The sequence below is a fragment of the Hyperolius riggenbachi genome, chromosome 6, assembly GCF_040937935.1.
Source record: "Hyperolius riggenbachi isolate aHypRig1 chromosome 6, aHypRig1.pri, whole genome shotgun sequence".
Lineage (NCBI taxonomy): Eukaryota > Metazoa > Chordata > Amphibia > Anura > Hyperoliidae > Hyperolius > Hyperolius riggenbachi.
The window spans coordinates 270,321,201-270,465,379 of record NC_090651.1 but is presented as its reverse complement, the minus strand read 5'-3'; the positions used below and the strand labels follow the sequence as shown (position 1 = coordinate 270,465,379).

Sequence of the window (144,179 nt, the reverse complement as noted above, 5' to 3'; positions counted from 1 at the left end):
TTGTAAATGCATTTATGCAACAGAAATATCAATAGGAAAAGTTTTTCAACTAAACGGTTGACAACCATATTTAAAGAAAACCAGAGCTGTTAGTAAAAAACAATCAATACTTCCTCAGGGCAGAAGACCCTGACTGAACCAGTTACCGGGCTGATTAAGGCTGAATGGCAGACCATGGGAGGACGGCGAGGGACTCATGCATACCTATGGACCTGGCGGAAGCCCCGATTAGGTATCAATTGTTTGTATTATAACATCTCTGGTACACTTTACATTTCTCAGCACCAGTTTGGAGAGAAGGGGTTTGGCTGTAGGGGAGGTGGAGGCCAAAAGTAAAACTTAGGGGTATATTTAAATAATTTTACATATGCCCCTGATTTTTACTCTGCAGGTTGCAACCGTCTGTTTGTAATTGAATGTTAAATTGTATTTGTATAGCTGCATATTTAAAATGCTATGTTACTGTATTATTGTAATATATAGCCAGTTAGTTGAAATATTTTATTGTTAGTGTATCTGGAAGTACTTATATAATGTAAATGCATTTATGCAACAGAAATATCGATAGTAAAAGTTTTTCTACTAAACGGTTGACAACCACATTTAAAGAAAACCAGAGCTGTTATAAAAAAAACAATCGATAGTTATTTGGAGCAGAAGACCCTGACTGAACCAGTTACAGGGGCTGATTAAGGCTGAACGGCAGACCCTGGGAGGATGGCGAGGGACTCAGGCGTGCCTATGGACCTGGCGGTTGCCCCGATTAGGCATCAATTGTTTGTATTCTAACATCTCTGGTACACTTTACATTTCTTAGTACCAGTTTGGAGATAAGGGGTTTGGATATAGGGGAGGTGGAGGCCATAAGTAAAACTTAGGGGTATATTTAAATAATTTTAAAAATGCCCCTGATTTTTACTCCGCAGGTTGCAACCGTCCGTTTGTAATTGAATGTTAAATTGTGTCTGTATAGCTGCATATTTAAAATGCTATGTTACTGTATTATTGTAATATCTTGCCAGTTAGTTGAAATAATTTTAATTGTTAGTGTATTTGGAAGTACTTATATATTGTAAATGCATTTACGCAACAGAAATATCGATAGTAAAAATGTTTCTCCTAAACGGTTGACAACCATATTTAAAGAAAACCAGAGCTGTTAGTAAAAAAACAATCGATAGTTAGTTATTTGGGGCAGAAGACCCTGACTGAACCAGTTACAGGGGCTGATTAAGGCTGAACGGCAGACCCTGGGAGGATGGCGAGGGACTCAGGCGAGCCTATGGACCTGGCCTTTGCCCCGATTAGGCATCAATTGTTTGTATTCTAACATCTCTGGTACACTCTACATTTCTTAGTACCAGCTTGGAGAGAAGGGGTTTGGCTGTAGGGGAGGTGGAGGCCAAAAGTAAAACTTAGGGGTATATTTAAATAATTTTACATATGCCCCTGATTTTTACTCTGCAGGTTGCAACCGTCTGTTTGTAATTGAATGTTAAATTGTATTTGTATAGCTGCATATTTAAAATGCTATGTTACTGTATTATTGTAATATATAGCCAGTTAGTTGAAATATTTAATTGTTAGTGTATCTGGAAGTACTTATATAATGTAAATGCATTTATGCAACAGACATATGGATAGTAAAAGTTTTTCTACTAAACGGTTGACAACCACATTTAAAGAAAACCAGAGCTGTTATAAAAAAAACAATCGATAGTTATTTGGGGCAGAAGACCCTGACTGAACCAGTTACAGGGGCTGATTAAGGCTGAACGGCAGACCGTGGGAGGATGGCGAGGGACTCAGGCGTGCCTATGGACCTGCCGGTTGCCCCGATTAGGCATCAATTGTTTGTATTCTAACATCTCTGGTGCACTTTACATTTCTTAGTACCAGTTTGGAGATAAGGGGTTTGGCTGTAGGGGAGGTGGAGGCCATAAGTAAAACTTAGGGGTATGTTTAAATAATTTTAAATATGCCCCTGATTTTTACTCTGCAGGTTGCAACCGTCCGTTTGTAAATGAATGTTAAATTGTATTTGTATAGCTCCATATTTAAAATGCTATGTTACTGTATTATTGCAATATATAGCCAGTTAGCTGAAATATTTAAAGGTTAGTGTATCTGGAAGTACTTATATATTGTAAATACATTTATGCAACAGAAATATCGATAGTAAAAGTTTTTCTCCTAAACGGTTGACAACCATATTTAAAGAAAACCAGAGCTGTTAGAAAAAAAACAATCGATACTTCATCGGGGCCGAAGACCCTGACTGAACTAGTTACCGGGCTGATTAAGGCTGAACGGCAGACCATGGGAGGACGACGAGGGAGTCAGGCGTGCTTATGGACCTGGCGGAAGCCTTGATTAGGTATCAATTCATTGTATTCTAACACCTCTGGTACATTTTACATTTCTCAGTAACAGTTTGGAGAGAAGAGGTTTGGCTGTAGGGGAGGTGGAGGCCATAAGTAAAACTTAGGGGTATATTTAAATAATTTTAAATATGCCCCTTATTTTTACTCCGCAGGTTGCAACCGTCCATTTGTAATTGAATGTTAAATTGTGTCTGTATAGCTGCATATTTAAAATGCTATTTTACTGTATTATTGTAATATCTTGCCAGTTAGTTGAAATATTTAATTGTTAGTGTATCTGGAAGTACGGTTGCCCAGATTAGGCATCAATTGTTTGTATTCTAACATCTCTGGTACACTTTACATTTCTTAGTACCAGTTTGGAGATAAGGGGTTTGGATATAGGGGAGGTGGAGGCCATAAGTAAAACTTAGGGGTATGTTTAAATAATTTTAAATATGCCCCTGATTTTTACTCCGCAGGTTGCAACCGTCCGTTTGTAATTGAATATTAAATTGCGTCTGTATAGCTACATATTTAAAATGCTATGTTACTGTATTATTGTAATATCTTGCCAGTTAGTTGAAATATTTAATTGTTAGTGTATCTGGAAGTACTTATGTATTGTAAATACATGTATGTAACAGACATATCGATAGTAAAAGTTTTTCTCCTAAACGGTTGACAACAATATTTAAAGAAAACTAGAGCTGTTAGTAAAAAAAACAATTGATACTTATTTGGGGCAGAAGACCCTGACTGAACCAGTTTCCGGGCTTATTAGGGCTGAATGGCAGACCATGGGAGGATGGCGAGGGACTCAGGCGTGCCTATGGACCTGGCGGTTGCCCCGATTGGGCATCAATTGTTTGTATTCTAACATCTCTGGTACACTTTACATTTCTTAGTACCTGTTTGAAGATAAGGGGTTTGGCTATAGGGGAGGTGGAGGCCATAAGTAAAACTTAGGGGTATATTTAAATAATTTTACATATGCCCCTGATTTTTACTCTGCAGGTTGCAACCGTCTGTTTGTAATTGAATGTTAAATTGTATTTGTATAGCTGCATATTTAAAATGCTATGTTACTGTATTATTGTAATATCTTGCCAGTTAGTTGAAATAATTTTAATTGTTAGTGTATTTGGAAGTACTTATATATTGTAAATGCATTTACGCAACAGAAATATCGATAGTAAAATTTTTTCTCCTAAACGGTTGACAACCATATTTAAAGAAAACCAGAGCTGATAGTAAAAAAAACAATCGATAGTTATTTGGGGCAGAAGACCCTGACTGAACCAGTTACAGGGGCTGATTAAGGCTGAACGGCAGACCGTGGGAGGAAGGCGAGGGACTCAGGAGTGCTTATGGACCTGGCGGCAGCCCCGATTAGTCATTAGTTGTTTGTATTCTAACATCTCTGGTACACTTAACTTTTCTCAGTACCAGTTTGGAGAGAAGGGGTTTGGCTGTAGGGGAAGTGGAGGCCATAAGTAAAACTTAGGGGTATATTTAAATAATTTTAAAAATGCCCCTGATTTTTACTCCGCAGGTTGCATTCGTCCGTTTGTAATTGAACATTAAATTGCGTCTGTATAGCTACATATTTAAAATGCTATGTTACTGTATTATTGTAATATCTTGCCAGTTAGTTGAAATATTTAATTGTTAGGGTATCTGGAAGTACTTATGTATTGTAAATACATGTATGTAACAGACATATGGATAGTAAAAGTTTTTTTCTCCTAAACGTTTGACAACCATAATTAAAGGGACACTTAAGCCAAACAAAAAAAAAGAGTTTTACTTACCTAGGGCTTCCAATAGCCCCCTGCAGCTGTCCGGTGCCCTCGCCGTCTCCCTCCGATCCTCCTGGCCCGGCCAGCAGCCACTTCCTGTTTCGGTGACAGGAGCTGACAGGCTGGGGACGCGAGTGATTCTTCGCGTTCCCAGACACATTAGCACCATCTATGCTGCTATATGGTATATGATATATGCTATAGTAGCATAGATGGCGCTATTGTGGCCAGGAACGCGAAGAATCACTCGCGTCCCCAGCCTGTCAGCTCCTGTCACCGAAACAGGAAGTGGCTGCCGGCGGGGCCAGGAGGATCGGAGGGAGACGGCGAGGGCACCGGACAGCTGCAGGGGGCTATTGGAAGCCCCAGGTGAGTAAAACTCATTTTTTTTGTTTGACTTAAGTGTCCCTTTAAAGAAAACCAGAGCTGTTAGAAAAAAAAAAACAATCAATATTTCATCGGGGCCAAAGACCCTGACTGAACCAGTTACCGGGCTGATTAAGGCTGAACGGCACACCGTGGGAGAACGACGAGGGAGTCAGGCGTGCTTATGGACCTGGCGGAAGCCTTGATTAGGTATCAGTTCTTTGTATTCTAACATCTCTGGTACATTTTACATTTCTCAGTAAGAGTTTGGAGAGAAGAGGTTTGGCTGTAGGGGAGGTGGAGGCCATAAGTAAAACTTAGGGGTATATTTAAATAATTTTAAAAATGCCCCTGATTTTTACTCCGCAGGTTGCAACCGTCCGTTTGTAATTGAATATTAAATTGCGTCTGTATAGCTACATATTTAAAATGCTATGTTACTGTATTATTGTAATATCTTGCCAGTTAGTTGAAATATTTAATTGTTAGTGTATCTGGAAGTACTTATATATTGTAAATGCATTTATGCAACAGAAATATCAATAGTAAAAGTTTTTCAACTAAACGGTTGACAACCATATTTAAAGAAAACCAGAGCTGTTAGTAAAAAACAATCAATACTTCCTCAGGGCAGAAGACCCTGACTGAACCAGTTACCGGGCTGATTAAGGCTGAATGGCAGACCATGGGAGGACGGCGAGGGACTCATGCATACCTATGGACCTGGTGGAAGCCCCGATTAGGTATCAATTGTTTGTATTCTAACATCTCTGGTACACTTTACATTTCTCAGCACCAGTTTGGAGAGAAGGGGTTTGGCTGTAGGGGAGGTGGAGGCCAAAAGTAAAACTTAGGGGTATATTTAAATAATTTTACATATGCCCCTGATTTTTACTCTGCAGGTTGCAACCGTCCATTTGCAATTGAATGTTAAATTGTGTCTGTATAGCTACATAATTAAAATGCTATGTTACTGTATTATTGTAATATATAGCCAGTTAGCTGAAATATTTAATTGTTAGTGTATCTGGAAGTACTTATATATTGTAAATGCATTTATGCAACAGAAATATCGATAGTAAAAGTTTTTCTACTAAACGGTTGACAACCATATTTAAAGAAAACCACAGCTGTTAGTAAAAAACAATCAATACTTCTTTGGGGAAGAAGACCCTGACTGAACCAGTTTCCGGGCTGATTAAGGCTGAATGGCAGACCGTGGGAGGATGGCGAGGGACTCAGGCGTGCCTATGGACCTGGCGGTAGCCCCGATTAGGCATCAATTGTTTGTATTCTAACATCTCTGGTACACTTTACATTTCTTAGTACCAGTTTGGAGATAAGGAGTTTGGCTGTAGGGGAGGTGGAGGCCATAAGTAAAACTTAGGGGTATATTTAAATAATTTTAAATATGCCACTGATTTTTACTCTGCAGGTTGCAACCGTTCGTTTGTAATTGAATGTTAAATTGTATTTGTATAGCTGCATATTTAAAATGCTATGTTACTGTATTATTGTAATATATAGCCAGTTAGCTGAAATATTTAATTGTTAGTGTATCTGGAAGTACTTATATATTGTAAATGCATTTATGTAACAGACATATGGATAGTAAAAGTTTTTCTCCTAAACGGTTGACAACAATATTTAAAGAAAACTAGAGCTGTTAGTAAAAAAACAATCGATACTTATTTGGGGCAGAAGACCCTGACTGAACCAGTTACAGGGGCTGATTAAGGCTGAACGGCAGACCGTGGGAGAATGGCGAGGGACTCAAGCGTGCCTATGGACCTGGCGGTAGCCCCGATTAGGCATCAATTGTTTGTATTCTAACATCTCTGGTACACTCTACATTTCTTAGTACCAGCTTGGAGAGAAGGGGTTTGGCTGTAGGGGAGGTGGAGGCCAAAAGTAAAACTTAGGGGTATATTTAAATAATTTTAAATATGCCCCTGATTTTTACTCTGCAGGTTGCAACCGTCCGTTTGTAATTGAATGTTAAATTGTATTTGTATAGCTGCATATTTAAAATGCTATGTTACTGTATTATTGTAATATCTTGCCAGTTAGTTGAAATATTTAATTGTTAGTGTATCTGGAAGTACTTATATATTGTAAATGCATTTATGTAACAGACATATGGATAGTAAAAGTTTTTCTACTAAACGGTTGACAACCATATTTAAAGAAAACCAGAGCTGTTAGGAAAAAAAAATCGATACTTTATCGGGGCAGAAGACCCTGACTAAACCAGTTACCGGGCTGATTAAGGCTGAATGAAAGACCGTGGGAGGACGACGAGGGACTCAGGCGTGCTTATGGACCTGGAGGAAGCCTTGATTAGGTATCAATTCTTTGTATTCTAACATCTCTGGTACATTTTACATTTCTCAGTAACAGTTTGGAGAGAAGAGGTTTGGCTGTAGGGGAGGTGGAGGCCATAAGTAAAACTAAGGGGTATATTTAAATAATTTTAAAAATGCCCCTGATTTTTACTCCGCAGGTTGCAACCGTCCGTTTGTAATTGAATATTAAATTGCATCTGTATAGCTACATATTGAAAATGCTATGTTACTGTATCATTGTAATATGTTGCCAGTTAGTTGAAATATTTAATTGTTAGTGTATCTGGAAGTACTTATGTATTGTAAATACATGTATGTAACAGACATATGGATAGTAAAAGTTTTTCTCCTAAACGGTTGACAACCATATTTAAAGAAAACTAGAGCTGTTAGTAAAAAGAAGAATCGATACTTATTCGGGGCAGAAGACCCTGACTGAACCAGTTACAGGGGCTGATTAAGGCTGAACGACAGACCATGGGAGGAAGACTAGGGACTCAGGACTGCTTATGGACCTGGCAGCAGCCCTGATTAGTCATCAGTTGTTTGTATTCTAACATCTCTGGTACACTTCACTTTTTTTAGTACCAGTTTGGAGGGAAGGGGTTTGGCTGTAGGAGAGGTGGAGGCCATAAGTAAAACTTAGGGGTATATTTAAATAATTTTAAAAATGCCCCTGATTTTTACTCCGCAGGTTGCAACCGTCCGTTTGTAATTGAATATTAAATTGCGTCTGTATAGCTACATATTTAAAATGCTATGTTACTGTATTATTGTAATATCTTGCCAGTTAGTTGAAATATTTAATTGTTAGTGTATCTGGAAGTACTTATATATTGTAAATGCATTTATGCAACAGAAATATCAATAGGAAAAGTTTTTCAACTAAACGGTTGACAACCATATTTAAAGAAAACCAGAGCTGTTAGTAAAAAACAATCAATACTTCCTCAGGGCAGAAGACCCTGACTGAACCAGTTACCGGGCTGATTAAGGCTGAATGGCAGACCATGGGAGGACGGCGAGGGACTCATGCATACCTATGGACCTGGCGGAAGCCCCGATTAGGTATCAATTGTTTGTATTATAACATCTCTGGTACACTTTACATTTCTCAGCACCAGTTTGGAGAGAAGGGGTTTGGCTGTAGGGGAGGTGGAGGCCAAAAGTAAAACTTAGGGGTATATTTAAATAATTTTACATATGCCCCTGATTTTTACTCTGCAGGTTGCAACCGTCTGTTTGTAATTGAATGTTAAATTGTATTTGTATAGCTGCATATTTAAAATGCTATGTTACTGTATTATTGTAATATATAGCCAGTTAGTTGAAATATTTTATTGTTAGTGTATCTGGAAGTACTTATATAATGTAAATGCATTTATGCAACAGAAATATCGATAGTAAAAGTTTTTCTACTAAACGGTTGACAACCACATTTAAAGAAAACCAGAGCTGTTATAAAAAAAACAATCGATAGTTATTTGGAGCAGAAGACCCTGACTGAACCAGTTACAGGGGCTGATTAAGGCTGAACGGCAGACCCTGGGAGGATGGCGAGGGACTCAGGCGTGCCTATGGACCTGGCGGTTGCCCCGATTAGGCATCAATTGTTTGTATTCTAACATCTCTGGTACACTTTACATTTCTTAGTACCAGTTTGGAGATAAGGGGTTTGGATATAGGGGAGGTGGAGGCCATAAGTAAAACTTAGGGGTATATTTAAATAATTTTAAAAATGCCCCTGATTTTTACTCCGCAGGTTGCAACCGTCCGTTTGTAATTGAATGTTAAATTGTGTCTGTATAGCTGCATATTTAAAATGCTATGTTACTGTATTATTGTAATATCTTGCCAGTTAGTTGAAATAATTTTAATTGTTAGTGTATTTGGAAGTACTTATATATTGTAAATGCATTTACGCAACAGAAATATCGATAGTAAAAATGTTTCTCCTAAACGGTTGACAACCATATTTAAAGAAAACCAGAGCTGTTAGTAAAAAAACAATCGATAGTTAGTTATTTGGGGCAGAAGACCCTGACTGAACCAGTTACAGGGGCTGATTAAGGCTGAACGGCAGACCCTGGGAGGATGGCGAGGGACTCAGGCGAGCCTATGGACCTGGCCTTTGCCCCGATTAGGCATCAATTGTTTGTATTCTAACATCTCTGGTACACTCTACATTTCTTAGTACCAGCTTGGAGAGAAGGGGTTTGGCTGTAGGGGAGGTGGAGGCCAAAAGTAAAACTTAGGGGTATATTTAAATAATTTTACATATGCCCCTGATTTTTACTCTGCAGGTTGCAACCGTCTGTTTGTAATTGAATGTTAAATTGTATTTGTATAGCTGCATATTTAAAATGCTATGTTACTGTATTATTGTAATATATAGCCAGTTAGTTGAAATATTTAATTGTTAGTGTATCTGGAAGTACTTATATAATGTAAATGCATTTATGCAACAGACATATGGATAGTAAAAGTTTTTCTACTAAACGGTTGACAACCACATTTAAAGAAAACCAGAGCTGTTATAAAAAAAACAATCGATAGTTATTTGGGGCAGAAGACCCTGACTGAACCAGTTACAGGGGCTGATTAAGGCTGAACGGCAGACCGTGGGAGGATGGCGAGGGACTCAGGCGTGCCTATGGACCTGCCGGTTGCCCCGATTAGGCATCAATTGTTTGTATTCTAACATCTCTGGTGCACTTTACATTTCTTAGTACCAGTTTGGAGATAAGGGGTTTGGCTGTAGGGGAGGTGGAGGCCATAAGTAAAACTTAGGGGTATGTTTAAATAATTTTAAATATGCCCCTGATTTTTACTCTGCAGGTTGCAACCGTCCGTTTGTAAATGAATGTTAAATTGTATTTGTATAGCTCCATATTTAAAATGCTATGTTACTGTATTATTGCAATATATAGCCAGTTAGCTGAAATATTTAAAGGTTAGTGTATCTGGAAGTACTTATATATTGTAAATACATTTATGCAACAGAAATATCGATAGTAAAAGTTTTTCTCCTAAACGGTTGACAACCATATTTAAAGAAAACCAGAGCTGTTAGAAAAAAAACAATCGATACTTCATCGGGGCCGAAGACCCTGACTGAACTAGTTACCGGGCTGATTAAGGCTGAACGGCAGACCATGGGAGGACGACGAGGGAGTCAGGCGTGCTTATGGACCTGGCGGAAGCCTTGATTAGGTATCAATTCATTGTATTCTAACACCTCTGGTACATTTTACATTTCTCAGTAACAGTTTGGAGAGAAGAGGTTTGGCTGTAGGGGAGGTGGAGGCCATAAGTAAAACTTAGGGGTATATTTAAATAATTTTAAATATGCCCCTTATTTTTACTCCGCAGGTTGCAACCGTCCATTTGTAATTGAATGTTAAATTGTGTCTGTATAGCTGCATATTTAAAATGCTATTTTACTGTATTATTGTAATATCTTGCCAGTTAGTTGAAATATTTAATTGTTAGTGTATCTGGAAGTACGGTTGCCCAGATTAGGCATCAATTGTTTGTATTCTAACATCTCTGGTACACTTTACATTTCTTAGTACCAGTTTGGAGATAAGGGGTTTGGATATAGGGGAGGTGGAGGCCATAAGTAAAACTTAGGGGTATGTTTAAATAATTTTAAATATGCCCCTGATTTTTACTCCGCAGGTTGCAACCGTCCGTTTGTAATTGAATATTAAATTGCGTCTGTATAGCTACATATTTAAAATGCTATGTTACTGTATTATTGTAATATCTTGCCAGTTAGTTGAAATATTTAATTGTTAGTGTATCTGGAAGTACTTATGTATTGTAAATACATGTATGTAACAGACATATCGATAGTAAAAGTTTTTCTCCTAAACGGTTGACAACAATATTTAAAGAAAACTAGAGCTGTTAGTAAAAAAAACAATTGATACTTATTTGGGGCAGAAGACCCTGACTGAACCAGTTTCCGGGCTTATTAGGGCTGAATGGCAGACCATGGGAGGATGGCGAGGGACTCAGGCGTGCCTATGGACCTGGCGGTTGCCCCGATTGGGCATCAATTGTTTGTATTCTAACATCTCTGGTACACTTTACATTTCTTAGTACCTGTTTGAAGATAAGGGGTTTGGCTATAGGGGAGGTGGAGGCCATAAGTAAAACTTAGGGGTATATTTAAATAATTTTACATATGCCCCTGATTTTTACTCTGCAGGTTGCAACCGTCTGTTTGTAATTGAATGTTAAATTGTATTTGTATAGCTGCATATTTAAAATGCTATGTTACTGTATTATTGTAATATCTTGCCAGTTAGTTGAAATAATTTTAATTGTTAGTGTATTTGGAAGTACTTATATATTGTAAATGCATTTACGCAACAGAAATATCGATAGTAAAATTTTTTCTCCTAAACGGTTGACAACCATATTTAAAGAAAACCAGAGCTGATAGTAAAAAAAACAATCGATAGTTATTTGGGGCAGAAGACCCTGACTGAACCAGTTACAGGGGCTGATTAAGGCTGAACGGCAGACCGTGGGAGGAAGGCGAGGGACTCAGGAGTGCTTATGGACCTGGCGGCAGCCCCGATTAGTCATTAGTTGTTTGTATTCTAACATCTCTGGTACACTTAACTTTTCTCAGTACCAGTTTGGAGAGAAGGGGTTTGGCTGTAGGGGAAGTGGAGGCCATAAGTAAAACTTAGGGGTATATTTAAATAATTTTAAAAATGCCCCTGATTTTTACTCCGCAGGTTGCATTCGTCCGTTTGTAATTGAACATTAAATTGCGTCTGTATAGCTACATATTTAAAATGCTATGTTACTGTATTATTGTAATATCTTGCCAGTTAGTTGAAATATTTAATTGTTAGGGTATCTGGAAGTACTTATGTATTGTAAATACATGTATGTAACAGACATATGGATAGTAAAAGTTTTTTTCTCCTAAACGTTTGACAACCATAATTAAAGGGACACTTAAGCCAAACAAAAAAAAAGAGTTTTACTTACCTAGGGCTTCCAATAGCCCCCTGCAGCTGTCCGGTGCCCTCGCCGTCTCCCTCCGATCCTCCTGGCCCGGCCAGCAGCCACTTCCTGTTTCGGTGACAGGAGCTGACAGGCTGGGGACGCGAGTGATTCTTCGCGTTCCCAGACACATTAGCACCATCTATGCTGCTATATGGTATATGATATATGCTATAGTAGCATAGATGGCGCTATTGTGGCCAGGAACGCGAAGAATCACTCGCGTCCCCAGCCTGTCAGCTCCTGTCACCGAAACAGGAAGTGGCTGCCGGCGGGGCCAGGAGGATCGGAGGGAGACGGCGAGGGCACCGGACAGCTGCAGGGGGCTATTGGAAGCCCCAGGTGAGTAAAACTCATTTTTTTTGTTTGACTTAAGTGTCCCTTTAAAGAAAACCAGAGCTGTTAGAAAAAAAAAAACAATCAATATTTCATCGGGGCCAAAGACCCTGACTGAACCAGTTACCGGGCTGATTAAGGCTGAACGGCACACCGTGGGAGAACGACGAGGGAGTCAGGCGTGCTTATGGACCTGGCGGAAGCCTTGATTAGGTATCAGTTCTTTGTATTCTAACATCTCTGGTACATTTTACATTTCTCAGTAAGAGTTTGGAGAGAAGAGGTTTGGCTGTAGGGGAGGTGGAGGCCATAAGTAAAACTTAGGGGTATATTTAAATAATTTTAAAAATGCCCCTGATTTTTACTCCGCAGGTTGCAACCGTCCGTTTGTAATTGAATATTAAATTGCGTCTGTATAGCTACATATTTAAAATGCTATGTTACTGTATTATTGTAATATCTTGCCAGTTAGTTGAAATATTTAATTGTTAGTGTATCTGGAAGTACTTATATATTGTAAATGCATTTATGCAACAGAAATATCAATAGTAAAAGTTTTTCAACTAAACGGTTGACAACCATATTTAAAGAAAACCAGAGCTGTTAGTAAAAAACAATCAATACTTCCTCAGGGCAGAAGACCCTGACTGAACCAGTTACCGGGCTGATTAAGGCTGAATGGCAGACCATGGGAGGACGGCGAGGGACTCATGCATACCTATGGACCTGGTGGAAGCCCCGATTAGGTATCAATTGTTTGTATTCTAACATCTCTGGTACACTTTACATTTCTCAGCACCAGTTTGGAGAGAAGGGGTTTGGCTGTAGGGGAGGTGGAGGCCAAAAGTAAAACTTAGGGGTATATTTAAATAATTTTACATATGCCCCTGATTTTTACTCTGCAGGTTGCAACCGTCTGTTTGTAATTGAATGTTAAATTGTATTTGTATAGCTGCATATTTAAAATGCTATGTTACTGTATTATTGTAATATATAGCCAGTTAGTTGAAATATTTAATTGTTAGTGTATCTGGAAGTACTTATATAATGTAAATGCATTTATGCAACAGAAATATCGATAGTAAAAGTTTTTCTACTAAACGGTTGACAACCACATTTAAAGAAAACCAGAGCTGTTATAAAAAAAAAAATCGATAGTTATTTGGAGCAGAAGACCCTGACTGAACCAGTTACAGGGGCTGATTAAGGCTGAACGGCAGACCCTGGGAGGATGGCGAGGGACTCAGGCGTGCCTATGGACCTGGCGGTTGCCCCGATTAGGCATCAATTGTTTGTATTCTAACATCTCTGGTACACTTTACATTTCTTAGTACCAGTTTGGAGATAAGGGGTTTGGATATAGGGGAGGTGGAGGCCATAAGTAAAACTTAGGGGTATGTTTAAATAATTTTAAATATGCCCCTGATTTTTACTCCGCAGGTTGCAACCGTCCGTTTGTAATTGAATATTAAATTGCGTCTGTATAGCTACATATTTAAAATGCTATGTTACTGTATTATTGTAATATCTTGCCAGTTAGTTGAAATATTTAATTGTTAGTGTATCTGGAAGTACTTATGTATTGTAAATACATGTATGTAACAGACATATCGATAGTAAAAGTTTTTCTCCTAAACGGTTGACAACAATATTTAAAGAAAACTAGAGCTGTTAGTAAAAAAAACAATTGATACTTATTTGGGGCAGAAGACCCTGACTGAACCAGTTTCCGGGCTTATTAGGGCTGAATGGCAGACCATGGGAGGATGGCGAGGGACTCAGGCGTGCCTATGGACCTGGCGGTTGCCCCGATTGGGCATCAATTGTTTGTATTCTAACATCTCTGGTACACTTTACATTTCTTAGTACCTGTTTGAAGATAAGGGGTTTGGCTATAGGGGAGGTGGAGGCCATAAGTAAAACTTAGGGGTATATTTAAATAATTTTACATATGCCCCTGATTTTTACTCTGCAGGTTGCAACCGTCTGTTTGTAATTGAATGTTAAATTGTATTTGTATAGCTGCATATTTAAAATGCTATGTTACTGTATTATTGTAATATCTTGCCAGTTAGTTGAAATAATTTTAATTGTTAGTGTATTTGGAAGTACTTATATATTGTAAATGCATTTACGCAACAGAAATATCGATAGTAAAATTTTTTCTCCTAAACGGTTGACAACCATATTTAAAGAAAACCAGAGCTGATAGTAAAAAAAACAATCGATAGTTATTTGGGGCAGAAGACCCTGACTGAACCAGTTACAGGGGCTGATTAAGGCTGAACGGCAGACCGTGGGAGGAAGGCGAGGGACTCAGGAGTGCTTATGGACCTGGCGGCAGCCCCGATTAGTCATTAGTTGTTTGTATTCTAACATCTCTGGTACACTTAACTTTTCTCAGTACCAGTTTGGAGAGAAGGGGTTTGGCTGTAGGGGAAGTGGAGGCCATAAGTAAAACTTAGGGGTATATTTAAATAATTTTAAAAATGCCCCTGATTTTTACTCCGCAGGTTGCATTCGTCCGTTTGTAATTGAACATTAAATTGCGTCTGTATAGCTACATATTTAAAATGCTATGTTACTGTATTATTGTAATATCTTGCCAGTTAGTTGAAATATTTAATTGTTAGGGTATCTGGAAGTACTTATGTATTGTAAATACATGTATGTAACAGACATATGGATAGTAAAAGTTTTTTTCTCCTAAACGTTTGACAACCATAATTAAAGGGACACTTAAGCCAAACAAAAAAAAAGAGTTTTACTTACCTAGGGCTTCCAATAGCCCCCTGCAGCTGTCCGGTGCCCTCGCCGTCTCCCTCCGATCCTCCTGGCCCGGCCAGCAGCCACTTCCTGTTTCGGTGACAGGAGCTGACAGGCTGGGGACGCGAGTGATTCTTCGCGTTCCCAGACACATTAGCACCATCTATGCTGCTATATGGTATATGATATATGCTATAGTAGCATAGATGGCGCTATTGTGGCCAGGAACGCGAAGAATCACTCGCGTCCCCAGCCTGTCAGCTCCTGTCACCGAAACAGGAAGTGGCTGCCGGCGGGGCCAGGAGGATCGGAGGGAGACGGCGAGGGCACCGGACAGCTGCAGGGGGCTATTGGAAGCCCCAGGTGAGTAAAACTCATTTTTTTTGTTTGACTTAAGTGTCCCTTTAAAGAAAACCAGAGCTGTTAGAAAAAAAAAAACAATCAATATTTCATCGGGGCCAAAGACCCTGACTGAACCAGTTACCGGGCTGATTAAGGCTGAACGGCACACCGTGGGAGAACGACGAGGGAGTCAGGCGTGCTTATGGACCTGGCGGAAGCCTTGATTAGGTATCAGTTCTTTGTATTCTAACATCTCTGGTACATTTTACATTTCTCAGTAAGAGTTTGGAGAGAAGAGGTTTGGCTGTAGGGGAGGTGGAGGCCATAAGTAAAACTTAGGGGTATATTTAAATAATTTTAAAAATGCCCCTGATTTTTACTCCGCAGGTTGCAACCGTCCGTTTGTAATTGAATATTAAATTGCGTCTGTATAGCTACATATTTAAAATGCTATGTTACTGTATTATTGTAATATCTTGCCAGTTAGTTGAAATATTTAATTGTTAGTGTATCTGGAAGTACTTATATATTGTAAATGCATTTATGCAACAGAAATATCAATAGTAAAAGTTTTTCAACTAAACGGTTGACAACCATATTTAAAGAAAACCAGAGCTGTTAGTAAAAAACAATCAATACTTCCTCAGGGCAGAAGACCCTGACTGAACCAGTTACCGGGCTGATTAAGGCTGAATGGCAGACCATGGGAGGACGGCGAGGGACTCATGCATACCTATGGACCTGGTGGAAGCCCCGATTAGGTATCAATTGTTTGTATTCTAACATCTCTGGTACACTTTACATTTCTCAGCACCAGTTTGGAGAGAAGGGGTTTGGCTGTAGGGGAGGTGGAGGCCAAAAGTAAAACTTAGGGGTATATTTAAATAATTTTACATATGCCCCTGATTTTTACTCTGCAGGTTGCAACCGTCTGTTTGTAATTGAATGTTAAATTGTATTTGTATAGCTGCATATTTAAAATGCTATGTTACTGTATTATTGTAATATATAGCCAGTTAGTTGAAATATTTAATTGTTAGTGTATCTGGAAGTACTTATATAATGTAAATGCATTTATGCAACAGAAATATCGATAGTAAAAGTTTTTCTACTAAACGGTTGACAACCACATTTAAAGAAAACCAGAGCTGTTATAAAAAAAAAAATCGATAGTTATTTGGAGCAGAAGACCCTGACTGAACCAGTTACAGGGGCTGATTAAGGCTGAACGGCAGACCCTGGGAGGATGGCGAGGGACTCAGGCGTGCCTATGGACCTGGCGGTTGCCCCGATTAGGCATCAATTGTTTGTATTCTAACATCTCTGGTACACTTTACATTTCTTAGTACCAGTTTGGAGATAAGGGGTTTGGATATAGGGGAGGTGGAGGCCATAAGTAAAACTTAGGGGTATATTTAAATAATTTTAAATATGCCCCTGATTTTTACTCCGCAGGTTGCAACCGTCCGTTTGTAATTGAATGTTAAATTGTGTCTGTATAGCTGCATATTTAAAATGCTATGTTACTGTATTATTGTAATATCTTGCCAGTTAGTTGAAATAATTTTAATTGTTAGTGTATGTGGAAGTACTTATATATTGTAAATGCATTTACGCAACAGAAATATCGATAGTAAAATTTTTTCTCCTAAACGGTTGACAACCATATTTAAAGAAAACCAGATCTGATAGTAAAAAAAACAATCGATAGTTATTTGGGGCAGAAGACCCTGACTGAACCAGTTACAGGGGCTGATTAAGGCTGAACGGCAGACCGTGGGAGGAAGGCGAGGGACTCAGGAGTGCTTATAGACCTGGCGGCAGCCCCGATTAGTCATTAGTTGTTTGTATTCTAACATCTCTGGTACACTTAACTTTTCTCAGTACCAGTTTGGAGAGAAGGGGTTTGGCTGTAGGGGAAGTGGAGGCCATAAGTAAAACTTAGGGGTATATTTAAATAATTTTAAAAATGCCCCTGATTTTTACTCCGCAGGTTGCATTCGTCCGTTTGTAATTGAACATTAAATTGCGTCTGTATAGCTACATAATTAAAATGCTATGTTACTGTATTATTGTAATATCTTGCCAGTTAGTTGAAATATTTAATTGTTAGTGTATCTGGAAGTACTTATGTATTGTAAATACATGTATGTAACAGACATATGGATAGTAAAAGTTTTTCTCCTAAACGGTTCACAACCATATTTAAAGAAAACCAGAGCTGTTAGAAAAAAAACAATCGATACTTCATCGGGGCCAAAGACCCTGACTGAACCAGTTACCGGGCTGATTAAGGCTGAACGGCACACCGTGGGAGGACGACGAGGGAGTCAGGCATGCTTATGGACCTGGCGGAAGCCTTGATTAGGTATCCATTCTTTGTATTCTAACATCTCTGGTACATTTTACATTTCTCAGTAAGAGTTTGGAGAGAAGAGGTTTGGCTGTAGGGGAGGTGAAGGCCATAAGTAAAACTTAGGGGTATATTTAAATAATTTTCAATATGCCCCTGATTTTGACTCCGCAGGTTGCAACCGTCCGTTTGTAATTGAATATTAAATTGCGTCTGTATAGCTACATATTTAAAATGCTATGTTACTGTATTATTGTAATATCTTGCCAGTTAGTTGAAATATTTAATTGTTAGTGTATCTGGAAGTACTTATGTATTGTAAATACATGTATGTAACAGACATATGGATAGTAAAAGTTTTTTTTTCCTAAACGGTTGACAACAATATTTAAAGAAAACTAGAGCTGTTAGTAAAAAAAACAATCGATACTTATTTGGGGCAGAAGACCCTGACTGAACCAGTTACAGGGGCTGATTAAGGCTGAACGGCAGACCCTGGGAGGATGGCGAGGGACTCAGGCGTGCCTATGGACCTGGCGGTTGCCCCGATTAGGCATCAATTGTTTGTATTCTAACATCTCTGGTACACTCTACATTTCTTAGTACCAGCTTGGAGAGAAGGGGTTTGGCTGTAGGGGAGGTGGAGGCCAAAAGTAAAACTTAGGGGTATATTTAAATAATTTTACATATGCCCCTGATTTTTACTCTGCAGGTTGCAACCGTCTGTTTGTAATTGAATGTTAAATTGTATTTGTATAGCTGCATATTTAAAATGCTATGTTACTGTATTATTGTAATATATAGCCAGTTAGTTGAAATATTTAATTGTTAGTGTATCTGGAAGTACTTATATAATGTAAATGCATTTATGCAACAGAAATATCGATAGTAAAAGTTTTTCTACTAAACGGTTGACAACCACATTTAAAGAAAACCAGAGCTGTTAGTAAAAAAAACAATCGATAGTTATTTGGGGCAGAAGACCCTGACTGAACCAGTTACAGGGGCTGATTAAGGCTGAACGGCAGACCCTGGGAGGATGGCGAGGGACTCAGGCGTGCCTATGGACCTGGCGGTTGCCCCGATTAGCCATCAATTGTTTGTATTCTAACATCTCTGGTACATTTTACATTTCTCAGCACCAGTTTGGAGAGAAGGGGTTTGGCTGTAGGGGAGGTGGAGGCCATAAGTAAAACTTAGGGGGTATATTTAAATAATTTTAAATATGCCCCTGATTTTTACTCTGCAGGTTGCAACCGTCTGTTTGTAATTGAATGTTAAATTGTGTCTGTATAGCTGCATATTTAAAATGCTATGTTACTGTATTATTGTAATATCTTGCCAGTTAGTTGAAATAATTTTAATTGTTAGTGTATTTGGAAGTACTTATATATTGTAAATGCATTTACGCAACAGAAATATCGATAGTAAAAATGTTTCTCCTAAACGGTTGACAACCATATTTAAAGAAAACCAGAGCTGTTAGTAAAAAAACAATCGATAGTTAGTTATTTGGGGCAGAAGACCCTGACTGAACCAGTTACAGAGGCTGATTAAGGCTGAACGGCAGACCCTGGGAGGATGGCGAGGGACTCAGGCGTGCCTATGGACCTGGCGGTTGCCCCGATTAGGCATCAATTGTTTGTATTCTAACATCTCTGGTACACTCTACATTTCTTAGTACCAGCTTGGAGAGAAGGGGTTTGGCTGTAGGGGAGGTGGAGGCCAAAAGTAAAACTTAGGGGTATATTTAAATAATTTTACATATGCCCCTGATTTTTACTCTGCAGGTTGCAACCGTCTGTTTGTAATTGAATGTTAAATTGTATTTGTATAGCTGCATATTTAAAATGCTATGTTACTGTATTATTGTAATATATAGCCAGTTAGTTGAAATATTTAATTGTTAGTGTATCTGGAAGTACTTATATAATGTAAATGCATTTATGCAACAGACATATGGATAGTAAAAGTTTTTCTACTAAACGGTTGACAACCACATTTAAAGAAAACCAGAGCTGTTATAAAAAAAACAATCGATAGTTATTTGGGGCAGAAGACCCTGACTGAACCAGTTACAGGGGCTGATTAAGGCTGAACGGCAGACCGTGGGAGGATGGCGAGGGACTCAGGCGTGCCTATGGACCTGACGGTTGCCCCGATTAGGCATCAATTGTTTGTATTCTAACATCTCTGGTGCACTTTACATTTCTTAGTACCAGTTTGGAGATAAGGGGTTTGGCTGTAGGGGAGGTGGAGGCCATAAGTAAAACTTAGGGGTATGTTTAAATAATTTTAAATATGCCCCTGATTTTTACTCTGCAGGTTGCAACCGTCCGTTTGTAAATGAATGTTAAATTGTATTTGTATAGCTCCATATTTAAAATGCTATGTTACTGTATTATTGCAATATATAGCCAGTTAGCTGAAATATTTAAAGGTTAGTGTATCTGGAAGTACTTATATATTGTAAATACATTTATGCAACAGAAATATCGATAGTAAAAGTTTTTCTCCTAAACGGTTGACAACCATATTTAAAGAAAACCAGAGCTGTTAGAAAAAAAACAATCGATACTTCATCGGGGCCGAAGACCCTGACTGAACTAGTTACCGGGCTGATTAAGGCTGAACGGCAGACCATGGGAGGACGACGAGGGAGTCAGGCGTGCTTATGGACCTGGCGGAAGCCTTGATTAGGTATCAATTCATTGTATTCTAACACCTCTGGTACATTTTACATTTCTCAGTAACAGTTTGGAGAGAAGAGGTTTGGCTGTAGGGGAGGTGGAGGCCATAAGTAAAACTTAGGGGTATATTTAAATAATTTTAAATATGCCCCTGATTTTTACTCCGCAGGTTGCAACCGTCCATTTGTAATTGAATGTTAAATTGTGTCTGTATAGCTGCATATTTAAAATGCTATTTTACTGTATTATTGTAATATCTTGCCAGTTAGTTGAAATATTTAATTGTTAGTGTATCTGGAAGTACGGTTGCCCAGATTAGGCATCAATTGTTTGTATTCTAACATCTCTGGTACACTTTACATTTCTTAGTACCAGTTTGGAGATAAGGGGTTTGGATATAGGGGAGGTGGAGGCCATAAGTAAAACTTAGGGGTATATTTAAATAATTTTAAATATGCCCCTGATTTTTACTCCGCAGGTTGCAACCGTCCATTTGTAATTGAATATTAAATTGCGTCTGTATAGCTACATATTTAAAATGCTATGTTACTGTATTATTGTAATATCTTGCCAGTTAGTTGAAATATTTAATTGTTAGTGTATCTGGAAGTACTTATGTATTGTAAATACATGTATGTAACAGACATATCGATAGTAAAAGTTTTTCTCCTAAACGGTTGACAACAATATTTAAAGAAAACTAGAGCTGTTAGTAAAAAAAACAATTGATACTTATTTGGGGCAGAAGACCCTGACTGAACCAGTTTCCGGGCTTATTAGGGCTGAATGGCAGACCATGGGAGGATGGCGAGGGACTCAGGCGTGCCTATGGACCTGGCGGTTGCCCCGATTAGGCATCAATTGTTTGTATTCTAACATCTCTGGTACACTTTACATTTCTTAGTACCTGTTTGAAGATAAGGGGTTTGGCTATAGGGGAGGTGGAGGCCATAAGTAAAACTTAGGGGTATATTTAAATAATTTTACATATGCCCCTGATTTTTACTCTGCAGGTTGCAACCGTCTGTTTGTAATTGAATGTTAAATTGTATTTGTATAGCTGCATATTTAAAATGCTATGTTACTGTATTATTGTAATATCTTGCCAGTTAGTTGAAATAATTTTAATTGTTAGTGTATTTGGAAGTACTTATATATTGTAAATGCATTTACGCAACAGAAATATCGATAGTAAAAATTTTTCTCCTAAACGGTTGACAACCATATTTAAAGAAAACCAGAGCTGATAGTAAAAAAAACAATCGATAGTTATTTGGGGCAGAAGACCCTGACTGAACCAGTTACAGGGGCTGATTAAGGCTGAACGGCAGACCGTGGGAGGAAGGCGAGGGACTCAGGAGTGCTTATGGACCTGGCGGCAGCCCCGATTAGTCATTAGTTGTTTGTATTCTAACATCTCTGGTACACTTAACTTTTCTCAGTACCAGTTTGGAGAGAAGGGGTTTGGCTGTAGGGGAAGTGGAGGCCATAAGTAAAACTTAGGGGTATATTTAAATAATTTTAAAAATGCCCCTGATTTTTACTCCGCAGGTTGCATTCGTCCGTTTGTAATTGAACATTAAATTGCGTCTGTATAGCTACATATTTAAAATGCTATGTTACTGTATTATTGTAATATCTTGCCAGTTAGTTGAAATATTTAATTGTTAGTGTATCTGGAAGTACTTATGTATTGTAAATACATGTATGTAACAGACATATGGATAGTAAAAGTTTTTTTCTCCTAAACATTTGACAACCATATTTAAAGAAAACCAGAGCTGTTAGAAAAAAAACAATCGATACTTCATCGGGGCCAAAGACCCTGACTGAACCAGTTACCGGGCTGATTAAGGCTGAACGGCACACCGTGGGAGAACGACGAGGGAGTCAGGCGTGCTTATGGACCTGGCGGAAGCCTTGATTAGGTATCAGTTCTTTGTATTCTAACATCTCTGGTACATTTTACATTTCTCAGTAAGAGTTTGGAGAGAAGAGGTTTGGCTGTAGGGGAGGTGGAGGCCATAAGTAAAACTTAGGGGTATATTTAAATAATTTTAAATATGCCCCTGATTTTTACTCCGCAGGTTGCATTCGTCCGTTTGTAATTGAACATTAAATTGCGTCTGTATAGCTACATATTTAAAATGCTATGCTACTGTATTATTGTAATATCTTGCCAGTTAGTTGAAATATTTAATTGTTAGTGTATCTGGAAGTACTTATGTATTGTAAGTACATGTATGTAACAGACATATGGATAGTAAAAGTTTTTCTCCTAAACGGTTGACAACAATATTTAAAGAAAACTAGAGCTGTTAGTAAAAAAAAAATCGATACTTATTTGGGGCAGAAGACCCTGACTGAACCAGTTACAGGGGCTGAATAAGGCTGAACGGCAGACCGTGGGAGAATGGCGAGGGACTCAAGCGTCCCTATGGACCTGGCGGTAGCCCCGATTAGGCATCAATTGTTTGTATTCTAACATCTCTGGTACACTCTACATTTCTTAGTACCAGCTTGGAGAGAAGGGGTTTGGCTGTAGGGGAGGTGGAGGCCAAAAGGAAAACTTAGGGGTATATTTAAATAATTTTAAATATGCCCCTGATTTTTACTCTGCAGGTTGCAACCGTCCGTTTGTAATTGAATGTTAAATTGTATTTGTATAGCTGCATATTTAAAATGCTATGTTACTGTATTATTGTAATATATAGCCAGTTAGCTAAAATATTTAATTGTTAGTGTATCTGGAAGTACTTATATATTGTAAATGCATTTATGCAACAGAAATATCGATAGTAAAAGTTTTTCTCCTAAACGGTTGACAACCATATTTAAAGAAAACCAGAGCTGTTAGAAAAAAACAATCGATACTTCATCGGGGCCGAAGACCCTGACTGAACCAGTTACCGGGCTGATTAAGGCTGAACGGCAGACCGTTGGAGGACGACGAGGGACTCAGGCGTGCTTATGGACCTGGCGGAAGCCTTGATTAGGTATCAATTCTTTGTATTCTAACATCTCTGGTACATTTTACATTTCTCAGTAACAGTTTGGAGAGAAGAGGTTTGGCTGTAGGGGAGGTGGAGGCCATAAGTAAAACTTAGGGGTATATTTAAATAATTTTAAATATGCCCCTGATTTTTACTCCGCAGGTTGCAACCGTCCGTTTGTAATTGAATGTTAAATTGTGTCTGTATAGCTGCATATTTAAAATGCTATGTTACTGTATTATTGTAATATATAGCCAGTTAGTTGAAATATTTAATTGTTAGTGTATCTTTAACCACTTAATGACTGCAGTCATAAAACCCCTTAAGGACCAGAGCCTTTTTTTCCATTCGGACCACTGCAGCTTTCACGGTTTATTGCTCAGTCATACAACCTACCACCTAAATGAATTTTACCTCCTTTTCTTGTCACTAATACAGCTTTCTTTTGGTGCCATTTGATTGCTGCTGTGAGTTTTACTTTTTATTATATTCATCAAAAAAGACATGAATTTTGTCAAAAAAATGACTTTTTTAACTTTCTGTGCTGACATTTTTCAAATAAAGTAAAATTTCCTATACATTTGAGCGCGAAAGTTATTCTGCTACATGTCTTTGATAAAAAAAAACCATTCAGTGTATATTTATTGGATTGGGTAAAAGTTATAGCGTTTACAAACTATGGTGCAAAAAGTGAATTTTCCCATTTTCAAGCATCTCTGACTTTTCTGCGCACCTGTCAGGTTTCATGAGGGGCTAAAATTCCAGGATAGTACAAATACCCCCCAAATGACCCCATTTTGGAAAGAAGACATCCCAAAGTATTCAGTGAGAGGCATGGTGAGTTCATTGAAGATTTTATTTTTTGTCACAAGTTAGCGGAAAATGACACTTTGTGACAGAAAAAAAAAAAAAGTTTCCATTTCTTCTAACTTGCGACAAAAAAAAAATGAAATCTGCCATGGACTCACTATGCTCCTCTCTGAATACCTTGAAGTGTCTACTTTCCAAAATGGGGTCATTTGTGGGGTGTGTTCACTGTCCTGGCATTTTGGGGGGTGCCTAATTGTAAGCACCCCTGTAAAGCCTAAAGATGCTCATTGGACTTTGGGCCCCTTAGCGCAGTTAGGCTGCAAAAAAGTGCCACACATGTGGTATTGCCGTACTCAGGAGAAGTAGTATAATGTGTTTTGGGGTGTATTTTTAAAAATACCCATGCTGGGTGGGAGAAATATCTCCGTAAATGACAATTGTTTTATTTTTTTTACACACAATTGTCAATTTATAGAGATATTTCTCCCACTCAGCATGGGTATGTGGAAAAATACACCCCAAAACACATTATACTACTTCTCCTGAGTACGGCGATACCACATGTGTGGCACTTTTTTGTACCCTAACTGCGCTAAGGGGCCCAAAGTCCAATGAGGTCCCTTTAGGATTTCACAGGTCATTTTGAGAAATTTCGTTTCAAGACTGCTCCTCACGGTTTAGGGCCCCTAAAATGCCAGGACAATATAGGAATCCCACAAATTACCCCATTTTAGAAAGAAGACACCCCAAGGTATTCTGTTAGGAGTATGGTGAGTTCATAGAAGATTTTTTTTTTGTCACAAGTTAGCGGAAATTGATTTTAATTGTTTTTTTTCACAAAGTGTCATTTTCCGCTAACTTGTGACAAAAATAAAATCTTCTATGAACTCACCATACTCCTAACAGAATACCTTGGGGTGTCTTCTTTCTAAAATGGGGTCATTTGTGGGGTTCCTATACTGCCCTGGCATTTTAGGGGCCCTAAACCGTGAGGAGTAGTCTTGAAACCAAATGTCGCAAAATGACCTGTGAAATCCTAAAGGTACTCATTGGACTTTGGGCCCCTTAGCGCACTTAGGGTGCAAAAAAGTGCCACACATGTGGTACCGCCGTACTCAGGAGAAGTAGTATAATGTGTTTTGGGGTGTATTTTTACACATACAGATGCTAGGTGGGAGAAATATCTCTGTAAATGACAATTATTTGATTTTTTTTACACACAATTGTCCATTTCCAGAGAGATTTCTCCCACCCAGCATGGGTATGTGTAAAAATACACCACAAAACACATTATACTACTTCTCCTGAGTATGGCGATACTACATGTGTGACACTTTTTTGCAGCCTAGGTGCGCTAAGGGGCCCAACGTCCTATTCACAGGTCATTTTGAGGCATTTGTTTTCTAGACTACTCCCCACGGTTTAGGGCCCCTAAAATGCCAGGGCAGTATAGGAACCCCACAAGTGACCCCATTTTAGAAAGAAGACACCCCAAGGTATTCCGTTAGAGGTATGGTGAGTTCATAGAAGATTTTATTTTTTGTCACAAGTTAGTGAAAAATGACACTTTGTGAAAAAAACAATAAAAATCCAATTTCCGCTATCTTTTGACAAAAAATAACATCTTCTATGAACTCATCATACACCTAACAGAATACCTTGGGGTGTCTTCTTTCTAAAATGGGTTCACTTGTGGGGTTCCTATACTGCCCTGGCATTTTACGGGCCCAAAACTGTGAGTAGTCTGGAAACCAAATTTCTCAAAATGAGTGTTCAGGGGTATAAGCATCTGCAAATTTTGATGACAGGTGGTCTATGAGGGGGCAAATTTTGTGGAAACGGTCATAAGCAGGGTGGCCTCTTAGATGACAGGATGTATTGGGCCTGATCTGATGGATAGGAGTGCTAGGGGGGTGACAGGAGGTGATTGATGGTTGTCTCAGGGGGCGGTTAGAGGGGAAAATAGATGCAATCAATGCACTGGGGAGGTGATCGGAAGGGGGTCTGAGGGGGATCTGAGGGTTTGGCTGAGTGATCAGGAGCCCACACGGGGCAAATTAGGGCCTGATCTGATGGGTAGGTGTGCTAGGGGGTGACAGGAGGTGATTTATGGGTGTCTCAAGGTGTGATTAGAGGGGGGAAATAGATGCAAGCAATGCACTAGCGAGGTGTTCAGGGCTGGGGTCTGAGGGCGTTCTGAGGTGTGGGCGGGTGATTGGGTGCCCGCAAGGGGCAGATTAGGGTCTAATCTGATGGGTAACAGTGACAGGTGGTGATAGGGGGTGATTGATGGGTAATTAGTGGGTGTTTAGAGGAGAGAAGAGATGTAAACACTGCACTTGGGAGGTGATCTGATGTCAGATCTGCGGGCGATCTATTGGTGTGGGTGGGTGATCAGATTGCCCGCAAGGGGCAGGTTAGGGGCTGATTGATGGGTGGCAGTGACGGGGATGATTTATGGGTGACAGTGACAGGGGGTGATTGATGGGTGATTGACAGGTGATCAGTGGGTTATTACAGGGAATAACAGATGTAAATATTGCACTGGCGAATTGATAAGGCGGGGGTCTGAGGGCAATCTGAGCATGTGGGCGGGTGATTGGGTGCCCGCAAGGGGCAGATTAGGGTCTAATCTGATGGGTAACAGTGACAGGTGGTGATAGGGGGTGATTGATGGGTAATTAGTGGGTGTTTAGAGGAGAGAAGAGATGTAAACACTGCACTTGGGAGGTGATCTGATGTCGGATCTGCGGGCGATCTATTGGTGTGGGTGGGTGATCAGATTGCCCGCAAGGGGCAGGTTAGGGGCTGATTGATGGGTGGCAGTGACAGGGGGTGATTGATGGGTGGCAATGACAGGGGGTGATTGATGGGTGATTGACAGGTGATCAGTGGGTTATTACAGGGAATAACAGATGTAAATATTGCACTGGCGAATTGATAAGGCGGGGGTCTGAGGGCAATCTGAGCGTGTGGGCGGGTGATTGGGTGCCCGCAAGGGTCTAATCTGATGGGTAACAGTGACAGGTGGTGATAGGGGGTGATTGATGGGTGATTGATGGGTAATTAGTGGGTGTTTAGAGGAGAGAATAGATGTAAACAATGGATTTGGGAGGTGATCTGATGTCGGATCTGCGGGCGATCTATTGGTGTGGGTGGGTGATCAGATTGCCCGCAAGGGGCAGGTTAGGGGCTGATTGATGGGTGGCAGTGACAGGGGGTGATTGACAGGTGATTGACAGGTGATTGACAGGTGATCAGGGGGGATAGATGCATACAGTACACAGGGGGGGGGAGGGTCTGGGGGGGTCTGGGGAGAATCTGAGGGGTGAGGGTGAGCAGAAGGGAGCAGGGGGCAGTTTAGGGACTAAAAAAAAATAGCGTTGACAGATAGTGACAGGGAGTGATTAATGGGTGATTAGGGGGGTGATTGTGTGCAAACAGTGGTCTGGGGGGTGGGCAGGGGGGGTCTGAGGGGTACTGTGGGTGATCAGGGGGCAGATCAGTGTGTTTGGGTGCAGACTAGGGTGGCTGCAGCCTGCCCTGGTGGTCCCTCGGACACTGGGACCACCAGGGCAGGAGGCAGCCTGTATAATACACTTTGTAAACATTACAAAGCGTATTATACACTTCCTATCCGGCGATCGTCGGGTTAACAACCCGCCGGCGCTTCCGATTGGCCGGCGGGTTGACGTCGCGGGTGGGCGGAGCCTATTGCCGGCGGATGCGCGCGCATCCCAGCGCGCGATCCCCGGCCAGAGAGTGCCCCAGGACCTGACGCCAATCTGCGTTACGTGGTCCTGGGGCTGCCACTTTGCCGCCGCCAATATGAAGTAGGTGGTCGGCAAGTGGTTAAGTACTTATATATTGTAAATGCATTTATGCAACAGAAATATCGATAGTAAAAGTTTTTCTCCTAAACGGTTGACAACCATATTTAAAGAAAACCAGAGCTGTTAGTAAAAAACAATCGATACTTCCTCGGGGCAGAAGACCCTGACTGAACCAGTTTCCGGGCTGATTAGGGCTGAATGGCAGACCATGGGAGGATGGCGAGGGACTCAGGCGTGCCTATGGACCTGGCGGTTGCCCCGATTAGGCATCAATTGTTTGTATTCTAACATCTCTGGTACACTCTACATTTCTTAGTACCAGCTTGGAGAGAAGGGGTTTGGCTGTAGGGGAGGTGGAGGCCAAAAGTAAAACTTAGGGGTATATTTAAATAATTTTAAATATGCCCCTGATTTTTACTCTGCAGGTTGCAACCGTCCGTTTGTAAATGAATGTTAAATTGTATTTGTATAGCTGCATATTTAAAATGCTATGTTACTGTATTATTGCAATATATAGCCAGTTAGCTGAAATATTTAAAGGTTAGTGTATCTGGAAGTACTTATATATTGTAAATGCATTTATGCAACAGAAATATCGATAGTAAAAGTTTTTCTACTAAACGGTTGACAACCATATTTAAAGAAAACCAGAGCTATTAGAAAAAAAACAATCGATACTTCATCGGGGCCGAAGACCCTGACTGAACCAGTTACCGGGCTGATTAAGGCTGAACGGCAGACCGTGGGAGGACGACGAGGGACTCAGGCGTGCTTATGGACCTGGCAGAAGCCTTGATTAGGTATCAATTGTTTGTATTCTAACACCTCTGGTACATTTTACATTTCTCAGTAACAGTTTGGAGAGAAGAGGTTTGGCTGTAGCGGAGGTGGAGGCCATAAGTAAACTTAGGGGTATATTTAAATAATTTTAAATATGCCCCTGATTTTTACTCCGCAGGTTGCAACCGTCCATTTGTAATTGAATGTTAAATTGTGTCTGTATAGCTGCATATTTAAAATGCTATATTACTGTATTATTGTAATATCTTGCCAGTTAGTTGAAATATTTAATTGTTAGTGTATCTGGAAGTACTTATGTATTGTAAATACATGTATGTAACAGACATATGGATAGTAAAAGTTTTTCTCCTAAACGGTTGACAACAATATTTAAAGAAAACTAGAGCTGTTAGTAAAAAAAACAATCGATACTTATTTGGGGCAGAAGACCCTGACTGAACCAGTTACAGGGGCTGAATAAGGCTGAACGGCAGACCATGGGAGAATGGCGAGGGACTCAAGCGTCCCTATGGACCTGGCGGTAGCCCCGATTAGGCATCAATTGTTTGTATTCTAACATCTCTGGTACACTCTACATTTCTTAGTACCAGCTTGGAGAGAAGGGGTTTGGCTGTAGGGGAGGTGGAGGCCAAAAGTAAAACTTAGGGGTATATTTAAATAATTTTAAATATGCCCCTGATTTTTACTCTGCAGGTTGCAACCGTCCGTTTGTAATTGAATGTTAAATTGTATTTATATAGCTGCATATTTAAAATGCTATGTTACTGTATTATTGTAATATATAGCCAGTTAGCTGAAATATTTAATTGTTAGTGTATCTGGAAGTACTTATATATTGTAAATGTATTTATGCAACAGAAATATCGATAGTAAAAGTTTTTCTCCTAAACGGTTGACAACCATATTTAAAGAAAACCAGAGCTGTTAGTAAAAAACAATCGATACTTCATCGGGGCCGAAGACCCTGACTGAACCAGTTACCGGGCTGATTAAGGCTGAACGGCAGACCGTTGGAGGACGACGAGGGACTCAGGCGTGCTTATGGACCTGGCGGAAGCCTTGATTAGGTATCAATTCTTTGTATTCTAACATCTCTGGTACATTTTACATTTCTCAGTAACAGTTTGGAGAGAAGAGGTTTGGCTGTAGGGGAGGTGGAGGCCATAAGAAAAACTTAGAGGTATATTTAAATAATTTTAAATATGCCCCTGATTTTTACTCCGCAGGTTGCAACCGTCCGTTTGTAATTGAGTGTTAAATTGTGTCTGTATAGCTGCATATTTAAAATGCTATGTTACTGTATTATTGTAATATATAGCCAGTTAGTTGAAATATTTAATTGTTAGTGTATCTTTAAGTACTTATATATTGTAAATGCATTTATGCAACAGAAATATCGATAGTAAAAGTTTTTCTCCTAAACGGTTGACAACCATATTTAAAGAAAACCAGAGCTGTTAGTAAAAAACAATCGATACTTCCTCGGGGCAGAAGACCCTGACTGAACCAGTTTCCGGGCTGATTAGGGCTGAATGGCAGACCATGGGAGGACGGCGAGGGACTCATGCGTGCCTATGGACCTGGCGGAAGCCCCGATTAGGTATCAATTGTTTGTAATCTAAAATCTCTGGTACATTTTACATTTCTCAGCACCAGTTTGGAGAGAAGGGGTTTGGCTGTAGGGGAGGTGGAGGCCAAAAGTAAAACTTAGGGGTATATTTAAATAATTTTAAATATGCCCCTGATTTTTACTCTGCAGGTTGCAACCGTCCGTTTGTAATTGAATGTTAAATTGTATTTGTATAGCTGCATATTTAAAATGCTATGTTACTGTATTATTGTAATATATAGCCAGTTAGCTGAAATATTTAATTGTTAGTGTATCTGGAAGTACTTATATATTGTAAATGTATTTATGCAACAGAAATATCGATAGTAAAAGTTTTTCTCCTAAACGGTTGACAACCATATTTAACCACTTCCCGACCGCCCACTACACAGGGGCGGCGGGGAAGTGGAGCCCTGCAGGACGGCCTCACCCACAGAGGCGGCGGTCCATTTAAGGGCATGGGCGGAGCGATCGCGTCATCCGTGACGCGATCCTCCGCCGGCGCCTGTCACCGCTCGCTCGCCGCAACATCCCGCCGGCTATACGGAAGCGCCGGCGGGATGTTAACCCCGCGATCGCCGCATACAAAGTGTATAATACACTTTGTAATGTTTACAAAGTGTATTATACATGCTGCCTCCTGCCCTGGTGGTCCCAGTGTCCGAGGGACCACCAGGGCAGGCTGCAGCCACCCTAGTCTGCACCCAAGCACACTGATTTCTCCCCCCCCTGCCCCAGATCGCCCACAGCACCCATCAGACCCCCCCCCTGCCCACCCCCCAGACCCCTGTTTGCACCCAATCACCCCCCTAATCACCCATCAATCACTCCCTGTCACTATCTGTCAACGCTATTTTTTTTTTATCCCCCCCCCTGCTCCCTGCCCCCTCCTGATCACCCCCACCCCTCAGATTCTCCCCAGACCCCCCCCCCCAGACCACCCCCCCCTGTTTACTGTATGCATCTATCCCCCTGATCACCTGTCAATCACCTGTCAATCACCTGTCAATCACCCGTCAATCACCCATCAATCACCCCCTGTCACTGCCACCCATCAATCAGCCCCTAACCTGCCCCTTGCGGGCAATCTGATCACCCCCCCACACCAATAGATCGCCCACAGATCCGACATCAGATCACCTCCCAAATCCATTGTTTACATCTATTCTCTCCTCTAAACACCCACTAATTACCCATCAATCACCCATCAATCACCCCCTATCACCACTTGTCACTTTTACCTATCAGATCAGACCCTAATCTGCCCCTTGCGGGCACCCAATCACCCGCCCACACGCTCAGATTGCCCTCTGACCCCCCCTTATCAATTCACCAGTGCATTAATTACATCTGTTCTTCCCTGTAATAACCCACTGATCACCTGTCAATCACCTGCCAATCACCTATCACCCATCAATCACCCCCTGTCACCCCCTGTCACTGCCACCCATCAATCAGCCCCTAACCTGCCCCTTGCGGGCAATCTGATCACCCACCCACACCATTAGATCGCCCGCAAACCCGCCGTCAGATTACCTCCCAAATGTATCGTTTACATCTGTTATCTTCTCTAAACACCCACTAATTACCCATCAATCACCCCCTATCACCACCTGTCACTGTTACCTATCAGATCAGACCCTAATCTGCCCCTTGCGGGCACCCAATCACCCGCCCACACGCTCAGATTGCCCTCAGACCCCCCCCCCCCTTATCAATTCGCCAGTGCATTAATTACATCTGTCCTTCCCTGTAATAACCCACTGATCACCTGTCAATCACCTGCCAATCACCTATCACCCATCAATCACCCCCTGTCACTGCCACCCAACAATCAGCCCCTAACCTGCCCCTTGCGGGCAATCTGATCACCCACCCACACCAATAGATCGCCCGCAGATCCGACATCAGATCACCACCCAAGCGCAGTGTTTCCATCTATTCTCTCCTCTAAACACCCACTAATTACCCATCAATCACTCCCTATCACCACCTGTCACTGTTACCTATCAGATCAGACCCTAATCTGCCCCTTGCGGGCACCCAATCGCCCGCCTACACGCTCAGATTGCCCTCAGACCCCCCCTTATCAATTCGCCAGTGCAATATTTACATCTGTTCTCCCCTGTAATAACCCACTGATTACCTGTCAATCACCTATCAATCACCCATCAATCACCCCCTGTCACTGCCACCCATCAATCACCCCCTGTCACTGCCACCCATCAATCACCCCCTGTCACTGCCACCCATCAATCAGCCCCTAACCTGCCCCTTGCGGGCAAACTGATCACCCACCCACACCAATAGATCGCCCGCAGATCCGACATCAGATCACCACCCAAGCGCAGTGTTTCCATCTATTCTCTACCCTAAACACCCACTAATTACCCATCAATCACCCCCTGTCACTGCTACCTATCAGATTAGACCCCTATCTGCCCCTAGGGCACTCAATCACCCGCCCACACCCTCAGAATGCCCTCAGACCCCAGCCCTGATCACCTCGCCAGTGCATTGCTTGCATCCATTCCCCCCTCTAATCACACCTTGAGACACCCATCAATCACCTCCTGTCACCCCCTAGCACACCTACCCATCAGATCAGGCCCCAATTTGCCCCGTGTGGGCTCCTGATCACTCGGCCAAACCCTCAGACCCCCTTCCGATCACCTCCCCAGTGCATGGATTGCATCTATTTTCCCCTCTAACCACCCCCTGAGACACCCATCAATCACCTCCTGTCACCCCCCTAGCACTCCTATCCATCAGATCAGGCCTAATACAACCTGTCATCTAAAAGGCCACCCTGCTTATGACCGGTTCCACAAAATTCGCCCCCTCATAGACCACCTGTCATCAAAATTTGCAGATGCTTATACCCCTGAACAGTCATTTTGAGACATTTGGTTTCCAGACTACTCACGGTTTTGGGCCTGTAAAATGCCAGGGCGGTATAGGAACCCCACAAGTGACCCCATTTTAGAAAAAAAAGACACCCCAAGGTATTATGTTAGGTGTATGACGAGTTCATAGAAGATTTAATTTTTTGTCAAAAGTTAGCGGAAATTAATTTTTATTGGTTTTTTTTCACAAAGTGTCATTTTTCACTAACTTGTGACAAAAAATAAAATCTTCTATGAACTCGCCATACACCTAACGGAATACCTTGGGGTGTCTTCTTTCTAAAATGGGGTCACTTGTGGGGTTCCTATACTGCCCTGGCATTTTAGGGGCCCTAAACCGCGAGGAGTAGTCTAGAAAACAAATGCTTCAAAATGACCTGTGAATAGGACGTTGGGCCCCTTAGCGCACCTAGGCTGCAAAAAAGTGTCACACATGTGGTACCGCCGTACTCAGGAAAAGTAGTATAATGTGTTTTGGGGTGTATTTTTACACATACCCATGCTGGGTGGGAGAAATTTCTATGTAAATGGACAATTGTGTGTAAAAAAATCAAACAATTGTCATTTACAGAGATATTTCTCCCACTTAGCATGGGTATGTGTAAAAATACACCCCAAAACGCATTATACTACTTCTCCTGAGTACAGCGGTACCACATGTGTGGCACTTTTTTACACCCTAAGTACGCTAAGGGGCCCAAAGTCCAATGAGTACCTTTAGGATTTCACAGGTCATTTTGCGACATTTGGTTTCAAGACTACTCCTCACGGTTTAGGGCCCCTAAAATGCCAGGGCAGTATAGGAACCCCACAAATGACCCCATTCTAGAAAGAAGACACCCAAAGGTATTCCGTACGGAGTATGGTGAGTTCATAGAAGATTTTATTTTTTGTCACAAGTTAGCGGAAAATGACACTTTGTGAAAAAAAACTATTAAAATCAATTTCCGCTAACTTGTGACAAAAAAATAAAAACTTCTATGAACTCACCATACTCCTAACGGAATACCTTGGGGTGTCTTCTTTCTAAAATGGGGTCATTAGTGGGGTTCCTATACTGCCCTGGCATTTTAGGGGCCCTAAACCGTGAGGAGTAGTCTTGAAACAAAAATGACCTGTGAAATCCTAAAGGTACTCATTGGACTTTGGGCCCCTTAGTGCAGTTAGGGTGCAAAAAAGTGCCACACATGTGGTATCGCCGTACTCGGGAGAAGTAGTACAATGTGTTTTGGGGTGTATTTTTACACATACCCATGCTGGGTGGGAGAAATACCTCTGTAAATGACAATCTTTTGATTTTTTTTACACACAATTGTCCATTTACAGAGGTATTTCTCCCACCCAGCATGGGTATGTGTAAAAATACACCCCAAAACACATTGTACTACTTCTCCCGAGTATGGCGATACCACATGTGTGGCACTTTTTTGCACCCTAACTGCGCTAAAGGGCCCAAAGTCCAATGAGTACCTTTAGGATTTCACAGGTCATTTTGCGACATTTGGTTTCAAGACTACTCCTCACGGTTTAGGGCCCCTAAAATGCCAGGGCAGTATAGGAACCCCACAAATGACCCCATTTTAGAAAGAAGACACCCCAAGGTATTCCGTTAGGAGTATGGTGAGTTCATAGAAGATTTTATTTTTTGTCAAAAGTTAGCGGAAATTGATTTTAATTGTGTTTTTTCACAAAGTGTCATTTTCCGCTAACTTGTGACAAAAAATAAAATCTTCTATGAACTCGCCATACTACTAACGGAATACCTTGGGGTGTCTTCTTTCTAAAATGGGGTCATTTGTGGGGTTCCTATACTGCCCTGGCATTTTAGGGGCCCTAAACCGTGAGGAGTAGTCTTGAAACGAAATTTCTCAAAATGACCTGTGAAATCCTAAAGGTACTCATTGGACTTTGGGCCCTTTAGCGCAGTTAGGGTGCAAAAAAGTGCCACACATGTGGTATCGCCGTACTCAGGAGAAGTAGTATAATGTGTTTTGTGGTGTATTTTTACACATACCCATGCTGAGTGGGAGAAATATCTCTGTAAATGGACAATTGTGTGTAAAAAAAATTAACAAATTGTCATTTACAGAGATATTTCTCCCACCCAGCATGGGTATGTGTAAAAATACACCCCAAAACACATTATACTACTTCTCCTGAGTACGGCAATACCACATGTGTGGCACTTTTTTGCAGCCTAACTGCGCTAAGGGGTCCAAAGTCCAATGAGCACCTTTAGGCTTTACAGGGGTGCTTACAATTTAGCACCCCCCAAAATGTCAGGACAGTAAACACACCCCACAAATGATCCCATTTTGGAAAGTAGACCCTTCAAGGTATTCAGAGAGGGGCATGGTGAGTCCGTGGCAGATTTCATTTTTTTTTGTCGCAAGTTAGAAGAAATGGAAACTTTTTTTTTTTTTTTTTTTCCTCACAAAGTGTCATTTTCCGCTTACTTGTGACAAAAAATAATATCTTCTATGAACTCACTATGCCTCTCAGTGAATACTTTGGGATGTCTTCTTTCCAAAATGGGGTCATTTGGGGGGTATTTATACTATCCTGGAATTCTAGCCCCTCATGAAACATGACAGGGGGTCAGAAAAGTCAGAGATGCTTGAAAATGGGAAAATTCACTTTTGGCACCATAGTTTGTAAACGCTATAACTTTTACCCAAACCAATAAATATACACTGAATGTTTTTTTTTTAATCAAAAACATGTTTGTCCACATTTTTCGCGCTGCATGTATACAGAAATTTTACTTTATTTGAAAACTGTCAGCACAGAAAGTTAAAAAAATCATTTTTTTGCCAAAATTCATGTCTTTTTTGATGAATATAATAAAAAGTAAAAATCGCAGGAGCAATCAAATAGCATCAAAAGAAAGCTTTATTAGTGACAAGAAAAGGAGCCAAAATTCATTTAGGTGGTAGGTTGTATGAGCGAGCAATAAACCGTGAAAGCTGCAGTGGTCTGAATGGAAAAAAAGTGGCCGGTCCTTAAGGGGGGTAAAGCCCTAGGTCCTCAAGTGGTTAAAGAAAACCAGAGCTGTTAGAAAAAAACAATCGATACTTCATCGGGGCCGAAGACCCTGACTGAACCAGTTACCGGGCTGATTAAGGCTGAACGGCAGACCGTTGGAGGACGACGAGGGACTCAGGCGTGCTTATGGACCTGGCGGAAGCCTTGATTAGGTATCAATTCTTTGTATTCTAACATCTCTGGTACATTTTACATTTCTCAGTAACAGTTTGGAGAGAAGAGGTTTGGCTGTAGGGGAGGTGGAGGCCATAAGAAAAACTTAGGGGTATATTTAAATAATTTTAAATATGCCCCTGATTTTTACTCCGCAGGTTGCAACCGTCCGTTTGTAATTGAATGTTAAATTGTGTCTGTATAGCTGCATATTTAAAATGCTATGTTACTGTATTATTGTAATATATAGCCAGTTAGTTGAAATATTTAATTGTTAGTGTATCTGGAAGTACTTATATATTGTAAATGCATTTATGCAACAGAAATATCGATAGTAAAAGTTTTTCTCCTAAACGGTTGACAACCATATTTAAAGAAAACCAGAGCTGTTAGTAAAAAACAATCGATACTTCCTCGGGGCAGAAGACCCTGACTGAACCAGTTACAGGGGCTAATTAAGGCTGAACGGCAGACCCTGGGAGGATGGCGAGGGACTCAGGCGTGCCTATGGACCTGGCGGTTGCCCCGATTAGGCATCAATTGTTTGAATTCTAACATCTCTGGTACACTTTACATGTCTTAGTACCAGTTTGAAGATAAGGGGTTTGGCTATAGGGGAGGTGGAGGCCAAAAGTAAAACTTAGGGGTATATTTAAATAATTTTAAATATGCCCCTGATTTTTACTCTGCAGGTTGCAACCGTCCGTTTGTAATTGAATGTTAAATTGTGTCTGTATAGCTGCATATTTAAAATGCTATGTTACTGTATTATTGTAATATATAGCCAGTTAGTTGAAATATTTAATTGTTAGTGTATCTGGAAGTACTTATATATTGTAAATGCATTTATGCAACAGAAATATCGATAGTAAAAGTTTTTCTACTAAACGGTTGACAACCACATTTGAAGAAGACCAGAGCTGTTATAAAAAAAACAATCGATACTTATTTGGGGCAGAAGACCCTGACTGAACCAGTTACAGGGGCTGAATAAGGCTGAACGGCAGACCATGGGAGAATGGCGAGGGACTCAAGCGTCCCTATGGACCTGGCTGTTGCCCCGATTAGGCATCAATTGTTTGTATTCTAACATCTCTGGTACACTCTACATTTCTTAGTACCAGCTTGGAGAGAAGGGGTTTGGCTGTAGGGGAGGTGGAGGCCAAAAGTAAAACTTAGGGGTATATTTAAATAATTTTAAATATGCCCCTGATTTTTACTCTGCAGGTTGCAACCGTCCGTTTGTAATTGAATGTTAAATTGTATTTGTATAGCTGCATATTTAAAATGCTATGTTACTGTATTATTGTAATATATAGCCAGTTAGCTGAAATATTTAATTGTTAGTGTATCTGGAAGTACTTATATATTGTAAATGTATTTATGCAACAGAAATATCGATAGTAAAAGTTTTTCTCCTAAACGGTTGACAACCATATTTAAAGAAAACCAGAGCTGTTAGAAAAAAACAATCGATACTTCATCGGGGCCGAAGACCCTGACTGAACCAGTTACCGGGCTGATTAAGGCTGAACGGCAGACCGTTGGAGGACGACGAGGGACTCAGGCGTGCTTATGGACCTGGCGGAAGCCTTGATTAGGTATCAATTCTTTGTATTCTAACATCTCTGGTACATTTTACATTTCTCAGTAACAGTTTGGAGAGAAGGGGTTTGGCTGTAGGGGAAGTGGAGGCCATAAGTAAAACTTAGGGGTATATTTAAATAATTTTAAAAATGCCCCTGATTTTTACTCCGCAGGTTGCAACCGTCCGTTTGTAATTGAACATTAAATTGCGTCTGTATAGCTACATATTTAAAATGCTATGTTACTGTATTATTGTAATATCTTGCCAGTTAGTTGAAATATTTAATTGTTAGTGTATCTGGAAGTACTTATGTATTGTAAATACATGTATGTAACAGACATATGGATAGTAAAAGTTTTTCTCCTAAACGGTTGACAACCATATTTTAAGAAAACTAGAGCTGTTAGTAAAAAGAATAATTGATACTTATTTGGGGCAGAAGACCCTGACTGAACCAGTTACAGGGGCTGATTAAGGCTGAACGGCAGACCGTGGGAGGATGGCGAGGGACTCAGGCGTGGTTATGGACCTGGCGGTAGCCCCAATTCTTCATCAATTGTTTGTTTTTCTAACACCTCTAGTACACTTAACATTTCTCAGTACCAGTTTGGAGAGAAGGGGTTTGGCTGTAGGGGAGGTGGAGGCCATAAGTAAAACTTAGGTGTATATTTAAATAATTTTAAAAATGCCCCTGATTTTTACTCCGCAGGTTGCAACCGTCTGTTTGTAATTGAATATTAAATTGCGTCTGTATAGCTACATATTTAAAATGCTATGTTATTGTATTATTGTAATATCTTGCCAGTTAGTTGAAATATTAAATTGTTAGTGTATCTGGAAGTACTTATGTATTTTAAATACATGTATGTAACAGACATATGGATCGTAAAAGTTTTTCTCCAAAATTGTTGACAACAATATTTAAAGAAAACTAGAGCTGTTAGAAAAAAAACAATCGATACTTATTTGGGGCAGAAGACCCTGACTGAACCAGTTACAGGGGCTAATTAAGGCTGAACGGCAGACCCTGGGAGGATGGCGAGGGACTCAAGCGTGCCTATGGACCTGGCGGTTGCCCCGATTAGGCATCAATTGTTTGTATTCTAACATCTCTGGTACACTTTACATCTCTTAGTACCAGTTTGAAGATAAGGGGTTTGGCTATAGGGGAGGTGGAGGCCATAAGTAAAACTTAGGGGTATATTTAAATAATTTTAAATATGCCCCTGATTTTTACTCTGCAGGTTGCAACCGTCCGTTTGTAATTGAATGTTAAATTGTATTTGTATAGCTGCATATTTAAAATGCTATGTTACTGTATTATTGTAATATATAGCCAGTTAGCTGAAATATTTAATTGTTAGTGTATCTGGAAGTACTTATATATTGTAAATGCATTTATGCAACAGAAATATCGATAGTAAAAGTTTTTCTCCTAAACGATTGACAACCATATTTAAAGAAAACCAGAGCTGTTAGAAAAAAAACAATCGATACTTCATCGGGGCCAAAGACCCTGACTGAACCAGTTACCGGGCTGATTAAGGCAGAATGGCACACCGTGGGAGGACGACGAGGGAGTCAGGCGTGCTTATGGACCTGGCGGAAGCCTTGATTAGGTATCAATTCTTTGTATTCTAACATCTCTGGTACATTTTAAATTTCTCAGTAAGAGTTTGGAGAGAAGAGGTTTGGCTGTAGGGGAGGTGGAGGCCATAAGTAAAACTTAGGGGTATATTTAAATAATTTTAAATATGCCCCTGATTTTTACTCCGCAGGTTGCAACCGTCCGTTTGTAATTGAATGTTAAATTGTGTCTGTATAGCTGCATATTTAAAATGCTATGTTACTGTATTATTGTAATATCTTGCCAGTTAGTTGAAATAATTTTAATTGTTAGTGTATTTGGAAGTACTTATATATTGTAAATGCATTTACGCAACAGAAATATCGATAGTAAAAATTTTTCTCCTAAACGGTTGACAACCATATTTAAAGAAAACCAGAGCTGTTAGTAAAAAAACAATCGATAGTTATTTGGGGCAGAAGACCCTGACTGAACCAGTGACAGGGGCTGATTAAGGCTGAACGGCAGACCCTGGGAGGATGGCTAGGGACTCAGGCGTGCCTATGGACCTGGCGGTTGCCCCGATTAGGCATCAATTGTTTGTATTCTAACATCTCTGGTGCACTTTACATTTCTTAGTACTAGCTTGGAGAGAAGGGGTTTGGCTGTAGGGGAGGTGGAGGCCAAAAGTAAAACTTAGGGGTATATTTAAATAATTTTAAAAATGCCCCTGATTTTTACTCCGCAGGTTGCAACCGTCCGTTTGTAATTGAACATTAAATTGCGTCTGTATAGCTACATATTTAAAATGCTATGTTATTGTATTATTGTAATATCTTGCCAGTTAGTTGAAATATTTAATTGTTAGTGTATCTGGAAGTACTTATGTATTGTAAATACATGTATGTAACAGACATATGGATAGTAAAAGTTTTTCTCCTAAACGGTTGACAACCATATTTAAAGAAAACCAGAGCTATTAGAAAAACAACAATCGATACTTCATCGGGGCCGAAGACCCTGACTGAACCAGTTACCGGGCTGATTAAGGCTGAACGGCAGACCGTGGGAGGACGACGAGGGACTCAGGCGTGCCTATGGACCTGGCGGTTGCCCCGATTAGGCATCAATTGTTTGTATTCTAACATCTCTGGTACACTTTACATTTCTTAGTACCAGTTTGGAGATAAGGGGTTTGGCTATAGGGGAGGTGGAGGCCATAAGTAAAGCTTAGGGGTATATTTAAATAATTTTAAATATGCCCCTGATTTTTACTCTGCAGGTTGCAACCGTCCGTTTGTAATTGAATGTTAAATTGTATTTGTATAGCTGCATATTTAAAATGCTATGTTACTGTATTATTGTAATATATAGCCAGTTAGCTGAAATATTTAATTGTTAGTGTATCTGGAAGTACTTATATATTGTAAATGCATTTATGCAACAGAAATATCGATAGTAAAAGTTTTTCTCCTAAACGGTTGACAACCATATTTAAAGAAAACCAGAGCTGTTAGAAAATAAACAATCGATACTTCATCGGGGCCAAAGACCCTGACTGAACCAGTTACCGGGCTGATTAAGGCTGAACGGCACACCGTGGGAGGACGACGAGGGAGTCAGGCATGCTTATGGACCTGGCGGAAGCCTTAATTAGGTATCAATTCTTTGCATTCTAACATCTCTGGTACATTTTACATTTCTCAGTAAGAGTTTGGAGAGAAGAGGTTTGGCTGTAGGGGAGGTGGAGGCCATAAGTAAAGCTTAGGGGTATATTTAAATAATTTTAAATATGCCCCTGATTTTTACTCCGCAGGTTGCAACCGTCCATTTGTAATTGAATGTTAAATTGTGTCTGTATAGCTGCATATTTAAAATGCTATATTACTGTATTATTGTAATATCTTGCCAGTTAGTTATACAATACAATACAATAACATTTCTATAGCGCTTTTCTCCCATAGGACTCAAAGCGCTTAGGCTCTCTCAGATTCAGTAATTAGTAGGATGAAGTATTCACACAACAAAAGTTATATTTCTGCAAATGCCAAACTGAACAGGTGGGTTTTCAGTCTGGATTTAAACACGTCCAGGGATGGAGCTGTCCTGATCTGTTGAGGTAAGGAGTTCCAAAACGTAGGGGCAGCATGACAGAAGGCTCTGGGACCAAAAGTTTCCAAGTGGACTCTGGGTATGACTAGATTATTAGAACCTGTTGATCTAAGAATGCGGGGATTGCTACGCAGCTGCAACATATCTTTCATGTATCCAGGGCCTAAATTATTCAGGGATTTAAATGTCAGTAGGCCGATCTTGAATAGGACCCTCCATTCTATAGGTAGCCAGTGAAGGGAGTGCAGGACTGGCATTATGTGGCAGTGACGGGGTTGGTTGGTTAGCAGTCTGGCAGCAGTATTCTGTATCAGCTGTAGTCGGTACAAGACCTTTTTTGGAAGGCCAGTGTAGAGAGCATTGCAGTAGTCCAGTCGGGATGTGATGAAGGCGTGGACTAAGGTTGGCAGATCTTCTGGGGGTATGAGGTGCTTGATTTTTGCAATGTTCTTCAAGTGAAAATAGGATGATTTCACCACAGCAGAGATTTGAGTTCTGAAGTTTAAATCCCAATCAATTAGAACTCCCAGGCTACGCACATGATCAGAGCTGCGCAGATCCGTGCCTCCTATTCCCAGTGGTGAAGACTGCAAGTTAAGTTGTTTTGTTATCATGCTCTGCCCTCCTATCAGAAGGACTTCAGTTTTGTCTGCATTTAGTTTCAGCCAGTTGTCATTCATCCATTGCTGCAGGTCACGTAAGCAAGCGTTTATAGTTAGAGTTGGGTCTGTCACACCAGGCTTGAAGGAAAGATATAGTTGAGTGTCGTCTGCATAGCAGTGGTATGTCAGGCCATGTTTTTGGATTAGTTTTCCCAGCGGTAACATGTAAATCGTGAAAAGCAGGGGAGAGAGGATTGAGCCCTGGGGCACCCCATACCTAAGTGATACAGGGGTGGACAGGAAGGGCCCCATAGACACTTTGTGGGTTCTGCCACTCAAGAAGGATTGGAACCACTGAAGAACTATGCCATCAATGCCGCAGTATTCCTGTAGCCTGTTTATCAAGATGTCATGGTCAACTGTATCAAAGGCTGCAGAAAGGTCTAGCAGTATGAGGATGGAGCACTCTCCTCTGTCTCTTGCCATGAGCAGGTGGTTGCATATTTGGATGAGGGCCGTTTCAGTGCTGTGGTGTTTCCTGAAGCCAGACTGGAATGGGTCATAACTGTTGTTTTGTAGGATTTTGGCTTCTAGCTGGAGGTAAACAGCTTTTTCAATTAGCTTGCCCAGAAAGGGAAGGTTAGAGACAGGTCTGTAGCTGGTCATTGCATCTGGGTCCAGGGAGGGTTTTTTGAGGAGAGGCCTGATGATTGCTTCCTTCAGTAAAGCAGGAAATATCCCTGATTTTAAGGAACAGTTAATTTTTAGGAATACCGGTACGAACAGGTCGGGGCAGTTCAACATGAACTGTGTTGGGCCAGGATCTAGGTCACAGGTAGTTAGGCGGACGTGAAGGAGGATGCTTGATGTGACTTCTTCATCAATTTCTTTGAAGTTTGACCAAGGTGTTACATTGTCTCTGCTAATGGTCTTCGGCGCTATATTAGGCTCAGATGCTGTAAGTTGGATGGCGGACCTTATAGCGGAGACTTTGTCTGTGAAGAAATGGGCAAATTGGTCACAGAGGTCCTTTGAAGACTCGATGTTAAGTTTTTGACATGCCGGGTTGCAGAGTTTTTCCACTGTGCGGAACAGTTGGGCTGGTTTGTTAACTGCATTTGCAATCTCTTGGGATAGAAAGGATGATTTTTTTCCCGTGATTACCTTTTGGTAGCTCTTCAAGTGGAGGATTAAGGCATGTTTGTCTTCTGGGGACTGAGATTTGCGCCACAGTCTCTCAAGTTTTCGGCCTTGTCTTTTCAGCTCTTTTATAGCGTTATCAAACCACTGTGCATGATGGTGTGGAGTAAGATATTTGGTGCGCAGAGGAGCAATGGTCTCAAAGGTGGAGGACACACATTTGTTGTATTTAAACACCAGAGTATCAGGGTCCAAGCTGGAGTCAGTCAATTCATCAAAGCTAAGGTTATCTCGGATATGTTGAGGTGTTAGCCCTTTTAAGCGGCGATATATAGTTGAAATATTTAATTGTTAGTGTATCTGGAAGTACTTATATATTGTAAATGCATTTATGCAACAGAAATATCGATAGTAAAAGTTTTTCTCCTAAACGGTTGACAACCATATTTAAAGAAAACTAGAGCTGTTAGTAAAAAAAAACAATCGATACTTATTTGGGGCAGAAGACCCTGACTGAACCAGTTACAGGGGCTGAATAAGGCTGAACGGCAGACCGTGGGAGAATGGCGAGGGACTCAAGCGTCCCTATGGACCTGGCGGTAGCCCCGATTAGGCATCAATTGTTTGTATTCTAACATCTCTGGTACACTCTACATTTCTTAGTACCAGCTTGGAGAGAAGGGGTTTGGCTGTAGGGGAGGTGGAGGCCAAAAGTAAAACTTAGGGGTATATTTAAATAATTTTAAATATGCCCCTGATTTTTACTCTGCAGGTTGCAACCGTCCGTTTGTAAATGAATGTTAAATTGTATTTGTATAGCTGCATATTTAAAATGCTATGTTACTGTATTATTGCAATATATAGCCAGTTAGCTGAAATATTTAAAGGTTAGTGTATCTGGAAGTACTTATATATTGTAAATGCATTTATGCAACAGAAATATCGATAGTAAAAGTTTTTCTACTAAACGGTTGACAACCATATTTAAAGAAAACCAGAGCTGTTAGAAAAAAACAATCGATACTTCATCGGGGCCGAAGACCCTGACTGAACCAGTTACCGGGCTGATTAAGGCTGAACGGCAGACCGTGGGAGGAAGGCGTGGGACTCAGGAGTGCTTATGGACCTGGCGGCAGCCCCGATTAGTCATTAGTTGTTTGTATTCTAACATCTCTGGTACACTTAACTTTTCTCAGTACCAGTTTGGAGAGAAGGGGTTTGGCTGTAGGGGAGGTGGAGGCCATAAGTAAAACTTAGGGGTATATTTAAATAATTTTAAAAATGCCCCTGATTTTTACTCCGCAGGTTGCAACCGTCCGTTTGTAATTGAACATTAAATTGCGTCTGTATAGCTACATATTTAAAATGCTATGTTACTGTATTATTGTAATATCTTGCCAGTTAGTTGAAATATTTAATTGTTAGTGTATCTGGAAGTACTTATGTATTGTAAATACATGTATGTAACAGACATATGGATAGTAAAAGTTTTTCTCCTAAACGGTTGACAACCATATTTAAAGAAAACCAGAGCTGTTAGAAAAAAACAATCGATACTTCATCGGGGCAGAAGACCCTGACTAAACCAGTTACCGGGCTGATTAAGGCTGAATGGCAGACCGTGGGAGGACGACGAGGGACTCAGGCATGCTTATGGACCTGGAGGAAGCCTTGATTAGGTATCAATTCTTTGTATTCTAACATCTCTGGTACATTTTACATTTCTCAGTAACAGTTTGGAGAGAAGAGTTTTGGCAGTAGGGGAGGTGGAGGCCATAAGTAAAACTTAGGAGTATATTTAAATAATTTTAAAAATGCCGCTGATTTTTACTCCGCAGGTTACAACTGTCCATTTGTAATTGATTAATAAATTGCATCTGTATAGCTACATATTTAAAATGCTATGTTAGTGTATTACTGTAATATATAGCCAGTTAGATGAAATATTTAATTGTTAGTGTATCTGGAAGTACTTATATATTGTAAATGCATTTATGCAACAGAAATATCGATAGTAAAAGTTTTTCTCCTAAACGGTTGACAACCATATTTAAAGAAAACCAGAGCTGTTAGAAAAAAACAATCGATACTTCATCGGGGCCGAAGACCCTGACTGAACCAGTTTCCGGGCTGATTAGGGCTGAATGGCAGACCATGGGAGGACGGCGAGGGACTCATGCGTGCCTATGGACCTGGCGGAAGCCCCGATTAGGTATCAAATGTTTGTATTCTAACATCTCTGGTACATTTTACATTTCTCAGCACCAGTTTGGAGAGAAGGGGTTTGGCTGTAGGGGAGGTGGAGGCCATAAGTAAAACTTAGGGGTATATTTAAATAATTTTAAATATGCCCCTGATTTTTACTCTGCAGGTTGCAACCGTCCGTTTGTAATTGAATGTTAAATTGTATTTGTATAGCTGCATATTTAAAATGCTATTTTACTGTATTATTGTAATATATAGCCAGTTAGATGAAATATTTAATTGTTAGTGTATCTGGAAGTACTTAAATATTGTAAATGCATTTATGGAACAGAAATATCGATAGTAAAAGTTTTTCTCCTAAACGGTTGACAACCATATTTAAAGAAAACCAGAGCTGTTAGAAAAAAACAATCGATACTTCATCGGGGTCGAAGACCCTGACTGAACCAGTTACCGGGCTGATTAAGGCTGAACGGCAGACCGTGGAAGGACGACGAGGGAATCAGGCGTGCTTATGGACCTGGCGGAAGCCTTGATAAGGTATCAATTCTTTGTATTCTAACATCTCTGGTACATTTTACATTTCTCAGCACCAGTTTGGAGAGAAGGGGTTTGGCTGTAGGGGAGGTGGAGGCCATAAGTAAAACTTAGGGGTATATTTAAATAATTTTAAATATGCCCCTGATTTTTACTCCGCAGGTTGCAACCGTCCGTTTGTAATTGAATGTTAAATTGTGTCTGTATAGCTGCATATTTAAAATGCTATTTTACTGTATTATTGTAATATCTTGCCAGTTAGTTGAAATATTTAATTGTTAGTGTATCTGGAAGTACTTATATATTGTAAATGCATTTATGCAACAGAAATATCGATAGTAAAAGTTTTTCTCCTAAACGGTTGACAACCATATTTAAAGAAAACCAGAGCTGTTAGTAAAAAAACAATCGATAGTTTTTGGGGCAGAAGACCCTGACTGAACCAGTTACAGGGGCTGATTAAGGCTGAACGGTAGACCGTGGGAGGATGGCGAGGGACTCAGGCGTTCCTATGGACCTGGCGGTAACCCTGATTAGGCATCAATTGTTTGTATTCTAACATCTCTGGTACACTTAACTTTTCTCAGTACCAGTTTGGAGAGAAGGGGTTTGGCTGTACGGGAGGTGGAGGCCATAAGTAAAACTTAGGGGTATATTTAAATTTAAATATGCCCCTGATTTTTACTCCGCAGGTTGCAACCATTCGTTTGTAATTAAATATTAAATTGCGTCTGTATAGCTGCATATTTAAAATGCTATGTTACTGTATCATTTTAATATATAGCCAGTTAGCTGAAATATTTAATTGTTAGTGTATCTGGAAGCACTTATATATTGTAAATGTATTTATGCAACAGAAATATCGATAGTAAAAGTTTTTCTCCTAAACGGTTGACAACTATATTGAAAGAAAACCAGAGCTGTTCAATCGATATTTCATCGGTGCAGAAGACCCTGACTGAACCAGTTTACCAGGCTGATTAAAGAGAACCCGAGGCGGGGTTCTTCCATCGCAATCCATATACAGAGGCTGGGTCTGTCTATAGAGCCCAGCCTCTGTTGCTAGTTAGTTCCCTCCAAAGCCCCCCTGCGCGCTGTCAGACCCCATAAAACAGCTGTGTTTACCTCACTACTGTCAGTCTCGGCTGCTCCCCCGCCTGCTGAATCGCTCCAGTCCCCGCCCGCGTCCCTTCCCTCCAATCAGCGGCGAGTGAAGGGACGTGAGCGGGGACCGGAGCGATTCAGGAGGCGGGGGAACAGTGAGACTGACAGTAGTGAGCTAAACACAGCCGGCTGTGACACACTGCGTGTCGCCAGCGTGGCTGTGTTTTATGGGGTCTGACAGCGTGCAGGAAGGGCTTTGAAAGAAATAAACTAGCAACAGAGGCTGGGCTCTATAGACAGACCCAGCCTCTGTATATGGATTGCGGTGGAGGAACCCCACCTCGGGTTCTCTTTAAGGCTGAACGGCAGACCGTGGGAGGACGGTGAGGGACTCATGCGTGTTCATGGTCCTGGCGGAATCCTTGATTAGGTATCAATTCTTTGTATTCTAACATCTCTGGTACACTTTACATTTCTCAGTACCAGTTTGCAGAGAAGAGGTTTGGCTGTAGGGGAGGTGGAGGTCATAAGTAAAGCTTAGGGGTATATTTAAATAATTTTAAATAGGCCCCTGATATTTACTCCGCAGGTTGCAACCGTCCGTTTGTAATTGAATGTTAAATTGTATTTGTATAGCTGCATATTTAAAATGCTATGTTACTGTATTATTGTAATATCCAGCCAGTTAGTTGAAATATTTAATTGTTAGTGTATCTATGTCTTTCTCAACCTTTTTTGAACTCTTCGAAAAATTTTCAAATCTCGGGGAACCCCTGACGCTTGTGTGTGTGTGTGTATGTATATATATATATATATATATATATATATATATATATATATATATATATTATACATACACACGCATTTCCCTATATTAAAATTGGATCCTAGACCTCTCTATAGTATGGCACCTGTGCCTGCCCTCTTTATTAGTGTGGCACGCTATGTCACCTTAACAGGCTTGGCCCCCTTTATCCCACTTGTTAGCTCCCATGTGCCCTTATTAACAAGTGTGGCCCCCATTTCTGTAGCTGCTTGGTCCCCCGTTTGTTTGGCTGCGATGTCTCCCTTGTTTGTGGGACTGCTTTGTCCCCCCTTTCTGTGGCTGCTTTCTCTGTCTGTGTGCTGATTTGTCCCACATTGCTGTGGCTGCCTTGTTTGTTTGTGTGCTGATTTGTCCCCCCTTTCTGTGGCTGCTTTGTCTGTCTGTGTGCTGATTTGTCCCCCATTGCTGTGGCTGCTTTGTCTGTTTGTGTGCTGATTTGTCCCCCATTGCTGTGGTTGCTTTCTCCCCCCTTTCTCTTGAAGCTTTGTCTGTTAGTGTGCTGCTTTTCCCCCCATTGCTGTGGCTGCTTTGTCCCACCTTTCTGTTGCTTTGTCCCCCCTTTCTGTTGCTGCTTTGTCTGTTTGTGTGCTGCTTTCTCCCCCGTTTCTGTGGCTGTTTTGTTCCCCCTCTCTGTGGCTGCTTTGCCGTTTGTGTGCTGCTTAGTGTACAGGGAAAAACCTTCCCCCATACTTACCATCTGACATCCTTTCCTCCTCCTTGAAGCTGGGATTCTTCTTGAACTCCCGTGCGTGCCGGAACTATAGAGCTGGCTTCGGGTGATGCGGCTTCTTTACAGATCCATCCACCGCACCACTCGCACCAGCATGAAGGAATCCTTCTGCTGCTGCTGCTGCACACAGACAGAAGCGGGACTATATTGTCCCGCGGAAGTGTCAAATTGATGCAGAACCCCGGTTGAGAATAGCTGGTGTATCTGGAAGTACTAATATATTGTAAATACATTGATGTAACAGATATATGGATAGTAAAAGTTTTTCTCTTAAACGGTTGACAACCATATTTAAAGAAAACCATAGCTGTTACAAACAAAACGATCGATACTGACTGAACCAGTTACCGGGCTGATTAAGGCTGAACAGCAGACCGTGGGAGGACGGCCAGGGACTCAGGCGTGCCTATGGACCTGGCGGAAGCCCCGATTAGGTATCAATTCTTTGTATTCTAACATCTCTGGTACACCTTACATTTCTCAGTACCAATTTGGAGAGAAGGGGTTTGGCTGTAGGGGAGGTGGAGGCCATAAGTAAAACTTAGGGGTATATTTAAATTTAAATATGCCCCTGATTTTTACTCCGCAGGTTGCAACCGTCCGTTTGTAATTGAATATTAAATTGCATTTGTATAGCTGCATATTTAAAATGCTATGTTACTGTATTATTGTATTATCTAGCCAGTTAGTTGAAATATTTAATTGTTAGTGTATCTGGAAGTACTTATATATTGTAAATACATTTATGTAACAGACATATGGATAGTAAAAGTTTTTCTCTTAAACGGTGGAGTTATACAACAGTCAGCACAGCAGAGAAGTCAGGAAACTGGAGTCATTTTTTAGAGGATGAAATGGCAGACTCCGTAACATCCTCTGTAACATCTTCCATCTGACTGAGGAAAAACTCCCACAGATACTTACTATCATAAAGGTGGCCATACATCGAGCGACTTGGTGGCCTATCGACCATACGATTTGATTATTATAATCGAATCTGATGAAAATTAGTGCCGCCAAGTGCATGCCCAACTGACAATGCTACCAATTTCGGGATGAAAATTGGTTGCATTGTCGATTGCGCATGCTGCAAGATGTTGGGCCAACTTACAAGATCGAGTGTGTGTTGGGAATGACGAGCTATTTCGCAATGATTGGTGGACGTGTCAACCCCCAACGCTGTCCCGCTAATGATAAATGTGCCCCGTGCAAGGTATACATTACCTATCCGCGGCCACCGTTTGTCCCTCCACTGTCTCTGGGAGCACTGTTTGCTTCATACACGTGCCCCCCACGTGGTTTATTAGCAATGGCGCACGTCTGACGTCACACACACGCCCTTACTAGGAAACCATGTGGGGCGTGCTTGTATGCAGAGGAGAAATCCCAGGAAGCCAGCAGGGGACAAGCTGAGGCCACGGACAGGTAATGTATACCTTGCACTGGGCATCAGGGGGACATTTATCATTAGGGGACAGCGTCGGGGGCAGCGAGGCAGACAGATGCAGTGTGACAAGGCCGATTCCGGATTGATTTCATGCTGAAATTGATCGGGAATCGGCCTGTGGTGTATGGGCAGCTGACAGATCTCTCTCATACATTGCTAGATGTATGGCTACCTTTAGTGGGCACCTTTACAACAATCTTTTTTGTACAATCTTACTATTTCTATGTAATATGCAGGTCTAACTAAGATATCCATTAAAACCACATTATTATTTAGTATTTATATAGCGCCTACATCTTATACAGTACAGCCCTCTACAGTGTATATTGTCACCTAACTGTCCCTCAGAAGGGCTCACAATTTAATCCCTACCATACTCATATGTCTATGTATGTATCGAGTAGTGCATGCATCGTAGTCTAGGGCCAATTTAGAGGGAAGCAAATTAACTTATCTGTATGTATTTGGGATATGGGAGTAAACCAAAGCACACAGAGGAAACCCACACAGACACGAGGAGAACATACAAACTCCTTGCAGATGTTGACCTGGCTGATATTCAAACCGGGGACCCAGCGCTGCAAGGCGAGAGCACTAACCACTACGCCACAGTGCTGCTCTTTTTAGTTTATTCTTCTACTATAAAGATTTGGTGAGATTGTACAAACAAGATTGTAGGAAGCATTTTCCTTGAACTTTCACAAACCTCTCGAGGGGCATTCCAAGCATGAATGCTTTGTTGATGTAACGATTGGTGTCAGCACGCAGAGAGAATCTGATTATTGGCGATCTGCAGTACCACCAAGAATGCAGATATACGCCTGATTATCGATGATCTGCAGAATCAGCGATAATACAGATGTATTACTAACCTCTGGACACCAGAATAGTGAGTGTTTGGTGTAACAGTAACAACTCTGAGTGGAGACCACCAGAGGAGCTGGCGGCCTCAGACTCCTGAGGAATTCACCCCTGACTGTGGGTGATATTCCTGTAGCCTGTGGACCCCTGGGCGAGGGACTGAGGCTGGGTTGCAGGAAGCCCTGCAGCTAATATGAAAGGTTTTGCCCTGAACTGGGCTAACGTAATACAGTAATAGCACAATCCTAGTCTGGGGTGTGAGGTCCGTAGTCACAACACCCTGGAACTAGTCTGGAGCATAACATAAATGATAATACAATTCCCTAGTCTTGGGTGTGAGGTCCGTGATCATCAACACCCTGGAACTAGTCTGGAGTATAACATAAATGATAATACAATTCCCTAGTTTTGGGTGTGAGGTCTGTGATCATCAACACCCTGGAACTAGTCTGGAGTATAACATAAATGATAATACAGTTCCCTAGTCTTGGGTGTGAGGGCCTTGATCTCAACACCCTGGAACTATGCTAGAGAATACACAGAAGATACACAGTATTCCTAGTCTGGGGTGTGAGGGCCTTGATCTCAACACCCTGGAACTGGTCTAACAAATAATAACAGTACAAGGTAATCTGGCTCAGTGTGACTTCCCAGGTCCACCTGGTTCAAACACACTTTAAGGATCTGACTATGGTCTGAATGCTTCCACAAAGTGTTTGCAATGGCAGACAACCAGCAACTGACAAGCAAGCAGAATATATAGTAGCTGAACTCTGCTGCCCCGCCCGAGCCACTCAGCCAATCATGAGTCCAGCAGGAATCAGCTGATCGTCCTGATCAGCTGACACTTCCCCTGCTGGTATAAAGGTCCTGACTTCTGGCCCGCGCGCGCGTAGCTCTTCATCCATCTATGTGGACTAACAGACCCAGCCACTCCAAAGGCACGCTGCTGTGTACAAACCGCCACCCTGGACGCAGAAACAGCCGCTTTGCTGTTAGAACATGCGGCGGCTTTTCCGCTTTCTGCCACACTACCAGACGCGTGCCTACGCGTGCAAACTGCCGCGTTGGACGCGGAATTCGCTGCCTTGCTTTCAGCACACGCGGCGGCTTTTCCGCGTTTTCTCACAGTTGACAAGCATCTCGCCCAAATTTTTTATAAAATGAAATGGAATTCTATTACCTGCATAGTTTTTTAAAATGGCCTATTTTACAACCAAAAAAGAATCTCAACAGTAAGGCTGCTTTTTGGATCCCCCTTTTTTCTGTAATAAAGTTTAAAATCATATATCTTGAGGGTTTACTCTGAGAGTCCATAAGACCCTATGAATAGGTTATCCTTCAAAGTAGATTTTATGTTATGGAGTAGGTAGTGAAACATGACTTAACCAGTTCGGCCTATCTGGACGAACTTACTCGTCCACATTTCCTCTGCTGCTTCCGCCGCGTGGTGCACGCGATCGCGCGCTCCCGCCGCTAGCCCCCCGATCAGTGAATGGGAATATAATTCCCAATCACCGATCTAACTTCCCCGCATAAAAACCGACGCTTTCTATTCAGAGAGCGCGGTATTTCTGCCCCCAGGAGACTTCTCCGTCTTCTTTTTAGTTCCTGGATGCAAGATCGTTCGCATCCAGGACTTTTTTTTACTGTGGCCATCTTGTGGCCAAATAGTAAACTGCACCCACATACATTTTTTATTAAACAATTATATTATTTTACATTTAAAATTAGCTGTTTCCCTCCCACACAAAAAACTACCCAAATACATTTTTTATAAAAAAATAAATAAAAAAAAAATACAATAAAAAACAAAACAAAAACCCAAGGGTCTGAACTTTTTAAATATGCATGTCAAGAGAGTATGTTATTATATTATTTTAAATTATAAGCTTAAAAATAGTGAAGGACGCAAATTGAAAAAATGCACCTTTATTTCTGAATAAAATATCGGCGCCGTAAATTGTGATAGGGACATTATTTAAATGGTGTAATAACCGGGACAGTTGGGCAAATAAAATAAATGAGTTTTAATTACGGTAGCGTATATTAATTTCAAACTATAACGGCCAAAAACTGAGAAATAATGAATTTTTTTCATTTCTTTCTTACTCTTCCTGTTAAAATGGATTTAGAAAAAAATAATTCTTAGCAAAATGTACTACCCAAAGAAAGCCTAATTGGTGGCGGAAAAAAACAAGATATAGATCAATTAATTGTGATAAGTAGCAATAAAGTTATTGGCGAATGAATGGGAGGTGAACGTTGCTCGGATGCATGAGGTTTTCGACACTGCGGTGCTGAGCCGGTTAATGCTGGTAGGCCCTCTGTCACTCTCTCTGATTTTCAATTTGTTTTGTCTTCAACGTTATTCATATTTTACATTTGCTGTGAGAAGCATTGTGGGCATTTCTGTGCAAAGCCTGCTGTGGGCTAGCAATAAGTCACCATGGTTTGACATACAGGATCTCATAATGGATATTAATTTATTTGCTGCCAATGTTTCTGTTACCTTGCCTAGCTCCTACTGTCAGGCTTGTGAAAGCTTATTACAGAAAAACTCACCAGTTGGGAATGTTACAGGACATGTGCATACACTGCAAGTAGTCAGAGCTCTACAGATTTATGAACGCTATGCATAGAAAGATAATTTATTTAACATATTGCAGTAAATATCCCAAATTCTGAAATAGGAATGTGGTAGCCATGCACAAATCTAGATTCGGCAAAGAGAAACGTGCGCATGGTGTAAACACAAACAGAACAAACTACATTAAATGATCCCAATGAACCATAAAGCCCAGCATAACAGTTTTGAGACTGGATGAATCTTCACAAAATATTTTATAAAGCACATTTATTTAGAACTAAAAATAGATCTAATTCCATTTGACAGTAACAATTTTAGTAACGTACTGTATGTGTATAGAGATTCTAAGGCACATGCGTATACAAGTCAGATGATCGTTTTCAGCTTGGACTATTTGTTTAAAGTATTTGCAATCATGGTAAGCTGGCTCCTAAAGCTTTCCCTTTTCTGTTTTAACTGAAATTTCACTGATTTTGCTTCTTCGAGAATGTCATTAAACTCCGCCACGTGTAATGCATCAACTGTAGATTGCTCGCTTAAAAAATAAAAACAGAAGAATCTTGTTTCAATGTATGCAATCTAATGAATATACAAAGCAAGTTGTACAAGGAGACTGTGATATACAACAATACTAAAAAGAGAATCTATAGTATCTTCTATAATGGCCACACCAGAATAGAGTTTGCGTTTTATTTTACTCTAGCGGTACAGACTAACCAGCAAGCTCATGGTGATCCAGAACTCATTGGAGTGTGTAAGGGGCTACAATGGTCCTAAAAGCCCCCTTACTTAAATGCTATGGAAAACAAAAGTTTGCTTTCTTAAAACAGAAAGTATTTGCGATAATTCAGGCTGGAGTGAACTCGAGATGTCCCCCAGTGCATCACTGCTGAAATATATAAATCGACCATTGTTGCAATTAGAAGCTAAGCACACCTCCATCTGCTGGAATGCAATGATGTGTCAGCTTGTTAATTGTACAGCTGTAAAGGTCTGAGTGTATTAAGTGTCACATACCTTAGGAGCACTGGCCCTTTAATTGCCGTTGCATGCTGGGGGGTCTTTTATCTATAATATACAGTGATGTGAAAAACTATTTGCTCCCTTCCTGATTTCTTATTCTTTTGCATGTGTGTCACACTTAAATGTTTCTGCTCATCAAAAAACGCTAACTATTAGTCAAAGATAACATAATTGAACACAAAATGCAGTTTTAAAGAGACTCCGTAACAAAAATTGCATCCTGTTTTTTATCATCCTACAAGTTCCAAAAGCTATTCTAATGTGTTCTGGCTTACTGCAGCACTTTGTACTATCACAGTCTCTGTAATAAATCAACTTATCTCTCTCTTGTCAGACTTGTCAGCCTGTGTCTGGAAGGCTGCCAAGTTCTTCAGTGTTGTGGTTCTGCTATGAACTCCCCCTTCCAGGCCCCTCTATGCACACTGCCTGTGTGTTATTTAGATTAGAGCAGCTTCTCTCTTATCTTTTACAAGCTGGATAAATCGTCCTCTGAGCTGGCTGGGCTTTCACATAGTGAGGAATTACAGACAAGGGCAAAGCTGTTTGCAGGAAGAAAAGAGCAGCCTGAAACTTCAGTGCATCAGAGATGCCGGAGGAAAGAAACACACAAATGATCTCTTGAGATTCAAAAGGAAGGCTGTATACAGCCTGCTTGTGTATGGATGTATTTTCTATGTGTGGACATACTGTACATCAACCTACTTCCTGTTTTGGTGGCCATTTTGTTTGTTTATAAACAAACTTTTTAAAACAGTTGTTAACCACTTTTAATGCCGTGGGGAGCAGCGAAATTGTGACAGAGGGTAATAGGAGATGTCCCCTAACGCACTGGTATGTTTACCTTTGTGCGATTTTAACAATACAGATTCTCTTTAAATTATGGTTTTTATTATTTAGTGAGAAAAAAAAACTCAAAACCTACATGGCCCTGTGTGAAATAGAAATTGCCCCCTGAACCTAATAACTGATTGGGCCACCCTTAGCAGCAATAACTGCAATCAAGCGTTTGCGATAACTTGCAACGAGTCTTTTACAGCGCTCTGGAGGAATTTTGGCCCACTCATCTTTGCAGAATTGTTGTTATTCAGCTTTATTTGAGGGTTTTCTAGCATAAACCGCCTTTTTAAGGTCATGCCACAACATCTCAATAGGATTCAGGTCAGGACTTTGACTAGGCCACTCCAAAGTCTTCATTTTGTTTTTCTTCAGCCATTCAGAGGTGGATTTGCTGGTGTGTTTTGGGTCATTGTCCTGCTGCAGCACCCAAGTTCGCTTCAGCTTGAGTTGACGAACAGATGGACGGACATTCTCCTGCTTTATGCTTTATGTCTATACCATAGTCCTTTCTACAAATAAAGTGAGTTGTTTTGAAGTGAGGTGGATCACATCAAAAAGGAAAAAAGGTTTTTCAGTCTTTCTCCTACAAAAAAAGACATCATCCCAATTATAATATTACCGGACATTCTCCTTCAGGATTTTTTGGTAGACAGTAGAATTCATGGTTCCATCTACCACAGCAAGCCTTCCAGGTCCTGAAGCAGCAAAACAACCCCAGACCATCACACTACCACCACCATATTTTACTGTTGGTATGATGTTCTTTTGCTGAAATGCTGTGTTACTTCTACGCCAGAGGTAACGGGACACGCACCTTCCAAAAAGTTCAACTTTTGTCTCGTCGGTCCACAAGGTAATTTCCCCAAAGTCTTGGCAATCATTGAGATGTTTTTTAACAAAATTGAGACGGGCCTTAACCTTCCTGGCGGTAAGCCCGAGCTGAGCTCGGGCTATGCTGCGCAGGAGGATTTCTCAGGCCCTGCTGGGTCGATTTGCATAATTTTTTTTTTTGCAACACGCAGCTAGCACTTTGCTAGCTGCGTGTGCATTCCGATCACCACCGCTCCGCGCCGATTAGCCGCCGATCGCCGCGCCGCCCCCCCTCCCCCAGACCCTGTGCGCTGCCCGGCCAATGGGGGAAGCCCTCCAGGAAATCCCGTTCTTAAAACAGGAATTCCTGATCAAAGATCGACGGAGGCGATCGAAGCGGGTGGGGGGATGCCGCTGCACAGCGGCTATCATGTAGCGAGCCCTAGGCTCGCTACATGATTTAAAAAAAAAAAAAAAAAACTGCTGCACTGCCCCCTGGCGGTTTCTAATAGACCGCCAGGGGGGTTAATGTTCCTTTTGCTTAAAGAGAACCCGAGGTGGGAATTACTAATACTATTGGGGCACAGAGGCTGGTTGCGCACACTAAGACCAGCCTCTGTTGCCCCATCGTGTGCCTCCATGTCCCCCCTGCTCGCCGCTATAGACCCCGCAGTGCTGGCGACACGCAGCGTGTCGCCAGCACAATGTTTACCTTAGCGCTGTCTGTCAGCGCCGCTCCCCCGCCTCCTCCGCATCGGCGCTACCTGCCCGTGTCCCTTCCCTCCCGCTGATAGGAGGGAAGTGACGCGGGCGGGTAGCGGCAATGCGCAACCAGCCTCTGTGCCCCAATAGTATTAGTAATTCCCACCTCGGGTTCTCTTTAAAAGTGGTTGGCGCCTTGGATATCTGCCATGCAGGCCGTTTTGGCCCAGTCTCTTTCTTATGGTGGAGTCGTGAACACTGACCTAAATTGAGGCAAGTGAGGCCTGCAGTTCTTTAGATGTTGCCCTTAGGTCTTTTGTGGCCTCTCGGATGAGTTTTCTCTGCGCTCTTGGGGTAATTTTGGTCGCCTGGCCACTCCTGGGAAGGTTCATCACTGTTCCATGTTTTCGCCATTTGTGGATAATGGCTCTCACTGTGGTTCGCTGGAGTCCCAAAGCTTTAGAAATGGCTTTATAACCTTTACCAGACTGATAGATCTCAATTACTTTTGTTCTAATTTGTTCATGAATTTCTTTGGATCTTGGCATGAGGTCTAGCTTTTGAGGTGCTTTTAGTCTACTTCTCTGTGTCAGATAGCTCCTATTTAAGTTATTTCTTGATTGAAACAGGTGTGGCAGTAATCAGGCCTGGGGGTGACTACAGAAATTGAACTCAGGTGTGATAAACCACAGTTAAGTTATTTTTTAACAAGGGGGGCAATCACTTTTTCACACAGGGCCATGTAGATTTGGAGTTTTTTTTTCCTCACTAAATAATAAAAACCATCATTTAAAACTGCATTTTGTGTTCAATTATGTTATCTTTGACTAATAGTTAACGGTTTTTGATGAGCAGAAACATTTAAGTGTGACAAACATGCAAAAGAATAAGACATGAGGAAGGGGGCAAATAGTTTTTCACATCACTGTATTCCTCTTCCCTTTATTTCCCCCTCCTTCTAATGACATAAAACAGTGCACTTCCTAGTATAGACCTCAGTGGGAGTGTCTGAAGACTGTGGGAGGAGGGTGGGTAACGAATACACAATTAGCAAGAGGAGAAAAAAGAGTGAGGGAGGAATTGATGTCAGGATTAGCTTCATTCAAAGGTAACCAAGAAGGAAATTGTCTAGAATCGGATTCTCTGCTTTTCCTTTATAAAATTCACAGGAATTATAATGTGGACAGTGCAATACATTCGTTATGTAAGTAGAACTAGTATTGATCTACTTATAAATGTGTTTTTTATTTCTAGGTTAGCATGGGTGTCACTTGTTCTTTAACTCTTTCAGGCAGAGAATGGAAAAAAGGAGCACAGCCTAGTTATTTGTGTGCTTGGCACTCTACATACACATCTGTCTTATCATGTCACGTCACCTTGGTTGTAGCCTATGTAGCCTAAAGCAGGTTAAACCTTATGATTTTTTTCCCCTAATAAATAAAAAATCACTTTAACAAGTACCTGAAGAGGAAAAAAAAATAAAAAATAAAATACTTACCTCAGTAGTAGGAAGCCTCTGGATATTCTAAAGGCATCTCCAATCCCCTCGTACCCCATCATTCAAGTGCTGAAAACCTCTAAACATTTTCAACAAAATTGTTGAAAATGCTTCTCATGGATGTGTTACCTTCCATGGATAAGATCCCACATGCCCAGTTGAACGGAACTGCTTGTGCATGCCTGCACAAGCATTTTGTTCTACTGGGCATGCACAGGGCTTACTCATATTCAGAAGGGATCATGGTAACAAGAAGGTGTCCTGGGCTGGGCAGCAGTGATGTGCTACAAGGTCCCTTTCCCACTTAGAGATGAGTGAGAGTGCTGCTTCTTTGGTGAGGGATAGTAGTAATATCATATATAATAGTGAAAGTGTGTGTTCCTGTGGTTCTGTTCTCTGGGCATGCACAATATTTGTGAGCATTAAACACTGGTGGGGATTGCAGGATTATCTAGCTCTGTCAATGGGCTTGGGAAAGAGGGGAGGTTGTGCTTTATTATAAGTTTGTCCCAATACAGTAGTAGTAAGTTTGCCCACCAGGAAATTATATCATGAGGAGGTCTTAGACTTTTGGGTAACCAGGGGTATGCTCTGGGATCTAGGCCACTTATGTGCTGTTCTAGGGTCACCCATTGTTTATGTAACTTATTCTGAAACCAGTATATTATTTGTATGAAAACAGCTGCTGTATGATACCGTTCTAAGTCCAGTAGGCCCATATCTCCATCCTCCTTGCAGGCACATAACAGCGAGTATTTGATTCTTGGGGATTTATTAGCCAAGATGAAGCATAGGATTCTCGATTTTAGTGGTTTTAAAAAGGCAGTGGGTAGGATGAGTGGGATTCAAGTACTTGATATGTGATGTTTTTTTATTACAAATGGGAAGGATTGTTGCAAGGTCTGTTTATGGGATAGATTAACTTGTAGTACAATATTACTTTGTTGGTATACTTACTTAGATGCACTGACTTTAAAATTACTCAACCTACCAAATCTTTTAATTTCTGACATGACATTTGGTAGGGATATCTCAGGTGGGGTAATATATAATAGAACGTCGTCGTTGTCATACAAAGAGTTTTTATATGTCTGTTGGCCTACCTCTACCCCTTTGATCAAATTATTTTTACATCCCTGCCTATTTCCATTTTGTATGCTGAAGGCATCCGACAGGGTCCCGTTTACTCCAATTTTAGATGAAGTGCTTCTATATAGGGACATTATTTTGTGTAGGAGGCCTCCAGTTAAAGGAACTGTAAGGTGGAAATTAACTCACCACCATTGTGAAGCTGATGGCAGGTTTGTCAGGGTAATCCCATTTCTCAGAGGGGAAAAAGTTGTGCAGCCAATGGAAATCCAACTCAAACCTCTCCAACTCTGTAGGCCTAATTAAAATTCGGCCTACTAATGCCTTGTGGCTTATGACATCACATGCAGCTCATTCCTGATTTGCATATGCTGATATTAAAGGCTTGATATCTCAGCACTCATAGCTCCTACACACGCCAAAAGTTGAGGGTAGGGAGGGAACCCCTGAACTACCTCTGTGCCAAATTGTATCCCCACAAACCTGCTGGTTCCTGAGTTACTGTACATCGAAGCAATCTTGTGAACCAGTGGGGCTGCAATTTGTCACAGAGGTGTTGTTGTGTAGGAGCTACTATGAGCACCAAGATATCAAACATTTAATATCAGTAGCATAATATAATACTGTAGATATAGGAGTATCAGACACAGCATCGGCATAGCAGCATGGTGGGGAGCACAGAAATAGCAGCAGCACAGGATAAGACACATCACTGCAGGATAACACACCACTCCACGGAAACGGCCCTTACCAAAGTGGCCAATGAACTTCTTACAGCTAAATCCAAAGGTCAATTTTCCATACTCATCCTTCTTGACCTGTCATCAGCATTTGATACTGTCGACCACACCTTACTCTTACAAATACTTTCAATTGTAGGAATAAAGGGCCTCACTGTCACATGGTTATCTTCCTACCTCTCTGAAAGGTCTTTCACAGTCTCCTACTCAGATCAGATCTCTTCTCCTCATGCTTTGTCTGTCGGGGTTCCTCAACGCTCTGTCCTTGGTCCCCTCCCCTTTTCCATCTACATGCACGGTCTTGGTGACTTAATCATATCATTTGGGTTTCAATGCCACCTGTATGCAGACGATACACAACTGTACCTCTCGGACCCAGACCTTAACTCCCTCCTCAAATGTGTTCCTGACTGCTTGTCTGCTATATCCTCCTTCATGTCCTCTCGCTTCATAAAACTTAATATGTGTAAAACAGAACTAATAATTTTTCCACCATCTCTGTCCACTTCTCTACCTGAAGTAACAATAAATGTTAATAACACTTCCATAACTTCAGTTCCCAAAGCATGGTGCTTGGGGGTAATATTCGACTCTTCTCTCTCTTTTATTCCTCATGTTCACTCCATAACCAGCTCCTGCCATCTCCAACTCAAAAACATATCTCGCATCCGTCCTTTTCTCACTCAAGACACAACGAAAATGTTAATACATGCTGTTATAATTTCTCGTCTGGACTACTGCAATATACTACTTTGTGGACTACCTTCTAATAGACTGGCCCCTCTCCAGTTGGTAATTAACTCAGCTACTCGTCTCATTCATCTTTCTTCTCGATCTTCCTCTGCTGACCCTCTCTGTCAATCTCTTTACTGGCTGCCAATTAACCAGAGGATCCAGTTCAAACTCCTAACCCTAACCTACAAACCTCTCCACAATCTCTCTCCCCGGTACATAGCCTCACTAATTTCCAGATACAAACCCAATTGCAATCTGAGATCTGCAAATGATCTTCTGTTGTCCTCCTCTAGAATCACCTCCTTACATTCACGTTTACAAGATTTTGCACGCACTTCACCCCTCCTCTGGAATACCCTCCCACAAAACATCCGTCACTTACCAACCTTTAAACGCTCTCTAAAAACTAATTTGTTCCGACAAGCATATGCGCTACCTTAGGCCACTTCCCTTGTCCTAAGACCAAATTGCACTCCTACTAGGTATCCTAAAACACACTGCCTCTATATATTTGTTGTATACTACCCCTCCTCTTGTCCCCCCCCCCCATTCCCTTTAGATTGTAAGCTCGCAAATGGCAGGGCTCTCTCCCCCTCTTGTGTCTTGGTAATCATTATACAGTTTATTAATCATGTTACTTTTATCACTGTCATTACCAATTCTGTATTTTGTATAATTTTTTGTATTTTGTCACTAGTTATGTATCTTGTATATTGGTGTACACCATTGTCTGTATTATGTACCCCATGTTTATTTCTTACTTTGTACAGCGTCACGGAATATGTTGGCGCTTTATAAATCAATAATAATAATCACTGATGCCTGGTGGAGAGCAGAGAAATAGCAGACGATAACTTGGTGTGAAAAGCAGTTTGTTTCATGCTGAAGATTGTGGCAAAACTTTTCTTCAATTATGTTTGCAATATTCATTCAGGGAACAAGAATTGAGCAGAATAGCGGTGATTTTGCAGCGATTTTCAGTGTAAAAAAGAGCCCCAAGCAATCTGGATAAACTTGGGTATCTATATAGGGAAAATAGGGGCTTGTCTTCAACTAAGCCCTGTGTGCTTTTAGTAAACATGATTTCTCCCATTCTACATAAGGCACTTTTTCTACACAGCACTGACAGGGTAAAAGGATTTGCATTCTCTCTTTTGCTTATCTCTTTTTTCCCCTGCTTATAACACAATGGGCTCAATTCTGGTAGCTGTGCGAGGCAAAGTAATCAGCAGTCGGGAAAATACCTCACACGTTATTTTTTTTTGCTTTTCTTAATTCTGGTACATTTTCCCACCTGCTGCTTACAGTCGCTAAATTACCGACATGCAGGGGGAAAACAGTGAGGTATCTTCCCGACTGCTGGAAGCCCCGGCCAGCCCGCCTCCTAAGGGTCCCAGAGCTGAGGAGGGGGGCACAGCGCAGGAAGGGGGGAAATTGTGCACAGAGCAGCGCGGAAGCTTCCCCCCCCCTCCCTCACCTAGGGGCACCCCTTCAGCACTCCCCCCTCCCTCCAAAATTGTAGCCAGCCAGCGGCAGTAGCAACTCAGCGACGAATCACTTACCGGCAATGATCAGAGCAATAGCGCTGCGTGCCGCTGGGCTGGGCTTGTCTCCGTCTCCTGCACTGATCAATCACGCTCTCGCAGTACTTCCTGCGAGAGCGTGATTGGTCAGTGCAGGAGACGGAGACCAGCCCAGCGCCACGCAGCGCTATTGCTCTGATCATTGCCGGTAAGTGATTATTCGCCGAGTTGCTGCTGCCGCTGGCTGGCTACACTTTTGGAGGGAGGGGGGAGCGCGGAAGGGGGGGCCCCTAGGTGAGGGAGGGGGGAAGGCTCCCCCCCCTCCCCGCCGCTCTGTGCACAATTTCCCCCCTTCCTGCACTGTGCCCCCCTCCTCAGCTCTGGGACCCCCACTAACTGGGGACCTGCCTTTGTAGGGAAATCTGCTGCCAATCTCGTCGCATTTGTGGGGAAATCTGCTGCCAATAAGATTGTATTTGTGGGGATATCTGCTGCCAATCTCGTTGCATTTGTGGGGAAATCGGCTGGCAATCTCGTCGCATTTGTGGGGAAATCTGCCAATCTCATCGCATTTGTGGGGAAATCTGCTGCCAATCTCGTCGCATTTGTGGGGAAATCTGCTGCCAATCTCATCGCATTTGTGGGGAAATCTGCTGCCAATCTCATCGCATTTGTGGGGATATCTGCTGCCAATCTCGTTGCATTTGTTGGGAAATCTGCCGCCAATCTAATTGCATTTGTGGGGATATCTGCCGCCAATCGAATTGCATTTGTGGGGATATCTGCCGCCAATCAAATTGCATTTTGTGGGGATATCTGCCACCAATCTGATTACATTTTCTGGGGATATCTGCCGCCAATCGAATTGCATTTGTGGGGATATCTGCCGCCAATCGAATTGCATTTGTGGGGATATCTGCCGCCAATCGAGTTGCATTTTGTGGGGATATCTGCCGCCCATCTGACTGCATTTTGTCGGAAAATTTGCTGCCATTTGATTACTTGATGAATTATCATGAGGCATGTAACTACTTGATTATTTTATCTAAAATGTATCTGGGCGGGCCTAATCTCTGTGAATAACACCACTACTTACTTTGTGGGTTTTTTTTGGAGCACTTTTAGAGGCTGGGGTCGGGAGGGGGAGGTCGGAACAAAGAACAAGCTGAAAAGGCTGCATGTTATGTGACCAATATCACAATTCTATCACAACACTGCATTTATCATGTGGTAGAGGTAGGTCTAATTATGTGAGGTAAAAGACATGCAAACACGCACCTTATTTCACTTCAGAATTCAAGTGTGAGTTATTTCACTACTAAATACCACACATTTTTAGTAGAAAATTACCACATGAATTACCTCATGAAATTATATGAGGTAAAACTTTACTTAAACTACCAGAATTCAAAAGTTGATTTCCCTCATGAGGTAAACCCAATTCCATGAGGTAATTATTTACTAAACGCTACCAGAATTGAGCCCAATCTCTTTTCCTTTGTTTTGTAAAAAAAAAAAAATTCTTCTACAGTTCATCTTTTAAAGGGAGCCTGAAGCGAATAAACAGATATTCACCTGATGAGAGGGAAGTCTCAGGGTCCTATAGTGCTTCCCGGTCCTCTCACGGTCCTTGCATTTCAGCACACAGTCTACAACTGATGGGTCAGAGACTGCTCTCTGCAGCTGCAGGAGGCTTCAAGCTTCACAAGCACGCATAGTCTAGCATGCGCAGTGCAGAGCTGCCCATCTTTGGGAGCAGTAGGGTTCCTGAAGCCTCCAACGATGGGGGATTTGAATGGGGGGAGCCAGCGTTGGAATGCTATAAGCCTATCTGTTGCAATGATCCCTTTAAGAAGTCCCAGTTGACCCCGTCTCTAATCTTTTGACTTCATTACATTTAGAAGAAATCATTGGGTCTAAGCAAATGATTCCTTGCTCAGTCAGTCTGTATCACTGTAACGATTGTGGAATTCTCTCCGTGGTCAGCTCACAGGATGTGCGCTGACACTGCGGAAATCTTCCACAAGCGTATAATTTGAGAGAACCCAGCAAAAGGTGCAACGCACCTGTAGAGGGAAATTCCTGTCGGCAGATGGAGCTGTGGAGCGCAGAGGAACAGATCCTCTGCCCTGCCACAGACGCCAGACAGGAATTGTACGAAGGGAAGAAACGCAGGGCAAGATAGCCCTGAAAGAGAGAGAGCAAAGCGACAGAGGGTATGTGTGTCCACCAATCTAGTCGCCACCCTGCGACTATGAACACACAATCATGAAGATCAGGTGAGAAGGCAATTGCAAGAGATGGCGATTGCTAACAGCGACACAAGACAGAATAAGCACAGAGGAGGAATGTATGTGTGTGCACCAATCTAGTCGCCAACCTGCGACGGTGGACACACAACAGAGGAAACCGAGTGAGAACACAATCGCCTGAGAAGCGATTTCGAATGAGAATGAGCAAAGGGACAGATTGTATGTGTGTGCACCAATCTAGTCGCCAACCCGCGACGGTGCATACACAACAGCAGATATGAAGTAGGAACGTAATCGCGAGAGAGGCGATTGCCAGAGGTGACACAAGGCTACAGCAAGGCAGAACAAGAGAGTAGCAAAGGCACAGCAAATCATACAATGAGAAGATAAGGAAAATAACAAACGCTAACTAAACGCGAACACCGCACTCATTCGCAACAGCGAACGCGTTTTCTGCGAGGTCTCCGCGTGTTAAGCACAACAGAGACAAGCACGCCTAACTAACCCCCGCCACCCAAACATGAAACAGAGAACGCGAGCGCTTGCTTAACGGTTACCTCACCGAGGCTACAGCAAGCGTTCGTCTCAGACAAGACAGACAGATGAACGGGAAACAGGATAGGAAAGATCCACTGCTCTTTCCGCCAGAGCGAGTGCGATCCAGGTAAAGTAACAGAGCTAGCAGGATCCACTGCTCTTACCGCCAGAGCGAGTGCGATCCAAGTATCGAAACAGGGTGATGAGATAGCTGGTAGCAACCGCTGCTCCAGCTATACTCCAAGAAGCAGATCAGAAGGATCCACAGCCGCTACCGCTAGAGGCTAGTGCGATCTGAGCAAGACAAGCAGAGGAGATAGCTGGTAGCAACCGCTGCTCCAGCTATACTCCAAGACAGACAGAACGATTTCCTGACGACCACCGTTGGCGACAGGACAATCGCAACAGAAAGGCAATACAGACAAAACAGATAAGCAGGCTAACTGCACTGGAGAAGCTGCCTAGTGCAGTCCCCAGAATTACTCTAACTAACTATAACAATCCAACAGGAAGGCTGACACTCCAGGAGTGATTTAACAAACCGTTATGACCAGCGAAGTACTGTGGAATCACATAGTATATATAGAGCCAGCCTACAAAGGATGTGGCTAGGCATTTTGCATGACAAACATATGTAAATTCCTCAGCAGCAGCAAGCTGCAAAACTGACAAAAGGTCTCTTTTCCAGAGACCTGCAGAATGCAGACCTGAACAGTGGTCAAAAAGCTGCCTGCCTGCGCAGGCAGCTGAGTGGATCATTACAATCACATCACGTTTATTTACATCATGTAAAACAGGCTGACCTACAACAATAAACATAATTGCTCCACTGCCAAATTATTATTAGCTGCTGTAATAAGTGGGAGGAGGTAGAAGATATGTGGCTTTCCTGAGCATAAAGGACTATGCAAAGACTAAACATCCACAATGTCCAGCTGCGGAATAGTTTAAAGGACCATTATAGTGGAAAAAAGTAAGCAGTTAAAATCTGACTGATCTGACAGGTTTTAGATTAGTCCATTTCTCACAGGGGTTCTCAGTATGTTTTATTGTTTTCAAAAGCATTCCTTGAATGGCAGTTGCTAAGTACAACTGCCAAAATAGTCTCCAAGAGGTTGGCTGGTATCTTAAGGTGCGTACACACATCAGATAAAAGTCTTTGGAAAGTGAAAGATCACAGACCAATTTTACCCCCTTCCATGTAGTAAGAGAGCCATGCCTACACACTGCACTAGTCTATTGAGCTTAACTCCCCATCAGATAGAAATCTTTGCAAGATGCTGTACACAAAGATGCTGTACACATGCAACAGATCAGTATCTGCAAAAGATCCGTTCCTGCAAAATGCATTCATAGTCTATGACAGGGCTGCCCAATAGGTCGATCGCAATCTACCAGTAGATCGCGACCGCCTGAGTGGTAGATCGCGACCGCCTGATTGGTAGATCACGGCCTCGTCCCATTGCATTTTGCGGCCAGCAGCTGTAGAACGCGGCCAATTAGATTCTGCTGCTGGTCGCTGATAGCTGCGCTATGCAGCCAATCGGGAGGAGAGAGACGCGGCCAATCGGGAGAAGAGAGGCACGGCCAATCGGGAGAAGAGAGGCGCGGCTCTGCCATAACACAGTGTCATGGCTGGGGGCGGCACCTCAAGCAAGACTTCCGCCTCCACTCACGCTGCCCGCCGGAGCCTCCCTCAGCTGCCGAATTGCATATCTGCCCTCCAGGCAGCCGCGGCTGAGGGAGTGAAGCCAGGACGCCACCGCTGGAGGGAGGTAAGCGTGCCCGCCCTACACTAAAGGCACTGCTTTTCTCTACTGAGGCACCCATGCCCAGCTATCCTATACTGAAGGCACTCATGCCCAGCTATCCTATACTGAGGCACCCATGCCCAGCTATCCTATACTGAAGGCACCCATGCCCAGCTATCTTATACTGAAGGCACCCATGCCCAGCTATCCTATACTGAAGGCACCCATGCTCAGCTATCCTTTACTGAAGGCACCCATGCTCAGCTATCCTATACTGAAGGCACCCATGCCCAGCTATCCTATACTGAAGGAATCCATGCCCAGCTATCCTATACTGAAGTCACCTATGCTCAGCTATCCTATACTGAAGGCACCCATGCCCAGCTATCCTATACTGAAGGCACCCATGCCCAGCTATCCTATACTGAAGGCACCCATGCTCAGCTATCCTATACTGAAGGCACCCATGCCCAGCTATCCTATACTGAAGGCACCCATGCCCAGCTATCCTATACTGAAGGCACCCATGCCCAGCTATCCTATACTGAAGGCACCTATGCCCAGCTATCCTATACTGAAGGCACCCATGCCCAGCTATCCTATACCGAAGGCACCTATGCCCAGCTATCCTATACCAAAGGCACCCATGCCCGGCTATCCTATACCGAAGGCACCCATGCCCAGCTATCATATACTAAAGGCACCCATGCCCAGCTATCCTATACTAAAGGCACCCATGCCCAGCTATCCTATACTGAAGGTACCCATGCCCAGCTATCCTATACTGAAGGCACCTATGCCCAGCTATCATATACTAAAGGCACCCATGCCCAGCTATCCTATACTGAAGGCACCTATGCCCAGCTATTCTATACTGAAGGCACCCATGCCCACCTATCCTATACTGAAGGCACCCATACCCAGCTATCCTATACTGAAGGCACCCATGCTCAGCTATCCTATACTGAAGGCACCCATGCTCAGCTATCATATACTGAAGGCACCCATGCTCAGCTATCCTATACTGAAGGCACCTATGCCCAGCTATCATATACTGAAGGCACCCATGCCCAGCTATCCTATACTGAAGGCACCTATGCCCAGCTTTTCTATACTGAAGGCACCCATGCCCAGCTATCCTATACTGAAGGCACCTATGCCCAGCTATTCTATACTGAAGGCACCCATGCCCAGCTATCCTATACCAAAGGCACCCATGCCCAGCTATCCTATACCGAAGGCACCCATGCCCAGCTATCCTATACTGAAGGCACCTATGCCCAGCTATCATATACTAAAGGCACCCATGCCCAGCTATCCTATACTGAAGGCACCTATGCCCAGCTATTCTATACTGAAGGCACCCATACCCAGCTATCCTATACTGAAGGCACCCATACCCAGCTATCCTATACTGAAGGCACATATGCCCAGCTAACCTATACTGAATGCACCCATACCCAGCTATCCTATACTGAAGGCACATATGCCTATACTGAAGGCACATATGCCCAGCTAACCTATACTGAAGGGCACACATACCTAACTACCTTTCCAGGGGGGGGCTGTTTCACGTGCATTTAAATGGCAGTAGATCTCCTGGCCTCAGCGAATTTTAAAGTAGCTCGCGAGCCGAAAAAATGTGGGCACCCCTGGTCTATGATATCTGAAGATCTCATACACACCTTGTTTAACGGACATTCATCTGCATATCTGGCAATCATCTGCAGATCTGAAAATCCATCCTGGTGGATCTGATCTGCAGATGATCTGCAGATGATTGTCCGTTAAACAAGGTGTGTATGAGATCTGCAGATATCATAGACTATGAATGCATTTTGCAGGAACGGATCTTTTGCAGGAACTGATCTTTTGCAGATACTGATCTGTTGCATGTGTACAGCATCTGTGTGTGCAGCATCTTGCAAAGATTTTTATCTGATGGGGGTACTCAGCTCAATAGAATAGACTGTGTAGGTATAGCTCTCATACTACATTGGAGGGGGTAAAACTGGTCTTTTGGTCTGTGATCTTTCATTTTCCAAAGCCTTTTATCTGATGTGTGTACCCACCTTTAATATTTTTGCAGTTAAACTTAGAAACTACTATTGAGAAAATGCTTTTGAAAACAAAGAAAACCCAGAGAATCCCCTATGAGGAAATAAATTAGTCCAAAACCTGCTATAGCTATAATGGTCTTTTAGGGCCTGTTTCCACTAAGTGCGAATTTGCAATGTGAATATATACATTGTAACTGTAACCAATGCATGGCTGCCAATAAAGTAATTTCCTTTGGCTGTGGATTAGCCATTCCAGAGCTTTGTGGTGCACAAAAAAATATGGACTGTATGCTGCAGACTTCTGCAGCACACATCTGATTACCCCAATGGTCTGTATCCACGGCATCATAACTTACGGGTACTCCTGGAAGATAAGCAAGGGCAGATGAGTCTAGCTGCATAGCGGAGAGCTGGATGCAGAGATGCATCTGGCTAATGAAAATGTGCCCTCAACAGTGAAAATAAAAGTATTGTGATTACTCATTTATGGTGGTTGTTACATTGTGTTCCCTGTGACAGCAGGAAAGCAACACAACAGATCTGGACAATAACACTGTACGTTACACTCCTATTGCATTCGGTAGAGTGAAGGGTACAGCCAAAGCAAAGTATGCTTCACTTTACTGTTAAAAGGTGCATTTAACGGCAAGGCACTGTGTGTAGTGCGCTACAATGCCGCAACCTGTTATACCGAAACGCGGCCAGCATACTGTGAACGTTACATAGGTGGCGTATTGTCGTGTGGTAGGTCGCGTTACAAAGCGTCCGTTAAACCGCACTGCAATGCACCACTGTGAATGTGGCCATACAAATGACCTTCATTACAGCGACATGTAAATTATGCAAAACAACAGTAAGGATAGTTACCTCAATATTTCTGTATAATTTGAAAAAAGGAGGTTTATTTCTTTATTCATACCTGTTAAAAGATCAAATAAGATTATCCATTTTACAGAATTAAATTGGGTTTTATGTTTTGTACTTCACAGCAATATTTTCATAAAGGTACTTCAAGTATAGATACAGTGGCTTGCAAAAGTATTCGCCCCCCTTGAAGTTTCCTGCATTTTGTCACATTACTGCAACAAACATGAATCAATTTTATTGGAATTCCACATGAAAGACCAAAAACAAAGTGGTGTACACGTGAGAAGTGGAACAAAACTCATACATGATTCCAAACATTTTTTACAAATAACTGCAAAGTGGGGTGTGCGTAATTATTCAGCCCCCTGAGTCAATACTTCGTAGAACCAGCAATTACAGCTGCCAGTCTTTTAGGGTATGTCTCTACCAGCTTTGTACAGCTAGAGACTGAAATCCTTGCCCATTCTTCTTTGCAAAACAGCTCCAGCTCAGTCAGATTAGATGGACAGCGTTTCTGAACAGCCGTTTTCAGATCCTGCCACAGATTCTCGATTAGATTTAGATCTGGACTTTGACTGGGCCATTCTAACACATAGATATGTTTTGTTGTAAACCATCCCATTGTTGCCCTGGCTTTACTTTTAGGGTTGTTGTCCTGCTGGAAGGTGAACCTCCGCCCCAGTCTCAAGTCTTTTGCAGACTCCAAGAGGTTTTCTGCCAAGATTGCCCTGTATTTGGCTCCATCCATCTTCCCATCAACTCTTAACAGCTTCCCTGTCCCTGCTGAAGAGAAGCACCCCCAGAGGATGATGCTGCCACCACCATATTTGACAGTGGGGATGGTGTGTTCAGAGTGATGTGCAGTGTTAGTTTTCCACCACACATAGCGTTTTGCATTTTGGCCAAAAAGGTCAATTTTGGTCTCATCTGACCAGAACACCTTCTTCCACATGTTTGCTGTGTCCCCCACATGGCTTGTGGCAAACGGCAAATGGGACTTCTTATGCTTTTCTGTTAACAATGGCTTTCTTCTTGCCACTCTTCCATAAAGGCCAACTTTGTGCAGTGCACGACTAATAGTTGTCCTATGGACAAATTCCCCCACCTGAGCTGTAGATCTCTGCAGCTCATCCAGAGTCACCATGGGCCTCTTGGCTGCATTTCTGATCAGCGCTTTCCTTGTTCGGCCTGTGAGTTTAGGTGGAACGGCCTTGTCTTGGTAGGTTTACAGTTGTGCCATACTCCTTCCATTTCTGAATGATCGCTTGAACAGTGCTTCGTGGGATGTTCAAGGCTTTGGAAATCTTTTTTTAGCCTAAGCCTGCTTTAAATTTCTCAATAACTTTATCCCTGACCTGTCTGGTGTCTTCTTTGGACTTCATGGTGTTGTTGCGCCCAATATTCTCTTGGACAACCTCTGAGGCTGTCACAGAGCAGCTGTATTTGTACTGACATTAGATTACACACAGGTGCACCCTATTTAGTCATTACCACTCATCAGGCAATGTCTATGGGCAACTGACTGCACTCAGACCAAAGGGGGCTGAATAATTATGCACACCCCACTTTGCAGTTATTTATTTGTAAAAAAATGTTTGGAATCATGTATGATTTTCGTTCCACTTCTCACGTGTACACCACTTTGTATTGGTCTTTCATGTGGAATTCCAATAAAATTGATTCATGTTTGTGGCAGTAATATGACAAAATGTGGAAAACTTCAAGGGGGCCGAATACTTTTGCAAGCCACTGTATTTGTACTGACATTAGATTACACACAGATGCACTCTATTTAGTGATTAGCACTCATCAGGCAATGTCTATGGGCAACTGACTGCACTCAGACCAAAGGGGGCTGAATAATTACTGTATATACTCGCATATAAGCCGACCCGTATATAAGCCGAGGTACCCACTTTCCCCTCAGAAACCAGGAAAAAATGATTGACTCGCGTATAAGCCCCCTTCCCAGTATAGCGCATTCCACAGTAGCCAGGTGCACCCCCAGTACAAGTCAGCCTCCCTCCCCATAGCCAGATGTGCCACAAGGTTGATATTTGTGTCTCAAGACACCACTAGATGGTGTCTTGATAGATGGGGTCATAGATGAGACAGCAAATGCCACACAGGAAGAATCCCTGATAATTACACCGCTGGCACGTTGCTTGCACGCTCTGCTCCACAAGCCAGGGGACACAGGTAGTCTTGAGCAGCGCACTCTACACACCATTGTGCAGAGGATGTGGAGCACGAACACAGCAGGGTGCAAGCTGGCAAGAGCAGAACTTCTAGTGCATGATCCTTACACTCCTCTGCCAGTAACAAAACCTGCTCCACCATCCGTTCTGCTCAACTGACTTGCATATAAGCTGAGGGGGGTAACGTTTCAGCACAATTTTTGTGCTGAAAAATTAGGCTTATACGCGAGTATATACAGTACGCACACCCCACTTTGCAGTTATTTATTTGTAAAAAATGTTTGGAATCATGTATGATTTTCTTTCCACTTCTCACGTGTACTCCACTTTATATTGGTCTTTCATGTGGAATTCCAATAAAATTGATTCATGTTTGTGGCAGTAATATGACAAAATGTGGAAAATTTCAAGGGGGTCGAATACTTTTGCAAACCACTGTATATAACACTTCATGAGAAGAAAATATCAGTCATTAATTAAGGGCAAACTGTTTAAGACACAAGGTAGTGGAGGTGCCACCTAGCTGTGCACAATGGAAATTAAAGATGGTACAAAGGTGCTTGGCCAGCTACAAGACTTAACCCTTGTTTGCCTGATGAAGCGGGAATTATACCACGAAACGCACTGCACTGTAGAGTTAGCGATTAAAATTTTTTGAACTATACTCACATAGACCTGTGTCTTTTATGGGGAGTGAAGTCCACCACTACCTTACATTTTTATCAAATTTAAAACAATTGCATTTGTTCTGTTGGCGCCTCTGCTCCAGTTGTTTTTCAATTGCTCTAGCAGATGCAGCATGGGTACTAAGAATGCACTGGCTGACTCCAAGCTCAAGATTCCGAAGATCTTTGAAAAGAAAATGAAAGCCCTGCAGGCACAATATGGTGGCTTGCTCGCACATGATGAGGCCCTGATGCCCAGCAGAATTTAGCCACTGAAAGATGCTGCCACTAAAGGAGACCTGCAGAAGCATTTCCAAATCATGGAGAAACGAATAAAAACAACAAATGGTGAGAGAGGAGGAGCACTCCGTAGTGTAACCACATTTTATTAACTGAAAACATGCAACACAACCGCACTTACTGATGAAGGCGTGGATACACTGAAACTTGCAGTGGGTCCTCTGGGGGAGCCTGTGTCCTACCATCTCTCTGACCACTGCTATTGCTGGACACAGCAGTTGAGAAGGTCACCTCCTAAAGATGTTTTTTGGGCAGATGCCCATGAGATGCAAGATGCAATTGTGTTGTCTGTCTTAAGTTAATAAAATTGGGTTGCACTACGGAGCGCTCTCTCTCTTTTGTTACCTCTTCCAAGGCAGCCTCACAGCTGGGCTTGAGGAGCAGCTGGAGTAGTGCACACAACAATAGTTCATAACCACTGCTGGAGTAGCGCAAGAGTTCACATCTTTTCTGCACTTTGGATAATTATCTTGTCCACTTAATGGCATACAAAAATCTTGTGTGAATAACACACCCTACCTCGAATCTACTCCGCCCCCCCCCCCCCTGTGTAAGTGTACAAGTGATCGGGCAGCCGGCTTACATACTCCATACCCGCGGGGATTGCAGACATCTGACTCCTCCGTTCGTCTGGCTCTAGTCAAAGTCTTGTACTGATGATGCAACCAGTACAAGACATTCAGTAGAGTCAGCGGCATGGAGGAGGAGGAGGTCTGCAATCCTCGCGGGCGTGTGGACTAGGTAAGTCAGCTGCCGATCACTTCTCACACGGTGGTGGTGGGGGGTGGAGGTTGGGTGCTGAGATGCAAGGGGGTTTGCAGATACACAGGGGAGAGAGCAAGACATGTGGGGGAGCAGGCACACACAGGCAGGGAAACTAGGTCGTATCGGCGGCCGTGCCGTATAAGACACACAGACTTTTTCTCCCCATTTTTGGGGGAGAAAAAGTGCGTCTTATATGGAGGAAAATTTTAATCTCGCAGATGATGAAAGATTAAATTTGATCTCTCAGATGAGTTGGCTGGCTGCCTCAGCAGAGCAGCTTATTTGTAAGCACAGGATGTTAACCCTATGTCTGCTTCCATGAAAGCAGGAAGTAGACATACTGCAAATTTATTGCAGAATTTGTATCATCTGTAACAAAAATGTTTTTCTTTAAAGGTTATTATGCTGTTGCTTATCTTTTACAGCAGAGAGGAAGTTCTGAGTTCAGGTCTGCTTTAAATCATAATGCTGATCCTGTGATTTACTTTAAGAACCCACAGTGGTAATTTATGTCAAAGCCAACAGCTGGCCTAGATGGTCACAGTTACTGTTTCACAGTCTTTCTTGTATTGAACTTTTTTTTTCCTTTTAATAAACATTTTATTGAAAAATTATAGTTTGCCATTAGCACTGACCTTTCAGTATTGTATCAAAGTCGCCATCATGAATGTTGTCTGATAAAGTCTGACTCGATGGTGATGTACATTGGAGCATTTCTGAATCCAAGATCTGTTAGAAGTTGTAAGACAGGCACAAATAATGATATATCCTAGTTACATGGTAATTTTATACGTTTTACTAAAAATTAAATATTAGCAAGGGAAGACTGTAATGCTAGTGATATACATAACAAAATCCTGGATTATACTGGATCTATCATGGAATATTATGTAATGTGGACAATCATCAATTAAAAAGCAGCGCACTACACAGTAGTTAAAAAGGTTATGTCAGCTTAGCTAAATCAAGTTATAAATACAGTATAATCTCGTTATAGTAAACACCTTTACTATATCAGAAGTTTACTATATCAGAAATTGTCCTATAAATGGCCCAGCATGCCAGGTACATTCTCTGCTGCGAAGGTGCAACTCTAGAGTAGAAGCCACTGCACATTTGGTGGACTACAAGGTTATGTATACCATTGGATTGGACATATTGCTGGTACAGTATTCAGAGCTCCTTAACCCCCTTGCCGTTACAATTCTGGCAGCAAGGGGGCAGCGCAGCACTTTTTTTTTTTAACTATTTTTTTTTTAAATCATGTAGCGAGCCCTGATAGCCGCTGACAAGCGGCATCCCCCCATCCATTCAGAACGGGATTTCCTGCTGGGCTTCCCCGGTCGCCATGGGATGACGTCACCGAGGGAATCCCGATCCACCCCTCAGCGCTGCCTGGCACTGATTGGCCAGGCTGCGCAAAGGGTCTGGAGGGGGGGGGGGGGGGGGCGGCGCGGCGGGTAGCGGCGAATCGGCGGCGATCGGAAACTGCCCGCAGCTAGCAAAGTGCTAGCTGCATGCAGTAAAAAAAAAATTGTGAAAATCGGCCCAGCGGGGCCTGAGAAATCCTCGGGATAACCGGCAAGGAGGTTAAAAACTGCAGCTGTCACTGACAGCAGACCATGGATTTCACATTGACATATGACACATGCGCCGCCCACTCTTTACTACTGTATATCCAGAGTCAGAGTCACGTAGGGACCAACAAACATGCTCACTATAACAAAAAGTTTTATTATAGCCAGGCTTACTATACCAGGTGTTGCTCCCATAGACTTCTATTGGAGATTGGCCAGGACCTGGAGAGGTAGTTTACAATACCCAAATGTTTACTACACCCGAGTTTATTATAACAAGATTATAATGTATTAATATTTTTATATGGTACTTACAGTGGAGGAAATAATTATTTGACCCCTCACTGATTTTGTAAGTTTGTCCAATGACAAAGAAATGAAAAGTCTCAGAACAGTATCATTTCAATGGTTGGTTTATTTTAACAGTGGCAGGTAGCACATCAAAAGGAAAATCGAAAAAATAACCTTAAATAAAAGATAGCAACTGATTTGCATTTCATTGAGTGAAATAAGTTTTTGAACCCTCTAACAATAAAAGACTTAATACTTAGTGGAAAAACCCTTGTTTGCAAGCACAGAGGTCAAACGTTTCTTGTAATTGATGACCAAGTTTGCACACATTTTAGGAGGAATGTTGGTCCACTCCTCTTTGCAAATCATCTCTAAATCCCTAAGGTTTCGAGTCTGTCTCTGTGCAACTCTGAGCTTGAGCTCCCTCCATAAGTTTTCTATTGGATTAAGGTCCGGAGACTGACTAGGCCACTCCATGACCTTAATGTGCTTCTTCTTGAGCCACTCCTTTGTTGCCTTTGCTGTATGTTTTGGGTCATTGTCGTGCTGGAACACCCATCCACGACCCATTTTCCGTTTCCTGGCAGAGGGAAGGAGGTTGTCGTTCAGGATTTCACGATACATGGCTCCGTCCATTTTCCCGTTAATGCGATTAAGTTGTCCTGTGCCCTTAGCAGAAAAACACCCCCAAAGCAAAATGTTTCCCCCCCCATGCTTGACGGTGGGGACGGTGTTTTGGGGGTCATAGGCAGCATTTTTCTTTGTCCAAACACAGCGAGTTGAGTTAATGCCAAAGAGCTCTATTTTGGTCTCATCAGACCACAGCACCTTCTCCCAGTCACTCACAGAATCATTCAGGTGTTCATTGGCAAACTTCAGACGGGCCTGCACATGTGCCTTCTTGAGCAGGGGGACCTTGCGAGCCCTGCAGGATTTTAATCCATTGCGGTGTGATGTGTTTCCAATGGTTTTCTTGGTGACTGTGGTCCCTGCTAATTTGAGGTCATTCACTAACTCCTCCCGTGTAGTTCTAGGATGCTTTTTCACCTTTCTCAGAACCATTGACACCCCACGAGGTGAGATCTTGCGTGGAGCCCCAGAGCGAGGTCGATTGATGGTCATTTTGTGCTCCTTCCATTTTCGAACAATCGCACCAACAGTTGTCACCTTCTCTCCCAGCTTCTTGCTAATGGTTTTGTAGCCCATTCCAGCCTTGTGCAGGTCTACAATTTTGGCTCTGACATCCTTGGACAGCTCTTTGGTCTTTCCCATGTTGGAGAGTTTGGAGTCTGCTTGATTGATTGATTCTGTGGACAGGTGTCTTTTATATAGGTGACTAGTTAAGACAGGTGTCCTTAATGAGGGTGACTAATTGAGTAGAAGTGTCTAACCACTCTGTGAGAGCCAGAACTCTTAATGGTTGGTAGGGGTTCAAAAACTTATTTCACTCAATGAAATGCAAATCAGTTGCTATCTTTTATTTAAGGTTATTTTTTCGATTTTCCTTTTGATGTGCTATCTGCCACTGTTAAAATAAACCTACCATTGAAATGATACTGTTCTGAGACTATTCATTTCTTTGTCATTGGACAAACTTACAAAATCAGTGAGGGGTCAAATAATTATTTCCTCCACTGTATATCTTTGAGGACTCACTACTATGCTATATTTCACTATCTTTAAACCGCCAGCAAGCAAGATAATACCCAAAATAATTTTGACAGTACTATTTCACCTACTTTTTAGTACTTTTTGTTCAATTGCAGAGTGCTAAAAAGTTTTTAAAAAATGTAAGCAGAAGATGAAAAATTATCTCCTAGGAGAAAACGTGAATTGCATATGGGCCAATGACTCTTTAGTTTTCTGATCGCTAAATTTTCAGACTAACGGCACACTGGAACATTCAGCATTTCTTATGCATATTCAGATTGTTATATATGACACTAGTTTTATTTATCCTACCTAATTAAAAACTCCACTGTCCCTGCGTCCCCTGTCCTTGTGTCCATGCTTTTTACCAGCATGCATGCGCGGCACACGGATGTTACAAACAGGAGGATAAGGGCAAGGGGGCAGTCATTAGTGCGCATGGCCTTTGAGCGCGACCGACAGTGCGGCCGTGCACATGCCCGTACACGCACACGGCGGAAATCGTGGGCAGGCGCCCTCGGGAAAGGGGTCGCGTCCCAGCCCTAGCGCCCAGGAGGGCTACTTAATTAGTACTGTATACTGTATATATTTTGTTTGATCACCAGTTTTGGTGGCAATGGCATAAATGTACCTGTTCCAACAAAAAAAATAACTAAAATCACCCAAATAGTACTGATCAAATGTTAATGTATTGGAACAAAACCTGGCAATTTTTGTGCTCAGCAGCTAGGGCAGTGGTTCCCAACCTTTTGGGAGTCGTGACACATCAAACCAAACGTTCAGATCTCCGTGACACGTAGACTAAATGCATGTAATAAGAGACAGCGTTTCCCCACTAAATGCACATAAGAGACAGCGTTTCACCAGTAAATGCAGGTAATGACAGACAGCCTTTCACCAGTAAATGCACGTAATGAGAGACAGCGTTTCCCCAGTAAATGCACATAAGAGACAGCTTTTCACCAGTAAATGCACATAATAAGAGACAGCTTTTCAACAGTAAATGCACATAATAAGAGACCTCTTTTCACCAGTAATGTACATAAGAGACCTCTTCACCAGCAAATGCACATAATAAGAGACAGCTTTTCACCAGTAAATGCACATAAGAGACAGCTTATCACCGGTAAATGTACTTAAGAGACAGCCTTTCACCAGTGAATGCACATAATAAGAGACCTCTTTTCACCAGTAAATGCACATAACAAGAGACCTCTTTTCACCAGTAAATGCACATAATAAGAGACATCTTTTCCCCAGTAAATGCACATAATAAGAGACAGCTTTCCACCAGTAAATGCACATGATAAGAGACAGCTTTTCACCAGTAAATGCACATAATGACAAACAGCTAGTTGTCCCCAGTATATGTAGCAAGGGATATATGTGCCCAGTATATGTAGCAAGAGGTATATGTCCCCAGTATATGTAGGCAGGTGTATATGTGGCCAGTATATGTAGGCAGGTGTATATGTGCCCAGTATATGTAGTCAGGGGTATATGTGCCCAGTATATGTAGCCAGAGGCATATGTGCCCAGTATATGTAGCCAGGGGTATATGTGCCCAGTATATGTAGCCAGGGGTATATGTGCCCAGTATATGTAGCCAGGTGTATATGTGCCCAGTATATGTAGCCAGGGGTATATGTGCCCAGTATATGTAGCCAGGTGTATATGTGCCCAGTATATGTAGCCAGGGGTGTATGTGCGCACAGTATATGTAGCCAGGGGTGTATGTGCTCACAGTATATGTAGCCATGGGTATATGTGCCCAGTATATGTAGCCAGGGGTATATGTCCCCAGTATATGTAGCCAGGGGTATATGTGCTCAGTATATCTAGTCAGGTGTATATATGCCCAGTATATGTAGCCAGGTGTATATGTCTCCAGTATATGTAGCCAGGGGTATATGTGCCCAGTATATGTAGTCAGGTGTATATATGCCCAGTATATGTAGTCAGGTGTATATATGCCCAGTATATGTAGCCAGGTGTATATGTCCCCAGTATATGTAGCCAGGGGTATATGTGCCCAGTATATGTAGTCAGGTGTATATATGCCCAGTATATGTAGGCAGGTGTATATGTGCCCAGTATATGTACCCAGGGGTATATGTCCCCAGTATATGTAGCCAGGGGTATATGTGCCCAGTATATGTAGTCAGGTGTATATATGCCCAGTATATGTAGTCAGGTGTATATATGCCCAGTATATGTAGCCAGGTGTATATGTGCCCAGTATATGTAGCCAGGGGTATATGTCCCCAGTATATGTAGCCAGGAGTATATGTGCCCAGTATATGTAGTCAGGTGTATATGTGCCCAGTATATGTAGCCAGGGGTATATGTCCCCAGTATATGTAGCCAGAGGTATATGTGCCCAGTATATGTAGTCAGGTGTATATATGCCCAGTATATGTAGCCAGGGATGGGTATATGTCCCCAGTATATGTAGCCAGGGGTATATGTGCCCAGTATATGTAGTCAGGTGTATATATGCCCAGTATATGTAGTCAGGGGAATATATGCCCAGTATATGTAGCCAGGTGTATATGTGCCCAGTATATGCAGCCAGGGGTATATGTCCCCAGTATATGTAGCCAGGGGTATATGTCCCCGGTATATGTGCCCAGTATATGTAGTCAGGTGTATATATGCCCAGTATATGTAGCCAGGGGTATATGTCCCCAGTATATGTAGCCAGGGGTATATGTGCCCAGTATATGTAGTCAGGTGTATATATGCCCAGTATATGTAGCCAGGTGCTCCCCCCCCCCAGGAGGAGAGAGCGAGGGAAGGAGAGCGGCACCTCAGGGTGCTCTCCCTCCGTCGCTCTCTTCTCCGGAACGAAGTGCGGTGGCTGGCAGAGGGGCGGAACTTACCTTCCGTGTTCTCCGACTGGTCTCGTCGCAGGCGCGGGATGATTAGCCACTACTCTGGTTTGATCCAGACCAGAGCAGCGGCTGCGGCATCAGAACTTCCGGCGCTTGGAGCGACACGGAAGGTAAGCCCCGCCCGCTGCAAACACCTGACCGCAGTTAGCTCCGGAGGAGAGAGCGAGGGAGGGAGAGCACTCTAAGGTGAGAGAAGGGGGGAGATGGCCCCCTTCTCCGCCGCTGCCCACAGCTCTCCCTCCACTGCGCTGCTTTCCTCCGAGAGCACTGCGACACATACCCAAAGCTGCCGCGACACATGTATGTGTCGCGGCACATGGGTTGGGAACCACTGAGCGAGGGTATAAATTGGCTGTCTTCATTTGCTGCAGTTCCACAATAGTAGAAATGCAAACCACAATATGGGCTGGTGCACACAGAGCGGCTTTTTCAGTGTTTCTGCAGCCGCTGGCGGCTGCGGATACGCTTGGTCAATGTATCTCAATGGGGTGGTTCACACCAGAGCGGGAGGCGTTTTGCAGAACCGCATACTCCCGGGGTGAGGCATTTTTTGGATTGCGGATGCGTTTCTGCCTCAATGTTAAGTATAGGAAAAACGCAAACCGCTCTGAAAAAAGCCTGTTCAGAGCGGTTTTGCCGGCGTTTTTGTTACAGAAGCTGTTCAGTAGCAGCTTTACTGTAACAATATATGAAATCTACTACACCAAAACCGCAAAATGCTAGCTGAAACGCTACAGAAAAATAAGAAAAAGCGTTTCAAAATCTGCTAGCATTTTGCGGATCTGCTAGCGGGTTTTGGTGTGCACCAGGCCTATATGAATAACAATACTGCCACCTAGTGATGAAATCTGAAAATAGTGTTCAAATTGTTGCATCTCAACAAATCATATTGCACAATATTAGCTCCTATCAGCACTAAAGCCATTAAACAATTCATATGTACACCATTTATAGTGTGGCTTGTAGAAGCGATGTAGCGGATGCACCATAAGGCGGAACATTGCATGGTAGTGTAAAAATATATTGTGTTCACAGCATGCCTGGTGCAACCTAAAGGCTCATACACACGGGGTACGGCCGTCGCCGCAACCACGTGGCACGCGCGTGTTGCGGCGACGGTTCGCCCGTGTGTATGACGCGCGCGCCCCGAACTGTCGCCCGTCGGAGCTGTCGCCAGGCGATTGACATGTTCAATCGCCGGCTACAGCCGTCGCCGCAACCTCGCCGGAACTGTCGCTAGTCCCGCATGTGTATGCGGGCTAGCGACAGCTACCTACACACGGCACACGGAGCTTCCGGCGGGGGGGGAGGAACCTCGGCGACAGCTTCCGCCGCATCGCTAATCCCTCTGCTGCAGTGTGGATGCAGAGGGACTTGGCGACGAGCTGTCGCCGAACTGTTGACGAACTGTCGCGCACACGCTCCCGTGTGCAGCGACAGCTACAATTGTCCCCCCGTGAGTACTTAGCTTAACAGTGTGTGGCATCCCAACGCACTGCGCTCATGCCTCGCAATGCTTGCAATCTCAGCCAGGGCACTGTCTGCATGGAATTTTTATGTTCTTTCTATGTCAACGTGGGTTTGCTCCAGGCAATCCTGTTTCCTCCCACATCCCAAAACCTACAAATAAGATTAGATTGTGAGACCCTTAGAAGGTTAGTTGGTGACAAGACTAGATGCTTTCAAAAGAGCTGCAGAGGATGTTTACTCTGTATACCATAAATACTAAATACATAACAATAATAATAAGTCACCCTCCGCCACCCCGTTGGAATTATCCGATCTCAATTATGTTTATCTTTAGGAATAAAGAAACTGTGAGCAGCATGGTGGCTAGCAGTCTTGCCCATCAGTGGCAGAATAGGAGGTTGGATTGCAGGCCAGGATGCTATCTGCATGGAGTTTGTACAGGTGAAACTCAAAAAATGTGGTTCATTTATTTCAGCAATTCAACTTAAAAGGTGAAACTAATATATCAAACTAGTAGACCTAAGCTCGTTTAACCACTTGAGAACCGCCCCCAGCCGATGGGCGACGGCGGCAAAGTCCGGGCCTAAACGACCGCAATACGCCCATCGGCGGGGGCGGCATCAGAGGTGGCTGTGCAGCGATCGGCCCACCCTACTCGGAAACCCGCCGGCCAATCAGCAGCGCCGGTGGGTTTCAAACTTGCGCGATCCGGCCAATCAGAGTGTATAATACACTTTGTTATTGTAACAAAGTGTATTATACTGGCTGCCTCCTCCTCTGATGGTCACATCGCCGCTGGACCATCAGAGAGGACAGGCAGCCTGCAGATAAGTGCACACAAACACTCTTTGCCCCACACAGACCACCCGATCGCCCACCCCAGCCCTCAGAACCCCCCCTGACCACCCCAGCACACCACAGTTTGCACCCAAGCACCCACAAAAAAACCCATCAATCACTCCCTGTCACTAACTGTCAACGCTATCCCATAGACTAGGTCCCTAACTGCCCCCTAGGGTCCCCTGATCATCCCTCCTACCCTCAGATCCCACCCAGACCCCCCCACCCCCCTGTATACTGTATACATTTGTATACAGCTGCCTTACCCACTGATCACCTGTCTATCACCTGTCTATCACCCCTTGTCACCACCACCCATCAGAGCAGACCCTAATCTGTCCCTTAGGGGCACCTGATCACCCACCCAGACCCTCAGATTGCCCTCAGACCCCCCTCCTGATAACCTCCCCAGTGCATTGTTTACATCTATTCTCCCCTGTAATCCCTCACTGATCTCCTATCGTCACACCCTGTGTCTGCTACCCACCAGATCAGGACCCAGTCTGCCCCATGCGGGCGCCTAGTCAACCCCCCACACCCTCAGATTGCCCTCAGACCCCCCCCCCCCCCCCCCCCAATCACTTTCCCAGTGCATTGTATTTGATTGTGCTGTAACTGTATTTGATTGTGCTGACATTCAATTTGATTGTGCTGACATTCAATTTGATTGTGCTGTAATTGTATTTGATTGTCCCGTGATTGCCCTGTGATTGGCTTTGATTGGCCTGTGATTGTCCCGTGATCGGCTTTGATTGTCCCGATATCGGCTTTGATTGTCCCGTGCTTGGTTTGATTGCCCTGTGATTGCCTTTGATTGTCCTGTGATTGCTTCTGATTGCCTCTGATTCCCCACTCGCCACCACCCCCCTGTCACTATCCTAGTGATCTAAAAACAGTGATCAGTGAAAACTGTCACTTTTTTAGTATCACTAGTGTTAGCAGTTAGGCCAGTTAGCTAGGCCCCTTTGTAAGTGTCAGTTAGTGCTCACCCCACTGCACCACAGTCACTAATTAGCGTCATCACTGTCGCTAATCAACATTGGTGCTATATAGTATCTGTAAGTGATCATTACTGATCGCAGTCAGATCTATTAGGGTCACTAGGATCCACAAAAAAACGCAGTGTTTGCCCGATCAGGCCTGATCGTTCGCCTGCACTTGCGTTCAGCCCGCCCCACCGCAGTGACAGAATTTTTTTTTCTGATCACTGCAAAAAACACCGTACAATAGCTGTGGCACTGTAAACATCAGTTTTGATTTTTTTTATCAAAACTCAGTGACCACAGCTTTCTACCTCTCAAATACTTCCTTTTGCTAGGTAGGTGCCTTTTTTTTCTGGGTAGTCTCAGAGGAATACCCCCTAAATTTAGCAGTCCCCCATGGCAAGAAAGGGGTATTCCGATGATGAGGTTCTCAGGTACATGGCCCAGTCGGATGAGGACGATTGGGACGCCTCATTCGACGAATCTTCCGGGTCAGAGTTTGAACCTGAATTGAGCAGTGGCTCACTGACCGATAGTGATGACGAGGTTGAGGTCCCGGCTAGAGCCAGGCGTACCACACCCCATGTTGTTGGACCGCAGGTGGCGCAGGATCGGCCTCAAGGGCAGCAGAGTGGTGTTCGTGCTGGTTTGAGATTTTATGGTGGGGCAGGCACCAGCAGCACAACATCTCCTGGACCTAGAACCAGTACTTCCGTAGACCCTGGTGAAGTGGCGAGCATCAGCATGAAAGTTGAAACTGGTTCGGTGGCACATGCAGTAAGATCCCAGTCGCAGCCACCAAGAAGACGGGCCCATACTACCCCTAGTTTACCAGAGGTGCTGGCAAACCCAAATTGGCAATCCCCTGATTCCGCCGCACCCGTACTTCCCCCTTTCACCTCCCAGTCTGGAGTCCAGGTGGAGACAGATAATCTAGGATCGGCCCTAGACTTTTTCTATCTGTTCATCACCCAGGATCTCTTAGACTTATTTGTGGCAGAGACCAACCGTAAGGCCACACAATATATAACTGCCAATCCGGAAAAGTTCCTTGCCCAGCCTTTTCGGTGGAAACCAGTCCAAGTTTCCGAAATTAAAATTTTTTTGGGCCTTCTCCTTCACACGGGACTAGTAAAGCAGAATGTGTTGCGGTCTTATTGGCCTACGGACCCAGCATATCATGTTCCCCTGTACTCTGCTGCCATGTCCAGGACACGATTTGAGAACATCCTGCGCTTCCTGCACTTCAGTAACAACGAAACCTGTCATCGAAGTGACCAGCCTGCTTTTGACCGGCTCCCCAAAATTCGACCCCTTATAGACCACCTGTCATCCAGATTTGCAGATGCTTATACCCCTGACCAGGACATCTGCATAGACGAGTCCCTCATACGTTTTACGTATGAAATAGATATTTCTCCCACCCAGCATGGGTATGTGTAAAAATACACCCCAAAACACATTATACTACTTCTCCTGAGTACGGCAATACCATACATGTGTGGCACTTTTTTGCACCCTAACTGCGCTAAGGGGCCCAAAGTCCAATGAGTACCTTTAGGATTTCACAGGTCATTTTGAGAAATTTCGTTTCAAGACTAATTTTCCGCTAACTTGTGACAAAAAATAAAATCTTCTATGAACTCCCCATACTAATAACGGAATACCTTGGGGTGTCTTCTTTCTAAAATGGGGTCATTTGTGGGGTTCCTATAATGTCCTGGCATTTTAGGGGCCCTAAACCGTGAGGAGTAGTCTTGAAACGTAATTTCTCAAAATGACCTGTGAAATCCTAAAGGTACTCATTGGACTTTGGGCCCCTTAGCGCAGTTAGGGTGCAAAAAAAGTGCCACACATGTGGTATTGCCGTACTCAGGAGAAGTAGTATAATGTGTTTTGGGGTGTATTTTTACACATACCCATGCAGGGTGGGAGAAATATCTCTGTAAATGGACAATTGTGTGTAAAAAAAAAAAAAAATTGTCATTTGCAGAGAGATTTCTCCCACCCAGCATGGGTATGTGTAAAAATACACCCCAAAACACATTAAACTACTTCTCCCAAGTGCGGCGATACCACATGTGTGGCACTTTTTTGCACCCTAACTGCGCTAAGGGGCCCAAAGTCCAATGAGTACCTTTAGGATTTCACAGGTCATTTTGAGAAATTTCGTTTCAAGACTACTCCTCACGGTTTAGGGCCCCTAAAATGCCAGGACAGGGAACCCCACAATTGACCCCATTTTAGAAAGAAGACACCCCAAGGTATTCCGTTAGTAGTACGGTGAGTTCATAGAAGATTTTATTTTTTGTCACAAGATAGCGGAAAATGACACTTTGTGAAAAAAACAAATAAAAATAAATTTCCGCTAACTTGTGACAAAAAATAAAATCTTCTATGAACTCACCGTACTACTAACGGAATACCTCGGGGTGTCTTCTTTCTAAAATGGGGTCATTTGTGGGGTTCCCTGTCCTGGCATTTTAGGGGCCCTAAACCGTGAGGAGTAGTCTCGAAACGAAATTTCTCAAAATGACCTGTGAAATCCTAAAGGTACTCATGGACTTTGGGCCCCTTAGCGCAGTTAGGGTGCAAAAAAGTGCCACACATGTGGTATCGCCGTACTCGGGAGAAGTAGTATAATGTGTTTTGGGGTGTATTTTTACACATACCCATGCTGGGTGGGAGAAATATCTCTGTAAATGGACAATTGTGTGTAAAAAAAAACAAAAGATTGTTATTTACAGAGATATTTCTCCCACCCAGCATCGAATGTCCTTGTAAAATGATGTATGTTGGCAAGACAAAGCTAGATTTGAAATATAGAATATTAGAACACTGTAGAGAAATTGAAGATGGTGACCTAGTCACTCCTCTATATACACACTATAGGGAAGTTCATAGCTCTTCTTTAAAGGGACTCCGAGCTCACCCAAAAAAAGAAAGTTGTACTCACCAGGGGCTTTCTCCAGCCCAGTGCTGGTCGGGAGGTCCCATGCCAGCGTCCTGGCTCCTCTCCTTCTCCCCGCTCCGGAATGGCTGACAGGCCGCAGCCCGGGCGACACTCGGCAGAGTGTCGGGCTGCTCCTTCCGCGTATGACGCGGCTGACGTCACACGCCGGCCGCCTCGCGTCATCACAGCGGCCGGCATGAAAGTACTGCGCATGCGCGCTTTAATCGCGCATGCGCAGTACTTTCACGCCGGCCGCCGTGATGACGCGAGGCGGCCGGCGTGTGACGTCAGCCGCGTCATACGCGGAAGGAGCAGCCCGACACTCTACCGAGTGTCGCCCGGGCTGCGGCCTGTCAGCCATTCCGGAGCAGGGAGAAGGAGAGGAGCCAGGACGCCGGCGTGGGACCTCCCGACCAGCACTGGGCTGGAGAAAGCCCCTGGTGAGTGTCACAAGAGCCCCACTGGCCGTGAACACGCAAAACCGTCCGATCCGATTCTAGCACACAGATTGAGAGCTATGGACGCAATCTGCGTAGAATTGGCGGAGTTTGAGCGTCACGACGCAGTAGGGAGCCTGTGAGGTTACGAAAATACACTTTTACTCCAACCCAGGGGTAGATTTGCCACCATCTCTGTTTTCTATCAGCCCAGAGATAACTGCTAACTGGCTATAGACCTGTGAAACAAACAACCGGTTAAAACTGTGCAATTCCTATCTATCTATCAAAACAGTAGCGTCCCTTCGGAAGTTTAGGTCTCGTCTGTGTATACTGAATAGAAGGTTTTACTGAGAGGTAAAGACCTTTTAAAAAGCCTTTATTTGTTACAATATAAATAATTAATATATACAGACAATCGTGAACAATTAAACGATGAGAGACAGTGATAACACAGTACATAAAAGAAAAAAGGATAAAAAGAACGAATACTTATGATTCTGTGGAAAGTCCGTTCGGGAAAAGACAAAGTTCCTTTGTTGCAGTTAGTTCGCAATATGGCCGAACCACATGGCCGTTGCTCCGCCTGCAAGATGGCCACTGCTATTTCCCCAAGCAGTGGCAGTCTTTTCGGTATGATGGAAAGTGGGGGAATTGGCTGGGGGTCCTCATGCAATCAGTTTTGAGCACTGACATTTCTGGGCGGAGTCTCAAGCTCAGCCCAGGGGCGTGTCAGGCAGTGAGTTCTCAGGGGAGGAACTTCCAGCCATCCACAAAATATGTCCAATTTCATACCCCGCCGGGGTTTTGTCGCACATGCAAACCGATTTCATATTCAGATTGGGCTGAGAATACACGTTCATAGGACATCAAACTTGCAATATTTGGGGCGCACGGGGACCCCATTATTCATATCTCAGCCCCTGCTCGGGTTACCTGGCTATGTCTAGTATCACCATATTCTACAGAATTAGGGAAACAAAACTATGTAATTTTCATATTCCTCCCATGGATGGTATTTGCAAAATGTGACAAAGTTATCAACACCATGCATTCCATACTCAGTTTAGTCGGTGCCGTCAAGACTGGGAGGAATGTAGGTGTCAATAGACCTCATGCTGTGCTAGCTTCCCCTGTTGAATAGACTCTGTTGGTATTTCAGCTCTGCCCAATTAGCACATTAGTGTCACCAGAGCTTTTCCGGGAGCCTTAACAGGATTTCTTGCTAAACCAGGTTGCTTTAGCCATATGCTAACGCAGGCCCATTCAGCCCTCATGGCAAAAGGGGGGGGGAAGGCAGGAAGGAAAAACTTCTATTTTAAAAATAAAGAATGTCAGTTTTCCGATCACGGTTGCGATCGGACAATCGGCCGCGAATCCTCGGACGACTGGGCGTCGCCCGGCGTCACACCTCCCCCTTCCCGAGCTCTGCTCAGGGAGGTGTCAACAGGACGCCTTCCGTAGCAGCTATTGGCGCTGTTGGGTCGGGTTCCCCCTGACACCGCGACAGCCCATCAGCGTTTTGGTGTCGGCTGCCTGCTTTGTGTTGGATCGTAAAGTCGTACTGCTGCAATGACAGGCTCCACCGTAGGAGCTTGCCGTTGGTTCCAGCAGTACGGTTTAGCCAACTCAGGGGATTGTGATCAGTGACGATCGTGAAGGAGCGGCCGTACAGATACGACTGCAGTTTCTGTAGGGCCCACACGATCGCCAGGCACTCCTTTTCAGTTGTGGAGTAGGCTACCTCTCGGGGCAGGAGCTTCCGGCTCAGGTAGAGGATAGGGTGTTCATCCCCCTTTCCATCCACCTGGCTGAGGACTGCGCCGAGACCGTAGTCAGAGGCATCGGTTTGCACCACAAACCGACGACTGAAGTCTGGGGCCTGAAGCACAGGGGCGCTTGCGAGGGCCTGCTTCAAGGCCTGGAAGGCATTCTCGCAAGCGGGGGTCCAGCTAACAACCTTGGGGTGCTTCTTGCTAGTGGCATCGGTCAGGGGCTTCGCCAGTGTACTATAGGCGGGAACAAATTTCCTATAGTAGCCGGCGGTCCCCAGGAACGCCTGGACCTGCTTTTTCGTGATAGGTCGAGGCCATGCCAGGATGGCGTCCACCTTTCCCGTGTCAGGTTTCAGGGTGTTACCCCCCACCCGGTGACCTAAGTACTGCACCTCGGTCATGCCAATCTGACACTTACTCGGTTTAACCGTCAGATTGGCCATGGCCAGCCTCTCTAGTACCTGGGACAGGTGTTTGAGGTGTTCTTCCCAGGTGGGGCTGAACACCGCAATGTCATCCAGATACGCTACAGCGAACCCTTGCATTCCCTCTAGCAGGTCGTTCACGGCCCGCTGAAACGTGGCGGGGGCGTTCTTCATCCCAAAGGGCATCATCGTGAACTCGAAGAGGCCGAAAGGGGTGATGAAGGCCGACTTTTGCCTCGCGTCAGGTGCAAGTGGTATCTGCCAATACCCCCGGCTCAGATCCATGATTGATAGGTACCTGGCTGATGCCAGTGTATCTAGCAGCTCATCAATGCGAGGCATGGGGTAGGCGTCTGTAGTGGTGATGGCGTTCAGTTTCCTGTAGTCTACGCAGAACCGAGTTGTCTGGTCCTTCTTGGGGACCAGGACAACAGGGGCTGCCCAGGCACTACTGGACTTTTGAACCACCCCTAACTCCAGCATCTCCCTCACCTCCTTCTGCATGTCCGCCTGTACCTCGGGAGAGACACGGTAAGCGGATTGCCTGATGGGGGGATGGGTACCTGTATCTACCCCATGCACCGCCATACTGGTCCGCCCCGGGATACCGGAGAAGGTGTGCTGGTACTGGCCCAGCACCTTCTGTAACTGCTCTTGCTGGGCTGAGGCGAGCTGTGGATTGACGTTTAGGTCGCCGTCCACATCTCGTACGTCAGCCAGCAGGTCTAACAGGGGGTCTGCCTCTCCCTGCTCTAACCGGCTGCACACTGGCAGCGCATACTGGGTCCTGTCATGGTGGGCCTTCAGCATGTTTACATGAAAGCTCTTCTGCTTCCTGCCCCCCATGTTCACTAGATACGTCAGAGGGTTTAACCGCTGCACTACAGTAAAAGGCCCCTCCCAGGCTGCTTGCAGCTTGTTCTGCCTCACGGGAAGAAGGGCATATACCTTGTCACCCACATCAAATGACCGCTCTCCAGCAGTGCGGTCGTACCATGCTTTTTGTTTGGCCTGAGCCTGGGCCAGGTTGTTGGTCACTACTGCGGACAGGGACTCCATTTTGTCCCTGAACTTGAGGACGTAATCGACCACGGAGACATCAGTGGGGTCGCCCTTGCCCTCCCATGTCTCCCGCATCAATTGTAAGGGTCCTCGGACATTCCTCCCATACAGGAGTTCAAACGGGGAAAACCCGGTTGACTCCTGCGGCACCTCCCTGTACGCAAACAACAGATGAGGCAGGTATCGTTCCCAGTCCCCACCTTGCGACTCAACAAACGTGGTCAGCATTTGCTTCAGCGTCCCGTTGAACCGTTCACACAGTCCATTGGTCTGCGGGTGGTAGGGACTGGAGACAATGTGCGTCATGTGTATCTTTTTGCACAGGGCCTCCATGAGTTCGGACATAAACTGGGATCCCTGATCGGAGAGCATCTCCGCAGGGAACCCGACTCGGGAGAAAATGTTAAGTAGCGCGTCTGCTACCTTGTCCGCCCTCAGGGAGGAAAGCGCCATGGCCTCAGGATAGCGGGTGGCGTAATCCACCACCGTCAGGATGTACCTTTTGCCACTGCTGCTGGGAGTGGGCAATGGTCCAATTATGTCGACTGCCACTCTGTGAAAGGGCTCACCTATGATTGGCAGTGGACACAAGGGAGCCTTGCGGGGGTTCCCAGCCCGTTTTACCTTTTGGCAAACAGTACATGAGCGGCAATAGTTGGTCACATCGATCCGCATCCTGGGCCAGTAGAAATGACCCTGGATACGGTCAAGTGTCTTGTGGATTCCCAAGTGCCCTGCCAGGGGAATGTCATGTGCGGACTTCAGCACATGCCCCTGGAAGGCACTGGGTACCACAAGCAACTTGGTACCCACACTTGTTTCACCTTCGGTGGGCTGTACAGGCTCGCTGTACAGCTTACCACCTTCCCAATATACCTTGAAGGTATCTTCATTCGTGAGGGGCTCCGAAGCCTGTCTTCTAAGTGCCTCGAGGCTAGGGTCAGTCTGGAGTGCTTGCACAAATGCAGCACTCTCGCTCTCAGCCAGCTGGCCCGTGGCATATGCAGTTAGTGGCTGAAGGCTACCATCCCTGTGGTCAGAGGAGGGGGAGGAGGCCGGAACCTCTTCCACCTGCTCTGAGCCCAGGTTCTGAGCAGCGCGGCTGCGTGTTACTGCCAGTACAGGTACACCTTCAGACTGGCACATACTGGCATTACTCACATCCTGGCTGCATGCATGAATTACAGTGACAGGTACAACAACATTTTCATCACAAACAATCGGTATATCAAACACAGGTACCTGTGACACAGGTACTATTGGACTCGGTACCCCTGGACTGGGCACATTCAACCCACCTCCCCCCTGTTCTTGCCCCTTGGTGCAAAGTACCTTAGTGTGGGCGGAGAGTCCGTCTCCCTCCTGGCAGTCTGAGGGGCTTGGGGCAGGTTCATAATAGGACACAAGTTTGCCCAGGTCGGTCCCCAACAAAACTGGGACCGGCAGTTGGTCCAGGACCCCAACAACCTTCTCTTGAACCCCCACCCCCCAATCGATGGACACCCGAGCCTGGGGAATGCGAGAAAGAGTGCCTCCCACTCCAGTGAGGGTAAGGTATTTGTCAGGGAGGATATTTTCCGTCGGGACCAGGTGCGCACGCACCAGGGTGACATCCGCTCCAGTGTCGCGGAAACCGGTAACAAGCTGGTCGTTCACTGTAACCAGCTGGTGGTTGCTCGTAGCGGAGTGGATCCCTCTCCCACCTGCGAACATGACGTTGTTGGGTGCTCCCGGCTGGGGTGCGCTGGCTGGCGGCAGTTGCCGTGGGCGAGGTGTAGGTGGTGCAGGAGCTGGCGCGGTCTGCCTCCGCTCCGGGCAGTTAAACTTCATGTGTCCGGGCTTGCGGCAAAAGTGACAGGTGATGCCCTCTGTTACTGCAGGCCTGGACGCAGCAGCTGCGCTGGAGGGCCTCTGGGGCGCACGGCTCACAGAGGTAGGAGAGTCTGCAAAATTGTGGGACTGACCTCCTCTCCAGCTAGATGGGGCAGTCCTGCGGGTCTCCGGCACCCTGGTCGTTGCAAAGGTCTCAGCGAGGTCTGCAGCGACCGTCGCTGACGCCGGTCGGCGCTCCAGCACAAACTGGCGTACATCAGCCGGGCAAATGTTCAGAAACTGCTCCAGGACGATTAAGTCCTCCAGGACACCGTAAGACCCTTTAGTGAGGCCTAGCGTCCACTGGCGGAGTGTGGTGAGCAGACTGCTGACCACATCTTGATAAGAATCAGTAGATTTTTTCTGCCAGGACCTGAACCTTTTCCGGTAGGCTTCTGGCGTCAGCTGGTACTTAGTGATTATAGCCTCCTTTATAGCGGTATAATCATTGTCCTTTTCCACAGGCAGCTCTGAGAAAGCATCAAGCGCTTTGTAGCGCAGCAAGGGTGTCAGATGTCTGGCCCACTGGTCTTGGGACAGACGATACTGACGGCAGGCCTTTTCGAAAGACCTCAAAAACAAGTCAATGTCAGTGTCTTTTTCGATAATAGCAAATTTAAATTTTGCACTTACTGGAGCGGCAGTCCCTTCAGCAGGGAGGCTGGGCGTTGAACTCCGGCTGGCTTGCTGCACTTTCGCCATGTTCAGCTCATGCTGTCGTCTCTCCCGCGCCTCTGCAGATTGGCGTTCCTCTCGCTTTTGCTCCGCCATGTACTGCAGGTACTTGTCCACATCAGTTTCCATCAGCTTTTGCAATGCCTGCTGCATTACTGGATCAACATAACTGGACAGTCCAGTACTGGCCGGTTCCAGGCGAGTACTTTCAGGGGTTCTGGGGTCGGGGATCACACTGACAGCCTCCTGCGTATCTGTTGCCGCATTGCCCGCGGGTTGCTCAACCTCGGTACGCACAGGATCTTCAGTCTCTGGTTCCCCTCGACTTGCGTTAGATGAGCCGGTGTCCTCCACAGTGGACACCTCCAGCGTCCGCAGATTCTGGCTATCCCATCGGTACAAGTCCGTTATCAGGTCCTGCTGTTTCTTGCCGCGGATGTCCATGCCTCTCGCCTCGCACAGACTCTGCAGGTCGGATAGGACCATGACCTTGTAATTCCCGGACATTTCCATGCCAAATAAAAGAAAACTTAGGGGAGGGGTACTGGTTACACAGTCTCTCTGTATATATGAAAAATATATTGCACTCAGTCACTACCAACGAATTAGTTCGTTTCTCGATAGGGCTAATTCGATAGCCCTACCTGAGATACTATCAGCACACACAGATCCCAAACGCTGCCGACCACTGTCACAAGAGCCCCACTGGCCGTGAACACGCAAAACCGTCCGATCCGATTCTAGCACACAGATTGAGAGCTATGGACGCAATCTGCGTAGAATTGGCGGAGTTTGAGCGTCACGACGCAGTAGGGAGCCTGTGAGGTTACGAAAATACACTTTTACTCCAACCCAGGGGTAGATTTGCCACCATCTCTGTTTTCTATCAGCCCAGAGATAACTGCTAACTGGCTATAGACCTGTGAAACAAACAACCGGTTAAAACTGTGCAATTCCTATCTATCTATCAAAACAGTAGCGTCCCTTCGGAAGTTTAGGTCTCGTCTGTGTATACTGAATAGAAGGTTTTACTGAGAGGTAAAGACCTTTTAAAAAGCCTTTATTTGTTACAATATAAATAATTAATATATACAGACAATCGTGAACAATTAAACGATGAGAGACAGTGATAACACAGTACATAAAAGAAAAAAGGATAAAAAGAACGAATACTTATGATTCTGTGGAAAGTCCGTTCGGGAAAAGACAAAGTTCCTTTGTTGCAGTTAGTTCGCAATATGGCCGAACCACATGGCCGTTGCTCCGCCTGCAAGATGGCCACTGCTATTTCCCCAAGCAGTGGCAGTCTTTTCGGTATGATGGAAAGTGGGGGAATTGGCTGGGGGTCCTCATGCAATCAGTTTTGAGCACTGACATTTCTGGGCGGAGTCTCAAGCTCAGCCCAGGGGCGTGTCAGGCAGTGAGTTCTCAGGGGAGGAACTTCCAGCCATCCACAAAATATGTCCAATTTCATACCCCGCCGGGGTTTTGTCGCACATGCAAACCGATTTCATATTCAGATTGGGCTGAGAATACACGTTCATAGGACATCAAACTTGCAATATTTGGGGCGCACGGGGACCCCATTATTCATATCTCAGCCCCTGCTCGGGTTACCTGGCTATGTCTAGTATCACCATATTCTACAGAATTAGGGAAACAAAATTATGTAATTTTCATATTCCTCCCATGGATGGTATTTGCAAAATGTGACAAAGTTATCAACACCATGCATTCCATACTCAGTTTAGTCGGTGCCGTCAAGACTGGGAGGAATGTAGGTGTCAATAGACCTCATGCTGTGCTAGCTTCCCCTGTTGAATAGACTCTGTTGGTATTTCAGCTCTGCCCAATTAGCACATTAGTGTCACCAGAGCTTTTCCGGGAGCCTTAACAGGATTTCTTGCTAAACCAGGTTGCTTTAGCCATATGCTAACGCAGGCCCATTCAGCCCTCATGGCAAAAGGGGGGGGAAGGCAGGAAGGAAAAACTTCTATTTTAAAAATAAAGAATGTCAGTTTTCCGATCACGGTTGCGATCGGACAATCGGCCGCGAATCCTCGGACGACTGGGCGTCGCCCGGCGTCACAGTGAGTACAACTTTCTTTTTTTGGGTGAGCTCGGAGTCCCTTTAAAGAGACTCTGAAACGAACAAAAATTGCTATTTTTACCTGGTAGTTAGCTTCAGTAGTCTCAGTAGGTGTAAACCGCTGCATCCCCGAGCCAATACACGGGGTTTATACCCCCCCCCCCAAATCCCAGGGAAAACATCCACGACTTTCTTGGTCGTGGATTTTGCTTCCCGGGGTGGCAGTGTTGAGCTGCAGCTCTGCCTCTACTGACGTCAATCGCTGTGCGGATCTCCGCCTCTCCCTGCCCCTCTCTGTGAAGGAAGACTGAGAGAGGCGGGAGAGGCAGAGCTACAGCAGAAATCTCTGCCTCTTTCAGGAAGCACTGCCCGGATTGCCCCCCTGGGGATTTTGGGGGTCTAAAGCCCTCTGTAAGGATTCCTCTTGTGGCGTGTTCTGTCCCTTGCGGTGGAGCCGCAAACAGACAGTTCTGGCTTGTCTGCCTGCATTCGGTTGTGGATTCGCAATGAGTCACATTGTCATTTGCAATTGCTCTGCAATTCTGGGCAGCTCAGGGTGCTGTCATCATTCCACCAATGGCTTACTACAGCTGAGCTGCGGCCAGATAGCCCTGGATTTCCTGCAGGCATGTTGTTACATAATACTGCATGTATTTCCCATGGGAGTCCTTTGAATTCACAACCAGCTAGAAAATGGTAATCAAGCCAGCTCAGGATTGAGTGATTACCATTCAGCTGTGTAGAGATTTGCATGCTTGCACCCATTGGTCGATGCCGGCATAAAAGTCTGTCTGCCCTTTTACACCACGCCCATCATAGCGATCACTATGCTGGTCTGCTGGGCACTGTGCTACTCTGTATAGTTCTGTTATTGTAGTTCAATGCGACCTTATTACTTGTGCTTTAGTTAGTTCTTGATAAATATATATGCAGACTTGCTAATATATATTTATTCATTAGTTGAGTCGGTTGTTATTTTCTTTATTCGAGTTACGGAGATTTTTCAGTTACTGTGTTAGTTAGTCAGTTTAGCACGTTTCGGTAGGTTGCGCTTATCGTGACCACCGTGCTTAGCTAGCATAGTTGTGTTGCTATTAGTTACGTTCTTTCCTGTAGTCTTGCCTGTGTGAATGCTTGCTGGTGACTTTTGTTAGCCTGCTTGCTCTGCTTCTGTGGATGTGACTGTGAGCTGCGATTGCTACTAGTTACGCTCCAATCTATAGTCCTGTCTTGTACCTGTCTGAATGCTTGCAATCGCTAAGGCAGCGCAATATGGCACTGCGCTGCCATTGTGTCTTACTTGTCTAGTTACGCTTCAATCTATAGTCCTGTCTTGTATCTGTCTGAATGCTTGCTAGCGCAAGAGCAGCGCAACATCGCACTGCGCTGCCATTGCGTCTTATTTGTAACGATATCGGAAGCCCAGAGCTGCAGTTGCTCTGGGCAGCCTGTGTAGCTTCTTCCATTAATCAGCTACCAGTCTTGTTGCTCTGGGTGGTCAAAGTATAATCCCCAAGCATTATACTTGTGATTTGTAAACAGACAGTATTGCTTATGCACACAAGCATTACACCCTCGTTTTGGCTCGGAGATACGGCAGTTTACATCTACTTAGAGTACTGAAGCGAACTACTAGGTAAAAACAGCAATTTTTGTTCGCTTCAGTCTCTCTTTAAAAGGTACAAAGGTCAAGGCAATTTACAGGTTAAATCTGTCTGAGAGGAGGGGTGATTTTGAGGATATTCTTCTAGGTAAAGAGACCATGTGGATTTATCGATTAAGCACATTGATACCCACTGGTTTCAACACCGAATTTGAGCTGACCCCTTTTTTAGGCAGATGGCCTATAATGAATAAAATAATGTATATAATAGCCACTGGGTGGTTGTGCACTTGGCATGGGTGTACTATAGTACAGTGTTTTTCAACCCCTCTTCCGCGGAGATGTTGCCTGGTGTGCCGTACGGCGGGGATTCCCAACCACCGGGCAGCGCCAGGTCTGGCCTCTCGCTCCTCCCCTCCCCGCGGCTGCCGCACCTGTTACCTTATCATGAGCGGGCGGCCGCTTGTCCGATTAGATTCCCCCGTAGCCACTCTCCTCAGTGGCATCTCCTATTACAGCAGCGCGCTCGGTGGCTGCTGTGATGAGCAGGAAGCGGTTCCCATGGTAACGGCGATGCATATCCACTACAGGAAGCCGCTGTACCGCTTCCTGCTCAGCACAGCAGCCGCCGAGCGCGCTGCTGTAATAGGAGATGCCACTGAGGAGAGCGGCTACGAGGGAATCTAATCGGACAAGCGGCTACCCGCTCATGATAAGGTAACAGGAGCAGCGGCCGCTGAGGGGGGAGGGGCACTACCTACCCATGCTAGGAAGCTATACTGGGCACTATACTAGCTATACTGGGCACTACCTACCTATACTGGGCACTACCTATCTATACTGGGCACTATGATAGCTATACTGAGCACTATACTAGCTATACTGGGCACTATGCTAGCTATACTGGGCACTATACTAGCTATACTGGGCACTTTACTGGCTATATTGGGGCACTACCTACCCATACTGGGCACTATACAGGGGCACTACCTATCCATACTGGGACTATACTAGCTATACTGGTCATTATACTATACATACTGGGGCACTATACTAGCTATACTGGGGCACTATACTAGCTATACTGGGGTAACTATACTAGCCATACTGGGGCAACTAAACTCCCTATACGGGGGCAACTATGCTAGCTATGCAGCCGCACCCCAGCCCCCCTCCCCCCCATAACCCGCTGCGCACGACACTGTCCACTAGGTCACGCAAACCAACTACCCCAAACCGACCCCCCGCCGTTCCCCGGAGAAAAATTTGGTCAGAAAGTGGTCCCCGGGCCGGAAAAGGTTGGGGACCACTGCTATAGTAGACAAATGTTTGTGAGCTATGGAAAAGCTATTGAGCGTGTCCCATTATAATTATGTCTCCAGTGTTTGAAACTTAAAAGAATTATAATGATTATGTCTTCGATTTTGGAAAGGCATCTCACCAGTATCTCCTATAATGAGTTGAAAATTAACAAATAGGAAATCCCCACATATATGCGTATTGATAAAAAATTGAGTTTGCATTGGAGAAATTCAAGAAAAACATTTGTATATTGGAGAGAGGATTTCGTCAATCTGTAATGCCAAATACTTGTATCCAGGCGATTATTAGGAGGTGGGGAATATCGAGGAAAAGTCCAGCCTATATAATCCAGGAAGCTTTGGGCGCAGGCCACGCCCTGATGTAATGTCAGATGACGTGAAACGCGTAGGTGACCTTACTTCTAGCTCCCACAAGCGCGCGGTATACAATCCTACTGAGTAAGCAGTGCGGGCAGAATCCGGAAGTGCGAGCGGATGCCAGAGCGGTGAGAGAGCCTGGCATCCTGCAGGCATAGGAGCAAGTCCAGCGGCACCTGCCATCTCAGCAGAGCAAGCTTGGTTTGGTCTACAGGGCTCACAGGAGAATACGCATGAGCCCATAGCGATCAGGCTATTGACATGTCAAAAGTCGAAACTGGTATCCCTATGAGTGTTATGGAAATCTGCACAGGCTGCAATTGCTGCTTCTTCTAATCGCAAGTATCCACTCTATACTACCCTGCATTGTGTTATACGAGGAGGAATACATACAATATATACAAAGGAGGAGACAAAAACTGTGACATGGCAAAATGGTTATTATTAAAAGCACTGCTGCTAACAACATCTCTTAGGATCGTTTTGCCACTAATATATTGACTATTGAATATTCTAGAACGCCATGGATAAGTGAGCTCACAAACAACAATAAAAGGAAGCAAAGACAAGTTAATAGTGATGGGAAATTATATATACCATTATGACATTGTATGGTATGCTTATATGACCTCGGTGGAATCCTCAAGGTTTTAATTAAGGTTCTGCGCATGTTTTATTCCATGCTGTGCATGATTTTACTCGTGTGTGCTGGTTAGCACGTGTGTCCTATAAAGGTGCAATAAACTAGTGTTTTGGACATAATTTGAAGTGATGTGTCATACCATTATCTTTACAATCTATTCCCAATACCTTCAGCAGTCGGGGCTTACTGCGCATGCGCGCCTGGCCGTGCGCGCCCACCCTGCTCCAGTTGACAGGAGCTCTCTGTGCCTGCACAGTACAACTACTGCTCAGGCCCAAAACTCTCCTGGCTGCGGGAGCCAGATGGAGGAGCAAGTGCAGCCACACTACGCATGCGCAAACTGGCCGACGATACCGGGACCCCGTATGGAAGATCAAGGAGGAGGAGGATGGCCCGAGGGAGCAATCAGGCCGGATGGGGCTGGAGAAAGCCCCAGTTATGTATGATTTTTTTTTATTATTATTATTACATCTCTGGTATACTTTACTGTTTTAGAGCAAAAATATCATTTTGAGTTTCATCCCTCATTACGAAATGTCTAATTTGGAGAACTGTTGCCATTAGACTGCCCAGAACCTAACCACAGCTTCAAAGAGCAGAGGCCACTCCTACTCATTTTCAACATATGAATGAATCCCTTCATTGGCAGCAAACTCGACACTCCAGTTTGCTGAAGAAAATAATCAAGCTGAAATAATGCTTATCATTTCTTAAAATATATCTCAACAAAAGATACATCATTTAATTTGTTCATACTGTAATACCTTATTACTATAAATCTACGCACCTCCAAAGTTTTTTTGCGCTTGGAACCTTTGCTTTCAGCATCCTGAATGCTACTTGCCATTCTAATATAAAGAGGTTTAAAGAAGAAGACAATAAAACTATGAATATGAATGAAATCAATGCAGATCCATAAATAAATTGAAATTTAGGTGTTTATTTTATAGGGTACCTAATGTGACATGGGAGATAAACATACTGTGTTTCCCCAAAAATAAGACAGTGTCTTATATTTTTTTTTCCAAATGATGTGATAGGGCTTATTTACAGGGAATGTCTTATATTTCTATTAAGTGGTGCTTTAACCCTGCACTGATTTTGTTGTAGATGCCCCAACTGCAGTTTACAGGTATTGGCAGATTGCCTCAAGGTGAAGGAGCAGAGTGGGTGGCCAGCTTTAGCAGTACTGTTCCCTCAGGTGGCTGCGTCTAATGATGTTGATGCATCAGGAAGTGTCTCTGAGCAAAACATTTCCTGTTCCCTTGTACTGATCCAAAAGGTACCATACTGTATGCTACCATACTGTACTTATCAGGCACTTGCCGTTTTCCCTGCACACAGCTGAAAACCTTTCTGTATGCTACTGCTGGGATGACAGGACTGGTGCCTGATCGCCACTGTACAGATGTGCCCCCGCTTGCTGGCCGCCTCTTCTGGATTGCACTGTACGGTACTGTTTATGCACCTGCCCCGCCATCCCTGCACACGGCTGATGATAACCTTGCTGAGTGCTGGGATGACAGGACTGGTGCTTAATCGGTGCTGCACTGCTAAGGCTTATTTTCAGGGTAGGGCTTATATTTCAAGCATGCTCAAAATAGCAGCTAGGGCTTATTTTCGCAGTGGGCCTTATTTTTGGGGAAACACTGTAGGTACATGTAGTACTAGACCTACTAATGAATTTTCTAAAGTCCCTTTCTCACAGGTACACTTTATCCACTTCTGGACCATGCTAATTAAAATCTGCACTCTGTTTGGGACCAGTTATCCCTGCCGCACAGACCCGCTGTTACCGCTGATCTCCTGCCGTCGCTATGACAGCAGAGCTCCGTGAGCCTGTCAGGTGCTGATTTCATTGGCTTCTGACCCTGTGTTCACTGTGATCCAATCACATTGATCACCGGGTAGGGAGCCAATGAACATTTTATCACGCAACACATGCATTTCCCCGACGAGTTATATAGGGCCGTGGCCGACATTTGCACTTTAACGCACCACGTACATGGGCATCCGCACGTATGGCAAATTGGGGCAGCTGCCTCCCCCTGCCCCAGGCCGAATCAGTGGCGGCGCCGGCGCCTCTTGGTAATCCCCCCACCCGACTCAGAGCAGTCAAGGGGGAGCATTTCTGCTCAGCGGCGGAGAAGGGGGGACATCTCCTCCCCTTCTCTCACCTTCGGGCTCCCCCTTACTCGCTTCCCCTCCATAAATGAGCGGCGGACCGGGCGGGAGCGGAACACTTCCTCTACTTCCTGCACGCGAGGAAGATCTGTGCGCAGCTGGTCTAGGCAGTGACGTCAGACTTCAGCCCCCAGCACAGATCAAGTGGCAGGCAGGGCGATCAGACTTCCCCCCTTTTTTCCCACTAGGGGGATGTCCTGCTGGGGATGGGGGATCTGATCGCCGCCGCTGCCTTGTGCCTAGCAGGGGGGGGCTCCTTCAAAGCCCCCCTCCGCAGCGCTATTCCCCCCTCCCTCTCCTTCTCTCACTATAGGCGGTACAGGACAGTGATCCGTCCTGTACCGCCTCAGATAGGCTTCAGAGGCTGGGGATCGCCGATCTCCTTTACGGCGCTGCTTTAGCAGCAGCGCCGTACGATGTAAACACCGGAGATTACTTCCCCGGGTGTTTACATTTAGCCTGCAAGCCGCGATCGGAGGCTCGCAGGCTGTTCACAGAGGCCCCCGCCGTGAACTAACAGGAAATGCTTCCATAGAAACTGGCGTTGACTGGTCGTTAAGGTTTTCTTCTGGGCCCCCTAAAGTAGGCTAGCACCACAAATGCAACAATTATTACAACCCAAATAACAAATGCAAGCACAATTAGGCTGAGTTCACATTTTGTGCTTTTATACGCTTATACATAACAAAAGCATGCAGAAAGGTTACAGCAAACCAGAAATGGTTCACTAGGCTTAATTTATACTTACCAAGGGCTTCCTCCAGCCCCATGAGTAGAGATGAGTCCCTCACCGCCCTCTTCTCCCCCTTCGTTAAGCCGCTATGACTCCCAGCAATCTGTGCAGTCGCGGCCTTCTGCGCAGCTTGGCCAAGCGCGCCCCTCATCGCGATCCTGTCCCCTGGAGCGTTCTGCGCTTGCGCAGTAGTACTGCACAGGCGCAGAACGCTCCAGGGGATGGAAGAACGGCCGAGCCGCACATGCACAGAAGTCCTCGACTGGCGGCGACAAACCAATTTACCTGGAAGTCGTATCGCCAAAACAAGGGGCTGAAGAGGTTGTGAGAGACTCAATGCTGCTCATGGGGCTGGAGGAAGCCCCGGGAAAGTTTAAATTAGCGATAGTGTAACATTTCTGGTATACTTTGATTGGCCCCTGATTCTTGAGAACATAAGATTGTAAGCCTTATTTGTAATATTCTATAGATATGAACTCTATAAAGTGCTGCAGAAATCGTAACAGCTCCATGTAAATTATACATATTAGTTCGCTTTATAACTAAACAAAAGCTGAAAGAAAAAAAAAAAGCTGAAAGAACTTTATAACTAAACAAAAGCTGAAAGAACTAACGAAGTTACGAGCACTGCCACACAACGCTTCTCTGCTCGCAATGCACTGTGCTCCATGTACAGTGCCTCCTGACCATCCACATATGCACATGAGTGCAGCCACCGACCTAATTCCCAGCTGCGAAGCACACAATATGGCAGCCAGAGGGAAGCCAGCGGTCTGCGTGAGTTGGAGTCAGCGTCTGAACGCCTCTATGACGACGCAGAGACCTACGGAAGATCACGTGACCAGAGAGCAGCGCAGGGCAATAGCAACGAGAGAAGAGGACCGCCTGCTGATGGAGGCAGGCTGTCTGTGACCAGAGGCTGAAGTACAACCCTGGCGCGAGGACATCTACTCTACACCCACGGTGTCCATGGACAATATCCCTGTTTACCCCCCACGGAATTGCCCTTTCTGGCTGTTGGGGAAGCTTTATTGTATGTATGGTGGGAATTGGGAAAGTTTGATGAACTAATAAATGTAGCTGGTTCACATCTGTTTAACTGAGCATTTTTTTTTTCTGGTAGCAACCATGGTAACCAGAGAGGGATGTAATAAGGGGCAGTTTGTTGAAGTTGCATTTCTCCCCACTATGAAAAGCAACTCCTTACCTATGCATCCTGTCTGGAAGTTCTTCCACATCGTCTACTTTGATGGGAACATGAAGTGAGAGGGGTATACATACCTCCCAACTTTTGAAGATGTGATAGAGGGGCACTTAAAGGGACACTTAAGTCAAACAAAAAAATGAGTTTTACTCATCTAGGGCTTCCAATAGCCCCCTGCAGCTGTCTGGTGCCCTTGCCGTCTCCCTCCGATCCTCCTGGCCCCGCCGGCAGCCTCTTCCTGTTTCGGTGACAGGAGCTGACAGGCTGGGGACGCGAGTGATTCTTCGCGTTCCTGGCCACAATTGCGCCATCTATGCTACTATAGCATATATCATATACCATATAGCAGCATAGAGGGTGCTAATGTGTCTGGGAACGCGAAGAATCACTCGCGTCCCCAGCCTGTCAGCTCCTGTCACCGAAACAGGAAGTGGCTGCTGGCGGGGCCAGGAGGATCGGAGGGAGACGGCGAGTGCACCAGCCAGCTGCAGGGGGCTATTGGAAGCTCTAGGTGAGTAAAACTCATTTTTTTTGTTTGACTTAAAGAGAATCTGTATTGTTAAAATCGCACAAAAGTAAACATACCAGTGTGTCAGGGGACATCTCCTATTTCCCTCTGTCACAATTTCGCCGCTCCCCGCCGCATTAAAAGTGGTTAAAAACAGTTTTAAAAAGTTTGTTTATAAACAAACAAAATGGCCACCAAAACAGGAAGTAGATTGATGTACAGTATGTCCACACATAGAAAATACATTCATACACAAGCAGGCTGTATACAGCCTTCCTTTTGAATCTCAAGAGATCATTTGTGTGTTTCTTTCCCTCTGCAGCTATCTTCCACTGAAGTGTCAGGCTGTCTCTTCCTGCAGAGTGCAGACAGCTGTGCCTGTATGTAATTCCTTAGTATGTTAAAGCCCAGCCAGCTCAGAGGAGGATTTATCCAGCTTGTAAAAGATAATAGAGCAGAGAGAAGCTGTCCTAATCTAAATAATACACAGGCAGTGTGCAGAGAGAGGCCTGGAGGGGGGAGATGCATCACAGAACCACAACACTGAAGAACTTGGCAGCCTTCCAGACACAGGCCTGACAAGTCTGACAAGAGAGAGATAAGTTGATTTATTACAGAGATGGTGATAGTAGAACGTGCTGCAGTAAGCCAGAACACATTAGAATAGCTTTTGGAACTTGTAGGATGATAAAAAACAGGATGCAATTTTTGCTACGGAGTCTCTTTAAGTGTCCCTTTAAGCCATGCCCCCTGTGCCGCCTTAAGCCACATCCCTGCTTTTGCAGGAGGGTGACAATGGGAGGAAGGAGTTGGTGATGGGAATTCCGGCTCCTCTGAATCGGCTCCCATTAAAGAGCCGGCTCTTACGGCTCTGAATCGGCTCTTCATTAAATATCACTAGACACCAGTCAGAATCGGAGTAAAAGCCCCGCCCCCGTCTCCATGACAACTCCAGACTGCTTCTCTGACCGGTTGCAATCCCTCCTGCTACTGCTCTGCTCCGCCCCATACACTCCTACAAGCTGCAAGAGGTGGACTACATCTCCCAGCATGCCTCAGCGCCCTTTATTACAGAGCAAAGCAGAGCTGTGTGGGGTGGCTGAGGCAACGGCTCTCCTCAAAGTGGGAGCCGGCTCTTGTCAGCCGGCTCGTTCGCGAACGACCCATCACTAGAAGGAGTGTGCGGAGGAGGGTGTCAGTGGGTGGGAAGGAGGGTGTCAGTGGGTGGGAAAGGAGGGTGTCAGTGGGTGGGAAAGGAAGATGCCAGTGGGTAGGAGGAGAGAGCCAGGGGGAAGAAAAAGGGTGCCAGTAGGTAGGAGGAGGGTGCCAGAGGGTAGGAGGAGGGTGTTAGTGGGAAAGAGGAGGGTGTCAGTGGGCAGGGAGGAAGGTGACACTGGGTGGAAAGGAGGGTGCCAGTGGGTGGGGAAGGAGGAGGGTGCCAGTGGTCAGAAAGGAGGGTGCCAGTGTCCAGAGAGGAGGGTGCCAGTGTCCAGAGAGGAGAGTGACACTGGGTGGGGAGGAGGGTGTCTGTGGGTGGAAAGGAGGGTGTCACTGGGTGGAAAGGAGGGTGCCAGTGGGTAGAAGGGGGTTGCCAGTGGGTGGGAAGGAAGGTGCTAGTGGGTAGGGGGGAGGTTGTCAGTGCCAAGGGAGGAGAAGGGTGCCTCTGGGTGGGAAGGAACGTGCCCGTGTGTGGGGAGGAGGTTTCAAGTTCCCTGCGTACGAGATTGCCCTGGGCAGAGAAGAGGTGAAAGAAATGATCGAGGAGCCAGCCGCGCCATTGAGGGATGCAGGAGCTGGCTTCACTCCTCCCTCCCTCTGAATGGGCCCCCCTAGTGTGAATGTGTCCCCTCCTGTATGCAGAGTGTGCGCAGCAGAGCGGGCAGTCATCTTACCTTTGATCCATGCGCACCGGCAGCTGCAGTCTCTCTGCTTCCTGTTTACTATGACGTCACAGGAAGCAGATTGAAGACAGATGCCGGTAAGCATGCATCAGCAGTAAGATGACTGCCCACTCCGCTGCGCACACTGCATACGGGGGGGGGGGGGCGCAGACACACATTAGGGAGCATTCAGAGGGAGGGAGGAAGGAAGTAATGAAGCCAGCTACCGCATCCCTCAGCTGGAGCCTCGATCATTTTTTCCACCTCCATTCTGCCCAACCGGCCAGGATACAAGAGGGGGAACCCCCAAATCGAGACAATCCCGACCAATCCGGGACGGTTTAGGGGGTCTGGGGTTATGGAGGCTGGCTGACATTTATTTCCTTTTTAACTATGCCTCTAAGGGCCCATTTCCACTAGTGTGGATTCTGAAGCATTTCTCCACAAGTGATTTGTGTGGGGAAATGTTGCTTATTTTGCCAATAGTATTGGCGTTCAAATTGCATGACAGCGATTTGGACAGTATGCTGCATACTCAGCTACAGGGATTTGGAGGCGTACTGGCATCAAAACAAGTGCCAGCGTGCGTCCTGAGAGATATATGCTTTCTCAGTGGAAATTGGGTCTTATACTTTTAGCTATAGACCCTGAAGATTAGCTAAATTCTTGTTTTATGCTGGGCATACATTGATACAATTATCTCCACACGTGCGCGCGAATCGGTCCCCGCCGGCGCTCCTTATCAGTCGCTCTATTCCCCGCTATTGTCCGCCAGCGGGGATCGAGCAGGAAATCTATCCGGCAGGTCATTAGGGGAGCCACTGCGAGCTCCGCGGATCTGAGGTCTAGTAGAAGCAGGCCAGGGAAGGAGGACCCAGTATGCATGCTCTGCTGCAGGAGGCGGCCGCCACTATTTTCAACAAGCCAGGAAATATGAATTTACTGAGCGATTTCTTTTGCTACTAACTTGTCTTTTCCTGTTTACTAACTCGTCATGATACAAAGTAACAACAGGACCGAACGTGAGGTGATACTGCTATATGGAGGTTGGAGCTGGAATCCTTGTTGACCTGTCTCATATGCTTGAAAGTTATTTTATCTTGTATTTTATATCTTTTTGCGAAGTGATTAAAAAGTTTAATGCACCAGAGAGCGCTCCTGTACTTTGCTTACTTTTTAGACACACGCTTGTTTTTCCCACAAGATTCTGGAGCTGCATGCACTGGAGGTTTAAACCATTAATTTTTCCTCACGGGCTGAGCGCAGTGGACTGCTTGTTTGTTTGTTTGAATACTCCCATTTCCTTACCTGCCTCACTGCCTCCTTTACCTGCGCTTCCTTTCCTTCCCTCCTATTTATAGTCTTGTATTCCATTTTGGAATAAAAGTATTTTGGTCTCTGCCCAAGATCCACAAGTCCTTATTGGAGAGTGACCTACTATGATATACTGAATCAGACCAGACCCAAGTGGGGACGAGCTAGTTTTCTCATCAGGCTCTTATAAATTTGTGAATTGTACTGACCGCAAGTGAGTACACATTGGTGTACTTGATAAAACATCATAATTTAACATTTGGGTATAGTAAACTGAATGTCCAGGTCCTGGCCAAGCACCATTATAAGTATATGGAAGTAATGCCTGTTAAAGTAAACCATAGTATAATAGAACTACTGTTATACTAATCCTGTTTTTCAGCCCTGCTTTATTCTGTACACAGCAGTACTGGAAAGTGGTTGGCAGTATGCATCATACATCAATCGGAGACTATGGAGGCCCATGGTCGGGCTGGCAGCCACTTATAGCCTGCTTGTTATCTGCGCACTATTTTGGGCCTGCGTGGATTACCTCAAAAGCACCAGCCAATGACACCTATGCTTGCTGTGTAAGCTGCTGCCTGACTACTGAGGGAATTGCCTGTCATCTGTGACTTGCTTGTGCATGGCTACAATGCTACAGTATCATCCAGCCTGCACAGAAATGTGGACAGAGGAGCACACTATCAGTACTCTGTCTGCATTAACTGGTGGGACCTATGCTTCCTGTGCAAGCTGTTACATGATTATTGCATAAATCCTTGCATATTGAGCACTGTGCATTTTGATGTAGCTTAAACATTGTCTGTACTTGTAAAGTATTACTAACACGCGCTAAAAGATCCTAAGGTTTATTCAGTTAGATTTGATTCAGGGTCAAAATCAATCAATTTAATTTAAAATCAGCCATTCAATCCATTCATTCTAGGTCTCATGCACATACATAAAAATGTCCTATCAGAAGGGCCCTTCTAAGTATTCTCACTTCTATGTGCGCACAAGGGTCTATTAAGATTCCCTCTAAAGGATTAAAAGGAATAATTTCATAAAAAATAGATGATTAATAATTGCTTAAAAAATAGTGTCCGTTTGGTAGTACATAGACTACAATAATATACTCCAATAGTTCCTTCCTGTGAATAGTAGTCACCACAAGTACTAAACAACAGTCCGAGGTTTCTCCCAGTGCTGTATATAGTTGACACTTACAGTTCCGTAGTTTAGAAATATATGCGTGGCTCCTGTGTGTTTCCACACTTCAGATGGCCAGTAGTCTCCCCGGTTTCACCGCCGTCAGCCCGGGTTCTCCTCGTAATAGCTGATATGCTCCGCTCGTTGTGCTGGTAACTAAAAGCAGCCTGCGTCACTTCCGGTTGTCAGACTCTGAAGCCCGCTCACTGCTCTTCCGCCCAGTTCACTCCAGCGTGCACTATTCTCTCCCTGGATCCAATCGCAGCCGGTCGCCGGCTGCCGGTCTCCGGCTGCGATTTGATCCAGGGAGAGAATAGTGCACGCTGGAGTGAACTGGGCGGAAGAGCAGTGAGCGGACTTCAGAGTCTGACAACCGGAAGTGACGCAGGCTGCTTTTAGTTACCAGCACAACGAGCGGAGCATATCAGCTATTACGAGGAGAACCCGGGCTGACGGCGGTGAAACCGGGGAGGCTACTGGCCATCTGAAGTGTGGAAACACACAGGAGCCACGCATATATTTCCAAACTACGGAACTGTAAGTGTCAACTATATACAGCACTGGGAGAAACCTCGGACTGTTGTTTAGTACTTGTGGTGACTACTATTCACAGGAAGGAACTATTGGAGTATATTATTGTAGTCTATGTACTACCAAACGGACACTATTTTTTAAGCAATTATTAATCATCTATTTTTTATGAAATTATTCCTTTTAATCCTTTAGACCCTTGTGCGCACATAGAAGTGAGAATACTTAGAAGGGCCCTTCTGATAGGACTTTTTTATGTATGTGCATGAGACCTAGAATGAATGGATTGAATGGCTGATTTTAAATTAAATTGATTGATTTTGACCCTGAATCAAATCTAACTGAATAAACCTTAGGATCTTTTAGCGCGTGTTAGTAATACTTTACATTTTTGGTCTACAATTGAGGGTATAGGGATCCCTCATCTGACACGCTGCTTAAACGAACACAGCCCACCTAGCGCATGGTGATTGTATACATTGTCTGTACTTGCTTGCTGAAACATGAAAAAGAATAAATGACTCCCAATTATTTACTAAATTAAGATACCGTACTATAGTATGAGTTATGTGCTTGAGTATGACTATTTCTGATATTCAAAACTTCTGATATAGTAAACTACTTTTTCTAGTCCCTTGAAGTTTACTCTACAGTAAAGGGATTCTACTGTACTACACGTATTCAAAAAAGTCCTCCGCACTCCTTCCATCGGATAAAAGCATACATCCATTTATTTATATCATCATAAAAAATAGCAAAAATATGGCAGCATGCAAGCTGAGGCATTTCTGACCCACCGGGTCCTTGGTCGTAGCTAAAATGGCACATTAAAAAAGAAAATTAGACTTACCTGGGGCTTCCTCCTGCTTAAGAGCCCTGTGTGGTTCAGTCTTTAGAGAACCGTGCATGAGCAGGGCTCTTATGGCGGCCAGCGATGATGCTATGGCTATGCAGGGGGGCGAGCACGCACAACTTCTCCCAAAGTCGGCGTGTTAGCGGAGCCACCAGCAAGACAGAGGAGGGGGCCAGGAGGATGGCGGGGACCTCACAGCCTATGGTGGGCTGGCGGAAGCCCCAGGTAAGTCCAGTTTTCTTTTTTAAGTGGCACCGCGGGGTCACTTTAATTCATCTCAGTTAACACCACTTCTGCGCCATTGAGCTACAATCAATTGTAGTGCAGTACAATGTTACAAAACATTCCAGTGGTTCTTTACAGACTTTGTAGTGAAGAGACAGCAAAGGCTGGCACTCAAATATGACTGGTAGGGCTCAAAAGATGGATACTGGAACAAAGTTGCGAACATCAAATTTTGGGTTCGTGGACACCGAACTCGAACTTTCGTTAAAGTTCGAGTTCGCACGAACGGCCACAGACTTCAAAGGGCAGGCACATTTTAAAACCTACAGGGACTCTTTCTGGCCACAAAAGTGATGGAAATGTTGTTATAAGGGGTCCAACACTTGGACTTTGGCATGCTAGGGGGATCCATGTCAAAAGTCCCACCAAAAATGACGTAGTTGATGCAGAGTTTGGGTTTTAATTGGTAAAGGGCAGAAATCACAGTACATTCCTACATTTGAGGAATAAAGGGCTGCTTTTAAATGTCCAGAGTGGTAATATAAGCATTATGCCCGCTTCACACTGACAGACCAAACAGTGTTTTCCGAGATTGAGGGCTCCTCTTGCCCAGTGGAAGCCGAGCTTTGTATGGCGGCGAATCACAACAGCATATAGGAGGCACACCATTCCTTCTGCTCTCTCCGGTAAACCCATACTACTTGGCACTCTCTGCACTGGATTATTTCTCTGTTTCAGGTCCTTCTTTTTTCCTATCACGATCACTTCACATTTGTAGTCACATCCTTTATCCATCTTGTTTGGGAGGCCCATTCTGCATCTTTTCACAGTTCCTCACTGTGGTTTGCACTCTGCTAGATTTTTCATCAGCAAGCTGTAACGATTGTGGAATTCTCTCCGTGATCAGCGCACAAGACTTGCGCTGACACTGCGGAAATCCTCCACAAGCGTATAATTTGCGGGGAACCCAGCAAATAGAGGGAAAATTCCTGTCGACAGGGGGAGCTGTGGAGTGCAGAGGAACAGCTCCTCTACCCTACCACACACGCCAGACAGGAATTGCACAAAGGGACGGAACGCAATCGCAAGAGAGGCGATTGAGAACGAGCACAGAGACAGATTGTATGTATGTGCACCAAACTAGTCGCCAACCCGCGACGGTGCACACACCACAGCAGATATGAAGTAGGAACGCGATCGCGAGAGGTGCGATCACCAGACGTGACCCAAGGTTACAGCAAGGCAGAGCACGAGAGTAGCAAAGGCACAGCAAATCATACAATGAGGAGATACGGAAAATAACAAACGCTAGCTAAACGCGAACACCGCACTCATTCGCAACAGTGCACGCATTTATTCGCGGTCTCCACGTGATAAGCACAATAGAGACAAACACGCCTAACTAACCACCGACAGACAAACATGAAACAGAGGACGCGAGCGCTTGCTTAACGGTTACCTCACCGAGCCTCCAGCAAGCGTTCGTAGCAGACAAGACAGACACACGAAAACATGAATAAGCGAACGATAGGATCCACAGCACTAGCGAAAGTGGCTAGCGCGATCCAGGAAGACAGAACAGAAGGATCCACAGCGCTAGTGCAAGATGCTAGTGCGATCCAGGTACATAGTAGCAGAACAGAAGGATCCACAGCACTAGCGCAGGATGCTAGTGCGATCCAGGTACAGAGTAGCAGAACAGAAGGATCCACAGCACTGGCGCAGGATGCCAGTGCGATCCAGGTACAGAGTAGCAGAACAGAAGGATCCACAGCACTAGCGCAGGATGCTAGTGCGATCCAGGTACAGAGTAGCAGAACAGAAGGATCCACAGCACTAGCGCAAGATGCTAGTGCGATCCAGGTACAGAGTAGCAGAACAGAAGGATCCACAGCACTAGCGCAAGATGCTAGTGCGATCCAGGGAAACAGATCAGAAGGGGCTACCAGTAACAACCGCTGTTCCGGTTAGCACCCAGACACACAGAACGATTTCCTGTCGACCACCGCTGGGACAGGACAATCGCAACAGACAAACAAAACAGATAAGCAATCCTAACTGCACTAAGGAAACCTGCCCAGTGCAGTTTCCAGGGATTACTCTAGGCTAATCTTCAACAAAGAGCAAGGCTGACACTCCCGGCGAGTGTCACACAGGATCTAACTCTTATGACCAGCAACTTACTGTGGGAAACATAGCTCTTTATAGAGCAAGCCCACAAGGGATGTGGCTAGGCAATCTGCATGACAAACGTATGCAAATTCCTCAGCAGCAAGCTGCACAACTGACAAAAGGTCTCTCTTCCAGAGACCTGCAGAATGCAGACCTGAACAGTGGTCAAAAGGCTGCCTGCCTGCACAGGCAGCCACGCGGATCCTCACACAAGTCTATACTTCTTCCTATTTTTTGTCATTGGTACACACCAGGCACTTTATGTCACTTTGAACATTACCTATTACAGATACCTATATGTACACATTTACATCTATTTGCTGGTATGAGTAAGCTAATATGTATTTATACATTGACTTCATGGTCGGTCTGACATATGAATATGTTTGGGACATATGATTTATTGATCAATGTATGAAAAGACCATGATTCTGTTATTCATGTTTATCATGTGCTACCCTCCTATTTTATGTGGTTTTATTGTTTTTATACAACATTTGTAGTTTAATAAAGATGTTATTTGTTTCTTGATCCCCTGAGTGGTGCGGTGTTCTTTGGAACAGCTTTTTCTATGGTACTATTGAGCGCTAACAGGTCTGTAAGGCCCTTAGGTGTGTGTTACATAGTTACATAGTTATTTTGGTTGAAAAAAGACATACGTCCATCGAGTTCAAACAGTATAAAGTACAACACCAGCCTACTCCCTCACATATCCCTGTTGATCCAGAGGAAGACGAAAAAACCCTTACAAGGCATGCTCCAATTAGCCCCTAAAGGGAAAAATTCCTTCCCGTCTCCAGATGGCAATCAGATAAAATCCCTGGATCAACATCATTAGGCATTACCTAGTAGTAATTGTAGCCATCGATGTCTTTCAATGCAAGGAAAGCATCTAAGCCCCCTTTAAATGCAGGTATAGAGTTTGCCATAACGACTTCCTGTGGCAATGCATTCCACATCTTAATCACTCTTACTGTAAAGAACCCTTTCCTAAATAAATGGCTATAACGTTTTTCCTCCATGCGCAGATCATGTCCTCTAGTCCTTTGAGAAGGCCTAGGGACAAAGAGCTCATCCACCAAGCTATTATATTGCCCTCTGATGTATTTATACATGTCAATTAGATCCCCTCTAAGGCGTCTTTTCTCTAGACTAAATAAACCCAGTTTATCTAACCTTTCTTGATAAGTGAGACCTTCCATCCCACGTATCAATTTTGTTGCTCGTCTCTGCACCTGCTCTAAAACTGCAATATCTTTTTTGTAATGTGGTGCCTAGAACTGAATTCCATATTCCAGATGTGGCCTTACTAGAGACTTAAACAGGGGCAATATTATGCTAGCATCTCGAGTTTTTATTTCCCTTTTAATGCATCCCAAAATTTTGTTAGCTTTAGCTGCAGCTGCTTGGCATTGAGTACGATTATTTAACTTGTTGTCGATGAGTACTCCTAAGTCCTTCTCCAAGTTTGATGTCCCCAACTGTATCCCATTTATTTTGTATGGTGCTAGACCATTAGTACGTCCAAAATGCATGACTTTACATTTGTCAACATTGAATTTCATCTGCCATGTATGTGCCCATATAGCCATCCTATCCAGATCCTGTGTGACGCTGCATGTGCGCTCATCTGATGGACCAGTATTTATTTATTTTATTTAAGTATTTATATAGCGCCGATATATTACGCAGCACTGTACAGAGTATATTGTCATGTCACTAACTCTCCCTCAGAGGGGCTCACAATCTATTCCCTACCATAGTTATATGTGTATGTATTTATCGTGTAGTGCATGTATCATAGTCTAGGGCCAATTTTTTTTTTAGGGGGAAGCCAATTAACTTATCTGTATGTTTTTGGGATGTGGGAGGAAACCCAGATTAAACCCACGCAGACACAGGGAGAACATGCAAACTCCTTGCAGATGCTGACTTGGCTGGGATTTGAACCGGGGACCCAGCGTTGCAAGGCGACAGCGCTTACCACTACGCCACCGTGCTGCCCAGTATTGCTAGAAGTTTTACCAGACAGGCTCAGTGTACAGCCTCATTTTTTTTTATTAGGCTATTTGTGAATTCCATCATGCTAATTAGTTATGCAACCATGCAGCCACGCAAGATTGAGTGTAACAGGTCTGTAAGGCCCTTAGATGTGTGGGTGCTGCATGCATGCTCAACTGAACTGACCAGCGTTGCTACAAGTTTTACCAAACAGACACAGGCTTAGTGTACTGCCTAATTTTTATTAGCCTGTTTGTGAAATCCACCATGCTAACTAGTTACGCAACCATGCAGCCACGTGAAATGGATGAATGTATCTTAGACGTGTGGGTGCTGCATGCACGCTCAACTCAACTGAACTTTGTGAACTCCACCATGCTAACTAGTTACACGACTATAAAACCAAGTGAGATACAAGAATATAACTTAGACGTGCAGGTGCTGCATGCACGCTCAACCGAGTGGAACTTTGTGAACTCCACCATGCTAACTAGTTACGCGACCATGCAGCCACGTGAGATGGATGAATGTAACTTACATAGTTATTTGGGTTGAAAAAAGTCATACGTCCATCAAATTCAACCAGAGAACAAAGTACAACACCAGCCTGCTCCCTCACATATCCCTGTTGATCCAGAGGAAGGCAAAAATAACCTTACAAGGCATGGTCCAATTAGCCCCAAAAAGGGAAAAAAATTCCTTCCCGACTCCAGATGGCAATCAGATAAAATCCCTGGATCAACATCATTAGGCATTACCTAGTAATTGTAGCCATGGATGTCTTTCAACGCAAGGAAAGCATCTAAGCCCCTTTTAAATGCAGGTATAGAGTTTGCCATAACTACTTCCAGTGGCAATACATTCCACATATTAATCACTCTTACTGTAAAGAACCCTTTCCTAAATAAATGGCTAAAACATTTTTCCTCCATGCGCAGATCATGTCCTCTAGTCCTCTGAGAAGGCCTAGGGACAAAAAGCTCACCCGCCAAGCTTTTATATTGCCCTCTGATGTATTTATACATGTTAATTAGATCCCCTCTAAGGTGTCTTTTCTCTAGACTAAATAAACCCAGTTTATCTAACCTTTCTTGATAAGTGAGACCTTCCATCCCACGTATCAATTTTGTTGCTCGTCTCTGCACCTGCTCTAAAACTGCAATATCTTTCCTGTAATGTGCCCAGAATTGAATTCCATATTCCAGATGTGGCCTTACTAGAGAGTTAAACAGGGGCAATATTATGCTAGCATCTCGAGTTTTTATTTCCCTTTTAATGCATCCCAAATTTTTGCAGCGGCTTGGCATTGAGTGCGATTATTTAACTTGTTGTCGATGAGTACTCCTAAGTCCTTCTCCAAGTTTGATGTCCCCAACTGTATCCCATTTATTTTGTATGGTGCAAGACCATTGGTACGACCAAAATGCATGACTTTACATTTTTCAACATTGAATTTCATCTGCCATGTATGTGCCCATATAGCCATCCTATCCAGGGGCAAATCCAGGATTTCCAAGGGGGGGGTTCCTGAAAGTGGCGTGTGGGCGTGGCCAAAATATGATGTGGGTGGAGCCAAATACTAGCAGTTTCTAGGCTAAATTGCACCCAGGGTGAGGGCGTAAAATACGCCCCCAACGTGGAGACAGGTATAGGTGCCCGCAGTATAGGTAGCCAGCTATAGGTCCCCCCCCCCCCAGTATAGGTAGCCCATATAGTTGCCCCCAGTATAGGTTAGATAGGTATATGCCCCCCAGTATAGATTAGATAGGTATATGCCCCCCAGTATAGATTAGATAGGTATATGCCCCCCAGTATAGGTTAGATAGGTATATGCCCCCCAGTATAGATTAGATAGGTATATGCCCCCCAGTATAGGTTAGATAGGTATATGCCCCCCAGGATAGATTAGATAGGTATATGCCCCCCAGTATAAGATAGGTGAAGGAAGGTGCCCGCCCCCTGTGTGGGGAGAAGATTGCTCGGGGGAGAAATGACAGAATAAAATGATGGAGGCGCCAGCCGCGCTAATAAGGGATGAGGGAACCGGCTTTATTCCTCGCTCCCTCCCTCCCTCCCTCTGAATGCCCCTCGCCTGCGGTGAATGTGTGCCCAGGTCCCCCATGAGTGTGTGCGCAGCGGAGCGGTAGGTCCTCTTACCGCAGATCAGGCGCACCAGCAACTAGTCTCTCTGCTTCCTGTGACGTCATGGTAAACAGGAAGCATGAGACTCCAGTTGCTGGTGCGCCTGATCTGCGGTAAGAGGACCTACCGCTCCGCTGCGCACACACTCATGGGGGAGCCGGGCACACATTCACCGCAGGCGAGGGGCATTCAGAGGGAGGGAGGGAGGGAGCGAGGAATAAAGCCGGCTCCCGCATCCCTTATTAGCGCGGCTGGCGCCTCCATCATTTTCTTCTGTCTTCTCTCCCCAGCCGGCCGGGCCATGCGGCAGCCCCACTTCCGGTCTCAGTGCAGGGGGGTGTTCTAGACACCCAGAACAACCCCCTCCGTGCGCCACTGCTATCCAGATCATGTTGCAATATGACACTATCTTCCTGAGAGTTGATGATTCTGCACAATTTTGTATCATCTGCAAAAATAGCAACATTGCTCACTACTGAATCTACTAGGTCATTAATAAATAAATTGAAGAGCACTGGACCCAGTACAGACCCCTGTGGGACCCCACTGCTAACAGTCTTTCATTTTGTGTATGATCCATTGACCACAACTCTTTGTTTTCTGTCCATTAGCCAGTTCCCTATCCATGCACACAGACTCTTCCCCAGTCCTTGCATCCTCAACTTTTGCACCAGACTTTTGTGGGAAACAGTGTCTAAGGCCTTTGCAAAGTCCAAGTATATCACATCTACAGCATTCCCAATATCCACATTAGCATTCACTACCTCATAAAAGCTGAGCATGTTAGTCAAACAGGACCTGTCTTTAGTAAACCCATGTTGATGCTGAGAAATAAGATTGTTTTCTACTATGAAGTCATGTATAGTATCTCTTAGTAACCCCTCAAATAGTTTGCATACAACTGATGTTGAGGTTACAGGTCTATAATTTCCTGGATCTGATTTTTTTGCCCTTCTTAAATAATGGGAAAACATGGCCTGTTGTACCCCAATCCACTGGGACTCTGCCAGTTGAAAGAGAGTCACTTAGAGGTACGGGTTCTACATGCACGCTCAACTGAATGGACCAGCGTTGCTAGAAGTTTTACCAAACAGACAGGCTGTGTGTACACGTGGTAGTGTAAGGGTTATGTGTGCTTCACACTGACAGACCAAACTCCCCGTTTAACGCACCACAAACAACCACAAAGAGTTATTGACACTCTCAGGACTTACATGTTAGTCCTCTCGGCGGCAATCTTTGTGTAGTGGTCGCCGTGCTAATGTGCGCACGTTGGCGAGAGTGCAGGCGATGGTGGTTTTCCAGCCCCTATGGTCAGGCTGAGGTAGTTCAATGACAGTAAAGTGACCCCAAAAAACACTGATTCTGCAGTGTGGGCCCAGTATTGGCCTAGTAGGCTTTATTGAATGATCGCCTAAGGTGACTATAGAAAAAAGGTTTTGACAAAACTTATCCAGCCAATCGAATTTGGTCTGTCCACAATGAAGCAATAACCTTATCATCTTGGGTGTGCCTCCAACACACTCATATAGGTCATTGCTTCATTGTGATACGCAAGCCCCTTCACCACGACAACATAACAATCATAAAGGGGAAAATTACATCATGTACATTTTTTTGGGTTGTTGCAGCCACTGTGTAGCACCAGAGGCCAGAAACATTGGGCATGTACGGTCAGTCACATGCCAGAAAAAGTAGGTTTTATAGCAGCCGCTGCTATAGCTGTACGGCCTTAAAAATCCATGATTAACCTGGACCCTTGTTGGTGGTGGTGGTGTCAGAATCTCATATTAATGCAGAGAACTGATCATCCCCCTTGCCCAAATCGTATACAAATGTTGAATGTTTTGCAGATAATTTGAGTGAATTTCGAGATTCGTGAGTATGATCAGAAACAGAATTAGATTTTTGGAAGTGAGCGGTTTATTTCTACAAGGTTAAGAATGAGATAGTATTGAAGAAATGTTCACATGTTATGCAGTATTGTTGTGTTAGTAAATTTAACCATCTAATCACATAGTGTTCACACTTATCTAATAAATTGTTCAATAATATACACTCGATTTCAGATTGAAACAGTAGGCCTTAAAGGGACACTTAAGTCAAACAAAAAAAATGAGTTTTACTCACCTAGGGCTTCCAATAGCCCCCTGCAGCTGTCCGGTGCCCTCACCGTCTCCCTCCGATCCTCCTGGCACTTCCTGTTTCGGTGACAGGAGCTGACAGGCTGGGGACGCGAGTGATTCTTCACGTTCCCAGCCACATTAGTACCCTCTATGCTGCTATATGGTATATGATATATGCTACAGCAGCATAGATGGCGCTATTGTGGCCAGGAACACGAAGAATCACTCGCATCCCCAGCCTGTCAGCTCCTGTCACCGAAACAGGAAGTGGCTGCCGGCGGGGCCAGGAGGATCGGAGGGAGACGGCGAGGGCACCGGACAGCTGCAGGGGGCTATTGGAAGCCCCAGGTGAGTAAAACTCATTTATTTTTGTTTTACTTAAGTGTCCCTTTAAGCCTTGTGCCTGCTACTACCACATATAACCACAAGGGGCATCTAGATATCCCTATCTAAAAATAAAGGGTGAGATAATGTTATAAAAAGAACATGACTTCATGTAAAATCCCCTACCCCGACGCCATATTGGAAAAATTACAATAAAAAGGCCTAGCAGGCTAGCACATTAGAGCATCAAGCCTGAAACTCTACTGAGATCGATTGAGGCCTAGCAAGAGACTACCTTCCATTGTGATTCTGAAACCCAAGAGAGGTAATATGCAATTATTCTTGGTGAATTTATTGACAAGAGCTATATAAAAGTTAAAGACTTGTCATTTTCACACTTCAGCAGTTTTTTGAGTTTTTAGAGAACTTTTTCTATGTTATTTTTTATATACAATCAGTAAGCATTACGGTTCAAATGCAAATGAAAGCTTAGAGATAATTACCAAGCTTTGAGTGATTAAGATATATCTACTTTATGTTCTTTATACAAGAATAGAACTTCATATATAATTTTTTAAGGATAAAGCTATATTGTGTGTAACATACACTGTACAATACAGAGACAACAATTATCGATGAAGGATAAAAGCTACAGCAGAATATTTGCTATATTGAAATGGACTCTTTTAACTAAAGGAACTTTGAAAATGTATTTTTGGAATGATTGACAACAACTGGAGAGATGTATATTCCTGTATATATATGCTTTATCAATTTTTTAATAACAAGATAATTTTATAAAATTCAACAGCTGAGTGTTGCGTATTTCTTTCAGAGGTAAAACTGTTAACCTATAAATATTCTGTTTATAGTGAGCATGCACCCACTGCTGTCTAATCTTGGTTATGACGACCTCAAGGCTGGCCCTTTGAGGTAGTTGGTAATCATTTTAAGCAGATATCGATCAGATATTTGACAGAACTGATTACCAACTAGATTATTGTAATTTAAAGTATTATTTTTGGACTACTGTCTAATCTTGGTTATGACGACCTCAAGGCTGGCCCTTTGAGGTAGTTGGTAATCATTTTAAGCAGATATCGATCAGATATTTGACAGTGGAGAAGTCATGGGCGTGCAGAGAGGATATCCAGCTGAGGACTGATTTACAAGTCTTCCGACAGGCAGTAACCCTCCAGGATCTATGCCTCATTTATTTTAATAAAGGTCAGGTAGCCAACACCTTTTTGACCTAGGCGACTTCTCAGTGACAATCCCTCCTACTGCTCTGAAGGTCCTTTCTGACAGGACACTTGAGACAGGGCAAGAAAGAAGTTCGATGGCAAATTGTGAGAGCTCAGGCCACAGGTCAAGCCTGCACACCCAGTAGTTCAGGGGTTCATCGCTCCTCAGAGTGTCGATATCCACAGTAAAGGCCAGGTAGTCTGCTACCTGTCGGTCGAGGCGTTCTCAGAGGGTGGATCCCAAAGGGCTGTGGCAATGTGTCAGACTAAACAAACTGCGCATGTCTGACATCACCATCATATCGGAAGAGCGTCCTGTCCTTGCCGGCATGGCTAGTGGGAGGAGGAGGAGGATTACTGACACCTCTTTTTCGTTGTACTGTGATATCACCCTTGAACGCAGTGTACAGCATACTTTGCAGGTTGTTGTGCAACTGCTGCATCCTTTCCGACTTATTGTGATTTGGTAACAGTTCCACCACTTTGTGCTTATACCGAGGGTCTAGTAGTGTTGCCACCCAGTACAGGTTGTTCAACTTTTATACATGGGTCCCTCAACAGGCAGGACAGCATGAAAGACCCCATTTGCACAAGCCATCCCCTCTTCTTCACTGATGTCAGGGAAGGTCTCCTCCTCCCCCCAGCCATGTACAACACCATGGGTACCCGAAAGGTGACCAAAAGCCCTCTGGGATGTCTGCTGCGGTTGTTCTCCTCCTCAAAGCTCCCTTCCTCCTCTGACTCCTCCATCTGCATTGCCGCAGGTACAGCAGGTGTCGATGACAAGTCTGGTTCTGGTGGTGGTTATGGTGCCCAAAGCTCTTCCTCTTCCTGGTCACGCTCCTCTATAGCCTGATCCACCACTCTTCGCAGGGCACGCTCCAGGAAGAAAGCGTATGGTATCAGGTCACCAATGGTGCCTTCACTGTGATTCACCAGGTTTGTCACCTCCGAGTCCTCAAAAGGATGCATGAGCGTCCAGTAACGCTGCAAAAAAAATCCCCAGCTCCCCATGGCCTGTCTTAGCACCGTACTCATACAGGTACTTGTTGATGGCTTTTTCTTGTTAGAGAAGGTGGTGGAACATGAGGAGCTTTGATTTCCAGCGAGTTGAGCTGTCGCAAATCAAGCGCCTCACTGGCAGGCTCTTTTGCTGCTGAATAACTGCAAAGTGCGTCATGGCAGTGTAGGAACGTCTGAAACGGCCACACACCTTCCTGGACTGCTTGAGGACCTCCTGTAAGCCTAGATACCAAGGCTAGGTTTTCATTTGTGCAAATTTGGGCCGATTCCTCAGCCACAAATTTGGCAGCCTATAGAACTCTATGCAGAGCATCCAAATTTGTGGCCAGGGAAAAATCTGAGACCCTGCAGCATAATTCTGCGTGTCACCATCCGAATTCCATAGCCGTGCATAGCGCGGCTAGAAGGATTCAGCTGTGAGACACAAGCAGCTGTGTGTCGGCATCGCGTCTCGCAAGACGCACAAGTGGAAATGGGGCCTAAGACACAAAGCGTTGTATAATAAGATTCAACACATGCCATGCAGGGCACATGTGTAAACTTTCCCAAATTCACTGCCGCCAACAGATTGCTTCATTTGTCACATACACAACTTTGCCGATCTCCAGTTGGTGCGGGGTCAGCCACTGATCCACCTGTTCGTTCAGAACGGCCAGGAGTGTTTTTTCGGTGTGACTCTTGGCTTAAAGGCAAGGATGTCGTGACACCGTCATACCTGTGATATAGAATAGGCCCTGGGGAGCTGGGGGTGCAGTTGTTGTACTAGTAGAGAAAGCAGCAGCAGAAGAGGACTCAGCCGAGGAGGATGGAGGAAGAGGAGAAGTAGAGGTGGCAGCAGGCCTGCCTGCAAATCGTGGCAGTGTCACCAACTCCACTACAGAGCCACGCATTCCTTGCAGTGTACATGATATTCCTGCCCTGACCGTACTTTGCAGACCAGGTATCAGTGGTCAGGTGGACCCTTGCCCCAACACTGAGTGCCAGAGATGCCACAACTTGTCTTTCCACATGACGGTACAGGTTGGGGTTTGCCTATTTGGTGAAAAAGTTTCTGCCTGGTACCTTCCACTGCAGTGTCTCAAACGCAACACATTTTTTCTGTTTCAAAATGTTTATTGAATTTTTACATTTTGTATAGAAAAGCGATTACAGTCATGTATGGTCGCAGACCAACTTATAACAGAGGTACAGCTCTTGAACCAACATTAATTGTTATATAACTTTAACTACTGAAGTTTCCATTAGTCTTGCCATGGCATCTCGATCAGAGTAGCGTAATATATTCACGGAAACTTTCCAACTAGGTCACGAACATGACCAGGAGTGAATACAGGTGACCAGTTGGCCACAGAGGAAGAGTGAGAAGAAAGGAGAGAGAAGAAAGGAGAAGGAAAAGGAAGAAGGGGAAGAGGGGGGGGGGGGAAGATGGGAGGTGGAGTGTGTCAAAAAGCAAGGTCCTAAAGGGGTGTTGTTTGGGGCCTTCGAGGCCTTTACAGGTGAGTTCTTTAGGTGAGGCCTTCTGACAGTCGCCAGGGTTCCCAAATTCTATTGAATCTGTCCACCCTGTCCTCAAGGGTAGCTGCCATCTTTTCCTGAATCATAAAGGCAGTTACTCTTCTTTTCATCTCCGGGAAGGAGACAAATTGTGTCCTCCAGGCTCTGGCAATACTCTGCATGGCTGCTACAAACACGAAATGTGCTAGCACTTGTTGGTCTCTGTTCAGAGTGTCTATTCTGAAGTGCAGAAGGGCGGCCCAAGAGTCTTTTGCTATCTGGACCCCAAATAGAGTGTGGAAGAGCCTGAAAATTTTTGACCAGTATCTGGAGAGCATTGAGCAGGACCAAAAGGTATGGACCATGTTCCCTGGGGCCCCACAGCCTCTGAAACATAGGCCAGAGTTCGCACTTGAAAAGTGTTTTAATCTAGTAGGGACCAAGTACCAACGTAAGAATACTTTATATGCAGACTCTACTATTGAGAGGTTGATTGATAGTTTCGGGAGTGCAGTCCAGGCCTTCTCCCATCCTTCTCTGGGCCTACATCCTCGTAGGTCAGACTCCCATCGGGCCATGTACGAGTGAGTAGGGGGACAGGAGGGCTCATTCAAAATAGTATAAAGGACAGATATAATCCCTTTGGAGAAGGGATCCTTAGAGCAGAAGTGTTCAAATCTGGTGAGGGACAGCGGATAAGTTGTTTGGGGCGGCAGAAAGGACCTGAGCCAATGGCGCAACTGCATGTAGCGAAAGTGCTCTGCATTAGGGATTTTAAATTTATCAACTATCCCCTCCCAGGAGAGGACACCTGAGCTGTCTGTCAATTTCTGAATTTGTTCCAGGTCCTGGTCCCTCCACCACCTGAAGCTATAGGAGTTGTGCCAACCTGGTGTAAACAAAGGATTGTTGATAAAAGACATGAGCGGGAGAGAAGGGGACATCAGGCCTTTCGAATATCGGATTGAGTCCCAAACCGCTAGACAGTGCTGCATTACTGTACTGAGGTTAGTAGGTCGGTGAGATTTAGAAAGCCAGATGGGAGTCTAAACTGACTGAGGAAATGACGCTGGGATATCAAAATAAGTCCAGAGGGGCATTCTCTCACCTTTGTATAGATCTATCAGGTGTACTATCTGGGATGCCTGGTAATAATTGGTTAGGTGTGGTACCCCCAGGCCTCCAGTGCTTCTGTGAGTATGCATTATAGTTTTAGAGATCCTAGGGCGAGAGTTTGCCCATATAAACCTGGCTAGTTTGTTTTGGAGCATTCTGAGAAAGTAAGGGGGTACCTTCACTGGTAGCATTCTAAAATAATAGAGGATCTTGGGCAAAAGTGTCATTTTTATCGCATTAATGCGGCCCAGCCAGGATAGGTTAAAGGTGGACCACTGTAGAGCCATCTAGAGAGGGAACGAGACAGGGGGTAATAGTTCTGTTTGAATAGTGACTTATATGAGCTAGTCAATTGTATGCCCAGGTATTCTATAGAATCCGAGTGCCACTTAAACGTATATTGAGACTGGAGAGAGGAGCAGGACTCTGGGCCCAAGGTAACATTCAAAACTTGGGACTTGGTTGGATTTATTTGTAGTCCCGAGGCCTTAGAGAAATCCGACAAGAGGGACATTAACTCGGGAATCGAGGAATCTGGTTTTGTAAGAAAGAGCAAGAGGTCATCAGCAAACAAGTTTTGCTTGTGTGTTATACCTGCTAATTCCACTCCCGAGATCCCGTCCCTCTGTCTTATTGCAATAGCCAGGGGTTCCATTGCCAGGATAAACAGAATAGGAGACAAAGGACACCCCTGTCTCGTTCCTCTATAAATGGGAATGAGCTCCGACATATAGCCCGCATAATGTACCCTGGCCGAGAGTCTAGAATATAGTACTTTGATCCAGGTCAAAAATGACTCCCCGAAACCCCATTTCTCTAAAACCTTGAATAAATACTCCCAGGAAACAGTGTCGAAAGCTTTATAGATGTCCAGGGCTAAACATAGTCCTGGGATCTTTCTGCTATGCATCAACTCGATCACCTGCAGAGCTCGGAGGGTCGCGTGGGACGTCTGCCGGCCTGGGACAAATCCCACCTGATCTTTATGTATTATGGAAGCTAAGAAGAGATTCACGCGCGATGCTAAAATTTTACTAAGTAATTTAAGGTCTATATTTAGGAGTGAGATGGGCCTGAACTGATGGGGTTCCAGGGGTTCCTTATCCGTCTTCGGGATCATTGTTATATTTGCATTAAGTGAGTCAGCATGAGGATAAACTCCCTTCCTGAGCTCGTTAAAAACTGAGGTCAGAAGAGGCGCTAACTCCTCGCTGAACTTTTTGTAGAGCATACCTGAATAGCCATCTGGCCCTGGGGTTTTGGAGACCTTAAGGGACTTAATAGCCACCAGGGTCTCTTCTTGTGTAACTGCCCGGTCCAGGTTCTCAATTTGGTCTGTTAGAATTGTGGGGAGGGGTATTTTATCAAGAAAAGATTTAATAGGGGTGCCAGAGTGTCTGGAGGGGCGACTGTAGAGGTTACTTAGGAACTCTTGGAAACCGTGGGTTATTCTTTGGGGGTTGCACGTAATCTGATTATTAGATAGGCGTACAGCTAGTGTAGGTGGCTTATAGATTCTGTTTTTGAGCTTATGAGTGGGGGATTTATTCGCCCCTCTATAATATTTATTTTTCTGCCAGCGGAGATGTTTCTCAGCCGCCTCAGTTAACACCGAGTCAAGCTGAGCTCGAAGAGAGTCTCTCTCTCGTTTCAGTGTGAGTGTGGGTTGTGCTTTCCAATCTGCCTCCACCCTTTCCAGTTTTAGGGTGAGGTCTTGTACCTTCTGAAGGCGTTGCTTTTTTAGGTATGTAGCTAGCCCGATGAGCCGACCCCGTACCGTAACCTTTAAGGCTTCCCAAAAAGTGATGGGTGACTCTACTGACCCTCTGTTGTCCTCTGCGAACTCTGTAAGGAAAGATCTAATCTTTTCCAAGGTGGGTGGGTCTGATAAAAGGGAGTCATTTAGTCTCCATCTAGTCATTTAGTCTCCATCTAGTCATTTAGTCTCCATCTAAAGCTGGTCTTCCTGGGGACTAAAGATGAAAGGCGCACCTTCACCACAACAAATGTCAATAATACATGTACCCTGTGAGAAATCAAAGTTTGTCTAAAATATTAATGTTTATGACCAACTGCTGATTATAATCAAATCATTGATCTATGTCAATATTCGTATATACGCTGGAATGTTTTTTCTTTTTTTTTTCCTTTCTCTATTTTATGTTTTTATTGTACTGCTTTAAAAAAAAAAACAATAAAAATTCTCTGTTAAAAAAAAAAAAAAGATGAAAGGCGGATCATTAGGGGGTTATGATCCGACCAGGTGACCGAAAGGATTTTGGCCACGTGGGCGTTAGGGAGGAGGGGCTGATGCAGGAAAAAATGGTCTATCCTACAGAAGCTATCATGTGGGTTAGAATAAAAAGTGTAGTCACGGGTGTTGGGGTGCAGGTCCCTCCATACATCAAAGAGGCCTTGTGCTTTAAAAAGATCTGCTACTGCGTTTGGGTGGGGAGCCCCTGGGTTTTGCGAATTCGCCTCTAGGGGAGAGGGATGTGACCTATCTGCTATTTCGTTTAACACTGCATTTGTGGGGAAGAAGAGGGGGAAAGGATGGGGAGAGAGAATAGCAAGTAAAGAATAGATATATACGGAAGTAAAGAATAAGAGAAGAAAGGTGCATCCCTCCAGAAGGAGGCCAAATGGAGGGAGGCTGTGTGAAACACACGAGCGGCCTGTTCTGTGCCTGATGGGCACAGAAGGGGCCTGGTTCCCCACAAAGAGCTCCAGAACCTGAAGCATCAGCGTGGCTAAACGAGGGTTGGCAGCCTCCCTCAGCTGCATCGTCTAACAGTAAAATTACAGAAAAACATAACATCATTCAGAAAGTTATTCATTAACCATGTTCTGGGCCCGCCTCGGCCCAGGCAATCCCGGGACATCCTATGGCTAACTATAACTGAATAGCAGTCCCTGGGGCACACCTGAGAAACACAAGAATATATTACACTTAACTGAGCCAACCTGGTTAGCAGGACATCATACAGGCCAAAAATAGGTGAACAATAACCAGGTAAACCAATCGCTGCTGCAGCAGCTACCTGGACCCTCATTTGGATCAGGAAAACAGGGGGAGGATGGGAAAGGAGGGGATGGGGTTGAATAAGGGATTCAGAGGGGGGCAAGGGATGAAGAGAGGGGGAGGGGAGGAATGAGGGGAGGGAGGGATGAAGGGAGGGGGAACAAGGAGGGGGGTAGCTAGGATAGGGGGAAGAGAGGGTTCAGGGCAAACAGTTATTAGACACCTCGTGTATAGGGGTGCTGGTGTCCGATTTCCAATACTACCCCCTTGTATGCAATTATAACTCTGCCAGTCCGTGTGTCTAAGAGACCTTGTGAGGTGGCGGAACAGTTAACTGGATAAGTTATGAGTAATCACAACCACTGGTGGCCTGGGGATCTTCTGAAACAAGGGGGGAGCCCAACAGTTTGTTCAGGTGGAGTTTGTTTGAGCACCATTAAAGCTTCTCAGTATTAAACCAAGCATTAAACTCAGGTTAGTTATTTAAAGCTACGAACACCATCTGGGCAGATGTAGTATGAGAACAATAGTAACTGTCAGACAGTATGAATGAGGGCATATTCTCGCCCCCCCCATACTTATAACTCACACAGAAGAAGTCACAGTTCAAGTTCCCCCTAGGCTGAGAGGGGTTCAGGTGCTTTGAAAGCCAGGTAACCAAAGATAGACAAAAAATGCACAATAGCCAGTCTGAATACTTAGCCATCCTGACGTTTCACAGTTCTTCAGCCTGGATCCGATAACTGAGAGAGTGGGACGAGATTCTTTCTGGGGTTTCACCGTGTCCCAAAGAGGGAGTGATCTCGAGGAGTGCTGACTGTGAGCGGGCGAGCTCGCTGGGAGACAGAGGCGAAGTTGTTCAAATTTCTGCTGGGCTTCTTCCAGCGACGACACAGATATCTGTTCATCTTGGTAGGTAAAGATCAGCTTGAAGGGGAAGCCGCACCTGTATTTTATCTGCTTAGTAAGTAGGATCTGAATGAATGGCTTCATTGCTCTCCGACGCTGCACCGTTGCTGGGGCTAGGTCCGCAAAAAGATGATAACTATTCCCTTGAAAGGACAACTCGCCCTTATCTCTTGCGGCTCGGAGCAGTGCTTCCTTGGTGTTATAAAAGGTGGGTTTGAGGATAATGTCTCGCGGAGGGCCATTTTGTTTTAAAGAGAATCTGTATTGTTAAAATCACACAAAAGTAAACATACCAGTGCGTTAGGGGACATCTCCTATTACCCTCTGACACAATTTCGCCGCTCCTCGCCGCATTAAAAGTGGTTAAAAACAGTTTTAAAAAGTTTGTTTATAAACAAACAAAATGGCCACCAAAACAGGAAGTAGGTTGATGTACAGTATGTCCACACATAGAAAATACATCCATACACAAGCAGGCTGTATACAGCCTTCCTTTTGAATCTCAAGAGATCATTTGTGTGTTTCTTTCCCCCTGCATCTCTCATGCACTGAAGTTTCAGGCTGCTCTTTTCTTCCTGCAAACAGCTTTGCCCTTGTCTGTAATTCCTCACTATGTGAAAGCCCAGCCAGCTCAGAGGACGATTTATCCAGCTTGTAAAAGATAAGAGAGAAGCTGCTCTAATCTAAATAACACACAGGCAGTGTGCATAGAGGGGCCTGGAAGGAGGAGTTCATAGCAGAACCACAACACTGAAGAACTTGGCAGCCTTCCAGACACAGGCTGACAAGTCTGACAAGAGAGAGATAAGTTGATTTATTACAGAGACTGTGATAGTACAAAGTGCTGCAGTAAGCCAGAACACATTAGAATAGTTTTTGGAACTTGTAGGATGATAAAAAACAGGATGCAATTTTTGTTACAGAGTCTCTTTAAAGAAGTCAGGGCTCTATGAATACGGTCGAACTCCAACCGATATATGGGAATGGTTGGGTCGAGCTCTTGGAAGAGCGCAGTGATCGTGGAGGTGAGGTCGGTCACTGTTTCTGGGATTCCTCTGACTCTCAGGTTTCCTCTTCGGGCCCTATTCTCAGAGTTCTCCATCTTAAGTTGTGAAGAGTGAGCGTCGGTCTGTAGGGTCCCGATATCTCTATCATGGGCCTCTAGGTCTATTTCTGCTTTGTCCATTCGTTTCTCGAGTTCACGAGTCCGGGACCCTAGCTCCCGGATTTCCTTCTTAAGTTGGGATGTAATGCGGGCTGTAGTCTCGTCCAGCCTACGCAGCAGTATTTGCTCAAACTGTTCTAGCAGGGCTTGGTCGCGGGCTCGCTCACCTGCTGTACCCCGCGGGGTGGCTGAAGTTTTCTGCTTCGATCTGGTAGACAGGCGGAGTGAGGAGATGCTGCTGACGTCTGAGGCTGGGCCCGGAGACTCGCCAAGCTGATTCTTCCCTGGCGCCATCTTGGGCGCTCTCCATGACTCGGGGAGAGTTAAATATTAGCTTCTCGGGTGGCTTGATCCGCTCGATATCGGTGTCCCGTGAAAGAGGGTTATCTTGCCGTCAGGTCCAGCGTGATAGACTGGTTGTGGGATGCCTAAGGCAGGTCGGATTACTACGGATGCAGCTGAGGGGTGCAGAGCGAGGTTAGATTGCGGCCATCTTCCTCGGCTGCCGGCCAAAACACATTTTTTAAAGGCCTTAATCTCCACCAGCTTGTATGGTAAAAGCTGGCGGGCTAACAGTTCCAAAAAGTCAGCTGTCAGGCACGGGGCAAGGGGGTGACTCTGAGACATTGGCTTCTTCTGCAAAAAACTTCCTTGACAGACACCTGACTGTGGGTAGATAAGCAGGAACTGTTAAAAGTGAGAGGCGGCAGAGTGGAGGGTGGTTGAGAGGGGTCAAGGACAGCAGAGGTTGACGTGGCTGAAGATGCTGGACCAGGAGGAGGAGGGTGGGTTTGAGTTTGTGTGCTGCTTTTCCTGATGTGTTCATCCCATAGGTATTTGTGGTGTGAGATCATGTGCCTTCGCAAAGCAATTGTCCTTAGGTGTTGGACCTCCCATGACTCAGTTTCCTTTGGCAGAGGTTGCAAATGGCAACTCTGTTATCTGCGGCAGACACACACACAAAATTCCACACTGGTGAGCTTTGGAATGTCAGCATGCTGTTGGTGGCAACAGCAGGCGTTGAAGGGCGTGTTGGCTGGCTGACCCCAGGTGCCGATACATGCTGTCTGACAGTGCCACTAGCTCCTTTTGATGAGCTTTCCCTGCTAGTTGCAATTCATCCCCTCCTCCTCTCTGTCTCCCCATCTGAACTGTCCCCCTGTTCTTCATCTCTTTTTACGGGCACCCATGTGACATCCATGGACCCATCGTCAGCATCATCAACTGTTTCACTTTTATCAGGCATCTCCAAAAAGGCACCAACAACGGGTATTACATCATTATCACCACCCTCACACTTTACATCCAGTAGTGTACACAGCTCTGGGTGTCAGTGGGCTGCGTAGTGTCACACACAGACAAATACAGTAGTACTATCAAAATACAGTGGAAGAAAAAACATTGGAGTGGTAATGTGCCTGCAACTTAATGTGGCAACAATCACAGTAGTGTACACAGCTCTGGGTGTCAGTGGGCTGTGTAGTGTCACACACAGATAAATGCAGTAATACTATCAGAATACAGTCTAAACCAATGCACTGGAGTTGTACTGTGCCTGCAACTGAATAGGGCAACAATAACAGTAGTGCTGTGCACAGCTATGGGTATCAGTGGGCGGTGGAGTGTCACACACAGAGAAATGCAATAGTACTATCAGAATACAGTCTAAACCAATGCACTGGAGTTGTACTGTGCCTGCAACTGAATGGGGCAACAATAACAGTAGTATGTGCACAGCTGTGGGTATCAGTGGGCTGTGGATTGTCACACACAGAGAAATGTAATAGTACTATCAGGATACAGTCTAAACTAATGCACTGGATTGGTACTGTGCCTGCAACTTAATGGGGCAACATTAGCAGTAAGCAGTAGTACTGTGCACAGCTCTGGGTGGGTACCAGTGGGCTGTGGAGTGTCACACACACAACCCCCCCCTCCCCCCCCCAAAAAAAAAAACAGCAGACCGATGTAGTAGCCTTCAAAAGGGCTATTTGGGGTGCAGTCAGCAAGGAACAACAAAACAGGCCTAGCTAACTTTCCCTATCTCAACAATGCTTTCTGTCTCTTCCTCTCACTGCAGCAGCCGGAGACAGAATGAAACATGACCGCACAACTGCGTTTTTATAGGGGGTGGGGGAGTCCGTGAGGGAGGGCTGGCTGATTGGCTGCCATGTGTCTACTGACTGTGAGGTAGAGGGTCAAAGTTTAGCTCAATGATAATGTATAGGGGGCGGGTCGAACATGCCATGTGCTCGACGCCCGCTGCAGGTGTGAACAGCTGATATCTACCGGGAACTGGCCACCGGTGAACAGTTTGGGCCATCTCTACTGGAACATGCTGTGCTCACAGCCAAAGAATAAGTGATTAAAGCATTTGTAAAGAAAAGAGCTGGTACCAGTGTGATTTGAAAGGATGGCCTAACAGTGGCCTAACAGTGGTCTAAAAGCCGTTTCATGGGTCTCCCCGCCTCATCAGAGGCAATCTTCCGCTGACAAAGCAGGGAGGCTGACAAAGCAGGGAGACCAGTTTCTTTTTGCTGTAACTGTTACTGTACCGGATAGATTAAAGCTTTGGAACAATTCACACTGGTACCAAGTAGAGATGGCTTGTTGGGTTTGCGAACGCGAACTTCTGCAAAAGTCTGCAAATCGGCGAACTCGGTGAACAGCAATAGACTTTAATGGGCAAGCAAACTTTAAAAACTATAAACACTGTTTCTGGCCACAAATGTGATAGAAAATATGTTTCTGGAGGGGGGCATGGCGGAGTGGGATAAACGCCAAAAGTCCCTGGGAAAATTACGGATTTGACGCAGAGCAGGGTTATAATCCCTAAAGGGCAACAATCACATTACATTCCTAAATTGGAGGCATAAAGTGCTTGAAAACATCTTGCATGCGTATACATCGATCAGGTTGTGTAAGTAGTGTACTGCTTCACACTGACAGACCAAACTCACAGTTTAACGCACCGCTGCAAACAGCTGCAAAGGTTGTTTATATTTGTGTGCCGCTTATATTAATGTGTGCATGCCATTGGTGTTTGTGTTGTGCGATCAGGTGCCTTCGCAAAGCAGTTGTCCCTGTCAACAAGACCTGCCGGGTGGGCTGCCTCTGCCTGTTATTTTGCCCATACTGAAGGGGGGGGGGGGGGGTACGCAGTACTACTAACAATATTCAATAGTGGTAGACAGTGTGTGTAATCACAAAAAGGCACACAATCAGTATCAAATACACAGCAGCAGATACAGTGAAAGATATGCACTGGACTAATACAGTGTGCCGTGAGTCACACAGATGTAGTGAAAGGTATTCACTGCTCTAATATGCTCTAATACAGTGTGCAGTGAGTCACACAGATGCAGTGAAATGTATGCAGTGACTGGTATATTACAGTGTGCAGTCACACAGATGCAGTGAAAGGTATGAAGTGACTGGTATAATACAGTGTGCAGTCACACAGATGCAGTGAAAGGTATGCAGTGACTGGTATAATACAGTGCGCAGTCACACAGATGCAGTGAAAGATATGCAGTAACTGGCATAATACAGTGTGCAGTCACACAGATGCCGTGAAAGGTATGCAGTGACTGGCATAATACAGTGTGCAGTCACACAAATGCAGTGAAAGGTTTGCAGTGACTAGCATAATACAGTGTGCAGTCACACAGATGCAGTGACTAGTATAATACAATGTGCAGTTACACAGATGCAGTGAAAGGTATGCAGTGACTGGTATAATACAGTGTGCTGGGCCTGGCATAGTACAGCAAGGGCCAGCTGCGACAGACAGGGCTGTACTTATGAAGTGTCAGTCACTGTAGCACACACACACAAAAAAAACACATCAGAAGAACATTACGTCTCAAAAGAACTGTTTTGGGGTGCTTTCAGCAACAAATATCAGCAAGGAGCAAGCTAACAAGAGCCTAACTAACGCTTTCCCTATCTCTCCAATGTCTCTCCCTTCTCTCACTAGCAGCAGGCAGCAGACAGAGTGAGAAGATGGCCGACGCTGCTGCCTTTTATAAGGGGGGCGGGGGTCCAGGAGGAAGTTCAGCGTGATTGGCTGCCATGTGTCTGCTGACTGTGATGTAGAGGGTCAAAGTTTAGCCCAATGATGAGGTATAGGGGGCGGGTCGAACTCGCTATGTGTTCGCAGTTCGCTGCGAACGCGAACAGCGGATATTCGGACTAACAAGTTCGCCCTGCAAACTGTTTGGGCCATCTCTAGTACCAAGCTTTGTTCTCTACAAATGCTTTAATCAATCAGTTTTTTAGTTCTCTAATCCAGGGTATTAGACTGTTGCTAGTCATGTTCATATTACACAGGAGTGGTGACTAAAAGAAAAAAACTGAAATAAGACATAAGGTGTAAGTCAGATCTGATAAGTGTTCTGTGCACTGACGGAAAAAGATGGATTACAGATAGCACTAACCAGAGAACAGACCATGGCTATGCGAGTAATCATGTACAGTCTTGAGGTTAGGAAGGGATTTACTAAGTGAGGTAAGAGAAGCTGTCAGATGGACCTACAGTAGTGTTAAAGAGGAACTTTAGTGCAAGATTGAACATCATCCCAATCAGAAGCTGATACCCTAGCCATCAGAGGCTGATGCCTATGACAGACTATTTCTGTGATTGTCTGGTGGTGGGAGGGAGGAAGAGCAAGGGACATAAAGAAAAAATACACAAATGTATAAAAAAAAAACCATAAATAAAAAAATACAAACAAACATGGTGGCAGCGATCAGAGCCCACCAACAGAAAGCTCTGTTGGTGGGCAGAAAAGGAAGGGATCACTTGTGTGCTGAGTTGTACAGCCCTGCAGCGACCCCCTTATATTTACGTTTAAGAGGAGAACAAAGTAAAGAATAGTCATTTTACCCATTTTTGATACAGTATGAACCATAGAGAACACTGCGCTTTATCCGTAATACCTAATTTGGGGGTATATTCATTAAAGTACGATAACTAGAATTATGTGCTTAAAGTGGACCTCCAAGCTGATATACAAAAACTTGCAGTCCTGCTGTAAGTAAAAGTTACATTTACCTGCGGTGTGATGTCCTGCGAAGCCCTCCTAAAGACTGGCCCACCTCCCCCTCTCCTTGGAGAAAAAACGCCAGGCTATTTACTGCAGTGAGGTTATGCAGGGTCTTCGGGACGGCTTTGCGTTATATCACACCTCAGGTAAATATAACTTCTTACAGCACGGCTGCAAGTTTTTGTACATCAGCCTGGAGGTCCTCTTTAAGGTCTTACAGCATGATGAGAAGAGCGCAATTCATTGCATGTAATATATAGTTTATTAACTAATATATAGTTAGACTTAACACTTGTTCTGATTACCACAATTTAGTGAACATGTTCTGTTGTCTCTGAAAGGTTAACTCCTGAGGTGAATAGGCAGTAGTGAGTATATTGTGCTCTTTAGAATTGAAAATGGATTTTTGATCTTATTCATGATTGTTCTTCATTCATGTAAAAAGAAAAAAAAATAATTTAACATGAAAATGTGGCAAGGTCCATTTCTGTAAGTTAAAAATAATGGCATGAACATTAACCCTAGGTGTGGGACCGAGGATGTAAACAGACCTGCTTAGTCATTACTTATATGAATAGCAGTGGCCAATCAGAAGGTTTGTTTTCTTTATAATGTTCACAACTAGAAATCTGTTGGGTTTTTTTCACTTAATAAATGCACAATCTCCTAAACACATTTCTCTCCCCAACAAAAGCTCTTCTTTTGCCTAAAATGCCACTAGACACTTTCTTCTTTTCAACCATATTCAAATAATGCATGTTACATGTGTGTTTTAGATACTTTGCAATTACATTACAGTTTTTAACACAGGAAAATTGATTGTATGTTGTTTATAATAGCTATTCTGTTGCAGTGCCATAAACTGAGCATATTTTATGTTCCTTGCAATAGAAACCATATACCGTACTTCTCCATATAGGAATCAGATATTTATGGAATAGGAAGCCCTTTATGCTAAATAGAGGACTGGATATAAAAAAAATGGAACCGCGAATGAAGAAGGCTACAGATAGTCTGTTTATTAGAAGATCCTCTCTACTATTACTGGAATAATGAAAGTCCCGCAAAAATGGATGCAATTAATTTACGTAAGACTCTACTCAGTCTGTTGCATGGCCTAAATACCCACTATGTTCTAAGCTCTCAAATGACGTTATATGATGCAAAGAGAGATGAGAATTGTGTAAAGAGTTGTGTAAATCTGAGTATTTTAATGGGGTAGAACAAGCTCTTACAAGATTTTTTATTTGGATGACTGAATAAATGTACTCACTGCTTCATGCCAAAGCCTTTAAAACTTCCCTTTAAAAAGTCTCTATTGCGTCATCCTTGTTTTATTGAATCAACATGCCCCCCATCCCCCAATCCCGTAGTCTTGTAAGTTCCATATAAATTTATAAACACACTAAACTACCCAGTTATGTGTAGTTCTCCTTTTCTAGTGTCACAGTTGCTGTTGGCTCTGATTTTTTAAAGAGCCAGAGCTGGCCGGTCCTGAAAAAGTACAAAAAAATAGCCAACTGTAAACTACATTTCACTGTAGGTACTCTTTAAATTTTGCAATTTTTTGTGATAGTTGTACATACAGTTCCAGCGGTGAGTCCCTCTAAATACAGTATATTCAACCCAGTGTGCCTAATACATTTTTCAGTGTACGGGCGTGGCAGTAAACGGGCATATTCATAATGTGCATTCTCAATATGGTTCTCACAGGCCCCATAGAATGAACAGTGCTAATACACTGCTTTTATCATCTGTGAATGAGCGCTTTCATTCTATTTGTGCATGCGCTATGGCCATGCTCATCCATTGCCACATGAGGGACCCCATCCATTGCTGGAACTATCCATAGGCTTCTAACTAATGAGGTATCTTACTTTTTTCTGCGTTCATGCATGAATGCGGCTGTGCTGCACCTGCACGGCCGCCCCTGTGCAGTAGTATGGGGCGGCTCCGTGCTGCTGCTTTGGCACTGTACAGTCTACAGGATAAAAAAACAGACAAGCTCTTGTCGGATCTTTTCTGGGGGTTGTGAGCTGCAACTGTGGTCTCGAGGATGGCATGGGAAAACTTTACAGGATCCACAGGCTTCCCTCTTCTTAGGAAAGTATCCGGTATTTGACCCAATGTTCGCCTCACGTATTGTAACGATTAGTGTCAGCACACAGAGAGAATCTGATTATTGATGATCTGCAGAATCATCAACAATACAGATGTATACCTGATTATGGATGATCTGCAGAATCACCAATAATACAAGTATGACTAACCTCTGGACACCTAATAAAGTGTAAGTGTTAGGTGCATCTGTAGGCTATATCCCGTGGGGCGGGAGACACAGATAACTTCGGCCAGAGACCACCTGAGGAGCAGATGGCCCTCGGCTGTGCAGGAACTATCTCTTACGAGAAGGAGATAGAGATAATCTTGCAGCAGTGATTCCTTGGTAAACTAGGAATCAGACTGTACTGCAGCCAGGGGACTCCTAAGGGGTAGAGGCCACTGGCTGCACTGCAGGAAGGACTCTCTGAGGAGCAGGAGGTCCTTGCAGCTAACTGACACTTGGTGGAATAGTGTCACGCGTAGTACAGACAGACTGAACACTCGAGGGATGAGTGACAGCCAGAAGGGTCGGGCAGGCCAGGTCGGCAACACACGAGCAGATAAGGTACAAAGACAGAAGGCTGATTAGGTAACCGGGTACAGGCAAGGTTGGCAACTGGTAGGCAGATAGGCAGAGGTACCGAATCAGAAAGCAAGAGAGAGGTCGACAGAGCAAAAGGTCATAACAAATATCAAGCACAATCCTAGTCTGAGGTGTGAGGTCCTTGGTCTCGACACCCGGGAACTAGTCTGAAGTGTAACACAGCAACGACACAGTAATCCTAAGCTTGGGTGTGAGGTCCTTGGTCTCAACATCCTGGAACTGGTCTAAAGTATAACACAGCAACAACACAGTAATCCTAAGCTTGGGTGTGAGGTCCTTGGTCTCAACACCCTGGAACTGGTCTAAAGTATAACATAGCAACAACACAGTAATCCTAAGCTTGGGTGTGAGGTCCTTGGTCTCAACACCCTGGAACTGGTCTAGAGTATAACAGCAATGACACAGTAATCCTAAGCTTGGGTGTGAGGTCCTTGGTCTCAACACCCTGGAACTGGTCTAAAGAATAACACAGTATCCTATGCTTGGGTGTGAGGTCCTTGGTCTCAACACCCTGGAACTGGTCTAAAGTATAACACAGTAAATAACGAGCGGAATCTGGCTAAGTGTAAATTCCCAGGTCCACCTGGTTCTAACACACTGTAGGATCTGACTGAGGTCTGAGTGCTCACACGTAAGTATTCGCAAGGGCAGACAACCAGCAACTGACAAGCAAGATCTATATATACTACAGCGCTCCGCAGCGCCGCCCCCAGCCACTCAGCCAATCAGGAGTTCCGCTGGGATCAGCTGATCGTCCTGATCAGCTGATACCTCTCCTGCTGGCATAAAGGTCCTGTGTTCTAGCGCGCGCGTAGCTCTCCATCTGTGTGCACTAGAAGGCCCAGGCAAACCAGACACATGCTGATGTGCGGAAACCGCCGGTCTGAACGCGGAGACAGCCGCCTTGCCGCCAGACCGCGCGGCGGCATCTCCGCTATTCCTTACACGTATACTTTAAATATAACACTGAGCAAAGCATTAAAGTCTGAGCACAAATGTTTTCCTAGGCCTTTTAGTCACTCGATTAAAGTCTTTATATGGGTTTAAAGTACCCCTGACTTGGTCTTAAAATACTGTAAAATTGTTTTATTACTGGTGCTGTGACTTTTTCACAGCACCATCCTCCCCCTCTAGCGCCCGCTGTGGCCCCGTACTGACAACAATTACGATTGGGGAGGAAGTGACAGTTCTTCCTCCCCTCTGTGCGTTCTTAACACTGCCCCCTCCACCCGCCGCTTCAGTTCTGTATGTGTTTCACTGCACACAGCGTGCAGGGGAGCTGCGCTGTGTGTGGACTGATGTGAATTGAGGTCGGAAGAATATCCAACCTCAATTATCACAAGTCTGCACACAGCACAGCTCCCCTGTGCGCTTTGTGCAGTGAAACACATACGAAACTAAAGCGGCAAGTGGAGAGGGCGGTGTTATGAACGCACAAAGGGGAGGAAGAACTGTCACTTCCTCCCTGATCATATTCAATGTTCTGCCTCAGTCAAAGACTACGACTGAGCAGAACGGGAGTTACAGGGGGCACAGGAGGGGGGGGAGGCTGGTGCTGTGTGCTAGTCGCGGCACCAGTAATAAAGCAATATTAAAAGTTTAAGGGGAGGGAGGGGGGAGAGGGTCAGGGTTACTTTAAAGTGAGCCTGTGCCACAATCCTGTGAAGCAAACCAAACCTGTGTAAAAGTATGTTTTGCTATTTTATGATTCTTCCATGTCTGATTTCAGGGTTAGTTGTTCTCTTTGCTTTAAAGAAAGTCTGGAGCATTTTAAAATACCTTTTTTTTTGGAGCAAGGGAGCAAGCCGCTTCAGCATTTTAATCCAAACTGATTTGCTGCATCCCCGCAGCAGAACGATGTTTTTATACCCCCAAACTCCCGGGGCAAAATTCCACGACTTTCCAGGTTGTGGTTTTGCTGCTCGGTGGAGGCAGAGCTTTGCGCTGTAGCTCTGCCTCCAGTCAAATCAATCTCTGCCGATCTCAGTGAAAGAAGACTGAGAGGGGCTGGGAGAGCTACTGCACAAAGCTCTGTCTCCACCCAGAAAGATCCCCGAGTTTTGCTCTAGCGATTTCTGGGTAATTAAAACTTTGTTATGCCGCCGGAATGCGGCAAATCAGTTTGGATTATAATGCTGAAGCGGCCTGCTCCACTTTGTATAGTAGTTCTTGTGAGAAAGACAGAACTGTAGTTCAGAGCCTCATGTGTGGAAGTCTTTCTGCTTGTAGCTGTAAGAACCTATACGTTGGTTGCTATTGGCAACAACACTACACCTTCGTTTGGCACCATATCACAGGAAGTGTGATAACTCGACTCTCATCACAGCAGCAGCATAGGAGATAGAACTTCTTAGACGTTGTCAAAGTTTCAGGAGTTTATTCAGTAAACCGATATACAGATGCTTATCCTTACATGTTCGTTACACCTCAGCGAAGCAGGTCCTCTTTGCGTTACAGGCTCTTGTTCCATTCCTTTTGAATGGCAACCAGACTTTCTCTTATGTTACATCTATACTACATTGCACTTAGGCCTATATACAGCATACAGTTAGATAAGATGACAAGACATTACAAAAAGAGTAGAAAGTGGAAGTCATCAGCCAGATGTCAGAAGCACCCCCCCCCCCCAGTAGCTCGTTAGCTCTTCTTATACTAAACTTTAAAGAGTTAAATGTGACATCATCTGAGCAGGGACGGATCAATACCTCATCGCCTGCTATTGTCAACTATTGAAATGTGTCAGTACATTGAGAAATCGGCATTGTAACGATATTTAGAAAAAATTGCTGCGTTGCAACAATGAGGCTAGTGTGAAACCTTTGGCTAGTTGAATACACTGAGGAAAACAGAACTAGTGAAAAGACTTCCTGTTCCCTTCAGAGATTAGCATAATAAAATCTACAGGCCACAAAAAAATATTTAAAATCATTAGGGGTAGCTACTAATGATCACTCATTAAAGGGGAACTGAAGAGAGAGGTATATGGAGGCTGCCATGTTTATTTCCTTTTAAGCAATACCAGTTGCCTGGCAGCCTTGCTGATCCTCTGCCTCTAATACTATTAGCCATAGCCCCTGAACAAGCATGCAGCAGATCAGGTGTTTCAGACTTTAAAGTCAGATCTGACAAGACTAGCTGCATGCTTGTTTCTGGTGTTATTCAGATACTACTGCAGAGAAATAGACCGGCAGGGCTGCCAGGCAACTGGTATTGATTAAAAGGAAATAAATATGGCAGCCTCCGTATACCTCTTACTTCAGTTCCCCTTTACATTTGTACATGCATTTAACTTGATAAGAACATTTTTGATATAGGTTTGCTGTAATCTCTTTGATTACTGTTCTCACGCACATCACTTACAGTACCTAGCCAGGTCACCCTTTAAAGGACCACTATCGCCAGAAAAGTAGGCAGTTAAAATCTGACAAAACCGACAGGTTTTGGGCCAGTCCATTTCCTCATGGGAGATTCTCAGGGTTTTCTTTGTTTTCAACACCATTACCTGAACAGCAGTTGCAAAGTCTAACTGACTGACAAAATAGTATACAAGTGAGTAGGGAGGCTGGCTGCTATCTTACTATTTTGGCAGTTAAACTGCTGTTCAGGAAATTCTGTTGAAAACAAAGAAATCCCTGAGAATCCCCCATGAAGAGATGGGCTGGCCCAAAACCTGTCCATTCTGTCAGATTTTAATTGCCTACTTTTTCACAATAGTAGTCCTTTACCACTTCTTTCCGTATCGATTATATAAACATGTTATTTGTGTACAATTAGTGCAAACAGGATGTCTATATTAGACTGGCTATGCTACAGAGGTGCTCACCTGGGCATTTTTTACCTTCAGTCCCTGGTAAGAAGTGGTTAATAGCTACTTCCTGAAGCATAGACTTCCATTACTTTAGGCTGTGGTGTGCACAGAGAGATGTGGACGCCCTTACACTTTAAACAGCACAGTAATGGCAAGGACCACAATGTTAAAGTGAACCTCCGGACTAAAAATCGACTCAGCAGCACTGAAAAGGCTTGGTGTTTCTTTAACAGTTTCACAGCATCAGAACTTTGTTTCTCTTATACAAGCCTCATTTTTAGCTGCACAGAAGAAAACTGCCCAGGCTTTTTTCCCCTGATGCTGTGCAAAGCATGATGGGATTTCTGATTTTGTTGTTCTCGTTCTGCTGTTTTGGTGCAAATTTTTTTTTTTTTTTACATTTTGAATTTGACATTTGAAGCCTAGCGTGTGCAGCTGGGAGGGGTAATCAGGACACAGGACAGTTGGAACTGTGTTTCCTGCTCCTTGTCACCTCCTTTCAACTAAAAAGATGTCTGCCCCCATGACAAAGATGGCAGCCCCCATGAATCACAAACATTTCCCTTTTCTTTTAAAACAGGGTGGGTAAGAGATTATATTACCTATCTATTCTAATTAATATAACTAATGTAACTTGATGACAGTATGTTTGTTTAGGCTGAAGTTCCCCTTTAACTTCTACAGCTTAGTTGCTTCAATTTCTAAAACATTCATAGCTTAATGTCATCTTTGAGGGTTACTGCCTCTATTATCTGGAGTACTTTAAAGAGGAACTGTAACGACAAAACGGCCCCTGGGGGGTACTCACCTCGGGTGGGGGAAGCCTCAGGATCCTAATGAGGCTTCCCACGCTGTCCTGCGTCCCTCGGGGGTCTCGCTGTAGCCCTCCGTACAGCCGTGACGCAATATTTACCTTCCTGGCTCCTGCGCAGGCGCTCTGATGCCTCTCGGCGCCGAAGTAGGCGGAAATACCCGATCACCGTCGGGTCTGCTCTACTGCGCAGGCACAAGTTTCCGGCGCCTGCGCAGTAGAGCGGACCCGACGGAGATCGGGTATTTCCGTCTATTTCCGTGCAGAAAGTCGCCACAGCGCCCCCGCTGTAGCCAGCAAAGGTAAATATTGAACTGACAGTCGGCACAGTCGCCGGCTGTTCGGAGGGCTGCGGCGAGACCCCCGTGGGACAGAGGACGGCGTGGGAAGCCTCATTAGGATCCGGAGGCTTCCCCCAGGGGATCTTTTTAATGTTACAGAGTCTCTTTAATGAAATACAGAATAGGCACCCATAAATATTCCATTTGCATGTATGTGTATGTGTATGTCTACGATGTAATAAATATGCATCGTAGAACAAAAATGGATCTCATTTTAAATATTATTTTCAAAATGTCATATTTTTTTCAATCAAAATCTTCTAACAAATACATGAAACATATCAGCTTATATGGAACAGCAAAAGAAAGCTCCACCTGTCTTCTAAAAAACAATATATAGGTTGGTTAAATTGATTACAAAATCAAACCTCAAAATTGTCCTGGCATGCATGATTGAAAGCCCCTGTTCAGACCTTTCTTTCTTTTTTTTTTTTTATTAAACTAACATCTCCCTTCCTTGCCTTCTAGTTATGTAAGCAATCTAGAGTTTATTAAAAACTAGTTAAAGACTCGGCATTGCTCGGTATGTTTTTGCAACAAAAAGGATCCGCAGGCTGCAGTGAAGTAGAAAAAGCCGGTATTATTTATTCAAAAATTCCACAGAAAAATGACATATACATCCACAGGAACAAGTGACACGTGTTGGGCTCAACATCTGCCCTTAGTCATAGTTATTATGACTAAGGGCAGATTCTGAGCCCAACTCGCGTCAGTTGATCCTGTGGATATATATGTCATTTTTCTATGGAATTTTTGAATAAATAATACCGGCTTTTTCTACCTTACTGCAGCCTGCGGATCCCTTTTGTTGCTTTAGATGGCTTGGCTGACCAGGTCCTGCACCAGTGGGTATGTGTCTGTGGGGGCTTAGGAGCTTGGTATGTATTTGGTTGTTTTGGGGTCTAAACACTTTTCTAACCTTGACACACAGTCAGTCAATGACCAATGTTGTGAGCTTTGGGGTCCTTGGCATCAACAATGTGATAATAGAACCAGTTTAAATTTTCCCATTGATATAAATCAAACAAATCTGATTGGCTGTTTTTTGCTCCGCCCCTTTTCTGAATTTGAACCCCACTCACCCAATGACCGACTGTAGCAGGTTTGAGGCCTCTTCAATTAAAAGTGTAATAATGGCAGCAATTGAAATATTCAGTAGTAAAAAACACTGATGCGCTCTCTGTGAGGACACAACTCCTATAAGAGAAACAAAACTGACATAGCGTAACCCTGTCGTACTCAGCAGAATGAAAGCATCTTCCATAGACAGGCGCTGATGTGAAAGCAAACAGCATGCAATATATGTATCAATATCCGCAACCAACAGGACTGGGATATTGGAACATTACCAATGTGTGCACCCATTATAGTGTTTTTATCTAGTGTTGTATTCATGCGGGTGGCGCAGTTTGCTTTGAACTTAGACAAAAAGAGAAAACTCATCCCTAACCAAATAGCACCACACCAATTAATGTTTATTGTCAAAATATGAAACACTTCAATATATGTTTAAAACCACTTAAAAAACGGAAGGCACCAACCCAATAGGGTATATCAATAATCTCAAGTATATATATATATATATATATATACTGTATATACTGGCCTATGACCAAATCATACCATTCAATATCTTCAATATATTAGCTACCAGTCCAGAACGCTCAGTCATGAGCTATCCTGGGCTAAGAACCCGGGTTCATGTATCAGAGCTAATAAAAGTGCATAACAGTGATATATAGAAAATGTGCATAGAACACGTAATATAAGAACATGATGAATAATATATAAGACATCCAATAACCAATAGATAGTAGTGACAAAAAATTCAACCTAAGAACTCTGAGTGAGAGCAGATGTGACCTGCAGGTGAGACACTAAAGAAATAGGTTAGCAGTGATACTTAGCCGGGCCAGGAGTGCAGCAACAGGTATTGGTAAGGTGCCAAAGGGAGCCCCTGGTGGACTGATCCACCGGTATCGCGGTGTGATACACGTCTGAAGAGCTTGTATGATTGACTGGCTGTTAGGAGAAAAACACATTAGCAAGCTAGTCTGTAGGCAGATAGGACATATTTTGATCTTTTAGTAGCGATGTACCATTCTCCATAGAAAAACCATGGACAGACCAAGAGGTTACTACGCGTTAAGAAAACATGTTGTTTGCGCTGCCAGCACGCAGTGGTCACGAGGGATGAATCATGCTTCCACGTTGTGGATAGGCTGAAGGCCGAACAAACCCTATCACAACAAGTACTGAGCATGCGTGGCACGTGATATGGTTATATAACATTGTGTTGCAATAAGCGCGTAACCCTGAATTAACTGTTTCAGGGATGGCACGACTTAACTAGAACTAGTTCTGTTTATGAAAATATTGACTATAAGTCATCCAACCGTAGTGAAGCTCATGCCTGTGCATCCCCAGGATGCAATAGGGAAGATGAGTGGAGCTATGAGTATAAGAAAGAGAGATTTCCCTTGCTCTGATGGGACTCTCCACTACTGACGAGTTGTGTGATGTTGTGTATGCGCTGCCTCCTGACAATCGCTGGTCCCCCGATACGGAGTGATGATGCAATATCCGGTAATGTATTGATTCTTTACTCTATTACTTATCCATGATTCACTGCTATACCTGTAAATAATGTAAATAATTGAATAAATATCCTAATACAGTGTGAAGTTGTAAGCTATGTATTTACCTAGTCTGTGTGCTAGTGTGAGTCGAGTGTGAGGCCTTAGCAACGCCAAAAACATAGCATTACATAAATGGCGACGAGGATGACTTTTGACCTCTGAAATATATTGCCTATGATTCTGTGGGTCTCTGGGTGTAATTTTGCAAAATTTGGCATTTTGCCAGTTAGTGGGGCAATTAATCTAAATCTTTGTAAAATTGCCCCTGTATGGTATATTGACTTGATACTTGATATATATATATATATTAGGACAGATTACAGGTGTGGGCAAAGTTTGGAGTC

The 144,179-nt window shown here is 44.2% G+C and overlaps 1 protein-coding gene across 2 annotated transcripts; it reads right to left on the bottom strand.

The window, feature by feature from the left end:
• Nucleotides 1-54,100: 54,100 nt before the first annotated feature.
• On the bottom strand, nucleotides 54,101-102,877 carry TEX12 (testis expressed 12). Of its 2 annotated transcripts, none has more exons than XM_068242798.1 (5): nucleotides 102,758-102,877; nucleotides 99,908-99,968; nucleotides 74,838-74,931; nucleotides 70,275-70,326; nucleotides 54,101-54,385 (listed from the first exon to the last, which is right to left on the bottom strand). In XM_068242798.1, the coding sequence occupies exons 2-5, from the start codon at nucleotides 99,965-99,967 to the stop codon at nucleotides 54,241-54,243; spliced, it is 351 nt and encodes a 116-aa protein (XP_068098899.1). In that variant the 5' UTR covers nucleotide 99,968; nucleotides 102,758-102,877; the 3' UTR covers nucleotides 54,101-54,240. The 2 variants fall into 2 exon arrangements, with proteins under 2 accessions (XP_068098899.1, XP_068098898.1); XM_068242797.1 differs by lacking the exon at nucleotides 102,758-102,877 and adding an exon at nucleotides 102,652-102,751.
• Nucleotides 102,878-144,179: the final 41,302 nt, after the last annotated feature.

Bases quoted from the DNA above. Each gene is read 5' to 3' on its own strand.
- TEX12 (XM_068242797.1), bottom strand. From the start codon at position 102,707: ATGGAGCACAGTGCATTGCGAGCAGAGAAGCGTTGTGTGGCAGTGCTC. The intron at 99,969-102,651 runs GTTAGTTCTTTC...TCTTTATATTAG, and splicing joins GTGGCAGTGCTCGTAACTTC to AATGGCAAGTAGCATTCAGG. The intron at 70,327-74,837 runs GTCAGTGCTAAT...ATCTTTTAACAG, and splicing joins CTTTGATACAATACTGAAAG to GTATGAATAAAGAAATAAAC.